At 41.4% G+C, this 116,623-nt stretch overlaps 1 long non-coding RNA gene and 1 pseudogene across 7 annotated transcripts, besides 3 other annotated features; one reads left to right on the forward strand and one right to left on the reverse strand.

Moving 5' to 3' along the window:
• Window positions 9,423–9,717: a silencer, noted in NCBI's record as "tiled region #9207; HepG2 Repressive non-DNase unmatched - State 24:Quies". NCBI's record gives its function as "represses a minimal TATA promoter and a strong SV40 promoter by Sharpr-MPRA in HepG2 cells {active_cell/tissue: HepG2}" and the evidence as "EXISTENCE:reporter gene assay evidence [ECO:0000049][PMID:27701403]".
• LOC105376126 (uncharacterized) lies at window positions 13,219–116,278 on the reverse strand. Of its 7 annotated transcripts, XR_007061642.1 has the most exons (15): window positions 114,625–116,278; window positions 100,198–100,315; window positions 97,696–99,383; window positions 95,147–95,322; window positions 94,958–95,035; window positions 94,150–94,289; window positions 93,912–93,968; window positions 82,699–82,761; window positions 78,323–78,539; window positions 74,859–74,975; window positions 41,375–41,546; window positions 38,385–38,516; window positions 15,205–15,390; window positions 13,462–13,548; window positions 13,219–13,335 (listed from the first exon to the last, which is right to left on the reverse strand). It is a non-coding gene; the product is annotated as an uncharacterized LOC105376126 (long non-coding RNA). The 7 variants fall into 7 exon arrangements; XR_001746811.2 differs by having other exon boundaries at window positions 93,912–94,289; window positions 94,958–99,383; XR_001746813.2 differs by lacking the exon at window positions 74,859–74,975 and having other exon boundaries at window positions 93,912–94,289; window positions 94,958–99,383.
• Window positions 17,129–17,630: an enhancer, noted in NCBI's record as "NANOG hESC enhancer chr9:89814775-89815276 (GRCh37/hg19 assembly coordinates)". NCBI's record gives its function as "activates a minimal SCP1, AML or CMV promoter by ChIP-STARR-seq in naive H9 embryonic stem cells {active_cell/tissue: H9 hESC(naive)}" and the evidence as "EXISTENCE:reporter gene assay evidence [ECO:0000049][PMID:30033119]".
• LOC124900285 (uncharacterized) lies at window positions 77,719–77,854 on the forward strand (annotated as a pseudogene).
• Window positions 93,666–94,865: an enhancer, noted in NCBI's record as "BRD4-independent group 4 enhancer chr9:89891312-89892511 (GRCh37/hg19 assembly coordinates)". NCBI's record gives its function as "activates an origin of replication core promoter dependent on BRD2, P300/CBP, MED14 and CDK7 cofactors, and independent of BRD4, by STARR-seq in HCT116 cells {active_cell/tissue: HCT116}" and the evidence as "EXISTENCE:reporter gene assay evidence [ECO:0000049][PMID:35650434]".
• Window positions 116,279–116,623: the final 345 nt, after the last annotated feature.

A 116,623-nucleotide genomic window follows, 5' to 3' on the forward strand; every position in this document is an offset into this window, starting at 1 on the left:
GAGACGTGGTAGAAAAGTTTAATGCATAAGTTATTGGAATCCCAGGAGGAAAGGATGAAAAAAGTTGGGTACAGGTAGTATTTAAAATAGTTGTGGTTGAAAATTTCTCAAAACTGAATAGATACTGGGTCATGTTCAAGAAGCACCATAAATACCAAGTCAAGAAAATAAAATTTTTAAAGAAAATCATAAAGTTTATGAAAAGTTTCTCTACTTTTCAGTCAAAGGGAAAATGCAAATTAAAACCATAATGAGATACCATTCGCCAAGATGCCTAATATTTTTGAAGTTGACAATGCAATTGTGGCCAAAATTGTGGAGCAGTGGCTACTCTCATATACAGCTATTGGGACTGCAAATTGAGAAAAATCACCTTGCAAGCCTACTTGATGATGTCTACCAATGCTGAATATAACAGCTCCTCCTTTAGGTATCTGCCCAATATAAATGCATCAAAAGATATGTTCAAGAATGCTCACAGCAGCATTATTCACTGTAGAATGAATAAATAAATTGTGGTACATGGTAATTGATGAATTGCATGAGCAAACTATTGAGGGAAAGTCTAGACACAAAAGAATACATGCAGTTGTTCCTCTGTATGTGTGGGGGATGGGTCCCAGGACCCCATTTGGATACCAAAACACAAGGATGCTCAATTCCTTTAAATAACATGGTGTAGTATTTGCATGTAACCTACACACATTCTCTATATTCTTTAAATCATCTCTATATTACAAGTACCTAACACATGTGAATCCTATGTAGACAGTTGTTATACCCTACTTTTTATTTGTATTATTTTATTGTTGTATTGTTATTTTTTATTGTCTTTTTTTACCAATATTTTTGATCCACAATTGGGTAAATCTGAAGATGCAGAACCAACAATTATGGATGACCGACTATACTGTATTTGGTTTGGAATTTAAAACATCAGTCACCTTTGAAGATGACAGAGGCAATAGTGATTGGTAGGGCTGTTGGTAATGCTCTGTTTCTTGATCTGAGTCCTGATTACATGGGTGTGTTCGCTCTGAGAAAATTCATCAAGCTATGCACTCAGGACTGGTGTATTTCAGTGTGTGTGCTGTGCCTCAATGACAAAATTGTTGTTGAAAGTTTTTTTAATTGAAAATGGTATTAGCATTCAGGTACAACCACACAAACACAAAGTTCAACTGGAGCACCAAAGCAGAGTTTTCATGGCACAAATGAAATCAGCTCCTCAATAGACAAAGTCACTCTCAAAGAAGGCAAATATATTTGAATCTGGAAGCTTTGGGAACCGACAATGGCCAAGCACCTCTGCTCTGGGTACAATGCTGGAGGCTTTTTACATATTTTGATAGATGATCATAGATTCTCAAAGTGAGAAGAGCTAACTGATCACTAGTACCATCATCTAATAATACACAAATACTTTATATTTTTCAAATTTAATTTTAATTTTTTTTTTTTTTTTTTTTTTTTTTTTGAGACGGAGTCTCGCTGTCGCCCAGGCTGGAGTGCAGTGGCGCAATCTCGGCTCACTGCAGGCTCCGCCCCCTGGGGTTCACGCCATTCTCCTGCCTCAGCCTCCCGAGTAGCTGGGACTACAGGCGCCCGCCACCTCGCCCGGCTAATTTTTTTTTTGTATTTTTAGTAGAGACGGGGTTTCACCGTGTTAGCCAGGATGGTCTCGATCTCCTGACCTCGTGATCCGCCCGCCTCGGCCTCCCAAAGTGCTGGGATTACAGGCGTGAGCCACCGCGCCCGGCCAATTTTTTTATCTAAGGAATATATGTACGTGGCTTAGAAGGCCAAATATAACCTCCCTCACCTTCCAAAAAAGAAAGAAATCCAGCATTCCTGCCTCATGCTTTCTATTCTCAATTTTAGCTTCCCAGAGGCAATCACATCCAACCACTTTTAGTGTTTCTTGTGTTATTTATGTCCATATTTTAAACAGCCGGCTGGAATCCTGCTATTCCTTGATTCTGGTCAGTTGTAAGGATTCATTGTTTTCATGCTATGGAAGGCAAGGAGTTAGCTCTCCCCACCTTCCTACAATATGACCCATTCTCTTCCCAATATAATTCTGTTACTTTTATTTTAAATAAATAGACTTTCATCGCTTGTGTTTTTCTAGCAGTGTAAATATTATTGGCATTGAGTCACATCACCTACAGTACTAAGAGTACATTCTCTTCTTGTAGGAGATTTTGTTTTTTTAGGGTTAACTTTTTAAAGAATTGTTTTAGATATCTTAAGAAGCCACCCCAAACTCTTACAAAGATATACTAACACATTGTCAGTTTTATCTCAATGTCTGGCTGCTTTTCATATTAATTTTCAACCAAGACTCCCATCCCTCCCCCGACTCCTACATTTTAGACATTCTTGGTCCTCTAATTCCTGAGGTTTTCCTGAGGTTCTGCAACTATAGAAGGAAGAATCTTGCCAGATCCTTGGCATGGAACCTGCACAATACAGCTGGCTATGACTGCAGATGAGCCCAGACGTCAGCCCGGATGATGGTTGAGGTGAAGTTAAGTGGTCTTTGATGCTCCCTGCCCTCTCATTTCTGTGATTTTTCATGGGCTCAATGTCTTTCTTTTCACTCATCCTCTCTAGCTGCCTTTCCCACTCCCTGCAGTTCTGGGGGATTCTGTCTTAAAGATGTGTGTGTGGGCAGGTGCCAATGCAGTGACCCAATAAATTTTTTCTCTTCGCTGAGTCACTCAGAGTCAGTTTTCTTTTTAAAATCCGTCTTCCTGTAATAACCCTTTCCTGAGACAATCCTTGTTGACCGGTACAACTGATGCCCACCTGCTGTGAGAACAGGCCAGGATAGAAGAAACTCCAAGGCTGGAGGAAGGCATTTTAAGTCACCTGACATTAAACCAGGCTGACTTCCCTTTCCTCTGGACTTGCTCCATCTCAGCTTGGTGTTCATCTTAATCATTATTTCTCTAATTGTTTCTCACTTTCCGCAAATTCATATACAGAGGTGGATTATGAGTTCCCTCTCATATTCCATGCATGACTAAGCTGAAGAAATAGAGCCCCTGGGAAACATCCAGACTGGCTTTCTACTTTTCTGTAGAGACAAATATGGTGTAGCACAGTAGAACAGCAAGGGCCGTACAAGAGCCCTTTTGTATGTTGTTATGCTTACATACCAGCACAGCCCACACTTATCAATAATAATGATTAATAATGATGATTAAACTAGTTTATTGTTGGGTCCTTAAAAGGTCTCAGTTTAGATAGGATGCCTGTGTTAACTGTCTACATACACTTTGAAACAGGTCCATTTTTAATGTTCAGTGTGAATAGAGAGGTATGTAAGTGTGTGTTTTGTATATATGTGTGTTGTGTGTATGTATTGTGTATGTGTGTGTGTTGTATGTGGCTTTTCTTAGTCTCTCTGCACTCCATCATAGGTGTGAGGGCTGGCTTGGGTGTGAGAATTGGGAAAAAAACTATTATTTGCCGGTGTCATCATGGAACAGCAATCACCACTTCACCAGTCTATGGAGGGCCCCCATCATGGGGCAAGATAGTGTAGACCCTGGGCAAGGAGCTCCACTGTGACCCTCTTATCCTCTGATTTGGAATTTTCAAGTGATTTTTTTTTCACCTGATTTATCTCTTCCCTACCCCTTTTAATTTCCAGTAGGCTTGAAAATCCATAAAACCTCCATTTTTCCCTTTGTAACCTCCAGATGCTTGTGTTTCACTCTCAGGCAGTGTTTTTAGCCTGAGGCAAACTGCTTAAATTCTGAAACTCTAGTTTCCATTTTAATCCACTTTTAAGGCAATACATCTAATTACATACCAAGTCTAACACTTTTTTGAACAAAAACCTCTATCTCCACCCTCCTGCCCTGCTTCTTCCATTATAACCTTGGCAGTGCTTTATCCCTTAGAGACTGCAAGGGGACACAGGTTGGGTAATCTTGACAGTTTTCATCATTTCCCAGATACTGTTTAAATATGATGCTTGTGTGAATTTACTGGTAACTCACTTATATTTAAATTATTGTCATATATTTTCGTATCTTTTTGTTCATACTTTAGATCATTTTGTAAAATGTAACAGAAGTAGAGAATCATATAATAAATAACATGTGATGGTTAATTTGAATGTGTCAACTTGACTGGGCTAAGAGATGCCCAGATAACTGGTAAAATATTATTTGTAATTTCATCTGTGTGGATGTTTCCAGAGAGATTAGAATTTGAATAGGTAGACTGAGCAAAGAAGATCCACCCTCACAGTGTGAGCAGGTGTCATTCAAATCACTGAGAGTCTGAGTGGAAGAAAAGGAGTAGCATAGAAAGGGTATATTTGCTCTCTGTGTTTAAGCTGGGATCCATCTTCTCCTGCCCTCTCAGACTGGTGTTCTCAGTTCTTGAGCCTTTGGACTCGGACTAAATTACACCACCAGCTTTCCTGGGACTCCAGCTTACAGACCATTGATCATGTGACTCCTCAGTCTTCATATGCCTGTGTTGGCTCACATGATATGTAATTCTATTGCTTCTATCTCTCTGGAGAACCCTGATGAATACCCCCCATGTACTCATTCAACAATGAACTCACAGCATCTATACCCTCATTTCATCTATTCCCTCTCTCACTCACTCATCCCAGTATTATTTTGAAGCAAATCTAGACATCATAATTTTCACTCTAAATTGTTGCTCTAATACATAAATATTTGCCTCTTTATTTAAATTTTATAATACTATTATCATACCTGTAAAAATGAGTCATTTCTTACTATTATCAAATGTCTTCAGTGTTCAATTTTCCCTAATCATCTCCTAAATGCCTTCTGCTTTACAGTTTGTTGTTTGAATCAGGATCATAATAAGGACAATACATTGCAATGAGTTGGCAATGCCTCTTCAGGTCTCTTCTAACCTATAATGTATTCCTCCATCTCTTTTTGCCACCTTTGCAATTTATCCCGTAACAAAACCAGATCATTCATCCTGTCGAGTTTCCCAGTCTGGATTTTGTTGATTGCACCCATTTTGTTATTTAACCTATTTATCTGTCCCTGTGTTTCCTGTAAACTGGTGGGTAAATCCAGAGGCTTTTGCAATTTAGCTTTGCATCCTGATGTGGACTATGTAATAATATCTCTTTATGCAATGTTCCCGTTAGCACTTTCATTTCCAGGAATCACAGCATGATGTGAATGCATATTTTGGAAGGAATATATATTTTTTCTCTCCTTTCCTACTTAACTGACATTCACATATTCTCTGGGACTTGCTTTCCCTGTACTTTTTGGACTAAAATTGTGGGTGCTTTTTCCTCCCGAAGGACATTAAGGAGATTAATTTATGAGCTCATTTTGGTGAAATCAGAATTCTTAAATCCCAGCCCCCCTCCCCCACCACATTCAAGTAGATACTATCGCAGCAATGGGCTCCATCTGACTTCCAGTGGCCACAATAAGTGCATGGAGATTGTGGCTCTTCAGAACACATTCTCGGGAAAAAAGTAACGAGCTATGCTTTTGCTGAAAGCTAATATGATCCATTTATCCTCCCATTTCCCACAAACATTTATCTAATTTAGTCCATGTGGATGTAGTTTGGCTAAAATAATTAGGGAGTTTCAATGTGACTGGCTCACGACTCTTTGTGGACAGAGCTCTATGTATCCCCCATGGCACCTGGCAAAGGGGAGTACACCCTGCCCTGGTCTCAGGGAACTTACAGTCTTGTATATAAGCAAACGCCCAACTGACTACAGTGCAAAATGTGCCAGAATAAAGATTATATAGGAAGATGGACAAAACCCACTGAGGCTTTGAACAAGATGATATAGATCATATAGGAAGATGAACAAAGCTAAGAACAAGAGTTCTCAGCAAGGAAAGATAACAGCCGGGGACAAAATCTTCACAGAGAAGGTGTGTTTTGGAAACAGACTTCCAGGACAGAAAAAATTTTGACAAAATTTCAGGACTGCATTCAGGACAGAGGATCTAGCACAGACCAAGGCAGAGACAGGAAACATTTTGCTGGGTTAGGATGTCCTGGAAGTATCTAGCAGTGGTTCTCCATTTTGGTTGCCATTAGAGTGACTTAGGAGCTTTGAAAAATACAGAGGCCCAGGCCCACCCCAGACCAATCAATTCACAGTCTCCGAGGAAGAGGTCTATGTATTTGTGACATTTGAAAAAATTCCCAGAAGCGATTTTACCGGGCAGCCAGGGTTAAGAACCACAGGCAAACAGTGAAGCTTAGCAGAGGGTTAGGACTAGGGAGGTGAACAGTTAGGGTGCCCCGAGCTGGGCCCCTCTCACCTGTTTCTGGCTATGGAGAAAGTCACCAGAGAGTAGCAGAGCTGCCAGAAACTCTTAGATCTTACCTGGGTCTATCCTCTTTTGATTGTATGTGCTTATGATGCAACTAATACCAGAATGGCGTCTTGTGGTGAATGAGCTAAACATTACAAATAAACACAGAATAAACACCAGAAAGGCCTTCACCACCGTTCTCTAAGATTCCCACTGGAGAGGTGACTGTTGAAAATCATCCAGTCCTTCTCTTTCCTAACCTCTCTTTAGATATTTACATTCTTGTGTGTGGGTAAAATTTTTAGTTCACATATTAGAGCGAGAGAAATACCACACATTTATTTTCTCTCCCTAAACAAATGTAATCTATTCTAAATTCTACTTTACTGGACTGGCGGGGAACTCATTCCAATAGACACTGGGGTTCCCTCTTACACTTTGGCACCACCAGCACTGACTTTAGAGCTTATGCCTTCCAGAGAATTCTAGAAGGGCTCTCTATTTTTATTTCATGCTGGTCTGCCTGTAGCCTCATGGCTTAAGTCTGTCTCTCTCTTGAAGACAGGCAACTCCCTGAAGATTCTGGGGCACACGTAGGCATAAAGATGTACTACAATTGCTCAATGCCACTGCTCTTGGGATGCAGTCCCAGTCCCACCCTGAGAATCATGGTTCAGCTCCCATCTGGGTGCTGCATAAAAGTGGAATCCAGGCCGGGTGCGATGGCTCACGACTGCAATCCCAGCGCTTTGGGAGGCCAAGGCAGGCAGATCACAAGGTCAGGAGATCAAGACCATCCTGGCTAACACGGTGAATCCCTGTCTTTACTAAAAATACAAAAAAATTAGCCGGGCACGGTGGTGGGCGCCTGTAGTCCCAGCTACTTGGGAGGCTGAGGCAGGAGAATGGCGTGAACCCAGGAGGCAGAACTTGCAATAAGCCAAGATAGTGCCACTGCAGTCTGGCCTGGGGGAAAGAGTGAGACTCTGTCTCAAAAAAAAAAAAAAAAAAAAGTGGAATCCAGGTCTTCATTAACACCCCTAAGGAAAGGGGCATATCTGTTTTTTAAGACCAGCTAAATGTCACCTCTTTCTTCAAGTTTCAGCTTTTTTTTTTTCTTACTAAACCTAAAATATGTTCCTGTGTCCAGGTGCAGTGACTCACACCTGTAATCCCAGCACTTTGGGAGGCCAAGGTGGGAGGATCACCTGAGATAGGGAGTTTGAGACCAGCCTGACCCACATGGAGGAAACCCTATCCCTACTAAGAATACAAAATTAGCTGCGCATGGTGGCGCATGCCTATAATCCCAGCTACTCGGGAGGCTGAGGCAAGAAAATCACTTGAACCCAGAGGCAGAGGTTGCGATGAGCCGAAATCACGCCATTGCACTCCGGCCTGGGCAACAAGAGCAAAACTCCATCTCAAAAAAAAAAAAAAAAGAAAAATTATGTTCCTGTATCCCTACTCCCTTTTGGGTCATTCCGGGATAGTCCCCCATGAGTCTAGGCTTTTACACTAGTAGCCTTGAGGGTGTCATCTTTTGGGCTAGCCTCCCAAAAATGAGCCTCCCTTGGTTCCCATGTAGCATGGGTGCTGAGTTGGGAGACAGAGATTTTGCCATCAGATCAGCTGTGGCCTGGCAAAGTGGCTACCAGCAGAAGCTAGAAGCAGGCCAGGAGTCCAGGTGGAGGGTATGGCAAAGACACACAGGGAGGGTCAATGGGAGCCTAAGTGAGCTATAGCTAGTCCTTGACTCTACCTCACTATGAACAAGTCAATAAACAGCAAACAAATCATAATATACAGACTCTGGCATCAGACTGGCAAACAGATGGCCAGGACAGAGAAGCCCCAGGGTAAGAAGACATTACAGGGACATCCCATACAGAGGTGGGGCTTCCTCCCCTTGAACCCCACACTATTAAGACCCAATAAGCTTCTTTATACATCCATAGTCATTTTGTAGAGAAGCCAGGAAAGTAAGTGGAACTCTGGGACACTAGCATCAGCATTTTTACCTAAAGCCATTGAGCAAAATTGCAATGGACTGTTTAAAATTTGCATCAGCCTAGACTGTAGTTACTTGACTGGAGTAAATTTTATGATGTAGTTTTTTTCCTGCTGCTCAATGACTGAGACTTGGAAGAAGACCACATTACTTTCTATAATAAAGAAACACTTCCACAGGCACAGTGGCTCATGCCTGTAATCCCAACACTTTTGGAGGCCAAAGCGGGCAGATCACCTAAGGTCAGGAGTTCAAGACCAGCCTGGCCAACACGGTGAAACCCTGTCTCTACTAAAAATGCAAAAATTAGCCAGGCTTGGTGGCGGGCACCTGTAATCCCAGCTACTCGGGAGGCTGAGGCAGGAGAATTGCTTGAACCCGGGAAGCAGGGTTTGCAGTGAGCCAAGATCGCGCCATTGCACTCCACCCTGGGCAACAAGAGCGAAACTCCATCTCAAAAAAAAGGAAAAGGAAACATTTCCTCTGTACATTTGAATTACAAAGTGATTTCTTTTGTGATTCTGCTTCCTTTGCATTTCACTAAAGAATAAGGTCTTTTAATATTCTTTTAATATATTTTTAATTATTTGTATTTCCTTTCCTACCAATTTTCTGTTCATACATGTGTCTATTGGTGTGTATCTTATTTTCTTTATTTGTAGGACCTCTTTATAAATATTGAATGTAGCACTAATTTTACATAAGGATGAGACCTGGTGAGGGAAGATAAGTGACTTTTCCAAGGTGAGAGTACTGAATAGAGAGTCGTAGCTACGGAAACCAGTCCACTTGTGCTCCTGAATCACAACCTAGGCTATCTCTCACTGTTCAACTCATCTATTTTGAGTATAAAATTAGGAAATATGCTTATATAAATATTAGAGATTGTAATCATTTATTTTTATAACACTATATTTCTCAGCAAATATTTACTGAGTTTCTAATATGTTCAAAGGACTGGGATAGAGAATAAAGATAAAACAGTGAGAAAAACAGATATGATCCCCCATGAAGCTTATAGACTAGAAGGAAAAAAGCATTACTCAGACCACTACACCCATCCACGTAAAGACATATGGTAATGAGGGTGCTGCCCTTGTCTCAGGTTCAAGGAAGGCTTCTGTGAGAAGTAGCATTTGAGTTGAGATCTGAAGTATGAACAGGCATTACTTAGGTGAGAAGGGATGAGGAAGAGCATTCTTAGCCAAAGAAACTGCTTATGCAAAGGCCTTGTGCAGAAAGGAGAATTACTCACTCAAGGAACAGAACAAAGCCCAGCACGGTAGAAAGTTAGAGTTCGGAGGCAGGTGGTTAGGGGATGGAGAGTGATCCAAGACAATGCTGAAGACAGGAATGTAGGGGTTACATCTTACAGGGCCTTGTGTATTCCAAAAGCACTTGCCATTATTTGTAGTGCAGCTGAATACCTGGGCAAGTCTTCCCAGACATAGAAGGTCTCTTGTCTCCCCACTTTTCAATCCCTTACCCCATTCTACTCTCTCTTAGTTTTCATGGGGAGAAGCACTGTCAAGAAAGGCTTTTGTAAATGGAATCCCTGACTCCTCCTTTCTAGAACCTGGAAATCCTAATGCATCCCACTCATCTACTGATCCCTTCAGCCATCAGGACTGAAAATACATTTTGTCAGTCTACACCAGCATCATTGGTCTGCAACAATATTGTGAAATTCTTGAGTCTAGCTTGGAGAACACCTACAATCCCATCCTGGGCTAATTCATTTCCTTCTCCCCCACTTCTTTCACTGCTACTCAGGAAAAGAATTCTGTTTTCCTTAAGAACTAACTCTCAGGACAGGACCTGAAAATCTTTCTCAGTAAAGACTAGATATTAATATGATGTGAAACTCCTGTAGAAAGGTACAGACTGCAATACCCCACCCGCAAAGAATGGCATGATGGCTTCTGTAATCAACCTGGATTAGTCTATTTTCAGGAGAAAACAGAAGAACTTCACTTATGCCCCTGGAGTAGAGAGAGAGAGTGTGTGTGTGTGTAAAAGAGAAAGAGGGAGAATGGGCAGGGAAAGAGAGAGAGATGGGTGGGGGAGGAAGCTATTACCTGATTGATTTTGAGTTATAATCATTAGGTTACATTAATCATGCTATAAGGCTGTTGTTAGTCACCAGTATCCACTTTCAGACACATGGGAAGATGTCCTTTCTCGCTCTCTTTGATGTCAGGTATGGCAGTGCAAGTTGCTCTGGCCAATAGAATGTGCATGGAAACAACATATGGTAGTTAATTGTGGTTAACTTCCTAGACTATTCTTTCCTTGTTGCTACAGTCTTGGATGCATGTGTTAACATGGAAATGCCATAAGAGTGAAGTAGCCTGGATTGCTCAGAGGTCAATCATGGAGGACAACTGTTTGCCCATATTCATGGAGGGCTATAGCAGAGAGAGAAAACTTCAGGTGAGCTACAGAGACTTTGGGGTTGTCTACTACTGCAGCATTGCCAAGCCTATCTGACTAATATATATGCTTATTTAGGAACTTAGAAACATCAACGTGCACACATAAATTTTGTGTGTGTATGTGTTGTGGGGTGTATGTTTGTTGGGTATGTGTTTGAAACAGAGAGAGAGAAAGAGAAAGACAGGATTGATTTATAGTGAGAGCTTGATTTTAGAATAAGATACAAGTTCCTTAACTGCTTGATTTTAGCCAGTTTGGGACTTTTAGTTGTAAATTACGCAAATGGATATATAAGCATATATAAACAAATACATGGCTTACTTAAGTGTTTATGCACAATATGAAACATATTCTTATGTTTTTGTTTTGCACTGGCATACAAATGTACTATGGTCACTCAGAGTTGTCTTCTACAATCCACAAATAATATTTGAAAACTTGAGCTAACTAGTCAATTAAAAGCTCTAGGCAAACTTCATCTGTAAGATGCATTCCAGATTACCGTCTGAATCATGGACAATGTACACTGTACATTCATACCAACAGCATAAGAAAAAGCCAGAGCTAGGTTTAGTTTTATATTTCCTGAGTTTTCTTGATTGCCGTCTGATCCTTGATGTTATTCCAACATAGAGTGATTTTTAAAGGAGAATTTAATTTGATATAAGTCTGAATATCCTTTGGAATGCTAAAAACCAGCATTACTCCAGCAACCCTAATGAAAAACACAAGTTCCGTGTACCAATTTGTGGTCAGAGCCAGCATTCCAGCCCTGCTCTCTCGTGGCTGCTAGTACTCCATCGTGTTCCTTTTCCCAGCCCTTTGCTTTTCTAGCTAAAGATGTCAGAGGCTGTGGCCCACATGGTATGCTAAACAGCCCACTGCTTACAGAAGACTCTTACAGCTCAAGTGCAAACACTTTGAACTTATAAAACACACCACCATCACTACCATCAGCACCACTAAATGGAAGTCTCTGAGGATTTCCTATTAACATCCCGACAGATAGATGTGCACTTATTTTAAAACAACCTACATGTGCACACAGATGCATTTCCATATAGATTCAAGACGAAAAGCACAGCACCTTCCAGAAGAAAACTCATACAATTAGGCTGAGGCTGATTCACTCTCATGTTTTATCACCGGTGTGGAATGCCAGTAACAAGAGCAATCATTTGTTTGTGAATTCACGGAAGACTGGACTTTCACACTGGAAAGGGACTTCCCAATGAATAGCAATGGGGAGACTTGCTGTGTATTAGCATATTTTATCTGCCCTTGTTTTGAAATTAAACAGAGTTGTGGTTGAAAGGGGAAGGCACAGATTGCCACTGGGCTGGCTTTTTAGAAAAGTGGCATTTGGAATGAGGTTTAGCTAAGTGGGCAAATTCTAAAGTTAACTCTTAGGATTCTTGGGCTTGCAGAAGACATTTTGCCTCCTCGTGTGATAACAGAATCTTCTAGTCACTACTATTCTTTCCAGAAGGCTACTCGTTCTTGGATACAATGCCTCTCTGTTTTGACTGGAGATACTTAAATATAAATCAGGAGAATTCTAAGCTGTAGTAAAGGCTAATCTGCAAAGCTGAATTAAATTGTATTCCACATGTATTTACTGAACACATATTGTGTGCCCAAAGCTAGTCTAAGCACCTTGGGGTCAGGGGAGTGGAGGGAGAAGATAGATGGATGGATCGCAAAATTGAGATTGAGATCAAGATCAAGATGGAAATAGAGCGAGAGGTAGATGCATAAGACAATAAGAGAAAATTCAAAGTACTATGTCATTAAAACCAATGAATATTCTAGAAGTTCTAAGAAAAAATGATGAGCATGAGCTGAAATATTCAGGGTGGATATCAAGAGGAGAGGTGAGCCTACATCTAAATTTGACAGAAAAGGGGAGGATTTGGATGGATAAGGAGCAAGCATTCTGGAACTGGGAGTCAGTTACTAAGCACAATAAGTGTGTAGGCTTTACATTGTCAAAGTATAATCTTCTAAACATTAAAAGCATGACTCATAAAAATATGAAGTGCATAGCTTTCAAAGTTCTACTTAGCTCATTAATGGGGGAATCAGTATATTGTAAAGATGATTCAACAGAATGTACAAGAAATCAAAGTACATGTTGTTCATTAGAGTCAGAAGACTGAAATAAGATTGCTAAGTCAAAAACAAAACTGGTTAATGTTCTATGGGACAACAAAAACTGTAACATTTGAGGTTCCCCTTCCTACTGGACAAAAATATTTGCTTCTCTACTGTAAAAAGATCATTTGCAATTTGACAATCTCTACTGAGTTAAAATAAGTCCACAGAGTCTAGATTCTAAGCAATAATAATAAAAGTCAAACAAAAATACATCTCTCTGGAGAACCAGGTACTCCTTATGGAGGCCTGTTTGACAGTGCTCTCATTTAACATTGAAAGGACACAATATGGACAGGATCTACAAGTTTGGAGTACTTTTTAAAACAGTATTCAGACAGAAGGGAATTCTAACCTTGTTCCAGCATTTGCCCACTGTATGATGTGGCAATGTGCCTTAATTTCATGGTTCTTCAATTTCTTTATCTATAAAATATAGGCAATAATAGCTCTTGGCACACAGACTTGTCATAGGGATCAAATGAGATAATATACAATGTCAGAGTTTTGCATAATGCCTAGCACATAATGGCTAGGGTCAAGATACATTACCTCAGATAAATAGGGAAGGATCACCAGCAAAATCCCACAGATGCAAGCGACCACGGTGTTTGGAGAGCACTGGGTGGACCAGCCTGGCTGGAGAAGAGAACAGGGAAATAGAGAAAGATAAAATAATAGTTTTTAGTCAAGATTTGTGTAGATCTAAAATAACTTTTAGAAATAAGAAAAGGACAGAGAAGTGCACAAACATTTTGAGAAACCTGGGTTTTATTCCGAAGTCCATTGAGAGCTACTACCGGTATTTTTTTGTGCCGCATAATGACACGGTGAATGCAGAATTTGGGAAAAACTAACTCAGCTTTCTATAGGGCAGTGTGAAACAGGGAGAGTCTGTGGTTAGAGAGGAGAGTTAGGAAGTGGTAAAGGGTTAAGACGCCAAAAGAGAGGAAGGAAATGTACATGAATACTACAGTGTGAAACTGAAAGATTGTGGGAATGGTGTTCTCTTTGATATTAGTAGGCAGCTTAGGAAAAGAAGACAGTTTTAAAGTGAAGATGAAGAATTCCGTTTGCATCTACTGACTTTATTTGGGACAAAGAGATATGGATGTTGAAATGTTCCATAGACCATGGGAGACCAGGATTTGGATGAGAAATTAATGGTGGAGATATAGCTTTAGAGGTCACCCATCCAAACATGATATATAAAGCCTTGAAAGTCAATGGACAAATCTAGCACTGAAGAGGAGACAGCAGAGGAACAAGAATGATATGTGTGTTCTTTCTTTCTTTTTTAAAAAAAAGTTGTTTTCCAAAGGATAAAAACATAGCAGGTCATTGGAGAGAGCGGAGGGAAAGCTCTAACACTTTGGAATCGAAAGTAGAAGAGTGATGCGGGAAAGAGAAGAAAGCCAGCCCTGTTGAATAATCCCCAGAGCTGATGGAGGACGATGGAGGCAAAACTCGCTGAGTTGAGTTGACCTCCCCATTAAATGGAAGAAACTCTGGAAATACATGGAATACATTGGCTTAAATCCACTCTAAGTTATAAATAACCCACAGGAGAGAGTGTTTGCTGGTGGAAGAGTTTGCTGGGAGAAAGGAAACATTAAAGCATGGGGGAAATTGAAGGTGAGGAGATTGGAGCATGCGGTGCCTTAGGCTTGGTCTCCTTTCAAACCCGCTCTGGGACAAGAACGTGAATGCAAGCAGTTGATTTAGGATGTGATCCCAGGAAGGACCAGAAAAGAAGCAGATATTGGGCCAGGGATGGGAAGAAAGTCAATGCAGGGTACATTAATCAGCAGGGTCACACTGTGGGCAGCCAGGACTCAGTCCTGCTAGGAGCCGGGGAAGGACTGTGAAGAACCAGTTTGAGAGCCATCCCAGCTGAGCAGAGACTCTTCGGAGTACTCAGTCACCAAGTCTAGGCTGCTAGATGAGAGATGTTCCTGGATTTTAACTCTCTGGTACTTTTGGTCTACTTGTGCCTGCAACCAGAGAAAGCCCTGAGGAGAGAGCATAAGGCTGGCAGTAAGCAGCCTCTGGTGTGTCCAAGAACAGCAAGTACTGAGGGGCTACGGGTGGGGCACCCACAAGGTTTAGAGAGCAGATGCTGCAGCCAGACTGCCTGAGTGTGAATTTGGCTGGATTTTCTGCCGCTGAGTACAACTCGGGGCAGGGCTGCTGGGGTCTTCTGATATAGGTCCAGCTCAGCTTGCTTCTAGACCGGCTTCAGAAACCTAAAAGAGTCAAGTTACCTGTCGGGAGCCTGATATCATTATTACTCACCACATTTTGGTCACTTGCTGTGTGTCAGACATTGTACAAGATGCTTTCTACGTGACAGAAACCCCTGCCTCTCCACACAATCTGCTCTCTCCTTACAATCTGCTCTCTCCGTCCTCAGTGGATGGGGGCTTTGTTACTCCGGCATTAAGTGGCACAGATGAGTTAGCCTCACTCCTGAAGGTTCTCCTGTAAAGATGATTAATATTAAGAGATGCTATACTCTAAATACTCCAGAGACCTAAGGATCTACAGATACTTTTTCAGGATCGACTGGGGAATGACGGTTGTCACGGTGTTGAGAGCGTTGCAATGTTCTTATCAGACAATCACAAACACACGCTGAATCCAGAAGATGCTGGACCATAAGGCATTTCTTTTCACACCATGCAGGTCCAAGAAGTCTTTATTCTCTACTCTTTCTCCCTCTTCTCTCCCTTCTCCCCCTGTTAGTTTTCGGCTTCTCTGGCTTCCCTTCATAATTCTGGCTCTGTCATGGAAGCACATGGCAAAGCTGGCCGTGTTTCCTCTGGAGTATTCCAGGTCCACTTGGCTGGCCCTCTCCTTAGAACCACATTCCTGGGGTTATGGGGAGACAACAGCTCCCTGTCATTACTAGCTGAAGGGAATAGTAGCATCCTTCATTAGATCCTCTCAACCTTGCTCATATCTTTATAGATAGTCCCTTTATCAGCCTCACTTCAAATTACCCAATGAGGGTTTATCTTCTGTTCCTGCAGGACCCTAACTGACAATACAGCACTCAAGTAGACTACAGGCAATTCCGTGGCAGAAACCCCACCTTATGCTTCTCTCTGAGCCTGTCCTTGCAAAGATACAACCACAAATGTTAGTAGAGATTAAAACTGAGGTTCAGTGTGGACTCCATCAGAGGAGCATGACTGTTCCTGGAGAAAAAGCATTTTCAGAAGGGGCACTGTAACTTCATTCTTTTACTCAACAAATACTGAAAGCCAGGCACTGTTCTAGGTGCCAGGAAAATAGTATGAGCAAGACAGAATTTCTGCCTCCAGGAGTTATATTCTAATGGAAGGAGTGAGTCAGAACACACACTGGTATAAATTAAAAAGACAATTCCAGATAACGCTAAGTAGAATTTTTAAAGTGCTAGAACGGGAGGATACTTAGTTAGATGGCTAACTAAGGCTCTTATAAGTTCATTTCCAAGGTGATTGGGCCCCTTCGTTAGCATAACAGAGACACCCTATTTTGAGGACTTCTGAAATCATTGAGGGTAATTTTAACAATGCAATTCAATGGGAGAAGGAAAAATAAATCATTGAAATTTGGGTATTAATGTTAAAGGGACTTATTTGGACCCCAAAACAGGACTGTACATCTCTCCACCCTTATCACTGATGCGCCTCTAGTAGTCCAAGAAAAACTGTGTCATTGAAGAGTTGCTGCAATTTTTTCTTCTCTTATGGAGACTGTAACTCTGATCAAAGTGATATGAAGATGCTATTCTTTGGCTTCTGCAAATAGAATGAAAATGACTTTTGGCTGTGGGTATGTGAGGTTTTTCTCAAAATGGAATGTGAGGGCGAGCACTAATGTGCTAATAAACCTCTGTTGGCAGGAAAGAGGTTTTGTCAACGAACTGTGAGAGAAGCAGAATATAGTCCCAAGAAGTTGCAAGATGGGGTCTGCTTTACAGGAATTGGAATCAAATTCAAACGTTTTATGGTTCGGCCATTTAAACATTGACTTAAACATTTGGACATGTATCCATCTCTGGTCTAGCCTGGAGCCACTATAACTTTCACATGAAATCCACTGCAAGCTACTAATTACTGTCTTCACAAAAACCACAGTGCAGGCAGTAGCTGAATTCTGCAAATGGGTTTTCTGCTCTCAAGGAATAATGCTAAAGGGAGGAAATTTGTAGATACCCAGGACCCCTACCCACAAGTATTTCCCCAAAACTTATTAATTTAATCCCAGGGCTCTCCTTCCCTTCTCTGGGCCCCATAGCTACCAGCTTCTCTCATCCTCAGCTCTCCGGCTTCTTCCCTAACAGCACATGCATTATAGTTTCTAGAGCAAGCTGGCTCAGGACTGTTAGAGGTAATCTCAGTCGACTGTGGCACCTTAAGGATGGAGCCCCTCATGGTGGCTTTTGTCAAAGTATTTAAACACTTACACGTGCCCAGCGTGTTTGAATTCTTTTCTAAGGAACTTACCATTTGCCTAATAGAATGACAAAAGCTTGGTAGCATAAGATCTGTTCACATCCTTGATATATGAAAGGCCATGGTTCTCAGACTTTTTAGTCCCAGTGCTTCTTCACACTCTTAAAATTATTAAGGCTCCCAAAAAGCTTCTGTTTTATATAGGTAGCGTTTATTGATGTTTTCTATTTGAAATTAAAACTGATAATTTTTTAAACTTACTTAAGATAACAATAAATATATTACATGTTGTCATAAATATCATACTTATATGAATAGTAAGTATATTTTCCAAAACCAAAAATATTTAATGAGAAGGGTAGCATTGTCTTACTGTTTTGCAAATCTCATTAATTTAATATCTGGCTTATTAGCAGATAGCTGGATTCCCATTTCTGTTTCCGTATTCAATCTGTTAAAGTGCTGTTATCCTTTCCCAGTTGGTGGGAAAGCAGCACCATGGGGTAGGAGTGCAGGGGGCGGGGGAAAGAAAGAACTTTCTGCTAATCCCAAGAATGTGCCATGAGATTTGGAGAGTGAAGGAAAAATAGTCTTGAGGTGTTGCAGTTTCACAGTTTTACCCCTTGAATCTACAATGTCAGATTTCAAATATTAGAACTGGATGGGATAAAATGGAATGTATTAACGGCATTCACCATGACCTGGATAAGATTAGAGACTATTATTCTAAGTGAAGTAACTGAGGAATGGAAAACCAAACATCGTATGTTGTCACTGATATGTCGGAGCTAAGCTATGAGGATGCAAAGGCATAAGAATGATACAACAGACTTTGGGGACTTCTGGGGAAGAGTGAGGGGAGGCGAGGGATAAAAGACTACACATAGGGTGCAGTGTATACTGCTTGGGTGATGGGTGCAACAGGTTCTCACAAATCTCCGCTAAAGAACTTACTCATGTAACCAAATACCACCTGTACCCTCAATAACTTATGGAAAAATAAAATTAAAAAAAGAAAAACAACTGGATGGGAACTTAGAGGTCACATGACAAACTCTTCAGTCGAAAAAGTAGATTGACTTGATGACAAGTTATTGGGGAAGTGAAGCCAACACCTAAAGGTGTAGCATAAGCACACACTGATGAGTCCCAAGAAGCAAGAAGGGAATGGAGCATGTTGCACCACTCCCCCTCCCCCAAGGACCTCCAGTTTTTTCTTTATTGCTGAATTGTTCTCTCCAGCAGCATTGGTCTCCATCCAGTGAATATATGTTCAGCTAGCCACTTAACAAACTCAAGCTGTGGTTTTAGGGCTGATAAATAATTATGTTAATTAACAGGTTGGAGGAAAAATATGATGTTATTCCCGTGGAATGCTCTGAAAAGCTGGAAACACTTAACTGCAAAAACTACATGTGGTGAAATAACCAATAATTTGCTTAAAAAACCCACATCTGGTTTGCTGGCTCAAAGCAGGGGTTAACAGTCTTTCGAGGGCAGCCAGTGTCAGAGAGGGGTCCCAGGATAAACAGCCAAGCCTTCACGGCAGGAAATATGCTTGTTCTTATAGCACAAGCATTTACATTGGCTTCTAACCAAAATGAAACGTACAAAGAATTGTTTGGTTTGTCTTTTTCTTTTTTCTCTTCATAACATGCAGTTCAAAAATGCCTTTCTCATATTTGTATGCTTGAATATGGGACAGAGGGAATAGTCACAATAGAATAACAAAATAATTCGTTGCTCCAAACTTCTAAAAGAATGCAGAAAACACACCATGGTAATAAAGAATAGACAGGTTTAATTCATACATGCGTAATTATTTATTATCCTAACAGACACTGATTTGATACATAAGTACTGAGCATCTTCCTTGCACAAGACACAGATATGAAAGTTATAACTCATACACAGGTGAGCCATCTGTGATCCCAGATCTCCAGGAAAAAGTTAGCTCAGAAGAGAGAGTAACACATATCTACAACATGTGGATAATACAAATCCCAGTGTGATATGTGTCATTAAAGAGAGAAGTAAAGTCCTATAAGTGGCTTGAAGACCGGAAGTTTCATGTAAGATTGGAAGCGTCCACAAGGTTTTTTGTCAATAGTGGTATTTCAGCTGAGGCATAGAAGATGCCTATAATTCCAACAGATGAAAATAAAGGCAGAATGGCATCGGGCTGGAGCACCCCAGCACATCTGTAATAAAAGCAAGAAGCAGGGGACTGTGGCTAGAATGCACAACAGATGTAAAGAATGTGGGGAGGGGACAGGCGCAGTGGCTCACACCTGTAATCCCAGCACTTTGGGAGGCCAAGACGGGTGGATCACCTGAGGTCAGGAGTTCGAGACCAGCCTGGCTAACATGGTGAAACCTCATCTCTACTAAAAATACAAATATTAGCTGGGCGTGGTGGCACATGCCTGTAATCCCAGCTACTCGGGAGGCTGAGGCAGGAGAATCGCTCGAACCTGGGAGACAGAAGTTGCAGTGAGCCAAGATCGTGCCATTGCACTCCAGCCTGGGCAACAGAGGGAGACTCTGTCTCCAAAAAAAAAGAAAAAAAAGAATGTAGGGAGGCTAATCAGAGAAAAGCAGTCATTGGAGGTGCCCATTGGAATATTGATCTGGCAGCAATAGCGCTGGGTATGCTAAAGGGGAAACAAATAAGCCTAAGGACCAGAAAGATATTCTCAAAACTGTGCGGGAAGTCCGTACACTGGTGCTGTATGTTCACCATTATCTGCCAGATATTTATGTAACATGACAACTGATTGGGCCAAGGTAGGGGAGGAACTGAAGATATTTTCATAGGCTCCATCTGCAGAGACTAACTAAGAAGATGTGCTTAAATTTCTGGCCACCAGATAGATAGATCCAGCAGGTGGCTAAAAATTCAGGTAGAGAGGCCAGAACCACAAGGGCAGGGGGTATACGTAGGAGTCAACAGAAGGAAGAGCACAAGGGGAAATGAGAAGCAGTCTCCTGTGGCCACGGGGGCCTCTTCCAATTCCCTCCACACTGTAGCCAGAAAGAGCATCAGGAGATGCAGATTTGACCACAGCATCATCCGCTAAAGGCTTTCCATTGCTCTTGCGATACACATCAAAGTTTATCACGGCCCGCAAGGCCCCACAAGTTCTGTCTGTTCTGTCCCCATCTACCTCTCAAGCACTACCTTCTCCCTCCCCTCCGTTTGTGCTTCAGCCACTGTGGTCTTCTCTCCATCCCATGGCCTGCTAGGTTCCCTTCTGTCACAGGGCCTTTGCCCTGCTTAAGAACATTTGCTGTCATCAGTTGGCCTCGCTACCCTCTACATATAATTCTCAATTCAGTGGCCTTTCTTTAGGGAAGCGCTTCATACTTCTTCTGGTTGGGTGGGTCAAATCTTTACATTATATTCCCTCACAGCATCTTATGTTTTCTCTTTCCAGACATATTGCAGTTGCAACCATGTATCTTTTTGTACAATTACTTGATTTACAAAGGTTCCCACATGAAGCTATAAGTTCCTGAGGACAGGGTCACCGTGGATCCTTGATTTTCAGCACTTTACTCCTGGTATTTAGTAGGCTCTCAATGCATAGTTGTTGAGTGAATGCATACTAAAGAATGATATAAAAATGCTCTCACCTGCGTTATTCCACTCAATCTTCAACAAACAGCTATAAGGTGGATATCACAAGTTTAGCTTTACAAACAGAGAGGCTTTACAATGATGCACCCCTCTCCACCTCTCAGCACCATATAGAAAGTCAGTGGCAATGTTGTGGTTTTGACTCTGTCCACCACACAGACCCCACCTTGGGAGCAGAATCCAGGTCTCAGATGCCAAAGGGGCATCAGGGTCTAGATGGCCACAAGTGCCAAATGCTGTAGAGGAACCAAAGGAGGATGGGAACAGGGACACTGCATTGATTTGGGACATCATAGTAGCCTTCTAGAGGGTGGTGGCAGAAGAGTGACAGGTGCAGAAGTCAGACTGTGGGCTCTTTAAAGTAGTTTGAGTGAAGGAACGTTTTCAGGGAGGGAGAAGGAGTTGCAAGGTGATTAGAAAAAGTCATCCAGTTTGTCGAGAGGGAGGCTGAGAAAGAATATTTGAGGACTAAGAAGACCACAAGCAACTTAGGGTAGAATCTTCTCCAGGATGAGTGAAAAGACAAAACAGAACCACACTTCCTAAACAAAGAAATCGAAACTCTATTCCAAGAAAATTTATTTAAAAAGTGTAAATGGCAAACGTGTGGTTCTGTTTATTTATTAGTAATCAAAGATTGAAAAGTTAGATTAGAGGTGCCATTTTTACTTATCAAACTGAGACTATTTTTTAAAAGAAGGATGCTTGCGGTTGCACTACTATTTATCATCTGATGTGTTTAATAAACCTCACAGAGCATCAGGCTAATGTCCAGAGGTTGTGCTGGCCTTCATTGAGGTGGAGAGTAAATGTGATGGTGTTCTAAGGGAGGAAAAAACATCGGCTCTCTCCCTTGCCCAGCAGGTTCTTCTGAGGAAATGGGAAAAGCCATCTGCTGAACAAAATGCTAGTCCATAACATGGTGTAAGAATGGATGATACGCTCTCTGGGTGGCAAAAGGCCTCCCTAATTTTAAAGCAAGAGAAACATATAAAGGTATGCTGTCTATACAAACAGTAGTTATGTATAACAAATATTGCCATTAAAATAAAATAAACCAGTGGAAGCTTTCAATTTAAAAAAATGTTTTAAGAGCATGGTTATAATTCACTGATGGAGGCTTCTGATATTCCAAACAAAATACCTATAAAGACATATCCAATGAAAGAGGAAAACTTCTTACATTGGAACGAATACAGGCAATCAACCTAATGTTGGTTGGAATTAGGGAGGATTTCTACTGCTTGAAGAACTACAGACCAGTGTGTGACTGTGTTTGCCCACCTGAAACCAACTACCCCATCTGTCCCACAGGGCTCCCTGTGTCCCCTACCATTCACCTCTTGGCTGAAAGATGAGGACCTCCACCAACTTGAAAACTCTCCCTCTGTTGTAGGAGTATCATTTTTGAGGATGACTTCTATCCCCCACATCCAGTTGGTATCTCTTTCTCATCAGTAAAAGAATATAACACAAGGGGGTTGTATACAGTGCATCCTAGGAGCTGTAGGCCTACCCAGTAAAATGCTGTCAAAATAGGCCAAGCAGCAGGGCACGCAGAGGAAGCGGGCTTTGTTGTGTACTCTGGCATTGGCAGTTGTCAGAGAACAGGCAGAGAGAAGGAAAGAAGACCCCTCCTAAGTCCAGCAGAACCTGACTGAGCGGAACCGGGGCTGGGCCGGGAATTGTAGATGAGAGAATTCTTATCTTGTGCGTGGATAGGGAGCAGACAAGTGCAGGTTGGTACCTTGGCCAACAGGCCCTGGGTGAAGAGACAGCCTTCTCTTCATCCTAAACTGGAAAAATGAGCCAGAGAGACACAAGACACCACAAAGTAAGAGAACTGGAAATTCCTCCTAAAGTAATTCTGAAGAGCAAACATAGATGTGTCCAAGAAATAAATAGAATAGAATACGCTACCATTTTTGCTTATCAAGTTGGCAAAAAAAGTTTAATGGAATATTTAAAAGTAATAAAGTTTTTAGAAGAGACAATGAAAACAACATTCTTATACACTATCATATACATTATCAATGGAGACATAAATTTCCAGAAACTCTCAGGAAAAGATTTAGGTGTACCTATCTTCATCATTGCAATCTTATTTAAACAACCTTATGGCCTAATATAGAAGAAGGATTAGTTTTTTATAGACGTGTTTGCATAATAGGCCATTATAAGGATATACTCTAATTTATTTAATGATGTGGGGAATGCCTATGATAAAACTGTAAATCAAAAATGCAGGATACGAACCTCATTTCAAAACAATATGACATCAGTTTTAAAACCACACAAAAGCACATATAGACATAGAAAAAAGATTAGAAAGAAAAGAAAAAAATGGGAAGAAATATGTTTAAATGTTAACAGTGATTATGGCTGAAAATACATAAGATTTAGGATTATCAATGAAGCAGAATTTGTTATATTTTATAATAACATACGTAAATAAATTTTTTAAACCATGAGGAGATGTTTTTAGAAATAGCCAGAAACGGAGGGAGAGGGGTGCACATCAGCACACAAGATCCCAGTGATGATGTGCGCCAGAATTAACGCACGTCAGAGACAACTTTCTTTCTCCCCTAAACAGGCCCCTAGAATACCATTTAAAAATGTCAAGGACCTGGTAGGCAAATTCATGCATGATGGATACTTCACAAATCAGTCATGGAACAGTTTTATTAACAGAAGTTTTATAGGAAAATGATCTCATTCCAAGCGGTGCTCATGGACCCAAACTCTGAGGTAATGGGAGAACTATCATAATGGAAAGACTTTATGGAATGATAAATTAAACACTAGAAAAGCAGTTGAGAGTTTAAGTCTGACTCAGAGACCACAGCCCGAGCCTCATGTTGGAGGAAGTCCCTGGACAAGTCATTTCACCTTTCTGGGTTCAGGGTCCTCATTTATGAAGTGGGGATTATAAACTTCCAGTTTCCCTTGCAGTATTATTATAAATAACAAAAGGCAAATGAGTGCTCTGCAAATAACTTATCACTGCATTATTACATTAATGAGAGAAGTGCAAAGAGTTTATGAGCCTGGGTACTAAGGTTGTAATGTTTCACGGCATCACATTTTCTCCTAACAATGACACTACATATTGAGTGTTACTGGAAGATAATCCTTTTTCAGATTAGATAATTTTTTGCAAAGTTTGGCTAATATCTGTTTTACTTATAATGCTGGTGTTTCCGTTGTTTAGTTTGGTTTCTATTGTTTTGTTTTTTAGAACACTCAAAAATATTTTTCACATTTGGAATTGGTATTTGAAGCATATTTTCCATAGAAGTACACTTCCCAAATACGGAAACGTACTTCCCAAATGCAGAAGTATCCATAAAATGTTAAAATCTGCATTTTGAGGGTATTTGGTCAGTGTTGTGGGGAAGAACTTCATTTTCCTAAAATGTTTATGCCTGTGCATGATGTGTGTGTTTGTGTGTATGTATGTATGCATGCATGAGTGTGTGCCCACTGGTACACCTGTATATTACAGTCAGGAGGAGGGAGACTAAGTCAAGAAGATATAAGAAGAAACAGTGAGGATGATGCCCAGATCCACGCCTCTCCAGCTGACCCCTATGAGATCAGGCCAAGTTTTGTAGAAGTTGTCAATCCTGAGTGATTTGCGTTTATCTATAAGGAAAAGACACACACAAGGCAACAAATAATTGGTTCCAGTTGCACAAAATGTAGACTAATTGTAGATAAGAAAACAATACGCACAAAATGTGTTTAACAGCCATGCTTGTAACAGAGAAAAATAACACATCTACCAAGAGGGAACTGGTTAAAGTTCATCCATAAAATAGGGAGTTCTATAGGGTCATTGCAAACTCTGATCAAGATCTACATTCAGATATCAGAAGATATGCATAAGCTACCACCGAGTGATTGAATCATAAAATATGTATTATATGATCCAATTTTATAACTATAATCTACAAGTATATTTTGTATTAATGTATGTATTGCACAGGAAAAAAAAGCCCTGAAAGGATACACCCTGAAAAGTTAATCCTGGTTATCTCTAAGTGACCCAATTTGAGGTATTTGTTTTGTTTTGTTTTGTTTTTTTGTTTTTTTGAGACGGAGTCTCGCTCTGTCGCCCAGGCTGGAGTGCAGTGGCGGGATCTCGGCTCACTGCAAGCTCCGCCTCCCGGGTTCACGCCATTCTCCTGCCTCAGCCTCCCAAGTAGCTGGGACTACAGGCGCCCGCCACTACGCCCGGCTAATTTTTTGTATTTTTAGTAGAGACTGGGTTTCACCGTTTTAGCCGGGATGGTCTCGATCTCCTGACCTCGTGATCCGCCCGCCTCGGCCTCCCAAAGTGCAATTTGAGGTATTTTTAACTTTCTATGTGGGTGCAATTGTTCGAATGTTTAACAGTCCAGATATTATTTTTAACAGCTTAAACAAAATAAGACCTTTTCATTTTGAGAAAAATAGCAAATTATATTGTCCACCAAAAAATTCTTAGAATTGAACCTTAGACATAAGAAGCAATGAACAATTAGCTTTATTCTTTCTTATCATGAGTTCAGGTAATGTGTTTGTATCCTTAACTCTGACCCTAACCTTTGACTTTGAAAACTTGCAGAGCTTATGCAGGAAACAGCAAGTCAGCTCAATTGCACAAAAAGCCTCAAATCGCTGGTATAAAAATTCCTAAATCTTAAATAGGAACCATCCAATCAACAGATGCTCTTTTCTCTGTAGCCTTTCTTCCCTTTCTGGTATAAAATCTGTACCAGTGGCTTTGACAACACTTTTTCTAAAGCCACAAGTAAAGGTAAACCTTGAGTGAAAAGCCAAGTAATTATTTCTTCAGAATTAAAATCATTGTGGGTGAGGATATTGGGCCAACTAAAGTTGAAACTGATTTAAAGGTGGTTTAACTGGGGACCCCTAATAGGAATAACTAGCTTGACACACCAATTACACCTAATACACTAGGTAAACAAAAAGTTAATGTCAGAATAGTATTAACTACGATGTTTGGTTAGTAGAAAGAAACATTTTCCTTCCTCTAATCCTTCCTTTAAGATAGACAGCAACCACAGGGACCTATTACGGAATTAAAATTAAGTCATATTTTTCAGTTTTTGTATGTAGCCAACAATTCCTCTAAAATCCCCTCTGAAGTGCAGTCAGGCATTGCTTTCTTTTAAAAAATTAGCAAAATAAGGACATGTTATGAATTCCAAGAGGCGATCCTTTGGATACTGCAATTTCCCTTTGAGCCTGAGTTGTGCTGATCCTGTTTCCAACCTTATTGCAATGAAGCATTATTGGAAAATGCAAGTTTGTGGGGTTAAAGCTAATGTTAGTTTGTAGCATGGAAATTGTGCAGCTAGAAGGATTTTTTAAAGTATCTCTTTTTGCTCTCTGGACAAAATGGGGAGCGGGAGAATGAAGATCTGGCATTTAATGCTTCTTGGTGAAAAACCATGTTACTACTCCTATCAATCCAGCTAAAAAAAATGTAATGCTATTTAAGTCCTCTTGGACTTTAAAGGAATCTGAATATTTTTACTTTTCTAATCTGTTCATTTTTGATAATCATGTGTGTTTTAAAGGAAATGTAATATTTGTAGACAGCCCTGGCTCTTAGCGTCATAATCTGGGAAAACTGAGGAAGATGTGGAGGGTGGTGGCTAGAGGCAGTTTCGCTTCATTTGCATTCATCATTGCCCAGTAAAATGTCAGAGATTCTCAAGATTTGGGAAGGTGACAGTGAGCTTTGGAAACGATTACATCGCTGTGCTTATTAGTGCCTCCTGGTAGCCCCAATCCTATTTCTTTTATAGTTCAGTTCGGTTCTTTTTCACCTTTTGGAAATATATGCTCCATGCTTACAGGATAGCCCAAATGGATGGAGACAGTAAAGCCTAACTATTGTGAAATGCCAATGGCTTTTCACAATGAACATGTTTCTCTCTGAGGGCCTGTATATTTAGGCTCCACGTTTAGGAGATCCTTGGCCTATGAAACTATACCTTACACCTCACACCTCCATTGGGAGGTGACATCTGGACTCTTAACAAGATGCCTGGGATGGTGGTTGGCTCTTCCCAGAGCCTGTGCTCCTTCTGGCCAGCCCAAAGCCCACACTCCTGGACTAGAGTGGGTTGAATAGTTTCCCCTGAAATTCATATTTACTTGGATCATTAGAATGTTACCTTATTTAGAAACAGAATCTTTGCAGTTGTAATCAATTAAGATGAGGTCGTACTGGATTAGGGTGGGACCTCCTTAACAGAGGAATGCCATGTGAAGACGAATGCACAGCTTGGAGTGATAAGTCCACAAGCCACGGGGGGTGCCAGCTCCTAGATTTCAAATTTCTAGGCTCCAAAACTGAGAGAATAAATATCTGCTGCTCAAGCCACCCAGTTTGTGGTACTAGGAAATGACTACATAGCAGATTGAAGAGGAAGTTCTTTTTTTTTTTAATACTTTAAGTTTTAGGGTACATGTGCACAACGTGCAGGTTTGTTACATATGTATACTATGTATACATGTGCCATGTTGGTGTGCTGCACCCATTAACTGGTCATTTAACATTAGGTATATCTCCTAATGCTATCCCTCCCCGCTACCCCCACCCCACAACAGGCCCCGGTATGTGATGTTCCCCTTCCTGTGTCCATGTGTTCTCATTGTTCAATTCCCTATGAATGAGAACATGCGGTCTTTGGTTTTTTGTCCTTGCGATAGTTTGCTGAGAATGATGGTTTCCAGTTTCATCCATGTCCCTACAAAGGACATGAACTCATCATTTTTTTATTATTATTATACTTTAAGTTTTAGGGTACATGTGCACAATGTGCAGGTTTGTTACATGTGTATACATGTGCCATGTTGGTGTGCTGCACCCATTAATTTGTCATTTAACATTAGGTATATCTCCTAATGCTATCCCTCCCCCCTCCCCCCACCCCACAACAGTCCCCAGTGTGTGATGTTCCCCTTCCTGTGTCCATATGTTCTCATTGTTCAATTCCCACCTATGAATGAGAACATGCAGTGTTTGGTTTTTTGTCCTTGCGATAGTTTTCTGAGAATGATGGTTTCCAGTTTCATCCATGTCCCTACAAAGGACATGAACTCATCATTTTTTATGGCTGCATAGTATTCCATGGTGTATATGTGCCACATTTTCTTAATCCAGTCTATCGTTGTTGGATATTTGTGTTGGTTCCAAGTCTTTGCTGTTGTGAATAGTGCTGCAATAAACATACGTGTGCATGTGTCTTTATAGCAGCATGATTTATAATCCTTTGGGTATATACCCAGTAATGGGATGGCTGGGTCAAATGGTATTTCTAGTTCTAGATCCCTGAGGAATCGCCACACTGACTTCCACAATGGTTGAAATAGTTTGCAGTCCCACCAACAGTGTAAAAGTGTTCCTATTTCTCCATATCCTGAAGAGGAAGTTTTTAAAAAAAATCAAGGAATTTACATTTCTTCAAAGTTAGACACCTGAAGCTTTAAAATCAGGCTTGAAGATCTTTTTAATCCTCACTTAAAGATCACATGGAAGATTGTTTTCATTTGTAGGTGAGAATCTGGAGAAATAAATAGATTCTTCCTGGTTCTTGCCAAAGTCAGATAATTTTATGTTCTTCCTAAAATGGAAAATTTGAGAACAAAGAAACTATCAGGACATAACTGCTCTGTTCCCTGGTTTAGATATGACTGGTCACAGCATGCTGTATCATCAAGATCTTTGAAAGGACATTTCTTCAGGTCACACAATTCTTAAACTGCAAAGTTGTTTGTGCATTTTAATGCACACCATTTTATTACAAAATTCATTAAAAGAAAGATGCAAAACATTCCACAAAATCCAAAAAGTATTATGATATCATGTGCTAGAAATTTGCTATGTCATAGAGTACACCACAACTTAAGAAATTCAACTAAGCCATGGACCCCACAGAAATATTCAATGTAAACTTTAAAATCTATTTCTTAAAATTAAAATATAGTTTATCCCCATAAAGAACTATGTTACTTCAATTCAGGGACTTACGCTGGACCTAGTAGTAAGTTAGTTTGCATTTTTAGCAAAGCAACTGACAATTCACATATAAAAGCACATATGCATACTGAAAAATGTGCACACTCATGATGTCTCCAAAGCAAGATAACCGACTACTTATGCTCATCTGGGTTCTAAAGCACTTTGAAAATCCTGAAAAACTTAATGCTGTAAAACATCCAGAAAGCTAAATAAAATAGGACAAACATACTTTCATACTTTTAAAAATGTATATGTGCTTATAAGCCTAAATAAAAACCAAAAGTGAAGAGTAAGAGGAAAACAAAAGTTAAAAAGTAGAAGTTGGTACTTTGTCTACCCTGAGGTCACAGTGAGGTCTTAGGTTTAATATCTCCCAAGACCAGGAATCCAAGACTTGGACCTGCACGAGTCAAAGAGTTAGAACTGAGACACTGGCATACAGGTGGGACTCCCCAAAAACCAGGCTTCAGGTACATAAGAACAGTCTAGTTGGAGCACAGGATGAATGCAGGAAATTGGTAGGAGACAGTTATATAAGCTAGGTTATAATGGACATTCAAGGCCCTCTAAAGATTTACTTATTGATACATCACAATTAAAAATATTCCCTGGTTGGTTCATAATGGATCCCTTTTTCAATCAAGTGGATACCTATTTCATAGAAACTAGAGAAATTCTGTGACACTGAAACTGGAATCACAGCTTTCTAAAGGCTATAGGTGCATTTTTCACTGGAACTCTTCAGAGTCTCGATGTTAAACCTAAATCTGGAAAAGGCAGAAAGCTCTAGATAATTGCTGGGACATATCTCTGCTCATCAGGTAGACTATGGGGACTGCCTCCACCTTCCCTGTATATTTTCTTAAAGCTCCTATTAATTTAACAGGCCTGGGAAAAGGATGAGTCATAAAGGTGGAAAAATATGTTGGCTGCAGCTTTGGTAAAGGGTGAAATGCATTAACCTTGCAATGAGTCATCATCACCTTAGGCAGTTTAAAAAATAAAAAACAAAAAAAGTCTTAACCACTGTGGTTCCCCATCTCTGGAAGTGTGTCTGCCAGTGTGTTGGGATTTGGTAACTTCTTGTCTGGTGTGAATGCAGCCTAATGCGAGGTTAGTTTCTCCAGAAGGCGGCCTGAAATACCTCATTTCCAACAGGCAGCTTGGAAGCTTGGCTCCCCCACCTCCCAAACCTCAGCGGGAGAAACAGCTGCAACCCACCTGGCTCAGTGTAGCCAGTTTTGCTTGGTTGTAAAGGAAGGAGCAGCTGCTAGTACCAGCAGAGCCCCCCAAATAGACATATTTTAAAAAATCATGCAGAGCCAATTAAATTCTAAGAAAATTACATTGGTAATAAAATAATGTGGAATTTACTTCTCTCTGAACTGTGACTCCCAGATCAGTTGAAGTAAACCCCAACAACTCATTAGTTTAAATATGAACAATATTAGCCATTTCACCATTACATAGTTTTAGAAAAATAATCCCAAATCCTTTACCTTATAAAAGAAAGAAAGGAAGAAAGAAAGAAAGAAAGAAAGAAAGAAAGAAAGAAAGAAAGAAAGAAAGAAAGAAAAGAAAGAAAAGAAAGAAGAAAGAAAGAAAAACTGCCTCAATATTATGTTCAGGCCTCTATTGTTGTCAATGTTTATGAAAAACAAATGGCCTTCAATTAATCATTTGATGCTGGAAAGGGTTGTAAGGCCTCTCAAGCTATATTAGTGAATAAATTTCTGTTTATTTAACCACAATTTTTAGAGAATAGTTGCAAGACTCCTAAAAGAATGGCATTGTTCTGGGCAGGGGAGGCAGCTTTAGGTACTGTACAGACCTGAATTTGAATCTGAAAGTCGTCACTTAGCAGCATGTGACCATGGTCAAATTACTTAGCCTCACTGAGCCTCAGCCTTCTCCTAAGTAAAATGAGGCAAAAACACCTCTTTCAGGGTGGGTATGAAGATAAAATGCAGTAACAATGTACCATCCTTCGGCACATGCCAGCTCACTTCCCTTTCTCCCTTCCTAAAGCCTTACCACTTAAGGGCCCAGCAGCAGGGCTGGTTTCAGCCAGTCCATGAAAGGAGGCCTTCAGTGAACCGCACCTCAATGGGCAAGAAAGGAAGAGAGGGTTATCTTGACAGCAGGAAAAGCTATGGTGAGGGACAACGGGCAGACAGTGGGACAGGCATATGGCAAATGGTGCTAGCACTACCCAGCCACTGAGAGCAAGTCAGGGTCAGGCATGGCTGGAGAAAGGAGGTTCTTGGGCATCATACTAAGGCATTTAGACTTTATACCCTAAAGAATGATGCATCTGTGAAGGTTTGGGTGCTGGGAAAAATTTGTCTGACATTGATGACTTCATTCTGATCATCTCATGCTCTTTTGCTGTGAGTCAGCGGAGCCTCTTCTGCAGTGACGAGGAAGCTTCAGTGCTTCCTAGAACTGCCCTCTTGCTTCGCAGTGCCTGATCCTGTTAGAGCCCCTGACACATCACAACTTTATTTCACAGATGAAGAAAGTAAGACCCAAGGAAGTGAAGTGACTTGCCATAGGTCGGCATCAAGAACTTGAAGTTCATGTTTTCTAACCCTAAATCATGTGCTTTTCCCACTACTTCTCACTGATATTATAAAGATTCTATAAAAAGGCATCAGAATAATCAAATTGAAGAAAGGAAAACCTGGGAAACACATGCAGTCTGCAATATACACACACCACAGAAAGAAATGAAGTTTTAGGGCCAGACATAGTGGCTCATGCCTGTAATCCCAGAACTTTGGGAGGCCAAGGCGGGCAGACCATGAGGTCAGGAGTTTGAGACCAGCCTGGCCAACATGGTGAAACCCTTTCTCTACTAGAAATACAAAAATTAGCTGGCGTGGTGGTGCGTTCCTGTAATCCCAGTTGCTCTGGAGGCTGAGAGAGGAGAATCGTTTGAACCCTGGAGGTGGAGGTTGCAGTGAGGCAAGATTGTGCCACTGTGCTCCAGCCTGGGCCACAGAGAGAGACTCCATCTCAAAAAAAAAAAAAAAAGAAAGAAAAGAAAAGAAATGAAGTTTTAGGATTCACTATGCCCCCATCACTCAGTTAAATACCTTAGAGCTTAATGATCAGATGGAAAAGGACACTTCTTAGGAGCTTGCTGGGCTCCCTTGCCTCCCCAACCATAGAGATAAAGAAAAAAATTTGAGTCCCTTCAAGGACAATTCAAGGCAGCTAGCTAGCCCTACAACCAGCAATTAGAAAAGTAAATAACCCACTAAACAAGAAGGTAATAATAACTTAAACAATAGGCACCCAAGTAAGCTAAAGTCACAAGATATTTTCTTCCCTGTAACAGCTCCATATAACATCTTGAAATATGTCGTTGTTTTTCAGAACCCAGTACTCCCACCAAATAAAGAATGCCAACCACTGTTGCGTAAACCTCAGATGAAGGAAAACTGGGGACAAAGCTCTGACCACTGCTCTTGCTCTAAATTTCTTCATGAGGGACCTGAAGAGACTCACGCCCAGAAGCCAAACCTTAACATTCCTTTCTGCTGACCCCAAGTTTTTAGACAAAGCCTTACTTCCTTAACCAATTGCAAATCAAAAAATCTCTAAATCCACCTATGACCTGTAAGTTCCCGTTTCAAGATACCCTGCCTTTAGAGGCCAAACCAGTGTATGACTTCCATCCATTGATTTACAATTTTGCCTATAACTTCTGCTTTCCTGAAATGCACCCCTGCCTTGAAGCCATCAAGGAGTTCAAGTCCTGAGTGTTAACTGTCCGATTCTCCTTGCTTGGTGTTTTGCGGTAAAAGGCTCACTTTCTCTCACCAGAAATCCTGGTGTCAGGTTTGGCTTTTTTGTGCACTGGGTGGAGTGAACCCAAGTTTGATTCAGCAACAATGATGTCCCCTAAACTATTAATGTTTTAGGATATAATTCTTGAAGGTGGCTAATGTATCTCTAAAGAGAAGGTGTCAGGAGCTTTGACTGAATAAAAGCACACTTGAGTTGGCATAAATGCAGCATTTTAGCAAAACATTTCTCCCCTCAGAAAACTAGCCATGATTATTAGGGTGTGAGGACATGCGTGAGAAAAACCACTTCATGGTGCTAAAAGCCCGTAATGAAATTCATAGCCCAGCGTGGAAACCTTGATATCGGTCTGATTGGGAGATGATTTGTATATTTGGCTAGAGCTCGAATGCCCAAATGATAAATAGCCATTGTGCCCAAAGTAGCCATCCCCAAAGTATGGCTCTGGACCAAGGCACACTGCAGAAGGAAGAACAGCCTGCCAAGGGTAATTAAAACCCTTTCCATAAAGAGTAGGGGCTTGGGGCTTCCCCGATTACCTCACTGTTGACCCACAGAGAACCCTAAGAGTTAACGTATCCCTTGAATCATTCTTTGTCTACCATCAAAAGAACCTTCAGATCACACTTATTTCTACCCTCCCCCACCCAGCAGGCCACAGTGCTTCTCTACTTACGTCGCACATGACAAAACCAAGAAATAGAAGTCTCTCCATTCCTGAATAACTTGGCACTGAAATCACATCTCATTCCAAAAAGTTTAGGATTAGCTAGAGGTTGCCAAATGAAAGACCAGCTTTGTTACATAGATGTACCATTGATGAGAAGTGGCAATGACCTCCCTAGACCAGACAGAAAGAAGGTTCCTTCCATTCTTGAGAGTTATTTACAAATGCTGAAAAAAAGTATACACCTTACAGCTTATGGTACACCCAAATCAGCATTTGAGGTGATTGCCATTGATTATCAGAGTACCCTGAAAAGATCATGTTATTTGTTTTTTCATTTTTCTCCCATTTACTGCTGAACTGTAGAAAAAATGGTCTTGAGTCAATATGATCAGTAGCAAGTAGTAGGAAAAAGAGATAAAACTTCTCAACAGAAAATGGAATAGATGTGACTATGATGTGAAACTACCTAAACACATTTTGAAACAAGGCAGATTTTTAAAAATAAAGTGAAAACTCAAAGTACTGTGAATGGTCTTCACACAAGTGTTGCCTCGCACTGTGCTTTCCCAATTCAGGATGATTTTCAAGTCTCTGTTGTGAAATGGACCAGGCAGTGCTTCTGCATGTGAATCTGCTGTGATCCCATTCTGTGCTTGATGCATGGCCTAAGGAAGGCCTCTCAGAAAGGGAATATTCTCCATAGAAACACCCGAGCAAAGGATGTGTGCTGTTTTTCTCATTTGCCAGCCCTTCCTCTTGATCTATTCTCAGCCTTTCTCTCTTGTAGCTCAACACCTGGGCTCCCCCGCCAGTGGCTTGCTCCTGGCTGGTTTCTGTTCAGACTTAGCCAATAGCAGGCACTGTTGGGAGCATGGAGGTTGGGAGAGGAGAGGGTCAGAGTCTTTCTTCCCTGGTTTGGTGCCGTGCCTTGGCAATATTAGCATCTCTCCGTGACTGCTGTTCCTGCTACATTAGCCTCCCCTTTCACAGTGCAGCTCTCAGTAGGCTCCAGTAGCACCACTTCTTCCCATGTCCTTCCTGGCCTAAGGGAGGTGGTAATGGCTTCCTGCTGTGATGAGCCTCTGGGTCTCTCAGCATCCCTTGCTTGTGCCGTTAGCCTTACATGCTCCTCTGAAAGTAATACCTTCCTTCAACTCTCTTTACTTGAACCACCTAGGTAAACTCTTGCTGGGACCATGGCTGTTATGTGAAGTTCGAATTGCCCTACCTGTGGGGCTGTGCTGGGGCTGTCAGCAGATGTGATGAAGATTGTAGCACTATCCCTACCATTTCCCTTCACATAGTAGCACCTTTGGATGAGCTTAGTTTTGTTATCTTGATTTTATGCTCTCATTCAGAAAACTGCAGAAGTCTGCAGAACTTTTGTAGTTGAGGGGAACATTATTAGCAGTTTCTCAATTAATAATGTCCTTGGGGATCAACATCATTTAAGTATTTACTGAATCACTAGCCCTGTTTTAGGAACCTTACAGTGTTTTGTGTAATTTTCTCAATCTATGGCAAAGAGATTTTAGTCCTCATTTTATTAGCCAAGAGCAGTAAAGTGAAATGCCCAGGCTCACGCATCTCAGGCCAGTGGCTAAGCAATGTCTCTCTGTCCTTGGAGACATTATAATCAGCTGTGGCTTAACCTAGTGCCTCAAGAATCCACACACACAAGCAGCTATTGAAAGAGACCAGAGAACACACCAAGCACTTGGGCCCCCAATTATGAGCCAGCATGCTGCCCTGGTGAACAGCAGGCACCTCAGAACTGGATGAAGCCTCACTAGAATGTTGTATGATTTGGTACCAGTTGACCCAGGTGAAGTCAAATTGGGGGACATTGCATTTAATAAACACCCCTCCTGAGCCTCTCTGGACTCCAACATTAGTGAGAAGGACAGAGGAAATTGTCCCAGTGTAAGATTTCTCCCGCCGCCCTCTGAAATATTTGAGCTTAGTCTGTCTGCAGTGAAGGCTGACAAGCTACATCCATTCTGGTGATTCTGAGGCAAACAATCGAGAACCACACATTGAAAACTGGTGCTCAAGACTGCCTACCCCACTAGCACAGAGCAAACATCTGTCTCTATCCCATCATACTCAAGTGCACAACCAGTGTGTCAGTCAATGTTTCTGAGTGAATGAAGAAGATGCAAAAGCACATCAACATCTGAGCTCCCTTTTGGAGGAGGCCTTAATCATATGAATTGGAATACTGTGCTCCTTCCCCGTGGCAGTGCTCTCAATAATTAAAAACATGGCATGCATTCTGCCCTTGAGCACGCTGGTCTGGTCTGTGGCCATTCCACGAGGCGTAGGGTGGATTCTGAGTGACACAAGTCAATGTTTTGAAAAGCATCATTCCTTCTTTCCAGAGTAGTCAATCCCTTCATGCAATGCTTTCAAATCAAAATACTTCATACCCTGTGCTTCATTCATTTATTCTCCAGTATTTAGTAAGTGTATTTAGTAGTGGCCTATTACGGGCCAGGTGCTTCATTAAGCATCAGGTGAACAGAATTAAACAAAGCCCCAGATAAATTTTACATGATTCCACTTTTATGAGGCACCTAGAGCAGTGAAATTCACAGAGACAGAAAGGAGAATGGTGGTTGCCAGGCAGTGGGGTGAGGGGAGAATGGGAAGTTCACGATGAATGGGATCAGAGTTTCAGTTTGAGATGATAGGAAAGTTCTGGAGCTGGATCACGGTGAATGTGAATGTAGTAAATGTCACTGAATTGTATATCTAAAAGGGTCAAAATGGTAAATTTTATACAGTGTATATTTTATCAAAAAAAAAAAACACAACAAAAACTGCATGGGGTTTTGAGATGATTACCTTACCATATGAGGTCAGGTTTATCATCTAAAATGAATTTTCATGAAAAAAACACAATATTAATAACAGGTGATTTGATTCTTTGATTCTTCAAAAAAAATTAAAAAGCTCCTGTGCTTCTGGAGCTTACAGACCATGGAAGCAGACAGCCAGCCACAATATCCTTTCACAAATAAGTGTGGCGTCACAACTGTAGTGAGCAAAGGGAAGACAATAGTGTCCAGAGAAGGTACTGGAGGGTGGAGGTGGTTTGACCCAGTGAGGTGAAGGCCCAGGAAAGGCTCTTCTGCAACAGAAACAAAGTTGCTGAAGGCACAAAGGATGAGAAGGTGAGACAGGGCAAAAGGCAGAAGGACACTTCAGGCCCTGGGACCAATGACTCAGGGCTACTATCAAAGCTGGCCGTGATGATGAAGGCGGCACACACAGGTGTATTAGGAAAAGACACTCCACACAGAAAACTGTCACAGATGCAGTGCGGTGTATTTGATCTTGTCAACCTCCCAAGGAACTTCCATGGTGTCCCACCATGACAGAACTGATCATTCTTTTCAGACAGCTAAGCTGGACAAAATATTTAATGCTTCTTCAAAGCAGGATGTGAGGATCTTGCTGAATTGCCAAAATTGCTCTACCTTTCCAAACAATTTTTAAATGACAAATAGGTGAGACAAGTAGGCATAAGAAAAACACTAAGAATTTGTTAATATTCTAACTGTGTTGTTGAAAGATGCAAAAAAAAAAAACAGTAAATTTAAGGGGACAGAAGAGGAGTATTTATATTTTTAATGGTTTTTAAATCAGTCAAGGAAACTGACATAAAAATTTCGATTTTACAGTACTATGTCCATACAATTATAAATAATGTTGTCTCTATTATGTTGGATATGGAGGATAATTGTACAGTTCTGTAGCAAAATATATACCTTTGTAATGTTCATACACAAATATATTGTGTTTTTAATGAAGACCAAAAATACTATAGGTTTCTGTTAGCTCAAACTATTTTATAATCTAGAAAATTAACAGAAGTTTTTTATATTGACAAATTTCCATTTAGAATATACATATTTTTACTTTCATTTTAGGTTCAGGGACACATGTGCAGATTTATTATATAGGTCAATGTGTGTTGCGGGGCTTCAGTGCACAGATTATTTCATCATCCAGGTAATAAGCAGAGTACCCAATAGGTAGTTTTTCAATCCTCACCCTCTACCCTCAAGTAGGCTCCAGTGTCTCTTGTTCCTTTCTTTGTGTCCATATGTAGAGTATACATTTTTTAAAGCATACAGAAGCATTCCGATAGATAATTTCCAGGTAAAATACTTCAAAATTCCCAGCTTCCACAAACCTTACTTTGAAAATAATCCACCATTCCTGAAAGTATTTAAAGCACTAAATTGAATAGAATCATGTTAGCAGCATTTGTCTTAGTTCTTGTCCAAGCCAAATGTCTTTCACTAAATCCTAGACTCAAAGAGCAACTCTCATTAAACATTAAAGACTGTGACATGTGGCATAGGGGAGTAAAAGGACCCTTTTAATTACCTTTCCAGTTTGCAAATTATTTTAAATGCATTACTCAATGAAACTAGATATTAAAAGGTCTGCTTTTTCTGTCAGTGCCCCATAATTTTGAACTATTCATTTTATTTGCGTGGGTAGTATGTCATGCACTACATTTCAAGCTGGATTTGGGAACCCATTCCATCATGCATGCATATGGAAGGTTCAGAGAAAGATCTGAAATGAAATGGAGATCACATTTCTCCCAGCCACACTGGCTATACATGAAGCCAGTTAAAACTCTGTCATACCCCTGGGTACAGTTTGGCTTATTCATTATTTTTCATTTATAAGGCAAACCTGCTGCTTGAAAAAAGTCTCAAGGTTAATTACAACATTTCTCTTTTGACACAAACAACTCGATTGCAAATCTGATTTGATGGGTATGTCTTTTGTTGTAAGATGGGACTCAGGAAAAAGACACAGTTTGTATGCAAGAGTCTATACCTGCGGTGGGTTTGTCCTTCCAGTTCTAGTCAGAGTGAAATCTCCAGGAGGGTCTCTACCCAGGTCACCCAATCGCAGTAGCTCCAGACCCTTGCTGCTCCTCAGTCGGATAGTTTCTTATCTGTTTGCTACCTAAAGCACCGAAACACAGAAGGGTACTGTATTCCTTTGCTAAAGCTGCCATGACAAAGCTCTAGATAAACTGCGGGATTTAAACAATAGAAATGCATTCATTGCCTTTCAGTGCGGGAGGCTCAAAGTCTAAGATTAAGATATTGGCAGGGTTGGTTTCTTTTGAGGGTGGTGTGGGAAGGATCCGTCCCCTGCCTCTCTCAAAGATTCTAGCAGTTTGCTGGCAATTTTTGGTGTTCCTTGGCTTTAAAGAATCACCCCAGTGAGGCATAGTGGCTCATGCCTGTAACAACAGCACTTTGGGAGGCCGAGGCAGGAGGATCACTTGAGCTCAGGAGTTCAAGTCCAGCCTGGGCAACATAGGAAGACCTTATCCAAAAAAAAAAAAAAAAAATTAGCCAGGCATGGTGGCATGCACCTGTAGACTCAGTTACTTGGGATGCTGAGGCAGGAGGATCACTTCAGCCTAAGAGGTCAAGGCTGCAGTTAGCAGTGATTGTGCCACTGCACTCCAGACTGGGTGACAGAGAGAGACCCCATTCCTGTGTGTGTGTCTCTCCATCCGAATTTTCCCAGATAAGGACAGCAGTCATTACTGGATTAGAGGCCTGCTCTACTCCAGCATGACTGCATCTTAACCTAATTAATTACATCTTCAAAGGTGCTATTCCCAAATAAGGTCACATTCTAAAGTACTGGAGGCTAAGACTTCAACATATGAGTTTGGAGGAGGGGACACAATTCAACTCACACCAGGTACCATATATTTTCTATGGATACATAAACTGTAGGTGAATATATAAAACTTCTGGAATGATATATGCTCAACTGTTGACATTGCTTGCCTCTTAGAATGAGTGTGCAGTAGACTAGGGTAGGGGTGGAAGCAGACGGAATTTAACTGCACCTGTAAAAATCTTCATCTTTTAAAAGGAGGCGACAATTGTGCATTGCTTATTTAAGTAAAACTTTACCTAAGTAAATTGAGGTTTTGCAGTGATTCCCAATAGAAACACTACCAATTGCCAAGATACATTTTCTAAACTTGCGGGAGGGTTTGTTGGTTGAGGCAATGCTTTGGGGCATGGCTATCAGTGAATGGGTAGAAAATGGGGTGCTGGATGTCCTGAAAATGCAGGGACACTTGCCCACATGAGAGAATCGTTCTGTGTCCTGCTACACATTTACATATAAAAACAAATGGGCTGGGTTGGCATGATTTTAATATATATTGGATTTTTCAGGAATGCAACCTTTGTGTCTATAAGTTATGGGAAGATTGTACTTTATTTGGGTCAGAACTTTCCTGTGAGTTTTCACCTTACTGGAAAATTATGTCACCAACAGCAGCACCCCTCTCCATATTTGAGCCACCCATCGAACATGCTAAAGGCCTTTGGTGGGCTGCATTTGCAGCTGTCACATTTCTGACAATTTTCCACAGAGGTGCAGCAACCAATCACTTAATTCTGTCATGCCGAGTCTTCATGTCCTGAAACATGTATTATTATGTTATAAACTTCTATTTTAATTGTATTTTTCTTTTACATCAAAGTTGGGGCTCTAAATGAATTTTTAAAATACATGTGCAAGTAGATTACATCACTTACAAATTTCATTTCAGGGCAGTAAAGGGGATTTTATAAAATATTTCTTATGAAAAGGGAGAATTTATTCTCATAATACTGACCACTAACAGGTGCCTCTGATCATCCAAGGAAGAAATGCAGAAGATCCAAGCTAAAGCTTTGGCAATGGAGGAAAGAAACTGTATTCAAGAGATACTTTAGAAGTAAAAATCAAAAGGCTGTGATTAAGAAGGGACTGTCAAAATGCCCCTGAGATTTTTAACCTATGAGACGAGGAGGATCGTGGAACCTTTAACTGAAACATGCAAATATGAGGAAGAGAATGCCAGAGTCAGCAAGGGACCGCTCAGTAAGGCACCCATGAGGCAACGGGGCGATGTCCACAAGATATTAAATGACAGATACACGGGTTTAGTGATCAAGAGATCTCGGGCTGGGGGGGAACTGCCAATCACTGTGGGAGGCTTGGAAATGGGGAGTGTGTCGAAGAAGATGGGGAAAGCCAAGAACAAAACCTGTGGAACACCCCGAAGGGCACACAGCAATGAGGAAGGGCACGGAGCAGACCTCTCACTTTTCCATTTTATCTCCCTGTGGGGCTGGAAGCATCTCAAAATAAAAAGCAAAAAACAAATAAACAACAACATCCAAATGTTGTGACTTCAATTGCCTTGGTATTCCCCACGTTGCCCAGCAGGGCCCTGGGTTCCCTGTCAGCCTTTAACAACACTGGTCAGCTGGTATCCCACAGCCCTTTTCCTTCCTGGAACCTTCAGGAAAGGGAAAGAACATTCCTGCTGTCACTGGGCTTTGCCAAGCAGAGATGTCTTCTAGTCTGTGGGAAGATTTCTCCTGAAACTCAGGGAGTGTTCAAGGCTCAGAGTTCACTGGCAGGCAGAGAGGAAATCATCTTCACCTGACCAGAGTTAGGGCTGTGCTAAGCAGTGGCTATCACACTCAGAAAATGCATTTGCAAAGTAGGGAACTGGTGACGTGTCACTTGTGAGATAGGCCATCTTCCTCTGTATTGGATAAACCATAGCTAAATTTAACAGCAGAGGAAGTGCCATTTCCAAAGACCTCATTCAGCCAGAATCCAGGAGAAACGCCACACACATTCTCCCAAAGCCCAGACTCCGTACCCCAGGGACCCTCCCTCTCCTGAGTGTGACGTTGCAACCTCAGGGACGCTCCCTCTGGCTTCCTCCCACATCCCACTGCCTGACAGAACGTACAACATGGAATAGATCTGTCACCAAGGGCACATACCTGTGGTCACATAAACACATAAACACTTTCACTAGCAGCCACGTTCTCAAGCGCTGGCTCTGACAGGCAGCCACCAGGCAGCCAGGGGAGACACCAATGAAAATCCACTGTGGCGCTGCCTCCACTGTCCACTCCAGCAGGAAAGGGGTTCCAGATGTGTCCTCTGCTGAACCTGTAACAAAGTCAGACTGTCATAAATCGGACCCCAAGCACAGGTCGCCTGCCTTCACAATCTCTCTGGACACTGTAAAAAGGCTCTGCATGGCTATGTACAGTTTCAGCACAAAGGTGACAATTTATTTTGAGTTTACAGGTCCTGTTTTCGTTTTGTTGCTTGGAAATAACGTTGCCTCTGTGTGTGTGTGTGTGCATGCACATGCATGTGCATGCATACATAAAGGGACAGGGTAACAAAAGACATAAGGGAATAGAACAGGTAATTTTGTTTTTGTTACAGAAAGGTTTCTGGTATTTTGGACAAACTATAATGATAATGGCATCCTACATCAACCCAGGAAATTCAGTAAACGTCAAAGACCAATATCCTATCCTTATTTAATCTTTATTGTAAGTAAATATCTCAGAAATGTGAGAACACACCTGGCACAGTCGCTCATACCTGTAATCCCAGCACTTTGGAAGGCCAAGGAGGTGGTGGGTGGATCACCTGAGGTCAGGAGTTTGAGACCAGCCTAACCAATATAATGAAACCCTGTCTCTACTAAAAATGTAGAAAATTAGCTGGGCATGGTGGCACATGCCTATAATCCCAGCTACTTTGGAGGCTGAGGCAGGAGAATTGCTTGAAACTGGAAGGTGGAGGTTGCAGTGAGCAGAGATCGCACAATTGCACTCCAGTCTGGACAACAAGAGTGAAACTCTGTCTCAAAAAAAAAAAGAAAACAAAAGAAAAAGAAATAAAGAAATGTGAGAACAGGGGACATTACTCAATATTGTTTTAGATTTATATTAATAAGTATTCAACTGGAATAGCTTTAATTCTAAATTTCCAAGTTTTATGAGTTTTTAACCTTTGAAATCTCTATACTTTGATAGCTTTATCTCTCCTTTGTTCACTGGGATAATGGCTTAAAAATCTCACTTGAAAGTAGAATTTAAATGGTAAAATATCATGACAACCTGAGAAAGGAAAACAATAAATAATGTCTGGAATTCTCCATAAATACGCAGCTTTAGCTGGGGGCTCTGAACCTAAACATCTCTGCTCAGAATTGATCATTCTCCAGAATTATTGCAAAGTAAGCAGAAGGCTTTAAATCAGTCCCTCCACCGAGCAGCAGTTGAGGAGCCCCTAGATCCTGAGAGAGGTTACCCTGGTCATTTACAATCTCTTCAGAGCCACTGAAGAATATAAGAAGAGTCATTCTCGGCTGAGTGATCTTGAGGAGGATACTTAACCCTCAGGTCCTCAGTTACTTCCTTTGTAAAGTGGAAGATTAGACCAGACCCTTACAGCTCAGATTTTCAGTTTAATTTTTAAAGACCTAAGCCAGATTAAAATTCATCACTCAATTTGTAGGCTTTGGGGTCTCTACACTAGTTTATAATCCTAAAGACATTGACACCTTCTGTAGGATCAGGCCATTTGCCCTGTGCCACCGGCTTGTAATACCTACCCCAGTGCCTCAAAGGGGATACTCAAAAGAAAAAGATCCTTATATTCTGGGAGAGTGAGATGCACCAACTAAAATAGGGAGTATGAGCTGTTCCAGACATTTCCACTCACCTTCTGCCTGCCAGTGTTGTCTACCAAGAATTCCCCATAATTCAACTGCAAAAGGCATTGTCTTAGTCCAGTTTGCATTGCTATATAGGAATATCTCAGACTGGGTAATTTATAAAGAAAAGAAACATTTGGATCACAGTTCTGCAGCCCGTACAAGAAGCATGGCACCAGCATCTACTTCTGGTGAAGCCTCAGGAAGCTTACAGTCATGGTGGAAAATGAAGAGGCAGCAGGCTTACATGGCAAATGAAGGGTAAGAGAGAGAGAGAATGAGGTGCCAGGCTCTTTCAAACAACCAGTTCTCACATGAGCTAATAGAGCAAAAACTTACTCATTACCATGAGGATAGCACCAAGACATTCATTAGCGAATTGCCCCCATGATCCAAACACCTCCTGCTAGGCCCACCTCCAGTGGTAGAGGTTACATTTCAACATGAGATTTGGAGGGGGCAAAACATCCAAACCATATCAAGCATCCGTGTTCCCTTTGGTCAGAGAAGAGAGATTTGCTCACAGTTGTTAATTGTATGTTTTACTCTAGACATAACGTTTCTCCCTAAAGACTGAACTTAATTTTAAGTTTGCTTGGTCCACCAGTAGATTTTCCTATGTGCTAGCCTTATCCTTTAAGCTTAGAGAAGAATTTCATCATTGCATTAAACATTGTGATCCAATTAATCTAAACAGTGAACATCAAATCATACTAAAAATGTACCCATTAGTCAAACATATGATCATTTCTTTTTAAAAACAATTGCTTTAATTACACAGTTAACTATGAGCTCATTTCTGATTGTAAGAAATTGAAGTAATGTAGATTCAAGTAAAGTCACTCTAAAAATATTCCCTCCGGCCCCATTCTTTTACTAGGTATAATACCTGTAATGAATTTAGTGTGTATCCACTCAACCCTTTTTGTATGTATGATGAAAATACATAAATAAAAAATTTGTGTCAAGTCTGTATTTTTACATAAGTAGAATAATCTTTTACTTTGTGAATGCTTTTAATTAACAAGAAGTCTTTAGATATTTCCATCAGTGTAGATATAGATTTCTTGCATTGAAATATTGTTGCATAATATTCCATAATATGGATTGTGAAAGTTTTAATTATTGCCCTACTAGTGGAAATTCAGAGGTTTTTGAAAAAAATTATTCTATAAAATACCACAGGGAACAGTTTTTTGCATGCCTTCTTGCACACATGTGGCTGTGTTTCTTTTGGGTAGATACCAAGAAGTGAGATTGTTGGCTCAAAGAATATGTGCAATTTTAAAAGGTTTGGCAAAATGCCCTACAAAAAAAGGCAAGAAAGAGTTAAACCCTGACCAGAAATTTAATTTAGAGAAGAGAGTTACTTTTTTTCTATGCCCTTATCAATACGTAATGTTATTTAATTTTGGAGTATTTCCCAATCTAAGAGATGGAAAATCAAAGCTCATCTTAATTTGCATTTCCTTGATTACTAGTGAAGTTGTGCATTTTTAAATACATTTATTTGTTATTTCCAGTTCATCTTCTGTGCGTTATCTATTCATATCTTTTTTCCTGATAGACTTTTTCTTATCAAACTATAGACATTCTTCATATGTTGTTATATTCATCTTTTTCTACTACATATATTAAAACTAGTTTCTCCCAGTTTGATGACAGTTATTTGACTTTTTCTATGGGATCTTTAGCTAAAGAAGATTTTTCTTCTCTTCTTTAAATTTTCTGTATATGAAGCTCCAGACGCACAGATACATTTGCGTAAATCTTAGCCCATAGGTCCACTGGCCCTCCCTTATCTGTGGTTTCCTGTTCCAAGGTTTCACTTACTCTTGGCCAACCATGATCCAAAAATATGAAAACATTTTTAGAGAGAGAGAAAGAGACCACATTCACATAACTTTTATTACAGTCTCTTGTTAAAATTGTTCTATTTTATTATTAGTTATTGTTGCTAATCTTTTACTGTGCCTAATTTATAAATTAAACTTTTTCCGAGGTGTGTATGTATAGGAAAAAACAGAGTACTGTATTTATAAGGTTCCATTCTATTGGAAGTTTCAGGTATCCATTGGGGGTCTTGGAACGTATCTCTCGCAGATAAGAAGGAACTATTTTACTTTTTGAAGTTGAGCCCTTTTTAATTTGTCCTTTCTTTCATTTGTCTCAGTTCTTTCTCTTTTGCTGACTTTGGCTCACATTAGTCTCCTGCCCTCCCTACCTCCTCTCCAGCTATATGGAAAGTAAAAGGAAAACCACGGAAAAATTGAAAAAGTAAAAATGGAAAAACAAATACCAGGTAAATACTACCAACTCAGAGAAAGTTGTTACAGATACATTACTATCAGACAACATCAAATTTAAATGTAAAGTATTATTAGGAATAATGGGGTCACCACATAATGATAACTGATTCAATTCACCAAAAAGGCATTCTAAACTTTATGCACCCACTAACGAAGCCTTATAATACACAGAGCAAAATCTTACCAGACTTATGGTTTGGATCTGTGTCTCACACCAACCCTCATGTTGAATAGTAGTCCCCAGCATTGGAGGTGGCACCTGGTGGGAGGTGACTGGATCATGGAGGCTGAGTTCTCATGAGTAGGTTAACAGTATCCCCTTGGTGCTATTATCATGATAGTGAGTGCATGAATTCTCATGAGATCTGGTTGTTTAAAAGTGTGTAGCGCCTCCCCTCTCTCTTGCTTCTGCCCCTGTCATGTAATATGCCTGCTCCCACCTTGCCTTCCCTCCATGAGTAAAAAGCTCCCTGAGGCCTCCCCAGAAGCAGATGCTACCATGCTTCCTGTACAGCCTGTGAACTGTGAGCCAATTAAAGATCTTTCTTTATAAATTACCCAGTCTCAGGTATTTCTTTATAGCAAATGTGAGAACGAACTAATACAACAGATTAAAAAGAAAAATTGCCTTCTCCAGAAAATTGTCTTTTCTACTGTTTTCCTCACTACAGAGTTGATTTTCATAACACTAGCAAAATAGAGTGAGAATGAGGTTTAAGATATGTGAGAAGAAGAACAGGTACCTAAAAATATATTTTACTAATAAGATAAATTATATCCATTTTTCTTGAAAAACAATGTCAATCAAGAGGATCAAAAAAGATCATTTTGTTTATGAAAGAATAAGAGAAATAAAAGTAGATTTAGAGGGAAGATGCTTGAAGGAAGTAAGAAACCAAACTTTCAAGGAAAATTCCTGAAGATTTTTTTGCTGGGTTTGGCAGTTTGTATGTGTTTTGCATTTTAATTACAAAGTAAAGTGTTTTCAACACTTGGTTAGGGAATCATTCATAATTGGGACCTTCCTGACCACAGTCAGCAAACCTTCATTCACCTCCAGGAGGTTTGGCAAATCAGAACAGGGTCTATCTGCCAGGGCGCTGTGGTCCTCGTCAAATACAGCAGCCTCACTATTGGCACAGTGGCACACTTTTGCTTAAGAGGTGGCCTCAGCTACCAGAGGCTGAGACTAAAATATCTCTCAGGCTGGTGGGAAAGCGGGTAAGTTCATAGCACAGACACTGGCCTGTGTGGAAAGTGTTCACTTGGAGCAAGTCTGGATGAGGCTTGTGGAAAGAAGAGAAGTTTATGTGATCCCACATCACAAGCAGAAAAACTGCTGTTAAACATTCAGCTAGTGACTCTCATACCTTTCCCACTGTGAAATGTGGGGTCAAAAGTATATATGCCGCTGAAGATTACTCTGCACAAAGATTTATGCAAAAGAGAAAGGAATGTATGTATTTAAAATAAAAAGAACCAAGAGCTTGTTTGCAAATGCTTTTACCAATAAGTGTTAGTCATGTACAAAAGTATAGTTTTCAAAATAAAATATTTTTACCACTGACACCTCTATCCCCCAAAATGTGGGTGCTAATAACTCCTTATTATATTGTTTCTCACTCTACTGTTATTGATGAGTAAAGTTTCATAAACCAGAAATATAGGAAAAGTCAGTAAAAATTGGAGAAAGGAGAGAAATATGTAAGTACATGAAGATCACCAGGCTGCAAGTTGGAGACTTTCATCCTCAAGAGCTTTTAGGTGACACATAACACATCTTTAGAAGGCCATAGTCAGACAAATTGTTAGGCATATCATACAGATCTTTAGTAAGGATCACCTTTCCAGAACCTTTTAGAGAGCTTCTAATCTTCCTTAATGCTTTGAGTTCACTTGCTGATTCCCATTAAGACATCTCAGAATCTTTGCTGGCGAGAGTTTCAGCATATAATATCATGAAGAACCAAGAAATAGACTTTGAAAAGAAAAACCTGCACTCTGGAAAATCATTATTTGGTATAAGGAAGAGTGTGGTGAAATGAGGGCCAGGGCATTTGGCTGTTAACCCCGGCCGCTTCCAGGGTTGGGACTTCTGGTATTTCCTGGGCCTTAGCGGGCCTCTGCTGCACTGTCAGAATAATGAGGCTTCTGTTCCAAATTTGAAACACTATGAGTCTCATCAGCCTCATCCTTGCCTCCTGCCATCTTCTCTTGAAGGTTGGGGTCAATGACTTCAGAGAAGATTGGTCCTTGTCTCTAGGCAAGGGCAATTTAAATATCCCCAAACTTAGGTTGCCCTCGCTGCTATGTACTTCTGGTTTTTGAATCCAGCTCTGGAAATCACTTCTTTGTTTTGTTCCTGAGACTTGGCTCCTCCCTCGAGCCTTGTTCTGGAAACTGAATCCCTACCTCCTTCTAAGCTGAATTGCATTTCCCTCAACATGCCCCCATAACGTTCTGTGCTTATCCCCATCACAGGGCTCATAAACAAACACATGCATAAATAAATGGAAAATTTAATGATGTATGGCAAATGACATAGTAAATACACAAATAATAAACACTAGGAACCCCACAGAGATATCGTGATGATGTGCTTTACAAGGCTTATTTCAAAAATGGTCAGTTTGTGACAAAATAGGTATAGAGTTAAGGAAAAGAACACGGTCTAACAAATGGGCTAATAGAGGGGCCCCATCAAAGGATGGAGCAGCTCATGATGTGGCAACTCAGGCATGATTAAAAGAGAGAAATGTTCCTGATCCTGATGGATCCATCCCGGGGTTCTCAAAATTCTCGAGCATTCTGTATTTGTTGTTTCTTCCCTGTTCCCTATGGCACTTCCTATATCCCTGTATTTGCACATATTACAATGGTTTGTTGGGAAAAGGTAAATATATGCTCAAATATATACACAATTAATTAAACAAAAATGCCTGCAATGTGATTTTACAAATCATAGAAGATATTTGAAGCCAGGGTTACTCACATTTCTAAACCCTGGAATCAAGTTTTTTGGGAAAACATTACTAGAAAAGAGAATACAACTGGTAGAGAATACGTGGTGTAAAGCACACCAGAGCGCAGAAAACATGGGAATATTTAGATGAAAGTACCTATTTTCCCCCTCTATTTTGTCATGTCTCATGATTTATTTATGATGTTTGGCTTAAGCAAGAGCTTTTGATGACAAAACCGTGATTTCTCTCTTAGACAAGTGTGTATGAATCTTTTTTTCATTATCTCCCTCTAAAAGCATTATTAGACATTTTTTCTCTAATCATCCCCCAGTGAAATTATAATACCACAGATAGACTGCATATCAGTTTCTGTACTAGATGTAAATATTTACACATAAAAGACTAATATTTTCTCACTCCCACTAGGGAACTAATTATTGCCCCCTTGCAGATGATACTGCTCCTGATATAGTTTGAATATTTGTCCCCGCCCAAATCTCGTATTGAAAGGTAATCCCTAGTGTTGACAATGGGGCCTGGTGGGAGGTGTTTGGATCACGGGGGCAGATCCCTCATGAATGTCTTGGGCCACCCTCTTGGTGATAAGAGAGCTCTTGCTCTGAGTTCACACAAGATCTGGTCATTTAAGTGTGTAGCACCCTCCTCACTCTCTCACTCACTCTTACTTTCCATGTGATGTGACTGCTCCCTCTACACCTTCCACCATGATTGTAAGCTTCCTGAGGACTCCCTAGAAGCTGAGCAGATGCCAGCACCATGCTTCCTGTACAACCTGAAGAACTGTGAGCCAATTAAACCTCTCTTCTGTATAAATTACCCACTCTCAGGTATTTCTTTATGGCAATGCAAGAACAGACTAATACAGCCTCTTGAGAATGCATGTTTTATATCATGGTAAACAAAATGTCATATAAGCTGCTGAAGCATGAGAGATCATAGACACCAATGGGACCCACCCTTAATGGACAGTTACAGACCAGAAAAAAATACGGGAAGACAGAGGCCTGGCTTCTTGCATGTTCGCCCACTACGTGTATTTATTAAGGTTAAAATAAAGTAAATCACAAAATCTGAAGCATATCAGCCAAAGAAAATATCAAGTCAACAAAAAAAGTACAACAGAAAGAAAATAAAACTGATAATAGAGGATAGTCTCCTGAAAATTCTTGGAATCTTTTCTTGAGAGGGAGAAGATGGGGATAGGAAATGTAAAAGGAAAAATGGAGAAGGTGGAAAATGAAGTAAACACAGTGTCTTTGGAAGTTTTATTTACATCAGGATTTTCAGAAGTGGACTTTTATATATGGAAGTTGTTCCTTGCTCCCAGTCAAAGAAGATCCAGCCCCAGCGATGGAGTCCATTATGTGACCTGGGATCTGTAGGAATGGCATGGAGAGAAAGGAGCACCCCACAGGGAAGGAGCTGAGATTAGATGAGGAGCAAACACCGTGCATGCCCTCGACACAGCTGACTTAAAAGTGACACTGTCTTTGTATGTTTCATCTTTTAGAATACAGAAGACCAGAAGATAACAATGGCTCAAGGAAAAGTTACATTTTACTTGATCCTATTCAATAATAGCATAAAACCAATAAAATTTATGAAACAGGAATGTATACATATGTATACATATCTATACATTTTTTTTTTAGATGGAGTCTCGCTCTTGTCACCCAGGCTGGTGTGCAAATTCACGATCTCGGCTCACCGCAACCTCTGCCTCTCCAGTTCAAACAATTCTCCTGCCTCACCGTCCCGAGTAGTTTGGATTACAGGCATGCTCCACCACGCCAGGCTAATTTTTGTTTGTTTGTTTGTTTGTTTATTTTAGTAGAGATAGGGTTTCTCCACATTGGTCAGGCTGGTCTTGAACTCCCAATCTCAGGTGATCCTCCCGCCTCGGCCTCCCAAAGTTCTGGGATTACAGGCATGAGTCACCATGCCCGGCCTATACACGAGTCGACAATCTAAAGCCCAAGAGAAATTCAAGGTAGAATTATTGACAATGGTCCTGGGGTTGGACACTCTCTTCTACTAGTTCCTGCTTCTACTTAATGACCTTTCCTTTTTCATCACTTTGCTGGCATAGCTCTACCCTCTGCCCCCTAAATGAGGCAGGTGGCAAGGCCAGTATCTTCCTTTTGACTCTGTGTGCTCTTCCTTGGCAAGACCCCGCGTCCTTGGTTCTTCAGCTATCTTCTCTAGACAGACTTCTCCCTAAACCATCCTTCTGGCCTGACATGTCTCCTGATCTCCAAACTTAATTTCCAAATGCCTGCGGGATATTTTTAGATGGATTTCTTTCAACACCTTCAAATCAAGATAAACAAAACAAAGCTCACCATCATAAAACCTTCTAGCTTCCTTATTTCTGTTACATAAACTTCACAAAAGTTTATGATATGCACTCCTCTCTGTTGTCATCCACGTGCCCAGTTAGTGAAAGTGCTGTTCTATTCTGCCTCTGATGTCACTCACAGCTGTTTCCGTCACTGTCCTTCGGCTCTGAACCTCTCATCTGGACTATGGTATGGCAATTGCATTATTGTTGGTTTTCTCCAATCCCTCTCTCTTGGAATCATTCTATGTGCATTTTTTCAGAATAGTATTCTTAAGACTTACATTTTATCAGGCCACTCAACTAAAAAACTTAAAAAGTTTTCAATTTGTAACCATTCTGAGTCAACACTGTAGCTCCCTTTACTTTTCTTCCAAACTATCACCCCGCTAAGTTTCTACGATCCCTTATAATCTTACCCAAAGTGAATAATAATCACTCTCTCTCATACACACACTGACTTGTCATCAGTCCTATCAATCCTCCAATTCAGGATGAGTTTCAATTTTATCAACTTCAGAGAAATTTGAGAAAGTTATTTCATCACTGAATCTCCAGGGTGACTGATTTTGCTTCAGCTAGCCATAACAGCTGCATTCCGATGGAAAGCTGGATCCTGTTTGAAGCGGACTCAGGATAGAAACGCTGTGTTTGTGCTAATAGTTTTTCCGGGTGTTTCCCCAAGAGGACAGGTCGGGGGAACAGGGAATATGCACGTGGAAGCACATGTAGAAACATCTGCTCGTAGATGCCATCTGTTTACTCAGGGTGCCCGCAAGTTTACGCTTCCCAAGCCTTAAGTACTTGTGCAGTGACTGCTGTTTCACGTGCTGTTTCTTGTCACCATGAAGTAACAACAACAACAAACGACGATGACGGTAATGATAGTGCTGATGCTGCTTTGATATGATGATGGCCCAGCACATCTGCATAATTCTCTACAATTCGTAAATACGAGGAGTGACTGGCAGAAAGAAAAAATTAAATATGGGCAAAAGGAGGGCAGGGACACTCTAAAATTAAAAATGACAAAACTAGGTTGGGCATGGTGGCTCACAACTGTAATCCCAACTACTCAGGAAGGGGTACTGAGGCAGGAGAAATGCTTGAACCCAGGAGGCAGAGGTTGCAGTGAGCCAAGATCGCACCACTGCACTCCAGCTTGGGCGACAGAGCAAGACTGTCTCAAAATAAAAAAAGTTAAAAAAAAAAAAAAAAACTAATGGGAAGAAGATCCTAATCCCCATTGCAAGATTGGGGCCAGGAGCTACACCCCACTCCTCTAGGACCTAATTCCAAGTTAATGATGAAGCTTAAGAGGGAATCTAGGTGCAATCCACATCCATTTCTGTGGAAGAGTCTAGATTCCATGGTAGAAGTTCTAAGGTGTCAAGTTTCTAGTCTCAATTTTAGGCCTTTTATAACATTATTTCTCCATCCTGTGATGCCTTCAGGGAATAGGATAGTTTGCCTACTCCTAAAATCCCTTAGCTCACTCAGTCCCCCACAGCAATGAACTCCAGCTTTGTGTGTGTGTGTGTGTGTATGTGTGTGTGTGTGTGTGTGTGTTATTTTGCTGGACTGTTTCTTTGGGGAAGGAAGCCAGCTTTTCAAGTGGATGACAGAATAATTCAACGCAGTGTCTTGCAGTCTCTTGGGGCACTAGTCATGGGGTGGAGCAGAGGATGCCATGGGTACCCCGACATCTGCTTGTCAGCTTCACCTGTGCGGATTTTATCACATCAGAGACAATGATCAGGTCCCAGTGGCTGGGACTGGAGTTGTACTGAACATAGATGCCTTTATTATTATTCTCATTGACTTGCAACTTCACGTATTTGTCTACTACATCTTCTGATCTGCAGCCCAGACACCTGATCTTAAGAGATGCCGACTAATATTTTTCCATCCCTGAAAATCATACAATTCCTTAAACACTGAGAAAAATGCTGTGGAATTTTTTTTTACCAAACCTTTTTTTATCCTAAATCAGGGTGTCCCAAGTAAACAAATAAACAAAAATAAGATTTGGTAAAATAGCTTTTATTGCAGCATCTGAAAACCCGGAACATCTGGACAACAGAATTGTCTGCACAATTTTAGAAATAGCTCATGTTGAAAATCACACCAGCATGTGTCAGGTATGAAGACATGTGACACGCGATGTTAGTATCATAGGCCTGACTGCAAATTGACCACTGGATGATGCTGTGACAGCCTAAGCAACTTAGTTAGAAGGTGTGATGTGGATAAAGCAAGCAAACAGCCACAGAACAGACTCCGCAAAGGAACCGGGCATGACGTGAAAACCTCATCACTTTCATAGACGACATTTATGACTGAGTCAGAGACATGAGAATTTGAAAGAGAGTTCCAAAAAGTAAGAAAGGGCAAGCGCAAGTGGATAACACCGCAGGCTCCCCTTCAGAGCACTGTTGAATCAACCTCACTTTCCGTTCTGCGGAAGCTGTTGTAACAAATGCTTGTAGGAGATTTTTGTTCTACCTCTACCTGCAGCTTAACGAGGAGCTCCTAAAGGGTAAACATTACACAGACATATGTAGAAAGATGTTTTGTAATTCTTTACAAAAAAATTACAATTCTTTGGTAATTTTTTTTTTTTTTTTTTTTTGAGATGGAGTCTTACTCTGTCGCCCAGGCTGGAGTGCAGTGGCGCGATCTCAGCTCACTGCAACCTCCACCTCCCGGGTTCAAGTGATTCTCCTGCCTCAGCCTCCTGAATAGCTGGGACTACAGGTGCGTGCCACTACACCCGGCTAATTTTTTATTTTTAGTAGAGATAGGGTTTCACCATGTTGGCCAGGCTGGTCTCAAACTCCTGGCCTCAGGTGATCCACCTACCTCGGCCTCCCAAAGTGCTGGGATTACAGGCGTGAGCCACCGCACCTTAAAACTTTGGTAAGTTTTAAGGAAAAGAGTGTGCATTGCAAATTCATTTTCAAACTATCTGAACTGATAAGAAAAATTAACCCACTCAGCTCTTTAACCTAATGTGTTTTTTTCCATTTTCTGGTAAACTCGATGCTTTAAATTACTAAAAAATAATAACAAACACTTTATATCTGCAGTATACATTTATATCAAATACAATATTTTCTGAAACTGATATTCTCTTGAAACCAAGGCATTCCCTTACATCTCACATTTGGTACCAGAAGACATTATCACAAAACATATGTGTCTTTTGAGTCACTCTGCTGTTCTTGGAGTAAACATATTCAGAGACAGATATCTGAGTCAGGTCCCAGATATTGCATTATTTTTTATTGTAGAAACAGTAATTCCTCCACTCTGCTGCTTGTCGGAATAAAGTTGCTAATGGGTTTGTGCCCACAAACTCCCACATTTGAAAGAGAGCTTATAATTCTAAGAAATGTAGATTCCAGCCAGGCACAGTGGCTCATACCTGTAATCCCAGCACTTTAGGAGGCAAAGGCAAGTGAATCATTTGAGGTCAGGAGTTCGAGACCAGCTTGGCCAACATGGTGAGACCCGGTCTCTCCTAAAAATACAAAAATTAGCCAGATGTGGTGGCTGGCGCCTGTAATCCCAGCTACTTGGGAGGCCGAGGCAGGAGAATCGCTTGAATCCAGGAGGCTGAGGTTGCACTGAGCTGAGACCGTGCCACTGCACTCCAGCCTGGGCAACAGAGTGAGACTCCATCTCAAAAAAAAAAAAAGAAAGAAAGAAAGAAAAAGAAAAAGAAATGTAGATTCCAGAAAACAGGAGACTCCCTGTGGGTTGTGCATCCTCTTCTGCATTACATGGGTCTCCATCATTGTACTCTCAAGGTCTTTGCTGCATCATTAAGAAATTAGAGCAGTGACAACTTCCCAGATTCTGGCAGGTATAGCAGACACTCAACCAACTTTTTGTTTTATTAATTTTTTTTAAATAACATACCTTCTGGACAAGGAAAATTCTCAGGCTGGGCACTTGCCAATGCAGATTCAGCCGTGAGAGACTTGTCACTATGTATTAGTGGCTTGCCTTCTGCATTCCTGGAAGTAAATGTAAGGTATTTGCTTATTTTCTGTGTAACTTCTTATGCCAAGGGAAAAATCCCAGAAAAAATAGTCATGATGGACCTCGAAAACATTCTGCTAAGTGAAACAGGCCAGATGAGAAAAACCGCATATTGCAAGATTCCGCTTGTGTAAAATGTCTGGAACAGGCAGATTATATATAAAGACAGAGAGTGCATTTGCCTAGATCTGGGGAGGGAACAGGGATTTACTGCAAGTGGGCCCAAGGGATCCCTCTGGGGTGATGGAAACATTTTAAAACTGGATTGTGGTGACGGTTGAACAACTCTATAAATTTAGTAAAAAGTAGTTGAATTATACACTTAAAACAGATGAATTTTACAGTATGTAAAAAATAGAATAGGTATCTAACAATGTAATTATCACCTTCTAACATATGGAATATACTATGTTCAAAAGAAAGCAGTAAGTCACCCTCTAATTGCACACCTGAACACAAAGAAAATTCAAAGAATTTGCTTCATTTTATATTTCAGTAAAAGCTCATGTCATGCTTCAACTATACAATAACTTCTCCTTCAGCCTACAGTGTACTCAATTATATTTTAATCTATGATTATAAGCAAAGCCTGCATTCTAAGCTTTATTGGGATTCCTAGGGAAATTCCAAGCAAATTTATTGGAATTACCCATTTTAAGCATTACCCAAGAATTACATGCTTTTAATATTTTTATGTCATCATTCACTTTTTATCCTGATATAATTTCAAACTTACTGAAAGTTTTCAAGAATAGTTCAAAGAATTCCATATACCATAGCCAGAATCGCCAGTTGCTACACTTGCCACATATTCTTTGCCATTCTTTCTCTGTAGATATTCTTAAATCTTTTTTCTTTTTCACATACAAACAGATTGCATGTGCACAAGAAAAATAACACAATTGAGATACACGTAATAGCCCCCACACTCTTACTCCCTAGAGAAAGTCATTATGAAAAATTTCTGGAATATTCTTCATAGTTTTTAGAGAAGAAAATGAAATAATCTATGTTTAAAGTGCTTTGCAGATTGTAGGGTACGTGTAATATGAGTTACTATCAAAGTCAATGCAGTCAATTCTAGTTTCCTCTTGCAGTTGAACTGGCAATGACCTGGCACACTGTATCCCATTTCATGTGTGGAGTGACGTCTTGGAAGGCAATGTGGAGCTTGGGGTGGCCAGCAGCTGAATTAACTGATTATTGGACTGAATGAAATTGCCGAACTGAAAGTCCTAGCAAAAACAGAAGAAATGACTAACAAAGCAATGATCACACACTCCTAGTATATGCATCATACGACATTCGGAGAAAGACAGAGCCACTTGTACTTCACAGATCCATACAAGGGAAATGGAACAACATTGCTCAGTGTGCTCTGTAATTATTTTTCCTGGCCATCCATTTCTAAGCCATTGGCCTCCCATCAATGATCATTGTGTACTTGGAATCACAACAGACAGCATGGCTGATGCCAACGCTAATCTGAGTCAGTTCATAGAAAGGACCCTGACCGTAGCCCTGCTGACAATGGAAAGAGAGAAGTGAAAAATAACAGAGAATGAAAAGGAGCCACATTAACAAAGGACATGTTAAAACAACAGCCACCTCAAGAAGTGCCCCCACTTCCATGTTTACAGTGTGCTTTCTGCCTGAAGCCACCCCAGCCTAAAGTTTCTCACAGCGAACCCCCCTAGCTTTATGGAACCTCACAGATCCTGTGCAGACACTCAGTGGGTGTGTAGACTACAGTGCAGTGGCTATAAACACAAACAGTTTCTTAACTTCCTGGGAAGTGACTTTAGACAGCTCTTCCCAAAGGACAGAGGCTTCCAAAGCCTTAGGGAAACCTTGTTCACAGAAGGAGTAGGGTCATTTAAGTGAGTAAATGTGTGTACACCTCTGTGTACACCCAGTGTATTTGCAGGTCTGTGATTTGATGAGTGTCTAAACCATGGCTATCAGGGAAATTATCTACACAATCTCAGCATTGGCCTCAGTCCCTGGAGTCATGCCCAGCAGGCATCCGAATGGTTGAAGGAACTGAGTGGACAACATTCTAGGCCAGATCAACATTTGGTACAGTCAAGGAAAGATAATAGATAATCTGATATTCCTAGACACAACTAGACTCAAAAACAAACCTCCTCTCAAGTCTGCTTCAATCCTTGTTCCAGTGTATTAAAGAGGCTGTCTGCTGATCACGGTAGTATCTCAGCGCTAAGTCGGCCATGCAGGCTGGGCCAGCACTGGACCTAGGTCATCCTCTCACCTGACCTCTGTGGTTACACCAGAGCAGCATTTTATGTCCATTGGGTCTTTGCTGAGTTTGAGAATGGTTTCGAATAAGTGCATTCGAACAGTTGTTCTCTTATTTCTCCCAATTCTAGTCAATCTAGTGTGATGGTTAAGAGCAGAGACTGTAGAGACAAAATGCCCAGAGTTACCTCCAAGCAATGAACTTCCTCCTGTAAAACAAGGGTCCCAATACTATCCACCTCATGAGACAGAGGGTTAAAAGGACTAATACACGTAAAGTGTTTAGAACTACTTCTGGTATGTGGTAAGTGTTCTTTAAATAGTAGCTAGCATTGTCATTATTATTAATACCAGTATTATGTTATTTATACATAACTGTATGTATATTTAAAGCTCCTTTACTTTTCTAGATAAAATGAAATTAGGAAAATACATCTAATGCAATGGAAAAGAGAGCACATGGAAATAGAACGGCAATGGAAAAAGGGGTATGTGTTGTCCCCACGTCCACTCATGCCTTCTCTGCTCCCCACATGTCACCTAAAGTGCTGTTTGAAAATTGTCAATCTGATCATCTCTTTCCTCTGATTTAGAAATAAAAGGTTTCCTATCACTCTTGGGTAAGGTTCAAAATAAACATGGAGCCCGGGTGCAGTGGCTCATGCCTGTAATCCCAGCACTTTGGGAAGCTGAGGCGGGTGGATCACCTGAGGTCAGGAGGTCGAAACCAGCCTGGCCTCCGTGGCGAAACTTCTTCTCTACTAAAAATACAAAAATTAGCCTGGTGGGGTGGCGGGCACCTGTAATCTCAGCTACTTAGGAGGCTGAGGCAGGTGAATCGCTTAAACCCAGGAGGCGGAAGTTGCAGTGAGCCAAGATCACACCACTGCACTCCAGCCTGGGCGACAGAGCAAGACTCCTTCTCAAAAAAAAAAAAATGAAAATAAACATGGACCACAAGACCCTGCCTGATATGGCCTTGCCACTGTTTCCGTTTATCTTGTGCCTCTCTTCCCTTTATCTCTCCCACTTCAACCTTATATTGTGCACATACACATGGCTATGCCCTAGGTTCTCAGATCTTTTAAGTTCGTTCTCCTCTCAGTCAAGAGCCCTCTATTCTTCCCACCTCTGCTCCCCTTGCTTCCTCAGACTCAACCTGTTACGTCACACAGAGACCTTTCCTGGTGCTCCAGGCAAGTTCAGGCCCTTGCAGTCCTTCATAATACTGCAAAAATTGAAATTATTTGCCAAATATATCTTGGCTCACTGCAACCTCCACCTCCCGGGCTTACAATCCTCCCACCTCAGCCTCCTGAGTAGCTGGGACCACCAGCATTAAGTATTTTAATGTACATAATTAAGACCATACTATTTAAAATTTAATCTTTGTCAAAGCACAGTGACTCTTTGCTAATATTTCTTGCCCTCAGATCTGTTTAGATTCATGTTAATACGGCCATTCCAGATTGTTTTTTTGTTTTGTTCTGTTTTATTTGTTTTTTTGGTTGCTATTCATCTGTAACTAATTTTTTTCTTCATCTTATGACTCTCTTTCTGTGTGCTTTTGTTACAGGTGGAACTTTTATAAAAGATATAGAAGTTACTTTTTAAAAATACTTCTAGTGAGATCAAGACCATCCTGGTTAACACGGTGATACCTCGTCTCTACTAAAAATACAAAAAATGAGCCGGGCGTCGTAGCGGGCGCCTGTAGTCCCAGCTACTCGGAAGGCTGAGACGGGAGAATGGCGTGAACCCAGGAGGCGGAGCTTGCAGTGAGCCGAGAACGCGTCACTGCACTCCAGCCTGGGCGACAGAGCCAGACTCTATCTCAAAAAAGCAACAACAACAACAAAAAAAATACTTCTAGTGATCTTTCTGTTTTAAATGGAGAGTTTAATACGTTTACATTCAATATGATTTCTGACGTGTTTGGCTTTATTGTGTGGTAGATTGGATTCACCAAAAATTCTGTTTTCCATCCTTGAAGGAAGATTCTCTGAAGGAGAGAATACCTCACCCACCTGAAGCAGTGCCATGTAACTTGCCAGTGGAAAGTGGGAGAAGTGAGGTGGCAGGTGCAATGCTTTGCCTCATTTCCTTTTCCTCTGCCACAAAAACTGACAATGTCGGGACAGAGGCTGCTCTGGGAGCCTGGGACCAAACTGAACCCACAGTATGGACATGAAGAATGAGCAAGAAATAAATATTTGTTATTAGGACCTGGTCCCAGTGAGATATATAGTGGTGGTTTACGGCCCCAGTACAACCTAGCCCCTGACTAAGACACATTTCTGTAATCATATTTTGAAGATTGTTATTTCTATAACATTTATTTTATTTTTCTTTTTTAAAGTGATTTTTTGATAGCTGTTTTGTTTCTATTATTATCATTGCCTGCCTTGCCTTCCTTGAGGTTTTTTTAGATTGTTTTTCTCCTTATCTCCTTGTTCTCTTGCACTAATATATAAATTATACACTTTGCTGTTATACTTTCAGTGACTGCTCTAGAAATTTTAACATGAATGTTTGACTTCACAAAATCTAAGTTTATTAACATCTCAGTCATACAAGAAATTTAGTATGCTCTCATTACAATCCCTCTGCTCCTAATTTATATAGAATTATTGTTCTACAATTTAGTGCCATCTTGAACTGTTAATCCACAAATTAGACATTATTATCACTGTTTTAGCCAGTGATTATTTAGTTTTATCCAGACATTGAACATTTTGCTTTCTGCTCAGCATTTCTTCTTGCATTTCCTACCTCTTTTCTGTTCCTAGTATATTGAGAGATTTAAATCATAAATGGATATTGAAGTTTGTTAAATGTTTTTGTCCTTCATTAATTGATATAATCATTGAATTTTGTCCTTTATACTGTTACTATGGTAGATTTTATTAATTTTCAAGTATTGAACTAGCCTTGCATTTCTGGCATAAACCCCACTTGGTTGTGATGCTTTATTCTGTTTATATATTGCTAAATTTGATTCACTAATAGTTTGTTAAGTGGCTAAGTGGTTTTGCATTCATATTCCATAAAGATATTGGCCTGTGGTTTTCTTTCTCAGTACTGTCTTTGTCTACTTTTGGCATTAAAGTAAGCCCGGCACCATAAAATGAATTGGAATGTATTCCCTCTTCTTCTATTTTCTGGAAGAAATTAGAAAATTTGTGTCACTTCTTTAATGTTTGGAAGAAACCAACAGTGAACCCATCTGGTCCTGAAAATTTATGTTTTAGAAGGTTTTGAGCTATGAATTCACTTTATTTAATAGTTACAGATTATCTATTTTATCTTAAGTGAGTTTTGGTGCTTTGTGGTTTGCGAAGACTTGGTTCATTTCATCTACATTACTTGTAACTGTAGTGTTCTTTGTTGTATTCCCTTATCATCCTTTTAATTTTCCATGGATTCATAGAAATTTTAAAATGTAATTATTTTCCATTTTACCTAACACCAAAACAGGAAGTTTCCCTAACATCTCCCTCTGCTGGGCCAGGATTCTTTTTTTTCTAGTTATCACATAAAAGAGTGACCTTTTAGTGTTTTCTGACTGAAAAAGAGTCTCATCTTTTCTTTTTTGCCTGGTTCCTGAGCATATGACCCATTAAAACCCAGGCCAGAGGTCACCTATGACTGAGAAATATACCCAGAGAAAATACAAGCTAACCTATCCTATGGTTCATATATTCCTTTGGTTTCTAGTCTCCAAGGAATTTTCTGATTTTCTTGGCAGTTCAGTCCTCCATTAAAAAAGAGATTTTTGGTTTTGTTTGTTATAATACATTATCCAACACTCAAAAGTATGTTGTTCTAGAATTTCTCCAAAATATTAGTCTACCATATCTCTAGGAGCAATGATGAGACAGCAATTTATTGACTGAATTGGAAAAAAAAAGTTTTAAATGTGATTGAGGAAAACCTAGACAATAATGTGGTGAGGACTACAGCTTGGCTGTGTGTCTTGAAATGTTTAAAACCACATGTCTTATGACGCAGCAACTCCATTTCTCAGTATCTGTCCCAGGATAACTCCTGCAGACATGAACAAGAATGCTTATGACAGCCGAGTGTGTAATAATGAAATTTAGAAAACACTAAAATGTTTATCACTGTGTGTAATGAAATTTTAGAGTGTGTAATAATGAAATTAGTGTGTAATAATGAAATTTATTTCATTATTAACTGTGTGTGTAATAATGAAATTTAGTGTGTAATAATGAAACTTAGAAAACACTAAAATGTTTATCATTGTGTATAATAATGAAATTAGGAAAACATTAAAATGTTTAACAGTGGGAAAGATTAAATAAATTAAGGGACATATTTATTCTGGAATATTCCAAGCATACTGATATGGATGGCTCTTAAGAGTTCTTACATTAACAGAGTCAGTGCAAGTAAGTGCTTAGCAAAGACTATGTGTTCAATAAATGTAGCAACTGTTATTTTTTCAGGTGTTCCCTGTATTCCCTATCTTTCTGACTTACCGAAGTGGAATTGGGTTTATATCAAATGGCATCCACTGAGTCAACCTCTCTCTCTCTCTATCTCTCTCTCATTCAAAAGAACCATCTGTCAAGGAAGTATGGAATACAAAATGTAACACATTTCATGCTCTATTTTATTTGTTCCCTTCATTCACTAATCAGTTAGAAAAACATATGATCTTTGACTTTGGGATAAAATTAAAATAGATAAATAAATGTAGATAAATATATTTCCAACTAATACACCAATTGAGTCAAGTGCCTGGGCCGCATCTAACACCTTTCTGTTAAAAATGTCTCCCTTTTGACATTTAGCTAAGCAACAAAATTCCCACAAACTTGATTGGATTAATTGACAGTTCCTGGTAAATAAGTAATTAAGACATTTTCTTTCCTTTCTACAGAACCCATCTTTGGAACTCATATAAGCTTACTTTGATCAAAGCAAGGGCTGTAAAGGATTAGGGAGGAAGCAGCATTGAACTTTAGTTCACACATGAGTGCAAAGGCAAGATCTCCTGATTAAAACTCCTCACAGGGGAAATCATTAATTCCCTGAACACCAAGTGTCTTCACTTTGTTAGAACTTGGAATTGCAGCAGATTGAAGTAGGGCTCATAGAGGTCTTACTTTAAGTAGAGTATTAGTGTTAAGATTTCAGGTCCTAGTAAACACTATTGTCCTAGTAAACACTATTGCATAGGGCTATTTTATCATAGGAAATGAACATTTAATATGTTCATGATTCCTATAATACCTTCTAATATCTTAGTTGGTAGTATCTGTAATTGTACATTCCAAACAAATACCACATTATTCTTCATTCATTATCTCTATCAAATGTATTAGATGGAATCCTCATCTTCCAGAATAACTGGGAGAAATTTTACCTATTAACAATCATGACCAAAAAAAGGGATAGAAGTGTTTATGTTGCTTAAACTCAAAGACCAGCTTGCTCATAATGATGTCCACCCTTAGAAGAAGTTACCTGGAGGAGCTAAGTTTTCCACGGTCCTCCCAAATCCTCAAACAGAGAAAATCAAGTCTGTCAAGTTTCTAACATTCTTCCAGTATCAGAAAAGATAATCCACCAGAATCAATCAGCCCAATCAAAACAGCCTGATCCGGCACTGTCTGAGGTATAGGGAAGTAGACCACATCACTTGTGCAATCATGTATCTTAAAATAGAAATGTAAACCCTAAAGGGCTAGGACACAGACGCGTTCAAAGGGCATGGCTCAGATAGTAAACAAAATTCAGAGACAGTAGGAGCAGTGCAAGCTGAAGTGATGTGACTTGACAAGATCTTACTGAGAAAGTGGGTTATCAGTAGGCTTTGAAGGATAAACAGGAGGTAGACAAGCCTGGGAGGGAGACACCCACGACCTTTTAAATGGTTCCCTTCTCTCTAGCCTTGCTCCCTAATCTATACTGCATAACACAGCCTCGCTAGCTGTAGCAGACAGGTGTGACTCCACAATGTCCACCACTTCCATTCCCTGTTGAGGAAATTTCTCTGAGCTCAAGAGTAGCACTGACTGAGACCCAGTTCTTTAAAACAAACCCTAAGAAGGTATTCCTTAATCTTAAAAGAAAATCGAGAAGCCAAGATTTCTCTCCTGTTGGGCAAATAAGTTGGTATAGAGCATGTTAATAAAATGAAGGAAACTAGCCTTAGGATAATGCCAAAACAATGATTGCTTCAAATCATTGACAGTTTCGTGCTTATTTGTTACAGCAGTTAGTAGTATCTTAACTGAGGTAGGGACTGTTGAACTGGCCATTGTATATGCTCCGTAGAAACTTTGTCTTGAAACATTTGAAACTATTTTCCAAACAATTAATATGTTGGTCTAAAAGTAGGCTGTGCTTTTTATATCCAGTGTGTCTTTGCACTCTCACATCCCTGTCCTCTCCTAAGACTTTAGAGAATAATCAAATAGTTAGTTGGAAAGACACCTTGGGCTGGGCGCAGTGGTTCACGCCTGTAATCCCAGCACTTTGGGAGGCCGAGGTGGGCAGATCACCTGAGGTCAGGAGTTTGAGACCAGCCTGGCCAACATGGAGAAACCCTGCCTCTACTAAAAATACAAAATTAGCCAGGCGCGGTGGCACATACCTGTAATCCCAGCTACTTGGGAGGCTGAGGCAGGAGAATCACTTGAACCCTTGAGGCGGAGGTTGGCATGAGCTGAGATCGCACCATGGCACTCCAGCCTGGGCAACAAGAGCAAAACTCCATCTCAAAAAAAAAAACAAGAAAGAAAGACACCTTGGGCATAACTCATTTAAACAACAGTATTTGAATACCTACCACATCTGGGGCCTGTGCTGAACCTTGTGATACAGATGTGGTCCCTGCTCTCTGTTTGCAACACAGAAAACCCAGATGGTCCTGAGGCCTAGCAGATCTCCTCCAAAACCAAAACAAAACTAGAACATCCAACCAAATTTAGGATGACAGAAGGAACCTGAGTTCCTAAGAACATTTCTGAGTCACTGAATCAAACAACTCTGAACCACACGCACCTATGAACTCTGGTTGTCTGAGCAAGTCTATTCTATTCTGTTCTGTTCCACATTTTTTGGAACAGAATTTATTTCATAAATTCACAAATGGATCATGACCTGCAGTTTGAAGAACACAGCTGCAGCTTTCAAATATCCAAAGACATAAAGGAATGAATATATAACTGGGATAGGGCTTGAATCAGCCCTCCTCAAAAATAAATGCTCTCTAAATTCTCTCACTCCACGTTAAATATTAGTGTGAACATTACGAGATACCGTTTTATGCAATTTTATATAATATTAAAGGAAAGCTCCTTGCCTACATTTCCAAGTAAAAACTGATGCTTCGAGACGTGTGCTGTTGACCCTATTGATTCTCTTACCCGGGACTCTGCGTCTACCCCCAGAACACTCCCTTCCTCAGTAGGAAGTACAGGCTGGGGGAACAAAATCCAAGCTCCATGGCAGGCTTGGCACAGTCTTCAGGACAAAGCCCCTCCTTACAATGCCCAGGGGGACACTGGACAATGAGAACAGAATCCAGACTTAAAGCTGTACAGGCTAAAAAAGGCCACTGCAAGGTTTTATATATGCGAGTTACATGTTAAAATCAGCACCTGGGTAAGCCATTGATAGGAGTAAGACTATGAAATTCAGGCTTTTGGAAATTTAATTTGTTAGGGAAAGATGAGTCAATAATTGGAGGAAAAAAAGGGATTGGGAAGAAACATTAAAAAAAATAATAAAATAAAAGAGCTAGTAGTGGCCCAGGACTGAGAGGTGAGGTCTAGGCTAGGGCAGAAGAAACGTGGTGGGAGAGACTGTCCCCTGGCCTTCTGGGACACTAGTGTATAAAAGTAATTGATTCAAATAAAATAGTAGGCAGGAATATTCTGACCATTCCTGCAGGAGGTGGGGAAGGCCCTCAAACCCAAGTTCAACTGGGAATGAGGGGAAGATCTCCATATGTTTACCCTGAAGAAGAGAAATCTTAATGGGAAGAAAAATGTTTTAAACTTTTGGATGTCTCTTAGGAGTGGGTCCGATTAGCAGATATTTCTGCTGGATTACTATCAGGAAGATATTCTTATTATAGTTACTTCACAGTCAAATGGGTAACTATTGAGGGAATAGGGTCCTCTATCATTAAAGGTGTTCAAAGTTGACACTTATCTGGGTATATGTCACAGAAAAATGTTAGGTTGGAGTCCCATGAAAGCAGGCAGAGAACAAGGACCACATCTATATCCCACAGTTCAGCACAGGTCTCATATGTGGCAGGTATTTAAATGTTGACGGTTAAATGAGATATGAAAAGTTGCTTTCCAACTAATTGCTTGATTCTATCAAGTCTTGGGAGGGGACAGGAATGTGAGAGTGCAAAGACACACTTGGAAAAAAAAGTGCAGCCTATTTTTAGACAGCATATAATTAATATGTGTGTTTGGAAAATATTTTCAAAGTGTTTCAAGACAAAATTTCTGTGAGGCACATTCAATGGCCAGTTCAACAGTTTCCATCTTATTTTGGCCATCACTAGCTGCTATAACAAATAAGCACTAAATTATCAATGACTTTACACAACAATACTTGGTTCTTGCAGATGTAACAGGAAACACGGATGGTTCTGGTGCACAGCTCTCCTCCACCTGAGCATTTAGGAACTCAAGTTCCTTCCACGTTACAGTCCTGGCTTCTCTTAAGGCCTCAGAGTCATTTGCATCCAGCCAGCAGGCATGAAAAGGGGTTTGAAGACGCGTCAATGTGAAGATTTTATGGATCAAGTTTAAATATGGTGCATATTTGTTCTGTTCCTATTCCATAGAGAGCTCTGAGTCACATGGCCACATCTCAATGCAGGAAAGATGGGAACTATGGACTTACTGGTATAAAGATGGGCAGAATAAGTGTGGTGGACAGCTAGTAGTCTCTTCCACAATACCCATATGCACCCTTCTTCATATGTACATATTATATATACACACAATCCTTTCTGGAGAGATATACCTCAAAGCTCTATCACAAGTAACCACTGCAAAAATTAAATTTAAGAAAATTCATAGCTCGGTCAAATGGCTGATGATATGCTAATAAGTTTTGCAGTGAGCCAATGCAACACTGAAAAAAACTGCCGAAGTCACATTCAGGGAGTGTATTATTTTCCAAGCAAGGGCGCTTATGACCTTGGCAGCTGGCATTCTGAAGCCATTGACTGTGCTCAATGTTTTCAGTTCTTCCTTTGAACATTGAAAGGGATGGTATCTCAACCAGCAGCTTAGATGATACATTCTAGTTTTTCAACAGTTCATTGTTTAAAAGGTTCTTTAATACCTAGCCAACGTTTCCCTCTTCTTGGCATCAAGCCAGAACATTTTGCTCATGTCTGTCAGTGGGCACAGCCTGCCATACCAGTAAAAAGAATAACAAGATCAAACATGAAAAAGGAGCAATGCCTGTCTTTGCATACTTGTCTCCTGTCTCCTTTGCATACTTGTTTCTAGCGTGGAGTGATTGATACATTCTTGCTCTGAGATAACCACCATGATATCTGAGTTACGGTTAGCACTACAATATCCTTCCCTGTTCTCAGGAAGTCTGCTGCACACACTATCACTTACCTGACACACCAAGAGTTGAGTACTGCATCAACTAACTCAAGTCCAGTAAGGCATCGTTTTCTTTACATTACTGATCAATGACTTTTTTTGAGACAGGATCTTGTTCTGTCCCCAAGGTTAGAGTACAGTGGCACAATTATAGCTCACTGCAGCCTCAAACTCCTATACTCAAGGGATTCTCCCATATCATCCTCCTAAGTAGCTGGGACTACAGACACACACCACCATGTCCATCTAATATTTTTTCAATCTTGTAGTGATAGGGTCTTGCTATGTTGCCCAGGCTGGTCTCGAACTCCTGGCCTCAAGCAATTCTCCTGCCTCAGTCTCCCAAAGCGATTGGATTACATGTGTGAGCCACCACACCTGGCCTCAATGACATTTTTATTACTAATTTAATTGTACTTCTTTATGTCCCCTTGCTCTTTGTTTTGAAGTCTTTCTTTTATTTCATCCTGAAGGCCAATACTTTTTTTTTCTTAACAGCATTGTTCTTCTTTCACTGATCTACTGAATATTTACATTTAAAAATTAGTTTTCTTACTCCATAGTGTCTCATTTTGTGTTATTTTCATCGATCAAGTTGTGATTTATTTGACTCCTCCAGTCACTTGTACTTGGACTTCACCTTGTTCTTGCTGATTTTCTTTGCTGCTTCTGTTTCCCTTCGATCTCAGGGCTCAGGTCAGATGGATGGGGAACCTTAAGCAGTAGCAACCTGATGAGTAGTTGGAGGTGCAAGTTCCTGCTGGCAGAGTGTCAGTCTCTGTGTAGCACCAGAAGAAAGCTTCTCTTTCCCCAGGAATGCTCAGCAGAAAGATCTGCCTTCAACCAGGCTCAGGGGAAGGTAGGAACTTAGCACACTAGGCAGCTTCCCCCATAGTTCCAACACCTGGGGGGTGCCTAGAGGTCCTCTTAGGACTATGCACAAGGGAGGCACAACATACTGTCTGTGGGCCACAGATCTCTGGGGATGCGGAGGTATACTGCCCTCCCCTGGATGTCTAGACTCCTACCCAGTGGTGCAAATTTCTGCACCTGCTTGGCCTCCTCTGGCTCCTGGCAGAGTCAATATGGAAGATCATACCCTTCCAGTCCTGCCCACATGCAAGCCCAGGAGAGATGGTAAGTGATGGGAAGAGGTAAGACAAGGAGGGCATCTGAGGTGTTTACTCACTGCCATCTTCCCAGAATCCCCTCTGCTAGATGCAATTTAAGACTCTTAAATTCTTTACCTGATATAATTTTGTTTTTCATTTATCTCTTTAAAAGAGTGGCATTTGGCCATAATTCAAATATTTTACCCAGGACTCTTGAGAACCAAGGGATAATTCCTCAGCTGGCTTGAGGATTTGGAAAGAAAAGACCTGTTATTCTGATAACTTGACTTTGTTTTGAAAATCCGCAGGGCTCTCAGCTAGCACTGGTATTTCTGCATCTCCACATCTCTGTCCTCACGGAGCTGGTTTTGGAACGTTAATTGCTTGGCCGGGGCAGTTAGAAAAAATTAGTTCTAAGGCTGGGTGTGGTGACTCGTGCCTGTAATCCCAGCACTTTGAGAGGTGGAGGTGGGCAGATTACTTGGGGTCAGGAATTCAAGACCAGCTTGGCCAACATGGTGAAACCCCATCTCTACTAAAAATACAAAAATTAGCTGGGCATGCTGGGGCGCACTTGTAGTCCCAGCTACTCAAGAGGCCGAAGCGTGAGAATCACTTGAACCCGGTAGATGGAGGCTTCAGTGGGCCGAGAATGCGCCACTGCACTCCAGCCTGGGAAACAGAGCGAGACTCCGTCTCAAAAAAAAAAAAAAAAAAAAGTTCTAAGAATGTCAGTCTTCATCACATGTAGGAATTTCATAGGGTTCCATAATGGTGCTCTTCCACCTTTATTGTGCACTTACAATATGACGGACCTTCTTCTGAGAAATCATTTTCTATAAATAATGCCATCCAATGGTCAACACTAACTTGCTCGTGTAACAGCAAGTCTAAAGAATAGTAAGAAAAAAGACAATGTGATATTCCGAATGTCCTCGGGTTGGTGGTGAGAGTCAGTGTTACCCCTCCGCACCTCGTTCTTAACCGCCCCATCACCTTGCCCCCATTTTCTGCTGGAGCAGAGGTTCTCAGACTCTGGGATTTCAAAGAACCAGGAGAATGTTAACGTTGGCATACTTTGGCAATGAACACAGGGCTGCCAACATTTTGATTGCCAGGTGTCTTCACTCAAAAACATCTACAATCCACTCTCAAAAACATTTCATAAAATGGGCCAGGCATGGTGGTCCACGTCTGTAATTCCAGCACTTTGGGAGGCTGAGGCTGGTGGATCACATGAGGCCAGGTGTTCAAGACCAGCCTGGCCAACATGGCAAAATCCCGTCTTTTACTAAAAATACAAAAAAAAAAAAAATTAGACTGGCATAGTGGCACAAGTCTGTAATCCCAACTACCCAGGAGCCTGAGGTTCAAGAATTGCTTGAACCCGGGAGGCGGAAGTTGCAGTGAGCCAAGATTGCGCCACCGCATTCCAACGTGGGTGACAGAGTGAGACTCTGTCTCAAAAAAAAAAAGTTTCATAAAATGAAATATGAGTCCCAAAAAAGTAGGAAGGACAAAATCTTACAACTTTTAAGTGAATAAACATAAACTTTATAGAAATCTCACCAAAACGTGAAAATTCCACCACCAGTTGGCAACACATCACTGAGAATCATTTGGCAACCCATTGCAGGGCGTCTGCCACCAGAGGTATTTCCCTCCCAAGAGGGTAAGAGTTGCTGGGAGTAGGTTCACAGCTAGAGCCCAGCCTGCGGGGTATGTTCATGTCCCTTCCGGTTTCAAAGGAATTCAGTCTATCAGGTACAATATCTCTCCCTCAGGTCTGAACAAGGAATCAGCAGAAGCAGCCACAGGACTATAATGGTGATACAATAATCCCATGGAGGAGTAAACTACAAAAAACCTGATCTTTCAGTAGAGGCTTTACATGCTTAACCTCTGGAGCCAGGCTGCCTGAGTCTGAATTCTAGTTCCACACTTTACTAGCTAAATAATCTTGGACAATTTATCCAAGATTATTTAGCTAGTAAACTGTGGAGCTAGAACTAGACTGGAATTAGATTAGCTAATGCTAATTAGCTAGAATTAGATTAATATTTCCAAGCTTCAATTTGCTCTGTGAAATGGGAATAATAATACCTCCAAGCGTAACGAGGATTCCATGAGATAATGCATGTAAAATGCTTAGAAAAAAAGAAGGATATTAAATGCTAGATCTTACTACTATTGAGTAACTATTATGTTCCAGGGGTGTGCTAACTGTTAGAAATAAATAAGATGTCAGCCAGGCGCTGTGGCTCACGCCTGTAATCCCAGCACTTTGGGAGGCCAAGGTGGGCAGATCACGAGGTCAGGAGATCAAGACCATCCTGGCCAACATGGTGAAACCCCATCTCTACTAAAAAAATACAAAAAATTAGCCAGGCGTGGTAGCAGGCGCCTGTAGTCCCAGCTACTTGGGAGGCTGAGAGAGGAGAGTCGTGTGAACCTGAGAGGTGGAGCTTGCAGTGAGCCAAGATCGCACCACTGCAGTCCAGCCTGGGCAACAGAGCAACACTCCATCTCAAAAAAAAAAAAAAGAAAGAAAGAAATAAGATGTTACCAAAGGTGGCTGCAGTAATCCACCCCTCCTTCAACCTTTTCTGCAGTGAGACTTTGTCATTCCTGCAGTCAAAAGGTGGAGTCTATGTCACTTCTCCTTGAATCTAGGTGGCCCTGTGTCTTGCTTTCGCTGAGGTATCAATATGTGACTTCTTAGCTAGGCCTTAAGCAAGCTTGCAATTTCCATTTTCACCTCTTTAGGAACCAGCTGCCATATAACAAAACTCTAGGTAGACTGTTGAATGAAGACACTGCTGGAGACAGAGGCTGTGTATTAGTCCGTGTTCATGCTGCTGATAAAGACATACAAGTGACTGGGAAGAAAAAGAAGTTTAATTAGACTTACAGTTCCACATGGCTGGGGAGGTCTCAGAATCATGGCGAGCAGCAAAAGGCACTTCTTACACAGTGGCAGCAAGAGAAAATGAGAAAGAGGCAAAAGCGGAAACCCCAGATAAAACCATCAGATCTCGTGACACTTGTTCACTACCATGAAAACAGTATGGAGGAAATCACCTGCGCGATTCAAATGATCTCCAACAACATGTGAGAATTGTGGGAGTACAATTCAAGATGAGATTTCAGTGGGGACACAGAGCCAAACCATATCACGCTGCATGGAGGAGAACTGAGATGTCCTGGCCAACAGCCAGGACCAAGACATGTGAATGAAGCTATGTTGACACCTCCAGCCCCAGCTGAGCCACCTCAGGCAACACCAAGTGGAGCAGAGGTGAGCTGTACCACTGGCTTCACCTGAATTCTTGACCTCCAGAATTATGAGCTATTACATGGTTGTGGTTTTAAACCATTAACTTCTGGGGTGCTTTGTAACGCAGCAAGATAACCAAAACATAAGACACAGCCCATCCATAGTGAAATCTAGCAGAGACCCCTCATCCCCTCTCAGGTCATGTGGAAAATGCTATGATAGAGATGCCAGGTCAATGCAACCTACTGTGGGCACAAGAGGAGGCAATGATCGATCATGCTGGGGACAGAGGATAGAGAAATGGCAGCCCTGAGAGGTGAGAGGGGACCCTTAAACCTGCCTGAGTAGGTGTGGCCAGGTGGAGGGCTGGAGGGCATTCTTGCTCTGCAATCAGCAGTGGCCAAATCTGGGGCTGTCTGGCTGTGAAGGAGTGTGGGAGAAAGTTGAAAGCAGATGAAGCAGAAGTTTCCACTCAAGGATGAGATTCAATGAATCTACCAATATCTCCCTGTTTACTGAACGTTTACTAAGGCCAAGACCTTAGTGGGTCTGATTGATCAATGGATAAATGCCACAGGTCCTGCCTTACCCTCAGACAGAACACAGCAACAGGTCAGCCCCCCTGAGCCTCCCCGGCCCCAGGCTGAAGCAGGTCTGAAGACCTTAGCACTGTCCTGAGCCTTTTCCTGCCTCCTTTATAGAAATTACCCAAGTATTTAATTTTTTAAAAAAGGTGTAATTGTTTTCTTGTTATCTATCTTCCCTTTTGGACTGTGAACTCTGAGTGCAGAGAAGCATCTATTTTGCTCTTTCTCAGGCCTTCAAAGCCTAACAGTGGCTGCCACAGAGCATAGGTGTTGTGCGAATGTATGAGTGAATGAATGGAGGAATTTAATGAGAAAGCATGCTCTCAGATGCCTGGCATTCATTCATTTTTGATATATGTATAGGTAGTTATACCACAGCCAAATAAATAGCCAAATTCACATCAGAAAAGAGGCTCAAGCACTTGTACTCTATGTATAGTCTATATAACTTCTATAATAATAATTAACATAAAGTGAATGTTTACTCTGTGCCAGGGACTGCTCTAAGTACTTTATTTATGTTTATCTCATTTTGTACACAGAGATTTCTTTAAGGTGGTTCCTATTATTATCCTGATTTATAGATGAGGAAATCTGAGGCATAGAGAGTTTCAGGGACTTTCCTAAGGAACTTGCTGTTAAATTGCTGAACCTAGATTCAGACCCAAGCAACGGAACTCCGGAGACACTTCCCTTCACCATAGCACAGTGATGCTTCTCTTCATGAGATTCAATTAAAGTTAAATAAATAAGTAAGAACATAGACAGCAACAGAAGGACTCAGGGAATTGGTGACAAGACAGGACCATTTTCCCCATGGGAGTTTTTGCTCAATTCTAGCTCAGTCTGTGGTGAATACTTGTGTGTCCACAGCAGCCTACAAGACTAAAATTAGAGCCAGAGAGTGCTTCTGAGTGGAAAGGAGCGCCTGGGCAAAATAGAGCCCATCAGGCATTCGGCATAGCACATAGGGGATCATTTAGTCAAAGCTGTCTGAGGATCACAATGATTGGGCAGGGGCTCCCATCCTTCCTCCTGACAGGATGGAGCCTGACAGTCAAGGTCAAGCATCACCTCCGAGGTGAGAGAAGGCACGGGTTAGACACAGCATCGATCTAGGTCCAGCTCTGTTGTCAACTAAGCACTGGGACATTTAGGGTCACGCCCATCTGTAACAAGAGCTCCGAGCTTCTTCCCAGCAGTGAAATGCTACAGATTATTTTGGAATTCACATGGAGACCTAACAGTTCCAGGAACAGCAGCTCTAACAGTGCATATGGCAACTTTTCAGGCTGCTTCCAAGCAATGGCCAGATCTACATGGCAGGAATTTGCAGTCTTCAAAAACAGTTAAACCAAGCCAAGTCTTGATTGTCATTAGTTGTGTTAGCAACCATATAGCTATGAGAACTAAAAACACCGACAACTTGCCTCCAGAGGAGAATTCTCTTATACGTTTTGTTTCTAATAAACAGGGGAAGAGACGTCCTTATCACTGCTGCTTTCAGTGTGAATTTCCTCTTAACAGTCTTCTGGCAGACATCAGCATCTCTCTGCTTCCCTCAGCATAACTACAGAAACAGCAGGAAGCAGTGATTGCCATTGCATAGGTTTCTGTTTGTATATTGGCAGATGTCAAAACATTCTCATAGAAAGGGCTTTCTAAAGTCTCAGCTTAATTCCACAATCCTCTTTGCCCACATCCGTGTAGGACATGATAAAACTCAAGTGACCAAACTCGCCATCTTGCTTTTGTTCGTGAAAACAAATCTAAGCAATAAGTATCTGTGTAGGGATTTCCACAATCTCCACCCAAGGGTGAAGGAAGCTACGGAAGGCAGGAGGCAGGGAGACACTCTTCGGGGTTAGAGGAAAACATGTTTTTCACTTCTCTTCTCCCCGCATCCTCCTGTCTCAAGGCCCTCCTGCTTGATGTCTACCTGGCTTTGATCCGCTTGGATGCCAACAGTAAGAGTTTAAAATACAATGACAAAAAAGATGGAACACAAAAGCCCTCAGTGGAAGCTGCCTGATTCCGTTAAATATAAACAATTTGTCTGGTAGATGATGTTAGGTAAGCTGTGACATTTGTCTTTCTGCTCCTATTCCCTGCTTACCCACCCAGCCCCTCCAGCACTAAGGCTCCAGTTCTAAAAGCAGACTGGCTTCTAAGAGGACCCTGGCTCCATCAGTTAATATCTGTGTGATTGTAGGAGGTTAGTTAACCTCTCACTGCCTACATTCCCTACTCTGTAAAATGAGGATAATAAATAGTAACAAGTTACAGATTTGTCGTGGGGATTAAATGGAATAATGGATACAAAGGAAATTAGCATGGGAGCATCTAGGAAGCTCCAACGTTAACTACTAGTAACGTTGTGATTTTTAGTAACCACCCCATCTCTCCATTCAGTGAGAAAGGATCTATTTACCAGTACTTACAGCAGGGCAGAAGCTCATTAACACTCATTAACAGTGATAGTTCATGTTCAACCTTTCATCTCTAGTTGTGAAGTGAAAGGCTGTTTCCCCAGGTTCTATTTATTCAACAAGCATTGATTGAAAACTTAGTTTGTTGGGTATTATAAGGTATTCCCAGTACACAGAAGGTGCTCAGGAAATGTTTGACAGATGAATGAATGAAAGAATGAATGAATGAATGAATGAATGAATGAATGAATGAATCATGACCCTCCCACAGATGCCCCTCCTGGATACAACAGGACATTGGGGACAGAGAGGCTTGCTCATCCCTACACCCTCACCTCCCTCCAGCCCTGAGTCCTCTCCACTCCAGCCCAGGGCTGCCTGCCTGCAGAGCCACTGGCCTTAGACCTTCTCCTATTTCCTTGCTTGGCTTCTGACCAAGAAGTTCTGACAAAGAAGCAGTCATTAGAACACATCCTCTTTGTATTACTATGGTCAGGAGTTATAATGGATGTTCAAAAAGAAGGCATCTCACATGCATATGGAAAGTACCTTCACCCTTTACTCTAATCAAGGGCTTATTCTTATTTTATCCCGTGTAACAGAGCCATCTCTCAAACTTTAAGTACTGAGTAAGAAAATATTTTGTACAAGGCTGGCCTGGACCGTGATCAGGATGTGGCATGTGAACTTTGATGGACTCTGGGAATAGCCTAGCTCTGCCCACACCTCTATCTTACAGGGTGGACATATATTGTTTTTTTCCGTCAATATCTATTATACCTTGTTTTGGTGTCTTGGTCTTGCCTCCTCCTCTGGAAGCAGAACTTGGGTGGGGCCCCACCTCCAGTCTCATAAATGCAGCAAGTGTCACACGTCTAGACCATCAAGGCATTCAACCTACAAAAGCCACAGGGATGGTGGGGTGAGGGAAGGCACCTGCTCAGAATGAGTCCCAGGACTAGAACTACTGATTCTAGGAGGAAACATTCTCTTTTTACTTTAAAAAAAAATGCTTCACTCTATCACCCAGGCTGGAGTGCAGTGATGCTATCTTGGCTCACTGCAACCTCCACCTCCTGAGTTCAAGCTATTCTCATGCCTGGGCCTCCCGAATAGCTGGTATTACAGGTCTGTGCCACCATGCCCAGCTAATTTTTGTATTTTTAATAGAGACAGGGTTTCGCTATGTTGGCCAGGCTGGTCTCCAACTCCTGGCCTCAAGTGATCTGCCCGCCTCAGCCTCCCGAAGTGCCGGGATTACAGGCTCTTGTTTTAATATGAACTGGGGAAGAATGACCTTGAAGCTACTGAAAGGCCACAAGATAGTGTCTGAGAACAAAGCAAATATAGGAAAGAGAAATTTGAGCCACTGGAAAAGATAGCCTTGATTTCGTTGAGCCCCTGAATCAGCCTGTGCTTGAAGCCAGTTTCCTCTGATTTTTCGGCTCTGTGAGTACATAAATTCCTTTACCCTCTGCTTAAGCCATCAAGGTTGGGTTTTTATTTACAACCGAAAGAGTCCTATGATACCAACAGAAATTGTCCCAGTGCCCAAAGTTTCATATTATTTATTCCTTTGCATTAATGTGGAAAAATCAAGCTACAAGATTGCAAAGGTATTACCAGCCATCAGTTCAGGAGTTCTTGGTAATTTGATAACTATTACTGTAATTTATCTGGTAGTACCACAATCAGGCTCTAAGCACTCCAAGGATAGAACTCAAAACTGCGTTGAACAATACAGCCAAGTCCACCATGAAGTCCCATAACCCATGCCTTTAAGTGATCCCCTTCTAGTTCTGTGGGGAGCAATAACTCAGACACTGGAAACTTCTTAAATGTATAGGGCTTGCTCTAGGCTATGAATGGGTAGGATTGTAGAGGCAGAAGAAAGAGGAAAAATATTTATTTTGTTTGGCAAGCCTTTTGTTTCCAGTGATGTCCAGAGACAGTGTGGACCATAGAAGACCCCAGGATTCTCTTCCTTAGATTCAGTGACCTTTACTAGATTGTGTATGCATCACTTTTTCCGTGTCTTTATCCAAAGCCGGCAATTAGGTAGAGTTTTACCAGCCCATGAGCTTGAAATTTTTTTATTCAACCTATCAGTGATATTTATTGAGCACCTATCATGTACTAGATGCTGTCCAAGTTACTGATCACTGGAGTTTCAAAGATGAACGAGCACATTTCCTTCACCCAAGGAGATTAGAGTCCAGTGGGTCATGCAGACAACACCCAACGTAACTACATCAGGTACAATGAAGGCTATGACAGAGGTGAGCACACTGTGATGCCAAGCAATGGCAAGGAAACCTGCCCCAGGCTACTACATGGAAGCTGTGACTCAAGACAAGTGGAAGGTAGTTTTTGAGCAGAAAAATGGGCAAAAGGGGTTGCCAGAAGAGGAAATGGCACCAGCAAAGGAGCAGTGGTATAAGAAAAGTAAGGGCATTTATTGAACTGAATTCATTTGGTAAACTGGGCCCAGGTATGAGGGTGGGAAAGCGTGTGAAAAGAAGAAAACACGTCATCATAAAGGGCTCCTTCTGCCAAGGTAAGGACGGTGTTTGAATGGGGAAGTCTCCAGTGGCTCCACATTTGAGACAGAATAAAATCTAGAACTCTGGTATCCTTGGAAGGACCAGCAGGACATTATTTTTGCATTGCCACATCCTAGTAGCAAAGAGAACAAAATGTGTGATGAATGCAGAATCTGAAGATGGTATTTTTGTTCAAATAAGCTTTATTGTCCCTTATGTCCACTGTCCTGGTACCCTGGGTCCAGGAGACGTGAGGAGCCACAAATATCCCCATAGGAGTCCCGCACTGCACTCCACCTCCCAGCAGCCATAGGCAGATGAGAATCATTTTTCATCTGCTATGCAGTCATTTTGAAAGTAACATGATAGTCCCTCTGGGGGATGCACATGAAGCCAAAGTGAAACAGTCTTTTCCTTCTGACTGCGACTGCAGCATTTTCTTTCCCTGGCTCTCCTTCTTAGCATAAGCGTGGCTGAGTCTTTTGTCTTTTGTTCAAGACACCACACCTCAATCTTAGACTCCACAGTGTTCTTGTTGTTGCTTTGTTTGTTTGTTTTGATATGCATCTTCTCATAAAATGGGTCAGGTTCAAAAGGTACCGGCTCTTTTCCCACATCAGTGTCTGTCGTGGGTCCAATGTGCCCCAGGTGTGGCTTCGTCAACGTTCCGTTTACACATGATTCTCATTACAGGATCCCCAAGGGCTGTGAAAACATTTTCTTGAGCCTCCCCCAAACAGCCACAACTAGGAATTGGCAAACACCAATTGAAATGCACCATTTTAAATGTATTATGGGCAGTCAGTCCCCCACCCTGACGTGTACTCAACTCCACACATCCTCATTGCCTGCCTGTCCGGGACCCCAGGTCACCTCTTAGCTCCTCATGTTCCTCGAGCCCCCGGTATCCCCTTGGCCAGGCCCCAGATGTTTGGATTGCAGGCACAGGAGCGCCAGTAGCAGAAGGGACCATGCCAACGGGAGGACCCATCAGGCCTCCAAGGCCACATCATCATTCCATTCGCCGGCTCATGCGTCAACTTACATGACTTCTATGTGGTTATTTAGCCTTTTAAAAATACTTTTCACCCTTTCCTGTGCCCTTTTAAGGTAGACGCAGTTTCGTAAGAGGCTAACACATAAGGGTAAATTAAAGTAAGTCTCCATAAAACCCAGAGAAGAGACAGAAGAGACTGTGAAACTCCTCTTTGGACCCCATCTGGAGCCACAGCAAAAAAAAAAAAAAAAAAAAATAGTTTTACTTGCTAATCCTTTAGCTAAAAGCAATTCATAGAAGAGAATTGACAAGCTCACTAAGGGAGAGAGAAGTAGCTTGTACAAAGACTGTGCCTCAGTTTCCCCATTTGTAAAATTAAGGATTAGACGTGATAATCCCTCAGCTACCTCCATCAGTGAAATATGATGATTTACTGAATACGGGCCATTTTTTAAATGAAATAAAATTGTGAATTTAAATTTATTAGTAATAACATTCTGTTTTTTTATGAAGTAGATAATGACAAACCAAAATATCTCATTTGTTATCAACAAAAATAAATCACCTTTAGAGTGGGGATGAAGGGCAAAAACTTTAGTCATGTATAGTACATGGAATAGGGATCAAGGTGATGTATATTTGGGGGAACCATTTTAAAGAATCGAGCATGAAAAGTATTCTTACAAAAGGCAAATGCGGGCTACCTGATATAGTCACCTCCTTTTCTGATTCCAGAGGTCTGAAAGCAGCCTCAGCAGCAAGCCACAGCAGACGCGAAACGGGGAAGAGCAATGGCATCGCTGGTGATCAAAGGCCTGGCCGAGCTACCCCAGGCTCCATACCATCTCCGGAGATGCCTGGCTTGGGGAAGGTCCTTGGTAAGAGAAGCAGTTCTCAGCCTCTTTCTCCGGTCAAGCTCCTCTACAGAAACAGAAAGGAGAATAAAACAGGGGCTCAATATGGATCCCAGTTACATGAGCTTATATCCCAGCTGGGTTTTTTAACTGACAAATGAAAATGTATATAAATGTATGGTGTAAAACCAATATGTGGCTGGTCATGGTGGCTCACACGTGTAATCCCAGCACTTTGGGAGGCCAAGCAGGCGGATCTGTTGAGCCCAGGAGTTGGAGAAACATGGGCTGGGCAACATGGCGAACGAAACCCTGCCTCAAAAAAAAAAAAAAAAATTACCCAGGCATGGTGGTGCAAACCTGTAGTCCCTGCTACTGGGGAAGCTGAGGTGGGAGGACCTCCTGAGCCCAGGAGATAAAGGCTGCAATGTGCTGTGATCACACCACTGCACTCTATCCTAGGCAACAGAGTGAGACCCTGTCTCAAAAAACAAAAAAAAAAAAATGATTTTTTCACATATGTATACATCCTGGAATGACTAAGTCAAGCTAATCAGTATATCTATCACCTCAAATACTTATGTATTTTTTTTTAGTGGCGAGAACATTCTTAGCAATTTTCAGGTATACAATGCATTATTATTAACTATAGTCACCATGTTGTATAATAGATCTCTAGAGCTTATTCCTGTTAACTGAAATTTTGTACCCTGTAACCAACATCTCCCCATTCTCCACACACAACTGTCAGCCCTGAGTAACCACAATTCTTCTTTCTGCTTCTATGTATCTAATTTGTTTAGATTTCACATAAGTAAGATCATGTGGTATTTTTCTTTCTGTGCCTGGCTTATTTCACTTAGCACAATGTCCTCCAGGTTCATCCATGTTGTTGCAAATGACAGTATTTCCTTCTTTTTGTGGGTGAATCATATTTGATTGTGTATATTTATCATATTTTCTTTATCCAACCATCCATTGGAGTATGCTTAGGTTGGTTCCTACAGTGAATAACACTGCAATGAACATAGGAGTGCAGGTATCTCTTTTAAATCCTGATTTCATCAAAACCACAATGAGAGACCATCTCACACCAGTCAGAATGGCGATATTAAAAAGTCAAGAAACAAGAGATGCTGGCGAGGCTGTGGAGAAATAGGAATGCCTTTACACTGTTGGTGGGAATGTAAATTAGTTCAACCATTGTGGAAGACAGTGTGGCAATTCCTCAAAGACCTAGAACCAGAAACACCATTTGACCCAGCAATCCCATTACTGGGTATATACCCAAAGGAATATAAATCACTCTGTTAAAAAGATATTATGCACACGTATGTTCATTGCAATCCTATTCACAATAGCAAAGACATAAATCAACCCAAATGCCCATCAATGATAGACTGAATAAAGAAAATGTAGTACATATACACCATGGAATACTATGCAGCCATAAAACAGAATGAGATCATGTCCTTTGCAGGGACATGGATGGAGCTGGAAGTCATTATCCTCAGCAAACTAACACAGGAACAGAAAATCAAACACTGCATGTTTTCGCTTATAAGTGAGAGCTGAACAATGAGAATACATGGACACAGGGAGGGGAACAACACACATTGGGGCCTGCTGGGGAGGGGGGTCAGGGGAGGGAGAGCATTAGGAAAAATAGCTTATGGACGCTGGGCTTAAAACGTAGGTGATGGGTTGATAGGTGCAGCAAACCACCATGGCACACGTTTACCTGTGTAACAAACCTGCACATCCTGCACATGTATCCCCAGAACTTAAAATAAAATAAATAAAATAACATAACATAAACAAAAGGCATTCAATTAAATTAAATTACACTTTGTCCTAGAAAAAATAAACAAATACTGTAAATAAATGATTTTCTATTTCATATGAAAAAAAATCCTGATTTCATTTCCTTTGGAGTAGACAAGTTTAATCTTGGCCTTTGAGGAGGGCTGATTTTGCAGAGGAGATGGGAGAAGATGATTCAGAGATAACAGAAATCAGATTGGTTGGCAGCAATAAGGTTCTGAAAAAGTAATTCTGAGGCCCAGGATGCCACTCAGGGGCTGACGGGATGGGGAATTGGGTCTAGAATTCAAGGAATCTAGGCATGGTTTTACGGTCCTGGTTCCAACAAGAAACTGGATTGCCAACTGTGAACCCCAGCCTCCTCTCCACAGGCAAGTGGGCAGGGCCTGCTGAATGGCGGCTGGGCTCCAGAACCGGATGGTGGTATCAGCCCTTCAAGCTAAGAGGAGCTGAGGAAGAAAAGTCTGCCCCCTTGCGGTCCCCTTTCCCTGCCTGTTTCTACTCCGTTCCTTTTGGGACCCTTGGCTGTCTTGCCAGTCAGCTGTCCTGCTCCCACCTGGGAACCTGGGATCTCACTTAGTCAGCCTGAGCTTGCCCTCGCCTGTCCCGGCCATGGCACATTATACAGCCATAGGAAGGCTGCTGCGTCGTTGTTGACCCCTGGGATCCAGCCCTGCCTCCAGTGCCCAGCCACCATCTTACAAAAACCATGCGATCCGTAAAGCATGGGGACCTGCTGACAAAATACCAACTTCAGATACACTATCTTCTTTTAGTCATTTTTGAACATGTTTGACATAACCAGTGGAGACTTTAAAGATGGTTTTCCAAACACCGCATGTTTTCACTCATAGGTGGGAATTAAACAATGAGAACACATGGACACAGGAAGGGGAACATCACATACCAGGGCCTGTTGTGGGGTGGGGGTAGGGATAGCATTAGGAGATATACCTAATGTTAAATGACGAGTTAATGGGTGCAGCACACCAACATGGCACATGTATACATATGTAACAAACCTGCATGTTGTGCACATGTACCCTAAAACTTAAAGTATAATTAAAAAAAAAAAAAGATGGTTTTCATGGGTTATGTCCAAATGAGTGCAGCGACAAGCCATCCAGTGTCTGGCACTTTGGAAAGCCTTCGACCATTGACTGGGTACAAGGCAGTCATTCGTAATCCACATCCACACTCAATCCTGAAAAATAGACTTTCAAGTCCTTAGACCCCTGACTCCCAATTCTAACATCACACTAGCTCTGCCTGCTCCTGGGCTTCATGTCCTTTAGAGAATCCAGATCTCTTCTCTCTAGTCAGCTCAGATAGGAAAGCATTAAAGGCCAAGAATTTTCCAGGCCACATCCATATTCTGAGGCTCTACACTCACACACACACAGAAAAGGATTACTAAATTGGGGTTAAAAATTGAGGTTAAAATACTTGCATCAAACAAGTTAAATTTTTTTTTTTTTTTTTTTTTTTTTTTGGTGACGGAGTGTCACTCTGTCACCCAGACTAGAGTGCAGTGGCATGCTCTTGGCTCACTGCAACCTCTGCCTCCTGAGTTCAAGTGATTCTGCTGCCTCAGCCTCCCTAGTAGCTGGGTTTACAGGTACCCGCCACCACGCCTGGCTAATTTTTGTATTTTTAGTAGAGACAGGGTTTCACCATGTTGGTCAGGCTGGTCTTGAACTCCTGACCTCAGGTGATCTGCCCGCTTCAGCCTCCCAAAGTGCTGGGATTGCAGGCATGAGCCACCCCATCCGGCCAGAAGTTAATTTTTTTTTTTTTTTTTTTTTTTGAGACAGAGTATCACTCTGTTGCCCAGGCTGGAGTGCAATGGCATGATCTCAGCTCACTGCAATCTCCACCTCTCGGGTTCAAGCAATTCTCCTGCCTCAGCCTCCCGAGTAGCTGGGACTACAGGCGCCACCACGCCTGGCTAATTTTTGTATTTTTAGTAGAGACGGGGTTTCACCATATTGGCCAGGCTGGTCTCAAACTCCTGGCCTTGTGATCCACCCACCTGGGCCTCCCAAAGTACTAGGATTACAAGCATGAGCCACCATGCCCAGCCACAAGTTAATATTTTTAATGCAAAAAAGCATGACGCAATATAATTGTGTCACTCACCACATGGAAGATTAGTTTAAAACATGAATTTGTAGGTGTATGATCTGGGAGGGGATACAGGTTTTTAATTGTATAATAGATATTATTATCTTTCAATCATTTAGACTAATAATTTCACTTGGATATGAACCCAAGGGGTACAGTTGAAGGCCGTTTGTGAAGGCCATGGTTGGAGTGACCCCCTGATCCCCATAAAGGCTGGATTCTGCATTATATGAGCTTATCTCTTCAAAAGCAAACCCCTCCTCAACTTTTCAAATTACCCCTGTGAGGTTGAAGATGCTTAGACATAATCCAGTCCCAATGATTGACACCAGCAGAAGTACCTACGGGGAATGAAAACACAAAATGTATTCAGTTTGATTCCTGTATGCATCCCTGTCCCTCTCTCATGCTGGCCATGACTAGATTTCTAACTTAATATTTCCAAAATAATGAAGGTCTTAGTGGGGATGGAACAATGATGAGGAGGAGAAAAGGAAAAGTCCAGGTAACAAAGGTCATTCTGGCTCCTAAGTGACCAGCAGGAAGGAAGTTCTCCCATCTTCTTCTGATCCTTCCAGGCTCCCTGCTGAAGGCGTCCTGTAGGAAAATGTCACTTAAGAAGTTGAAGCACAAGCAATACCGACGTTTGCCAGACTTCCCACTCAGCTTCCAACTGCAAGCAATTGACCATTCGCGTGAACAACGACAGGGCTTCCTAGGCTTCCCAGGCTTCTTAGCGTGGCCTCTTATGTTGATGAGATTCCTCCACTCATAAGTCTCTAGGGAAAGCAGGGCCCCTTCCTCCTACCAAGATGAAAAAGTCTTGCTATTCATCTCCCCAACCCTCCCAGCAGCTAGGACATGGCCACATGCTTTAAAGGTGGTCGACAAACAGTACCCACCCAGCACTTTGAATCTTGAAGGAGTAACATCCAGGCTAAAGTTCAATTAAAGTTACTCACAGTGGCCTCAGAGATACAAGCAGTGCTGTGGAGAAGGGCCACTGCTGGCAATGCCAGAGGGCAAGCTTACGGAGGCCGTCCCTCCAGTGGGACTGTGGCTCTGTGTCCTTGCACCCCACAGAGGCCCCTTCTTCAGCCTTCCTCTCAAGTGCATGATTCCCTGATAACCTTTACATTAATATTCCTTCTCTTTAAATTAAACACAGTACACTTCTGTTGTTTGCAACCAAGAATACAGACACAGATACAAATAAAATACAAATTATGTTGGAATCAGCTGATTTCCTGCCCCTTTTTTGTTGGCATCAAGAGGGGCCACATGTCACATGTCTTGCTTTAGTGCAAGAAATGGGAGTAGAAATGACCATGTGTCACTTCTGGGCAGAAGTTTTGAGAACCAGCCTACAGTTTGCTCTGTCTCGTTTCCTTCTGCCACAGATCACCATGTTTCAGATACACCAGGGATCAGCCAATTTGCTCTGTAAAAGGTCAGAAAGTAAAGATTATCTTCATTGTGGGCCATACTGCCTCTATTATGACAACTTAATCCTGTTGTGGTGGTGTGAAAACGGTACATAAACAAATAACCATGTCTATCTTTCAATAAAACCTGATTAACAAAGACAATAGCAGGCCAGATTCTGCCACAGCTCACAATTTCCCAACCCTGAAATTGAGAGAGTTCTGTCCACCTCAGTCCTAGAGTAAAGAGATAAGCAGCAGAAACTCAGCAACTTCCAACACACATATAGCAGGAGTGAAAAATCCAACTTTGTGTTTGAAAATCACTAAGCTTTGGGGGTCATTTGTTACCACAATGTAACTCAGCCTATGCTGACTGATACATGAGTACGAAAAGATAATCTCCATGCAAGTAAACAAAAATTGATTTTTGTATGATTTGATGAGGTTAGATCTACAAGAGGTGGGGAAAACTTCTTTACCTCTCAAGGTCAAAAAGCAAAAATAAATTCTTTTTCTTTCTGTGATACAGTTTCACATCAACCACTGGTGCCTGTAACCCCATGACCCTTATCATTACAGAGCAGCAGTTTTGTTCTGTCTCATGAACACTGGAACAGAAGCCCAGAGGACTGGACTCCAGTTCTCAACTCACTTCGAATTAGTTGTTTAACTCTGAACTGCTCACATTCCACTCCCAGTCTCAATTTCCGCATGTGCAAAACAAAAAGCTGTGCCAGCCCACAGCATCGTCTTCAACCTCTCCTACTTAGGGCTTTCCTAAGAGCACTGTTTACTGATGACTGACAGCAACAAGAGGTTCAAAAATGACAATGAGTAATCAAAAGCCTCTTTTGAAATGGATCCCGTTTGCTGGGATGTGGATGTTGAGCAAAGACACAGCTCTTCGGAAAGTGGGGAACATTTTCCAGGCCCACAAGAAGCAGCGTGATAGAGCCAGTGGAACAGAGCCGTGGGGATGAAACTGAGTTTTGTGCCCATGTTTCTCTGTATCCCTACTGAAAATTTAACACTCAGCCGTTTCATCACTCTTGGCCTCGGGAAGAAATTCCTTCATGCTCCTTGGTTGTTTCCAATGAATGTTCTCATCTCAGATCAAGGCTAAATGCAGAAAAGGGGGACCACTCACTTCTTTCTTTACTTTGATGCCCACAAGGGGTTGAGGAGCTTCTCAGAGCCAACAGTGCGTGTGCCAGACCCAGCCCAGCATCTGGTGCCCGTGGGATCTGTGCATGTGAGATCCCAATTTAATCCCCATGCCAGAGGCTTAATCCCTGAACTCTGAATCAGTCCTTGGCAGAGAGAAGGCTCTTGGCCGACTTGTAAATTTCCATCCTTCAAGCCACCTCAGGCCAATCAACAGCTCAACAACCTCCTGCGTTCCTCAGGGAGCCTCTACACAGCCCCACCCGCACCTCCAGGTTGAGACACTCAGTCATGGAAGGGCGGAAGAGAGGGGGCGTCAAAACCCTCATCTGCTCCAAAACTCTGTCCTAGCCACCTGGCCCCTGACTGAAAAAAAATTGGCCAAACCCTAGTCTGCAGTATTCTCTACCACAGGCAATCTTGGGTTACATCAACCCATCAGTAGCTCTGAAAATATTGTCAGGCTACTCTTCAGGCTAAGTAACAGGGAGCAAGACCCTAAAGATTATGGGACAAGTTGAATGAGTATGTGCCTGTGTCTGCACATGGCAGATTATGTGCATGAATTAGGAATGGAGCCTGCGACAAGAAAGCTGAAAAAACTTGAAGATGTAACAGGTTTGAGCAAAGCATTTTAAGGGAGGATCTGGAAAGGCAGTAAGCAGATAGTAGGGGAATACTGAGCCCTGGGGAGAAAAAAAAACAAAAACCTCTATGATCACTGATATTATTATTTGAGTAGGCAAAGTATTTTCACATACATATTCTCTCATTTAACTTCCCTTCAGAAACCACAAGACGTATATGAAAATGTAAACTTTCTATCAGAGGAACCCATGCTCTGAAACGGCTCACCCAAGGTGACTTGTGAATGGGACTAGGGCCCATTTCTTCTATATCTTTTGTTTTGTTTTGTTTTGTTGTGAGACAGAGTCTTACTCTGTCACCCAGGCTGGAGTGCAGTGGTGCTATCTCGGCTCACTCTAACCTCCACCTCCCGTGTTCAAGCGATTCTCCTGCCTCAGGGGCCCGAGTAGCTGGGACTACAGGCATGTGCCACCACGCCGGGCTAATTTTAGTATTTTTCGTAGAGACAGGATTTCACCATGTTTGTCAGGCTGGTCTCGAACTCCTACCTCAGGTGATCCACCTGCCTCGGCCTACCAAAGTGCTGGGATTGCAGGCGTGAGCCACCACACTCGGCCCCATTTCTTCTACTTCTGAGTCCAGTGCTCTTTTTCCCGGGACACTGAGACTTAGTTCAAGATTTGCCTGGGGCTAAACACACACCAGAGGTGGACATGCCCTATGACAAAGGAACACATGGCCTCTCAGTGCCTGATTGGGAACCCAGCTGCCAGCCGTCACAGTGCCAAGATGGGGCAAGGGGAGGGCAGGCTGGAGCCTGGTACCCGCTCATCCCCAGCACTCCTGCCACACCTGGAACCACATCAAGCCCCGACAGCCTCAAACGCAGTGCCCTGGGGCCTTGACTTCATTTGTTTCTCACTTCGTATCAACAGTCAAGATTTAAAATTATAATAATAATCAAAATCATTGAGTCCCTCTGATGGCAGGACACCTGATGTACACTGGGCATTTTACATGAGATATTTAAAATAATTCTAACCACCCTTTGGGGCTGTTACTGCATCTTCTTTTTGTAAGAACACTGAGGCTCAGAGAGGTTAAGTGGTTTGCCTAAAGTCCCCCTGGGGACCTGCTGAGGATGCAGGCCAGCTGTGACCAGTGCTCCTCACAGCAGCACCACCACACCCCAGGGCCAACTGAGACACAAACATCAGTGTCCACAGGGGCCACGGAGGGAGGGAAAATTGTTACCAGAAAAAAGAGAGAGCACAACACCCACATCACTGCATAGACAGGGCTGCGACCTGGCCACAGTAACCTGGAAAACCTTGCAGCTGTGGGAGAATGGTGAGGAAGGAAGTTAGGCTTTCCTTCCTGAACCCCAAACCTTTCCTCGCCTCCTTTTCTCTGTTTACGAAATCTGTCTTTGATTACTAATCAACAGCATTTTCATTATTAACATAACTCTCTAGTACACGTGAACCATGCTATAATTAAACAGAATTTATGTTCAGTAGATTTATAAAAGTCAAAGAATAATGGAAGAGAGATTTGAGTGTGAAAGTGTGAAACGCAAACAATAGGAGAGAAAGTTGTAAAGCAAAACATATGACATTCCTTCTGCATTTTTCTCTTGATTCCCAAGCCTTAAACCAACATTATGTGCATGAAAAAATCATGATTGATTCTGGAAAATATTTTTTTAGGGCTCATTATTTTCCATCGAATCTCTTATGGGTAAGTTTTAAAATTTAGAATAAAAACCTAAATCCTTTGAATTTTCCATATAGCTTTTATTTTTTACCTCCAGCCCTAATCAAGTAGAACACATTATGTTTCCCCTATAGAAAAAGGTCTCTCTCATTCTTAAGCAGATTTGAAAGAAATTGTAAACCAATCCAGTCTCAACACTGCCGATACATCTGGCAAGGCAATCAGAGTCAACACAGACCACAGAAGCCCAGGCCGGCGCTGGATGTGAGCTGCAAGGATGAGGATGAGGACAAGAAGGGGAGGAATTTCACGTGCTTTTCTTTGTACTTGCCCAGAGTGAATGCCCGTCTCCTCCACTCTACTCTGAGCCCGAAGGGAGATCTCAGACACACAAAAGAGAATTCGACACTAGGAAAGTTTCTGTGTATTTCTTAGCAGTATTTTTCTAAGCATACGTTATGACGTACACCCTGGGTAGTGACTGTCTCCCCACGCGTGTGTGTGTGTGTGTGTGCCCACACACTCATCCTGACCACGGACTCTCCCCTCCTTTCACGACATCAACCTGCTGTGCCCCATTATCTCTGGCCTTTGTGGCTTAGAAGGTCAGAGACACTGTTCCCTGGATAAGATCCAGAAAAGGAAGGAAGCGGAAACAAAAATGTTTTTGCAGTGAAGTGACCTGATTACACGCAGAGTGACTATTTCTAAGCCATCCTATAACTACCCCCATTCAGCACTGGAACCAAGCCACAAAAGCAGCAGAGGCCTCCCCCAGTGCCGTTACTGGCTTGGTGAAAACTGCGACTGCAAATGACAAAGCTGGTCTTTATTCCTGAGTGATTGTGAGTGCGGTGGGGATGAAGAGTTTGGAGGGATAGGGACAGCTTTGCGGTGGCCAAGGGGCTTCCCCTCAGGTGAGTGCAGTTAAGGACAACTGTGGGTTCTGCACCAAAACATCAGGGTTGAAGTCTCGGTTTCACCATCTGCAAGCTGCATGACGTTAGATACGATTCATTAAAGCCTCTATGTCTCAGTATTCTTATCTGTAAAATGGGTGATTATGAATTGGTTGTAATGAAGTAAGTGAAGTGCCAGAAGGTAACAGTAGCTATTGTTATTGTATGGGGTCCTTACTAAGACCCACAACGCCCTTACCTCTCCCTCCCTCCAGAACATACGATTTTGCTCACAGGGTTCATCCTGGTCACTGATCTATTTCTCAAACATTCTATTTCTCACCAGGTCTCCATCCACCTTATCCCTCTTCCCTGGAGCGTATCCGTGGTCTCCTCAGAGGCCTTGTTAGCTCACCAACACCACCCCCACCCCAAAATGCTCAGCACTGCATTATCCTGAGGGTTTCCCACAGAACACTGGTCATTGTCTGAAACTGTTCACTTTAAAAAAAAAATACTCATTTATGCTCAGTATCTCCCACTTAGAGTGACCTACTTATCCCAGTTTGCCCGGGGCTCTCCCAGTTTGGGCAGGAAGCCCCTCGGTCCAGAGCAATCCAGGACAGCGGCTCACCCCAGAGCCCAGGAGAAGGCCAGGGCAGAGGCCACCTTCTTCACTCCGTGTCTTCAGCACTAGAGAAGGCCCGACTCACAGCAGGAGCCCAAAACACAGGGAATGGAGGAAGAAAGGCATTAATATTTTTCTAAGAATTGTAATTAAATCAGTCTATCCAATCATGAGAGACTCACACCTCCTCTGATTTCTAATCTACAAAGCAGAGAGAATAAAAGTGGAAGTTACCAGGGTTGTAGATTTTTTTAGCTAGACAGAGCTTTGCTGGAAGGATGAGCCCAGACCACGCCTCTTACCCTACCGGGGTGGGGGAAATTAAGGTCCACAGCCTGATGGTCATTGCTAAGGTCATCAGCTGGTATGTAGCAGAAACAAGATCTCTCAGGATACAACTTACTGAGAAGTATTGTATGAACTGTAAAGCAATACTTTGACATTAAGGTATTTACATTATTCTTTACTTGTAAATTTATGATCATTTTATCTCAGCAGGAATCCAGAACAAACTAGCCTTCATCTAAAGAATTATGATTTATCTAGAACTCTTGAGTTATATTAAACTGAAGCACTACCCCCATCCAAGTTCCTAATCAATTCAAATTGCTTAAATGTTTACATATTTTCAATTCCTTTTTTATAAACTCAGCTTAACCACTTCCTAAGACATTGCCACTTTTTGTCACATGTAGTTCTTTGAAACCAAAGAAGTAGCAACTAAAGATAAAATCGTCAATGGACAAAAATCACCGATACCCACAGTCAGCAAGGTCTCAATGCAAATTTGTTGGCTGCTTAAAAGGACCAGAAGCACTAGACAAAAGCATACACTCCCAATATGAGTTTTCAAGGTTTTGTTATCTGATATTTTATATGGTCAGCCAGATCAACAGTGGTCCTTGTTCACATAGAGTATCTCAGATGACAGATGGATATAAATTCATCCCCATTCATGCTAAGATCTAAATTCTATACATGCAGATAAAAGAAAGATATCTTGGAAGAAATTTTAACCTGATGTGAAATATAGCACTTATTAACCATCATTCTAATCATCTCTAGTAGATATTTAGACAGCATTTAGCAATTTGCAATAGGAGTTCAGAAATTATCTTGTTTGAACTCAAATGCAAATCAGTGGGAGCAAAATGATGAGAACTTATGAATGCAAAGAAGGAAACAACAGACCCTGTAATTAGTCAATTAGTTGACTAATTACGGAAGTTTTCATCGCTAGGAAGTACCTAAGTCATCGGAGATTATTTTCATTTCTAATCAACCTTCAAGTGACACTGAAGTTCCTAATACATTGTTTATTTATTTATTTTAAACTGAGACAGAGTCTCGCTCTGTTTCCAGGGCTGGAGTGCAATGTCCAATGACCCTCCTTGAAGGTGGAGGGTGGGAGGAGGGAGAGGAGCAGGAAAGATAACTATTGGGTACTGGGCTTAATTCTTCGGTGATGAAATAATCTGTATATCAGACCCTCATTATATGAGTTTACCTATGTAACAAACCTTTCAATGTACCCCAAAACCTAAAATAAAAGTTAAAAACAAACAAAAAAGAAATGGTACAACCATTGTGGAAAACAGTACGGTGGTTTCTCATACGGTTAAAAATTGAGTTGCCATATGATATGGAAGTGCTACTTCTGGGTATATCCCCAAAAGAATAGAAAGCAGGGCCTCAAAGAGATATCTGTACACCCACGTTCATGGCAGCATTCTTCGCAATAGCCGAAACATGGAAGCAATCCAAGCGTGCACTGACAGATGAATAGATAAGCAAAATGCAGTGTAGATATACCACAATGGAATATTGTATTAACCAGTCTTAAAAGGAAGGAAATTCTGACACAGCTTATAGCATAGATGAACCTAAATGAAAAGAACCAGTCACAGAAAGCAAATCCAGTATGCTTCCATTTATACCTGGTACCTAGAAGAGTTAAAATCAGAGAGGCAGAAAGGAGAATGGCGGTCGCTAGGGGCTTGAAGCAGGGACAAATGGGGAGTTACTATTTCATGAGTGTGGAGTTTCTGTTTTACACGATGAAAAGTGTCCTGAAGATGGATGGAGGTAATGGATGCACAACTTGATGAATGTGTTTAATACCACTGGATTCTACACTTAAAAATGGTTAGGAGGGCCAATTTTATGTTATATGTATTCTTCCACAATAAAAAAAATAACAAATTAAAGAAAAAGCAGAGAGGCAGAGTTGACTAACTACAGGAGTTTTCATAGCTGGGAAGTACCTAAGTCATCAGAAATGATTTTCATTTCTAATCAACCTTCAAGTGACACTGAAGTTCCTAATACTTTATTTATTTATTTGTTTGTTTGTTTGTTTGTTTTTTAATTGAGATGGAGTCTCGCTCTGTCACCCAGGCTGGAGTGCAACGCCCACTGCCCGGGTTCAAGCAATTCTCTTGCCTAAGCATCCCTAGTAGCTGGGACCACAGGCATGCGCCACCACGCCCGGCTAATTTTTTTGTATTTTTAGTAGAGATGGGGTTTTGCCAGGCTGGTCTCAAACTCCTGACCTCAGGTGATCCACCCCCCTCGGCCTCCCAATGTGCTGGGATGAGCCACTGCTCCTGGCCTGAAGTTCCTAATACTTTAAATTACTCTTCCCCTACTGATGATCTGTAAATAAGGTATTTTAAAAGAACAAAGTTCACTGTGTGAAAAAAAAATTGAGGAAATAAGCTGACTTTCCCAAGTTTACCCAGCTACAATGGTGGGGAGTGGAATCTGAAGTCAAGCGTGTGTGTAGTACACAAATGTGCCTTTTATTTTCCAATTTTCTATTATCAGCACTGCTTTGGGAAGAAGATAGAGGAAAGAGAAGAAAAGACCCTCAGACCAATGTATACTTCTTTCACAAAACACACACCCAATGCAAATTACACAGTATAGTTAGCTGAGGGGCATAATTTGTCACACAAATAAACAAACACTATTTGGTTCCGTCTGTGGCTACTGCAGTTATAATGAAAATCTAAAAACAACTGTAATGCTTCTAACCATAAAATTATAAGGCAAGAAAATGGATTTAGATAACTGTGAGAGCCTTAATTGTATGTTTGTAAACTCACAGACAAAGCTTTTACTCAAATTTAGCTCCAGCTCAAATAGCACACCCAAATCACACTTTCTATTTAGCCCTTCTCCTGCCGTATAGATCTAAGACCCCAGGCATTAGAAAACTCTGTCTTTACAAAAGCATGTGTATTGGGCGTGGAGAGGAGGGAGGAAATATAAGCAGCTTAATGTGGCAAAGGTAGCTGGAGAGATGGGATCCATGAAAGAAAGCACTCCGGGACACCTTAACTGCATTTGTTCAATTACACCTGATCAAAGAATTCCATCAGAACTCCAGTGTCAGAACTACAAGGAGCCAGAGATCCAATGTCCTCATTTTAAAGACATTCAGAGATGGCAAATAATTTCTTGGGCTCACACAGAAATTTATATGGCTCAAGTTCCCATAGGCCCATGCTGAGCTTCCTCGCACTTCACCTCAGCCAATGCTTGGTGACTATAGCAGCATCCGTTCCTGGCCAACCCAGTAGCAAGTTGTAGGGAGCCAGCCCTGTCTGTTTAGGGCTCCAGTCTCTTTCCCTCCTCCAACGGGCTGGGTGCAGAGAGGAGAGCCAGCCAGCCCCCTCCATTCCTCCTCCCAGCCCCTAATTCTAGTCTGGCACCAGCCCAGAAACTGGGGCAGCAGCAAACGTCCTGACAAACGTCCTGCCCTGGAGGAGCTGAGGACCACAGGCAGGAGACAAACGAGAACATGGCAGAGGGGGATGTGCTGTCCAGACACTAGAGCAGGAGGGAGGCAGGAGAATGGGTGGAGTGGTGATTTTGGTAAGGGAAGAGCACTAAGCGTCTTGGATGTGACATTTGAGCAAAGACTTAAATGATGAAATGGGAGAGAGTCGATGACTGGGGTAAGAACATTCCAGAGAGAGGAAATGGCAGGATAGAAAGGCGAGCAAATTCCTAAATGATGGTTGAACAACTCTGTGAATGAATATTCTAAAACCATCTAATTGCATACTTTCAGTGAGTAAACTGTGGAGTATAGGAATTACATGTCAATAAAGTTGTTACCAAAAAAATTGAAAGTAAATTTTAAACAACAGATAAAGGCACTCATGGTTTTTCAGGTGCATATTTTTACAAACCCTGTCTACACTCTTTTTGGACAACACTAGGGAAAATTACATAAGGAGTGACATAGGTCCTTCTCACTATCCTTTCCCTCTTCCTTGTATTATCCTGCGCCCCAGCGTCTTCCTAAGAGTCTGAGGTTAACCTGTGGGTAGATTCCTGGGCTGCTGCTGGCATCATGCATGTTGGTCCCTACTGCCCCATAACTTGATTAGCAGCTTGACAGAGGCCTGTTATGCCTTAATCAGTTGTCACTATCCTTGGCCAAAGGGCCTGAATCTGAAGGAGAGGAAGACACACTTAAAAGTTGGAACAGTAGGCCGGGTGCAGTGGCTCACGCCTGTAATCCCAGCACTTTGGGAAGCAAAGGCGGGCAGATCATCTGAGGTCAGAAGTTCAAAACCAGCCTGGCCAACATAGTGAAACCCTGTCTCTACTAAAAATACAAAAATGAGCCAGCCATGGTGGCAGGCACCTGTAGTCCCAGCTACTTGGGAGGCTGAGGCAGGAGAATTGCTTGAACCCAGGAGGCGGAGGTTGCAGTGAGCCAGATCATGCCATTGCATTTCAGCCTGGGCGACAGAGCGCGACTCCATCTCAAAAAAAAAAAAAAAGCTGAAACTGTAAAATCACCTTCTGTGGGCTGTTTAATTACAACTCCTAGAAACCCACATGCCACAATTAAGAGAGTGTGGTCTAAAGATTGGGATTTTTAAGTGCCCCAGCTGGCCAATAGGACAGAAATGTTTAATTCAGGGCAACTTTCCTGTTACCCTGAACCAAACCGAGATAACTGACTGCCTTCTCTTTTCAGGCATTCATTTACCAGAAGAACAGGGAATGAGCAAAAGAAATTCTCAAAGAATTTTTCTTTTGATACTTACCCACACTTCCTGTGCTCTGAGTCAGACCACAGAAATTGACAAATATGTGCAGAACATCTTAGAGGAAAAATGAGAAATGAAGACAGATGTCAAAACTATGTAGAAACACAGCCGGCCATCTTCTTAAAGACTCACTTTAACACGAATAACATTTAACTCCATCGTCAACAAAACCGAACTTCCTAAAAAATAATTCAGCATGGATTTCTATGAGCCATGTTGACTGAAGACAGATAACCTGGCAGATGTGTTGACTCCAACAAAACAAGGCGAATGTTCTCAGGTTTTGGGTATTGTGTCTCTCTGAGGTGATAACCACAGAGCGAGTTTCTCTGCTCTTGGTGTGAAGCAGTTTCAAATTGTTGAACCCCAGGGTTGCTGAAAGAGAAAAGCAAGTTATTTCAATGCAAGAAGAAACAAATGGCAGTCTCAAGCATGCACAGCTCAACTCCCATAAACGATGAAGGTAGCCAAGGTTAGTGAGCCCCATGGGGAGTGCTGAGGGGTGAGCTTACCACAAAAAAATGCAGGCCCCAGCTTGAAATGTCTATAAAACTAATTGAAACAAAAAAAGTACAGGTTTTTCTGAGCACACCAGGAAGAGTCTCAATCAGACAACCGTTGTCCACTGGAGACTCTCACAGGCTGTGGTGGTCTCTGGACAGCTGCTGCGGAAGGGTTGTCCCTTATTTCTGAATTAAATGAGGGAGGGCGGGGAATAATATGTTGAGATCCAGGAGGAGGTTATTTAGCAAGAGAAAAATATACTGGCAATGCTCATTTAAGGAAATTTGCTACACACATTTATCTTGTTTTGGTGCTGCTGTTGTTGTTTTGGTTGTTAAAATCATAGTTTCTCACACAGGAACTGAAAAAATAATGACTAATTGCAACTTGTGTTACAACATATTGTTCCCCCAGGTCAGTGCATGTTGAGCAAAGGTATGTGGCCAAGTTTTATTTGGGCTAGAAGAATCCAAGCCCTCCACATAATCAAGAGAGAAGCCACCGTGTGACCCAAATGAACGTAGGAGCAACAAACCTACAAGGCTTCACCTTCAGCTATTTCTCTCTCTCTTTGCAGAAGAAGGAAGCCAGAACCAAGTTAGAATCAACTTGTCTACCTTGTACAATATAAAGACAATGGTAATTAAGAACATTATTAAAGAGGAGATATCCAAAGTGTCAGGAAAAAAAAAGCACCTAATAGATTTTTTGAGCATTTCTATTCCTACCTTATATTTGCTATGAATTTCCATCACTCCTCTTCATAGTGACATCTAAATGCTTCCATTACAAGAACTATATTTGTTTCTTGTAAAATACCTTTTACCTCTGGATTCTTCAGAATTATGGCATGCAGTGTGCTCATAAACACTATCTGATCTCTTCCAAACACAGTTGATCTCTCCTGTAAAACATGCATGACCAAAACTTATTTTGCTGGGAAGCCATTCTGCTAACACAAACTCTCTTCTCAAACATTGCACCTTGAATTTGAGGACAACTTTAGGAGCTAATATGGTTTGGACATGTGTCCCCTCCAAACCCCATGTTGATATGTGACCTCCAATGTCAGAAGTTGGCCTGATAGGTGGTGTTTGGGTCATTGGAGTAGATCCCTCATGAATTGCTTGGTACTGCCCTTGTGGTAATGAGTGAGTCCTCACTCTATTAGTTCACAGGAGAGCTGGTTGTTTAAAAGAATCTGACACCCCTCCTCTCTCTCTCTTGCTTCCTCTCCCTCTCTCTCTCCCTCATCATGTGATGTGCCTGCTGCCCCTTTTCCTTCTTCTGTGAGAAAAATCTTCCTAAGGTCTCACCAGAAGCTGAATAGATGCTGGTGCCAGACTTGTACAATCTGAAGAACTGTGAGTCAAATCAACCTCTTTCCTTTATAAATTACCCACTCTCAGGTATTCTTTACAGCAATGCAAAAATGGACTCCACGGGAACTTTTTTGGAGATCCTATCAGATGAGTACTTCCCAAGCTCTGTTTAACTAGGGTAATCATATAATTTAATGTCTAAACAAATACTTGAAGAATAAAAGGGGTGCTATAAATAATGATTCCTGAACAACTGGTATAAACTGGGACACATGAACATACGGTCGCTCTGTCCCATAACATTTTCCCACTCTATTTTCTGTTATCCATGATCCCTTATCATCTAGGAGATTTGGAAAGCCTCTACTTCTTGCTATTTATTTTGAGAAAAAATTAATTATGTTGAATATACTTTTTTACTCTGTGAACACTCCTCCAGAGACATCACTGTTTCTCCCATGAGGAGGTATATGTGTCCCCACTGAATCTGATCAACTGAAAATCACTCTACTGGGCAGAAATTTGCCTGTTCTTTGGCATTCTCGCAGGTAAATATGCTGCTGTAGAGAAGAGAGGAAGTCACACTATGTCTCTGCCCTGTTGAGCATGAGTTGTTCATAGAGTAAAAGGTCACTTTAGGGCAGGGAATTTAAAAGATGGCTTCATTGCAAACATCGAGTCCAAACTGAATCTAGAAAAATTTCAAATATTTGGAAGGTTTCAATGAGTTCACACTCAATGACTGACCATCAGACAAATCCATCACTGCTGTCCTAGGCCTAGTTACTAAGTCAGCTACACCAAGTCTAATGGAAATATAATCAAGGCTAGTAAAAATGTCCTACATAATGTGGGAGACAACTGCACTTCAATTACTTGGTTATTTGAAAAGGCAGTGATAAAAAGGCATTTATGTGATAGAATAGGAATAATATTTCCACAGTGCAGCCCTGGGAGAAATAAAGGGTCAAACACCACCATGTCCATGAGTCTGGTCTTGTCTGGAGCTGTCACTGACAGGGCATGGAGTCACAGGACTGCTCCGTTTTGCTATGCATCATGCCCTGGAATGGATGGAATGGAGTTGTCCTAGATAGAGTTGCCTTTGGCAAAGGGGAAAAAATGTGTATGCAATGGTGTGCTCCAACAGTTTAGTAAGAGGGATTGCTCTGCTGCAGAGCCCTTAACAAGATATACCAAAGTTGTTAATATACATTTAACAGAATGGAACTGGCAGGTGATGGAGAGATTTTAGTGACCCACAGCACACAGGATAGAAGCTCTAAGTCATTGACTTGAGGGTGCTGAAGAAGCCATTTAAACAGTTTCTAGTCTACTCATTCATCTTTGATCATAACATTGCCAAATAAATGATCATCCTAATCACCTCTATTCTAGAATCAGCAGCTTTCAGTGTTGTGTTGGATAACCGAACCTGGTCACAATTTTTGTCTGAACACCATTTCTGGAACATACTTCGTCATAAGAATAATGTATGATGGTTGAGGAGGAGAAAAGAGGTAAGGCAGTTGGGCCTTCAGGAAGCCCCAGAACCTGGAGAGAGGGCAGGTGGCCATGTAAGAGAAAAGTATTTTCTATCCTAAAAACAACCACCAGGGCTCAGGGCACACTCAGAAGCACTGGCAACCTGTATTTGGAAAACCTCAATGGAAAACCTCAGGGCCACTTTTCAGGTGTTGGAAAGGCAGGGAAGTTGATCGCTTGGAGGCTTCCCTGTCACCCATGTCTACAGATGCCTCTGAAATTTACAAGAGAAGATCTAGTTTGGCTAATGTTCCTTTTGGAGCAGTATCTTGGAGTGTTCTTTCATCTACAGCAAGTGAATAGACAGGAGTGTATAGTTTCCACTAATGAGGCATCTTCATCCTCCTCCATTCCCTTCTTACAAATGAGGTCAGGAAAGAAAACTATTCCCCACCACAACATTAAGTTACCACTGCTGGATGCTTCCATTTTATCGTTCGTCATCCACAACCAGTCTCCATGGGGTAAAATCAGCAAGAGACTCCGCGTGATGTGTTCCCTTGTCTGCAAGTGGCCACATTAATAACCTTTTGAAGGGCTTTTTTCATTTCCACTCTCTGGGAGGAATTTTTTTAACCACTCAAGCCTTGGGGTCTGTTTAAACAAGAAATTGTTTTACACTCCTGAATGATGCATTCCTCTCCAGCTATTTCTACATAACTTCCAGGATATGAAAACCGCCCAAGGCTTTCCAACATGGCTGCTTTCTTTCCTCTCATAAACAAACTCAGCAGTAATCATGCCATTGTGGTCACTCTGGGGCTTTGCATTGCTTCAACTTTTTCCCTCAGTCTTTTGTTCTGCCAGACACTGATTATGACAGTTCACCCGAATCTGGAAAGCAAGAATGCACTCTTCTGCTGGTCTCTGGCCTTTAGCCTTTTCCTTTGTCCTCCATGAATATATGAGGCCAACAGGAGGGATCTAGGCTCAGTATGATAGGCTCAATAATGGCTTACTGAGATGTCAGGTTCTAATCCCTGGAAGCTGTAAATGTCACCTTCTAAGGAAAATGGCTCTTTGCGGATGTGGATTAAGCAAATAATTATACATGGGAAGATCATCTTGGATTACCTGCATGGGCCCTAAATGCAATCACATGTGCCTTATAAGAGGGAGGCAGGGAGAAATTTGATACAGACAGAAAAGGAGGAGATAATGAGGCCATGGAGGCACAGAGTGGAGTGATGTTGCCACAGGCCCAGGAATGCTGGCAGCCTCTGGAACCTGGGAGAGGCACAGAGCAGATTCACCCCCAGAGCCTTCAGAAGGACCAAGGTCCTGCCACCACCTCAATTCTAGTTCAGTGAAAGTGATTTTGGACTTCTTGTCTCCAGAACTGTAAGATAATGAATTCCTGTTGTTTTCAGCCACTTTAGTTATTACAGTAGCCACAGGAAACTAAAATGCTTGACCACCTGCATCTGACCTTCAACATCTCCAGCTGCATGCATCACTGCTGCAGAGCTCAGAGCATCCCAGCACACACCTCCTATGGCATTCTTGAGGAGGTGCTGATGCTTTTCCTTCCTCAATTGATCCAGAGAATTAACAAACTTCTGTGGCATTCTGATGTTTTGAGAGCAAACATGAGGAAACAAAAGCCCCAAAGGAATATTCAAACATGACTTCTTTTTTTTTTTTTTTTTTTTTTTGAGACAGGGTCTCACTCCAACACGGCTCACTGCAGCCTCAACCTCCTGGGCTCAAGGGATTCTCCTGCCTCAGCCCATCAAGTAGCTGGGACCACAGTTGCACCTCATGACACCTGGCTAATTTTTTGTACTTTTTGCAGAGATGGAGTTTCACCATGTCGCCCAGGCTGGTCTTGAACTCCTGAGCTCAAGCAATCCACCTGCCTTGGCCTCCCAAAGTGCTGGGATTGTAGGCATAAGCCACTGCGTCCAGCCGGAACATGACTTTCTGAGCTCCACTGTAGGCTCCCAGTAAAACATCCTTGCACCAAGCTCCCGTCTTCTTATTGAAGCTGAAATGTTACACAAAATGTCTTCAAGCCACTAAACAGTCATCATGATTTTAACTCATCTGTTTGGATTTGGACAAGTTACTTAATTTTTCTGGGCTTCAATTTCTTCATCTGAAAATGAAGAACATAAAACACATATCTCATTAAAAGGAGAGAAAAAAACTTATTTAGCACTACACTATATCTGAAATTCATTAAATAAAATGCTTTTTCATAAGGATAAAAATTATCACCTAATGCTTTCTTCAATGACTTATGGTTTTGACTTGATGAATTCAGATAACTGGGATTTTTCTCCCAGAACAATGTTTCTGAAAAAAACCAGGGGGGAGGGAGAAGAGGAGAAATCTCCTAAGATAGCTAATGTAAAGAAACTTTAATTATTAGTTCAATAAGCACTATTTCAGTTTGGGTTTCACCATGATTTCCAAAGGGATTTTCAACTCAACCATGAAAACAACGTTCTAGATTAAAACTCATGCAACAAGACTCAATTACAGGGAAAAAATAGTTATTTTTACAAAATCTTAAATAAGAAATGGCTTATTGAGTTTTAAATCTTAAGAAACCAAAGGGAAAGAGAGAATTTCCCTTTTTTTCTTTCTGGACTTAGCATTCCATGCAACTCTGTAAAGGGCAAAAGCTTCGTAATGCTCTTTCATGGTCTTAAATATGCTTCAGAGCTGCAGGGCATTTTTAAAATACCATTAATATAAGCCAGGTTGGAAAAAAAGTGGTATTTTCTGGATTCTAAATTAAATTGGTTGCTGTCCAACATTTTTGCATTAGGAGATGCCAGGGTGGAAGAAAGGACCATTAATCACTTTCTGCAGGTATCTGGAGTCCCCTATGCACCCAGGGATGAAGAGTACCTTGGAAACAGCCTCCATGGACTCAGAGAGCACAGCTGTGGCCTCACACTTACCAGGAGTGCTGAATGGTGAGCCAGGAGGCTTGGGCCCCAGGACAAGATGGCCTGGATGCTAGGACAGGGTGACCGCTCACTCTTTGAACAGTACCTCTCTGGCCTTCTGCTTAGTGTCCTATAAAATGATGGAGTTGAATCAGAAAATCCTAAAAGCTCCTTCAAGCTCAAATACTCTGACTTCCATAAAGGCCATGGAAAATCGGGGGGATTGAAGTGTTCGTGTACACAGTCAGCACATCTGAGGACTAGCAAGTAAAGGGCTAATAAAGTGGCCAGCTCTGCTTCAGGCAAGGCTCAAAAAAAGAGGGGGAGGGGGTAATGCTGCGTCTAGGGAGGAAACTCTCACCTCCTCAGGAAGGCATTTCCTGAAAACCCAATAGAACTAGAGATCATAGACCATAGTGCCTCCGTGCTGTCTGTCGGATTCCTGTTGGTTGATTTTTTTTTCACTGCACTCACTTACCTCTATCAAAGTTATCTTTTCTCTTAAACTATGTATTTGTTTACTATCTGTCCTGACTCACTAGATATGAGTTTTGGGAGGCCGGGAACTCCCTCACCACTGTAGAGAGAAAAGTCCCTGCCCCATGGTTGGAGCCCAGTAAATGTTTCTTGAATACATGAGTGAATGAATGATTGAATGAATCTACTCTGGCCTTTTGAAAATCTGTTCTCTTCACTGAAACTGGAGTGATCTTTTTAAAATGCAAACTTAATCGTATCATTTCCCAGTGTAGAACCAACAGTGGCCCTAAAGATAAAGACTAAATCTTTCATCCAAGCCTATCGCTGGGCTCTGGCTACCCCGCTGATCCCTGTGGTTCCACTCACCTTCTCACACTCAGAAACCCAGCCTCTCTGGCCCAGGTGTATTTCTTCCCATGCACCATGCTAATCCCTTCATGTGGCCTCTGCGCACAGCATTCCCTCTATCAGGAACAGGGACCTGCTCCACCAAAAGCACATCCAAAACCTCCTCCCAACCATCACCCAACAGACTCTCACTCTTCATATCTTAGCTCAGGAGTCTCTTCCTCAGAAGAAAGCCTGCTCTGACATGCACACAGCATGCACACCCTGGAGACCCTCTTCTCTTTCTATCAGTGTGCAGATGGTCACTTATTCATGTGATTATTTGCCTAATATCTGTCACCCTCACTTTGTTGTGAGATCTGAGAGAGCAGGGGCCAGTCTGTTTTGCTTACCCCAGTGTTCTCAGGGCCCAACACAGTACCTGATGCACAGTAACACGCAATCAATATTTGCAGAACAAATGAATGCACAAACAAATGAACTACTAGCAGCTTCACATAGGGATAAAGCCAGAAGCTCTGAAATGTCTGTAAAATATTCTTAAAAATTGTTTTTAAAACCTACTGTCCTGGGTAACAAGAGCAGACCCTTTCAAAATCGATCTCCTCAAACTACAAAGCCTCGCTCTTTTCGGCCGATTAATCATATCAGAGACCGGCAAGGAAGACCCCCCTAGATATAATCCCTCTGCACAACTGGAGCTCCCTGCTGCCCTGTCTCTTTCTTCTCACTCATTCCAACCAGAACGTTTTAATTTGGAGAAAATAATGAACCTCAAGAGGAAAAGAGAAATGGAGAGGGCGTCATTGAGGACCATGGAATGTGAGTCTGTGTCTGGTTACCATTTAGGGCCTAAGAGGAAACAACACAAAAGCCAAGAGCCAAGGCACTGGCTCTTGTTTTTTTTTTTTTTTTTTTTTTTGGAGACAGAGTTTTGCTCTGTCACCAGGCTGGAGTGTAATGGCATGATCTCGGCTCACTGCAACCTCCGCCTCCTGGGTTCAAGCAATTCTCCTACCTCAGCCTCCCAAGTAGCTGGGTCTACAGGCACGTGCCACCACGCCCAGCTAATTTTTGTATTTTTAGTAGAGACGGGTTTCACCATGTTGGCCAGGATGGTCTCAATCTCTTGATCTCATGATCCACCCGCCTCGGCCTCCCAAAGTGCTGGGATTACAGGCGTGAGCCACTGTGCCTGGCCTCTATTTTTAAAAAGAAAATTCCACAAAACATGATTCTGGGGCTCTGAGCAAAAAATATTTTCTGCATTATAGAGGATCTAAAGGAAGTGTTCTGCAAACTTCTAAAAAACTCAAAGCATTTGCTATTAGGAGAGAAAAGACTGACTATGAGCTCTGAATTGAGAGACTACAGGAAGGAGTATTTTTATCCAGGGAGAGATAAGATCACAAATGTCAATCCCCCAGTACGCAAAGCTATTTAGAAGAGAATCTCTCCATACTCACCAGAAAACAAAAGCAGGAGAATGACACCATAGCCATTCTGGCATAAAACGTGTAACTGATAACAAAGGAAAGTGCAGAGATTACAGAGAAGGTGAAGGGACAAGTGTGTGCACAATGGAAAGAATCAAATGGCAAAAGCTTATCCAGGTGGCACAGAGCCAGGAGCTGGAGACTAACATAATGCTGCCTGAGATAGCAGAAAAATGTAAACACAACCTCATAATCCACCCGTGTTTGCTCCAGCCCAGGAGAAAACATCCATAAATCTTGTCGAAATGTGATATATGGGAAACTGGTAAAATGGATCTAATCCAGATCTTATCCTGACTTATGTTCCAGAGCCAGGAAATGAAAAATGGAAGATGAAATATTGGTGAGCTGTTAGTTTTCTTCCATGTACACCCCTCTCATGCCCTCTCTGGAGGGGAATACCTGAGCTGCAGTTCTGATTCCTGTAGTAACTGGAATGGCCAGTTCAACCCCTCTGGGCTCTCATTTCCTCATGTGTAAAAGGGGGCATGTTTCCTGTCCCTCCATGACCCACAAGGTCCCTAACATCTACCTGATAACAGTGTGTAGGAAAGAACCAGGTACTGGACTCCCTTCACCCCGCCCCAGCTCTTCTATGGACCTTGGGCATGTGGCTCAACTCTTTCCAGACTCAGTTTACTCATATGAAAAATGGAGAGAACAATAGAGTACCGTTTACTGTGGTTGACAGATGTTTAATAATGTGCTCAAAGCCATACAGTGAGGGCTCAGATTCGTGTCTCATTGATGCCAATGACTTATCCTTTCCACTACAGAGCACTGCTTTCCAAGGAAGCACAGGCTGAAGTCAAGTTTTGTCTTCCTAAATGGCAGTCGTTCATGATAATAATAAACCAGAGAAAGTCCTGGCACTTAAAAATGTTCAGCAAATATGAGCTACCATCATAATTACTCTTTACAATTGCAAGTCCCTTGAGCCCAATGTCCTGATGAATAAAAGAAGGAAAATGAATAACAATTTAATTCTTGACAAGGTAAAGTATCTGTACTTTTCCACCTCTCCCTACCCAAAGCCTATCTTCTAAATGTTTGTTTCATGTCATGATTCACGAACAGTCTTAAATTGCTGCCCATTTGAAAGCCCAACTGACCGACTTCATGGAGAGGTAACTGGGAAAGATGGACTGAAATTCTTAAGGTCTGGCTTGGGTAAAATCTGTGCTTTCCTGTTGTAAATAATCCATTGACTTCAAATATTTTCAAGTACTTGGTCTCACATCTGCGGGACATATGATGGGGGCTAGAGTCACAAGGAAGTGAGCCCCATTTCATTTCAGTTTTTAGGGTCTCTGTGTACCAAAACCCACTCTGTTTCCTGGAGAAGTACAACTTTTTCCAGATGAAATTCCAAGGTTTCACTCCAGCTTCTAAACAGTGACTGTGTCAGCCAGACTCATCTCCAGCCCTTACATCTGGTATTGGATGAAAATCACCAAACCACTATGCCACTAAGACTGCAATTTGGTTTCTTAAGTGGAACCTTGTGATGAAGCTCTGAAATTCACTCCTCCCTGGTTACTGCCAATGAACTAAATAAATATGGCATTAGTCCCTTCAATACTCAGCCCTAAAGCCATAACTCCATTCAGGGCAAACTCAGAGTCAAAGAAATGAACACCCAAAACAGTCCTGGCATATAGTAGATACTTAATCTATATTTATTAGATGAAAGAATAAGAAACAAGACACAAATACAAGGAAATGATCATATATAGTACCAGGTAATTCACTGGTTCCCTTTGGTATGGTATTTTGCAGATTCTCCCTTTTTAACTTGAGACCTTCCTTATTTTATGGATCAGAAAACTGAGGCTTAGAAAGATACAATAATGAGTTTAGATTTACATTAAAACTCAAATATGCCAGATTTCAAAACCCCTATTCTTTTCACTAAATTACACCACTATCACCACCCCCAGAGAAAGTTCTACTAACATCAGTTTTCACCTGCATGTAATGACAACTAAGCCAAACAAAAGGATGTTTCTTCTAGGCTTTCTTGATGCTATATAGGATTTATAAATAAATAGGTATGCCCCTCCTCAATGTTTAAAGTTAGAATTTTGCCAAAACTATTTTGTTCAAAACAAATGTTTTCATGCCAGACACTCGATTTTTGTTTTACCTGTAAGCAAAGCAATCTGAAAATTGAGTATTTTACCAGTTATGAATGGAGTTTTGACACCACATAACAGAAAACACAAATAACAGTGGCTTAAAAGAAGTCTGGAGATGAGACATTGATGACTGGCGTGGAATTTCTACAATGTCATCAGGATGCAGGCTCCTATCCTTAGCTCGCAGTTTTCAAACTTATGCTGTCTTCATGGTCCCCAGATGGTTGCTGAAGAACCAACAATTACAATGGCCATTGCAGGCAATAGGAAGATAGAAGGCCAAGGGCAAAAGACTGCATGCCAGTTGAGATAATCCCCTTTAGAATTCCTTTCCCAGAAGCCCCACTCAGTTATTTCTGTTGACATCCCTGGCTGAAACTATATCACATGACCGCCTCTACTCAGAAGAGGAACTAGGAAATGTAGATATACGTAGTAGGTTAATTGGCAACCCAACAAATATGATTCTGTTAGTAAAAAAAAAATAAAATAAAATATTAGATAAGCAACTACCAGGTCTGACACAAATGCCTTAGATATTATTTAAATATCTGTCCTTTAAAGATTGTCATTAGTTCCATGAAACTAGACACTTGGAGAGATTGCATGATGTGTAGAAGGTGAATCTTTGTTTCTGTGGAATACAACAAAGCCGTATCACGAAAGTTATCCAGGTTAAGGTGCAGGCCAGTGGCAGCATGGATAAAAGTTATCTAGGTTATTTTTTAAATCAATCTAAATAAAATTGAAGTATGATTTTACTGAGAATACTATAGCCAGGTACAATGGTGCACACCTATGGTCTCAGCTACTCAGGAGGCTGAGGTGCAAGGATCACTTGAGCTCAGGAGTTAGAGACCAGCCTGAGCAATATAGAAAGACCCAATCTAAGATTTTGTTTAAAGAATATTGATGAGCCATTAAATACCTTTGGCTTCAACGCCTCTAAACTGTTGATCTCTGAGGTTTAAAATTTTATTCCATATTCTCCAATAAACCTAAAGGCATGTGTGCCTGATCTTATGGCTATAAGCAAAGCACCCTTATCTAAAGGAAGATGCTACCACACTAAGGAAAACCAAAGATTTCCCCTTCTCCTCCTGCAAGCCCATCTCAGGAAGCTGATGGAATGGACCCTGCCCAGGGTAAGAGGGTCTCAAAAAACTCAACACCTGTGTGATTGGCAAGAATCTGAGCTCTCTGAGCAACATTGGAATCAGCCTTAAAGTTGCTTCAACTCAGTGCCTGCTGAGAGCACAAAGAGGAGGAGAAAGAGGGGCTACACATGCAGGATGGTTATCAGAAGGACAGAGCCTGACACCAAAGACTTCCAGCACAAGGCTCACTTCTGCCTCTAGTGAAGCTGCCCCTATCCCAGTTGTGACACTAATTACACATATTGGGGAATTGTTCTGGGAAACACTACAGCGAAGTTGTAACTTTAGGTTACTTCAATGTGCTGCTTTTTTTTTTTTTTTTTTTTTTGGACGTACCTTGCTCTGTCACCCAGGCTGAGGTGCAGTGGCACTATTACAGCTCACCATAGCCTCGAACTCCTGGGCTCAAGCAATCCTCCCACCTCAGCCTACCAAGTAGCTGGGACTACAGGTATGCGCTACCACTCATGGCTCCATGTGCTTCTTTAAAGTATATTAAGGTCACTATGATTGGCTGAGCAGTTGTTTGCCAACACTTGGGTGATGGAAGGAAATTAGAACCAAGAGTGGTGGAGCACACCCATAAAGTCACTTAGATTTTGGTGAGCCAAACTGAAGGATAACATCCATCTGAAGAAGAAAGAGCTTTCACAATCCCATCTATTGTGTTCACATGCCCAAGCTTCACAGCAATGCCCACTTTCACTATTTGCTTTATTCCAGCATGTGTTCTTTCTTTTTTTGATTCATGAAGATGTCTTACAAAGTGTTGACTTACTTGCTTTTCTAAAGAATGATGCATTACAGAGCAAGAACTGTTGGATGAGAAACATATAGTGAAAAACCATATAGTGAAGACTGTAAAGACAAGAAAGACTAAAGATCATGTCCATTCTTTTTTTTTTTTTTTTGAGACAAGGTCCCTCTCTGTTGTCCAGGCTGGAGTGCAGTGGCACAGTCTCAGCTAACTGCAACCTCCCCCTCTGGGGTTCAAGCGGTTCTCCTGCCTCAGCCTCCTGAGTAGCTAGGACTGCAGGTGTGCACGACCACACCCAGCTAATTTTTGTATTTTTAGTAGAGACGGGATTTCATCATGTAGGCCAGGCTGGTCTCGAACTCCTGACCTCAGTGATCCACCCGCCTCGGCCTCCCAAGGTACTGGGATTACAGGCATGAGCCACTGCGCACAGCCCATGTCAACTCTTATATTGCTGCTGTCGATGACACATCCTTGACATTGAGGTACTATGGAAATTTCAAAAGTACAGATCATTATTTGTGAACACAGAATTATGAATCCAGGCAAAATTCTTAGATTTTCTTTGTGCATTTAACTATATCATTTCCTATATGCCACGTAGAAATCACAACCAGAAGGGAAAAAAAGTGGAGGGACCAGAAATAACTTCTGGAAAACTGAAACATTTTTGTCTCCATGTATATAAACTTAAACACATCTGAGTACTATGGTCTGCAGGGCCATGCTTGATCCTCAGGAATATTCCGGTCTGTAGCAGCATCTCACTTCTCTGAACTTCTGATATAATTGCATTCTTTCCCACATCATACAACACTTACTTATATGCCATCTTCAGCAGATTTTAACTTTTATGCAAGTTTTTCCTCCTTTTCAAGGAGTTTCAATCTACTTGTGTGAACTTTATTACTAATCAAAGTTGTTCTGGAGGGCATGGCTTAGATGTCTACTCTCAGTTGGCTTCCTAATAGCCTTCAGAGCTGGACAGACTCATTCCTTGGCCCCTGGTGCACCTGGCCACCCACAGGCCTCCTACAGTATTGCCAGCTAACAGCACGGTACAAAGGAGATGCACCCTTTTGTGGGCAGAAAGATTTGAAAATGAGAAGATCTAGGGGGCAAACCGAACTTACACAGTTCCTTTTCCAAATCACTGAGCAGATAAATCACTTCTTCTCCCATGTGCAGGAGTTAGCAAGGGACTTAAAAACAAGGATCAGAGTTCTATCTCCTGGGAGTTGAAAGCTCTTTCCTGTCTGAGAAGAGTAGGGCATCTTCCCACTTAAATTCCACAGATGCCTGACTTTTTTCCCCTGGATGTTAATCTACTGTCCTGTGAGGATCATTTATATTTATTATGTGCCAAGCCCAACACCCAACACATAATTCAAGATAACCCCCTCATAAATTCTCTGTATAGGATTTATACATCCCAGATGGGTAGAAGTTTTGATCTTTAGAACTGAGCAGATTTTTATAATTCACAAAATGCCCTGCAATGTACATAGCTCTGTTCCTTGCGTTTCCTACGGAGCCTCCAATGTGCAGGGAGATTATGGAGCAAAGATGGTGAAATCAGTCTTAAGCTTGAAGAATTTGTTATAAGGATGTTGATAAATGTCTCAGATATATGTGACTTATTCCTTAAGAATGTTCTCTCTGACTCTTTTCAGCTAAATATGATGTATAAGCTTAGGAACAAAATCTATTTTTAAGACTGCTTGGAAGTAACAAAAATGTGTGCTGATTATCCAAGAGCACTATCTTTTTTTTTTTTTTTTTTTTTTTTTTGAGACGGAGTCTCGCTCTGTCGCCCAGGCTGGAGTGCAGTGGCGGGATCTCGGCTCACTGCAAGCTCCGCCTCCCGGGTTCACGCTATTCTCCTGCCTCAGCCTCCCAAGTAGCTGGGACTACAGGCGCCCGCCACTACGCCCGGCCAAGAGCACTATCTTAAAGGAATCAAGTTTCCTCATTTCTGGTCTTGGATGAGTGGACAACCTAAGACACCTTAATAAAAAAAGACAATGCACAATCAGAGTTCTTGATACATTAGAAGTATTCCACAATATGGGCTTTTAGAGATGTTTTAGGAGGAAAGGTAAATAAGACTAGTTTGTGTAATAGACAACTTCTAAATCTCAGAGGCTAATTTAACATAATAAACATTTGTCCAATAGAGGTCAAGAGAAAGTTTTGCTTTCATTTAGGGACCCAAGTAAGAGAAAAGAAAGTGAGGATGGGCGTTAGGATGTTTCATTCAGATTGATTTTCAAAGCACCCGGCCTAGAAACAACACTCACATCACCTCTGCATTCACCCGAACTCAGACACGTGTGCCACACCTAACTACAAGGACTGGAAATGTGGTCAACAGAGTGTCCAGGAAGAGCAGGACAAGAATCTTGATGACTACAAGCAGTCTTATGCCACAAGTGTTGAAAAAAGCCAGGACCGAAAGAAGCCAGTTACAAAAGAGAACATATTATATGATTCAATTCATATGCAATACCCAGAACAGGTTAATCTACAGAGACAGAAGTAGATGAGTGGTTGCTTAGGCTGAGAGGAGTTATGGGGGTGTGGAGAGGTGATAATTAAAGGGTGATGAAAATGTTCTAAAATGGATGGTAGTGATGGTTGCACATCACATATATGTGAATATACTAAAAATCATTGAATTCTACATTGCAAATGAATGAATTGTAAAGTAAATGAATTATATCTCAATATAGCCATTTAAATAAATAAATACAATCAACGGATACATAGAAACTCTGTACCATATTAGCAACTTTTCTGTAAATATATAAATATAAATTAAAATTATATTTTTTAAAAACTATTTTTAAAAAGTCAAGATCGATTTCAAGGATAGTGAATATTCTCCCGTAATATCTTCCTTCCACCTTATTCTCAGGCAAAACTGGTGAAAATGAATACCAGAGTCCCAATGCTTCCAGTTAGAAAGTTTCAACTTCGAGGGTGGTTTTCAATCAGTTGAACCTTGGTTTCCTATTCTGTAAAATGGAAGTGATACACTGACTTCAACCGTTTGTTGTATTTATTAAGTAAGATACCAAATTTGAAATACCAGGCATGCAGTTGGCTCTAGATTAAAGCATATTAATTAACTCTTCAAAGGGAAGTGAAATATCAAAAACACAAATAACCCCCCAAAATTGTTAAAGATTTGAATAGACACTTTACAAAAAAAGATATTCAAATGGTCAATAAGCATATGAAAGAGTACTCAATATCATTAGTCACCATAAAAATGCAAAGCAAAACAGCAGTGAGATACCACTACGCACCAAAAAAAGATACTAAAATGGTCAATAAACATAAGAAAGAGTGCTCAACATCATTAGTCACCACAAAAATGCAAAGCAGAACCACAATGAGATACCTCTCCACACTTACCAGAATGGCTAAAAATGAAAACCAACTCTACTGAGTGTTGGCAAGGCTGTGGAGAAACTAGAACTCTCACACATTGCTGCTGGATGCTGAAAATTGTACAATCATTTTGTAAACCCATTGCCACTCTCTGATAAATGGGAATATTCATCTACTCTATGGCCTAGCAATCACACACCTAGACTATATACCAAGAGAAATGAATGTACTATGTTCACAAAACACCTGTACATACATAACAGCTTTACTCACAATAAGCAAAAATTCGAAGCAGCCCAGGTATCCATCAATAGGAAAATGGATAGACAAACTGTGGTATATCCATACAATGGAATAGTACTGAGCAAAAAAAATGAGAGACTATTGATATACATAATAAAATAGATAAATTTCAAAAAAATGCTGAATGAATAAAGGATAAACTAAAGAATATATATGTATTAATATTATTCCATTTATATTAAGTCCTTGAACATAGAGAACTAATCTATAGGGATTGAAAGCAGGTCAGTGGTTACTTGGAGTCAGTTGTATAACAGCACTTGACTGGAAAGAAGCATGAGTTAACTTGCTAGAATGATGGAAGTGTTGTTTTGTTTGTTTTTGTTTTGACACAGAGTCTCACTCTTCATGCCCGGGTTGGAGTGCAATGGAGTGATCTTGGCTCACAGCAACCTCCGCCTCCCGGGTTCAAGTGATTCTCCTGCCTCAGTCCCCCAGTAACTGGGATTACAGGCATGTGCCACCATGCCCAGCTAATTTTGTATTTTTAGTAGAGATGGGGTTTCTCCATGTTGGTCAGGCTGGTCTCAAACTCCCAACCTCAAGTGATCCACTCGCCTTGGCCTCCCAAAGTGCTGGGACTATAGGCGTGAGCCGCCGTGCCAGGCCTGGAAGTGTTTTATATTTAATATATTTTAATATATTATATATATTTTATATATATTTTTATATATTATATATAGTTTATATTTAATGTCAAAATTCATTGTGCTGAACACTTAAAGATTTATACATTGTATTGAATGTAATAAAGTACTATTAATTTAAAAAACAAGGAAATGGGGGCTAATGGAAGGAGAGAATAAACTATTTCATCCTTTTTGCCTTGGATGTAAAAGGGTAGGTGGCACATACATGTTAATTTTCTGCATCTGCATCCTGCCACCTGCCTAACCAAGTCACCAAGGTGCAAAGCCCTGGAATGTCACCTCTAGTTAATATCCTCTAAAGACAGTTCTACACACAGCCACACCCAGTGTCTACTCTGCAGGTCACTGTGTTCCATGTTACAGTAAATAAATAAATACATGAATAATAACCTCTTGGTTATTATTCTAACCAAGATATGTCTTGGATTATGTTTTTCTGAAGTTATATAAAGCTTATAAAAACAGAAAATAAAGTACATTGAAAACATTTCAGAAAAAAAATCCAAAATAGACAAAAATGTAAATGAAGGCTATGAGAAAAAACAACAGAAGATGCATATTTTTTTAAGTTCCAAAATTATGCCAGTCAAAACTCAGGAGCAGAGGAAATGAGAATCCTGGTATGGAATGGCAATCCAAGGCAAGGAAAACAGAGCACTCAAAGCACTGTGCGTAGCATAGAGCAGGATAAGCCAACAAAGTCTGCATATTAACTTACAGCTGGCAACCAGCTAAAATGGGAATTTAATGACTCTTAAGGCTTGTGTCTTATACATGAACAGGAATTGAATCAAAGTTGGATGCAAAATCCTTTTAAATTACTGGAGCAGATTTTATTCCTTCGCTTTTAGATTTTAAGACTTAAGCTTTGGTGTAATAGAAATAACCAACAACCTATTAATAAACGTTGAACTGTCTTCTAATAGTGGATGGGACTTTAGTTTTGTTAGCTGTTTTCACAATATGCATATTCAGTAGCTGCTTTTTATAAATGGGTATAGATTCTAAAATAAGAGCAAGTTAAATATGCATGCATAATGTCTCTGCCTAAATAGATGCACTTAAAACTGCTGTTTATGAATCGTGACCATGACCGTCTCTGATTTACTAATGTTTGCCACTGTGGTTGCAAATTCATTTGTTTCTCTAATATTTTGACTGTCTGTATATCTCAAATCTCCATTATTAAGAACATAAAGATTCTTGATAATTCCATCTTCTTTGTGGACTGTCAATTTCATCAAACAGAAATAACTGTTTTTCTTTGGGCGCGATGGCTCACGCCTGTAATCCCCGCACTTTCGGAGGCTGAGGCAGGTGGATCACCTGAGGTCGGGAGTTCGAGATCTGCCTGGAAAACATGGTAAAACCCTGTCTCTCCTAAAAATACAAAAATTAGCTGGACGTGGTTGGGGGGCGTCTGTAATCCCAGCTACTCAGGAGGCTGGGGCTGGAGAATCACCTGAAACCGGGAGGCAAAGATTGCAGTGAGCTGAGATCACACCATTGCACTCCAACCTGGGCAATGAGAACAAAACTCTGTCTCAAAAGAAAAAAAAAAACTATTTTTCTCATCTAATGCTTTTTCCTCAGACATTATTTTTATCAGCTATTGATACCATTAGGTTAATTTTTCTTTCGGCCAGAATTTGCCTGTTCTTTTTATCTCTAATATTCTTGGATTGCTTTGTTTTTGGAGCATTTCTATGAAACCACATATGACTGTGTCTTAGTGGTGGTGGCGACAGGTTTTTGTGGCTGTTTGATCTGTGCTTTTTGTTTTGTCCAGGAGGACAGTGTTCCTGGTCCTCCAACTTAACAATGATAACTTCCTTCGTGCTGTACAAATAGCAGCTCCCCTGGTCACACCCCGAACCTCATCATGACTCGTAGCTGCACCACCTTCAGCATCTCCCATTTGAGGCTCTCACCCTCTGTCTCTGTCTCCTCCTTCCTTAGCATCAATCTTCAACAGCTCCTCATCCCCCCAGGGACCTCCAGATGATTGAACACTTTCTTTTGTCACTTCTCTTCCTTTGCAGACTAGACCCCAGAGCCCGTCATTCTCATCAGCCTATGCACACTCTTTCATCTCTGCTGCCCCATGCGTCTCTCCTGTGTCTTATCTCAAGTCAGAGTCACTTGACAAATCCAATCCTGGTTAAACTCAACTATACTAAGTCTTCACCTGCACCCAAGCAGCTAAACATGGATGAGCTTGGAGTGTCACTGGACTGGTGATTACCTGTGCAGTGACAGTCTCCTGAGTGCCCTTTGGCCCTAACTTTCTTTTTTTTTTTTTTTTTTTTTTTTGAGACGGAGTCTCACTCTGTTGCTCAGGCTGGAGTGCAGTGGCGCGATCTCTGCTCACTGCAAGCTCCATCTCCCACACTCATGCCATTCTCCTGCCTCAGCCTCCCGAGTAGCTGGGACTACATGTGCCCACCACCATGCCCGGCTAATTTTTTTGTATTTTTAGTAGAGACGGGGTTTCACTGTGTTAGCCAGGATGGTCTCGATCTCCTGACCTCGTGATGCGCCCGCCTCGGCCTCCCAAAGTACTGGGATTACAGGCGTGAGCCACCTCGCCCGTCCCTATTTTTATTTTTTAAATTACATGTAATTTTTTTTTCTTAAAGACAAGGTCTTGCTGTGTTACCCAAGCTGGATTCAAACTTCTGGGCTCAAGCGATCCTCCCACCGCAGCCTCCCCAGTGGCTGGGATTACAGGGACACACAGTGCCCCACATTCTCTACCCTGTAGAAAACCAAACCCTATACTCTTTTCTGTTGCAAGAGTATATCAACATTTCTGCTCCCTGGTGAAGGAATCTTGTATCAAAGGACTTAGTCTTTCTTAGCAACCTTTTAAAAATCACTTCAAGGACTAGAAGGATGGTAGAACTATATGTTCAACCCCTTATCTCAATCCAATCTTGAACCAAGTCCTATGATTGCTAATAATATACTCAGGACAAATCAAATGCTTTTAATGAGAGAGGGTGGGACCATTACTAAGCAGATAGGGCTGAACCAGATGTGAAGGGCTGTCTGAGGGATTCGCTTCATCCCCCAGGCCCTGGTAACAGAATTAAAGAGAATTCAGTCTAGAAAAAGTGCCAGCAAGGGCTTCCCACCTATTTCCCATAAAGCAACATAATATAAGAGCAAAAAGTGCACTATTGCCCTCAGGGAAGAGAGAAAAGTAACCAGGTCTCTGAAGAAAAATACAGCAGAAAAACAAATTACCATCATACTAAGAAAGATTTTCTTTTGAATCATCAGCCTCTGGAATAAACATTAAATTTAAAAGGTCTTATTACTTTACTTAGTTTCACCACCTAAAAAATATGTCTGCTAAATAGATTGACTCTATCATTTATTGCAGGCCTAATGGAATTCTGGCATTAAAAACCTGATCCATTTTGGGTCCTTACCTTATAAAACTTCATGTCTATCAGATCCTTTAATAGACAGAGAAGATCATTAAAACTCCAGATATTTCTACAGCCACAGTCCAGAAAGTGGCAAAGCTCATTTTTAAAAATTTAGTAATGGCTCACATTCTACAGGCTGACTTCTAATTGGATCTAATTTGACTGCAAAACTCAAGTTGGCTGAAGGCCTTTTGAACCTGCCATTGTAATTCACAGCTCAAGAAGGCAGATCCCAGCCTGATGGGCCTTTTTAGCAATAAAGAGAAAAAATGGTTACCCATCTCCCAGCCAAAGGAAGGCCACTTTTCTGAGCAAGCTGGACAGTCTGAGAGGCAGTTCCTCCAGCTCTTATGTTCATGAAGTTGAGCTTTGGTCAGGTGGGTCTCCACACGTCTTCTCCAGCACGACAATCCTTCAGGTAGCTGAGATAAGGTTGGTATAACCAGCACAACCCCAGAAAAGCTACAACAACAACAAAAATAGAGGTAAAATGTAAAAGATCATTGAGTTTGAGATGGGTTTGGTGGTTTCAGGTGTAGCTTCACAGTTTATTTCCTAGACAGAGTCTGATGGAGGTTGAGAATCATTATAATATACTATAGTCCATTTTGGAGTTAGATCTCCTTACATTCCAATTCTGCCACATATTAGCCATGTGAATGCAGGCAAGACACCTCACCTGTCTGAAATCCAGTTGTATAGAGAGACAGAGTACCACTCACCTGGCAGTGTTGTTCAATGCAATCACAATTGAAAGTCCTTGACACATAGTAGGTGCTAAATAAATCATGTGCTAAATAAGTAAAAACTCTAATACTGACAATTCAACCCTTTCCAAGGATGTGTCCCCATTTCTTTCCACTTTTTTCTGTACTTGTCTCTGACAAGAGTGAGAGATGTGCATATAGCCTTGCTCATAATGGGTGCTCAGGAAACAGTTGTTAGCTTGGTTTAATTTAGCTGATTAAACCACATTGCCACTGTGAGGCACAACAGCCCTCAACATTCCCCAGAAAGACTAGACTAACCCTAGAGCTTTCAAAACTAATCCAGATAGGGGAATTTAGGGCAGAGGGGGTCAGGATCTGTGCAGTAAAGCAAGTAGACCAATCTCCGGGTCTAGAATGGTGAAGATGAATCAGTGTCCTGAATGCACAGATCAGGGTAGCACCATCTTACTGTTGGCCACGGTTCTAGGAAATTCCCTAAAGCCCAGGTAATTCAGAATTTCTTAGTACCCACTTCCCCTAAGGAGGCCTAAGAGTTCCTAAAATTATCCAGAATTTAGGAGTGAGACTTTGATCACCACACTGGTCAGTCAGTCGCCTGCAATTACCCAGTCTCTGGTCGTCTGCACTTTGACAGTTGCTTATTTGCTGAGATTTGGGAGTAAATGGAACAGCTTAGGGGAGACATTTTTCACATTTTGACCACAAAAGATAAATGGTACAATCCCATTCACCTATTCCAGTCTAATACATTTATAACTACCTTATTGATGATCATTGCTGTGGGAGGTCATGGAGGAATCCAAGTAAGGTCATTTACTTCTCTATATCTAGTCTGGTCAGCTGAATTCAACTTACACAGAAACTAAAGCCTTGATGCCTTGCACAGCTCTCATCATAGAAGGTAGACAATTAGTGGAGGCATTCAACGTTGTATTAACTTTTTGCTCCATTGCGACAATGTAGGTTTGGGATCCAAGTGAAAATGAAATGGAAACTTCCCCACAGGTTCTCAGCATCCCAACAGGTAGCCAGGAGCCTGGGCCAGGTGGGAACATAGGCATAGCTTCATGAGTGTCTTAGGCAACTGGCTGTGGCCCCATGCCTAGGGGCTCAGCATACAAGCATTAAAATTCACACTTGCTATTCAAATGATCAGAAAGCAAGGCACACCCTATGCTGCACAAAAAGAGCCTATGGGGAGGTCGGCGCAGTGGCTTACGCCTGTAATCCCAGCACTTTGGGTGGCCAAGCTGGGTGGATCACCTGAGGTCAGGAGTTCGAGACCAGCCTGGCCAACATGGTGAAACCCTGTCTCTACTAAAAATACAAAAAAATTAGCCAGGCATGGTGGTGGACACCTGTAATCCCAGCTACTTGGGAAGCTGAAGCACAAGAATCACTTGAACCCGGGAGGTGGAGGTTGCAGTGAGCCGAGATCACACCATGGCACACCAGCCTGGGCAACAAGAGGGAAAAATCACCTCAAAAAAAAAAAAAGAGGCTATGGGAGGGTTATGCTTCTCCTTCTTTTTTAAAATTTTTAAT

The sequence above is a fragment of the Homo sapiens genome, chromosome 9, assembly GCF_000001405.40.
Source record: "Homo sapiens chromosome 9, GRCh38.p14 Primary Assembly".
In the NCBI taxonomy this organism is placed as follows: Eukaryota; Metazoa; Chordata; class Mammalia; order Primates; family Hominidae; genus Homo; species Homo sapiens.